The 120,956-nt window shown below is 39.7% G+C and overlaps 1 protein-coding gene across 1 annotated transcript; it reads right to left on the reverse strand.

Annotated features, from left to right (window-relative positions):
* Positions 1-2,953: 2,953 nt before the first annotated feature.
* Positions 2,954-72,674, reverse strand: hacd1 (3-hydroxyacyl-CoA dehydratase 1). The gene is made up of 7 exons (XM_073054599.1): positions 72,489-72,674; positions 47,663-47,780; positions 47,548-47,566; positions 47,374-47,462; positions 45,927-46,048; positions 12,586-12,764; positions 2,954-7,527 (listed from the first exon to the last, which is right to left on the reverse strand). The coding sequence occupies exons 1-7, from the start codon at positions 72,599-72,601 to the stop codon at positions 7,445-7,447; spliced, it is 723 nt and encodes a 240-aa protein (XP_072910700.1). The 5' UTR covers positions 72,602-72,674; the 3' UTR covers positions 2,954-7,444.
* Positions 72,675-120,956: the final 48,282 nt, after the last annotated feature.

The raw sequence follows: 120,956 nt of genomic DNA on the forward strand, positions 1-120,956 counted from the left end.
TGAAAAACTAAAAATTCAAAAACTGAAATGTCCGCAGTTTAAAAATATTCAATCACCCTTTGCTCAGTACTTAGTTGATCTCACTCAATGTCAGCAAGACCAAGGAAATAATTGTAAACTTTAGGGTTGGGAAACCAGAGATCCATGAGCCAGTCCTCATCCGAGGTGGAGAGGGTGAGTAACTTTAAATTCCTGGGTGTCACTATCTCAGAAGACCTGTGCTGGACCCATCATATAAATATAATCATGAAGAAAGCACAAGAGTGCCTCTATTTCCTCAGGAGACTGCAGAGATTCAGAATGTCATCAAAACCCTTGGCAAACTTCTATAGATTTGCGGTGGAAGGTGTAGTGACTAGGTGAATCATGTCTGGTTTGGGAACACCAATGCCCCTGAACAGAAAATCCTTAAAAATGTAGTGGATTCAGCCCACTATATAACAGGTAAAACACTCCCAACCATTGAACAAGAAATGGTGCCATAGGAAAGCAGCATCCATCATCAAAGATCCTCACTACCCAGGCCGTGCTCTTTTCTCACTGCTCCATCAGGTAGAAAGTGCAGGTACCACAGGACTCACAACACTAGGTTCAAGAACAGTTACTACCCCTCAATCTTGAACAAAATAGGGATAACTACACTCATTTAGGTATCTTTTAGCTCATTATTTCATGCCTGTTACTTATTATTTATATCTGCATTTGCACAATTTGTTGTCCATTGATCCAGTTTACAGTTACTGTTCAATAGATTTGCTAAGTATGCCCACAGAGAAAGAATCTCAGGGTTGTATGTGGTGATATGTAAGTACTCTGATAATAAACCACCTCTCGCAGCTGTTACAGCCTTACACAATGGGATGGAGCAAAATTTGCCCATTTGCCCTTGCAAAATTGCTCAAGCTGTGCTTAAGGAGCTGCAGTGGACAGCAATCTTGAGGTCTTGCCAGAGATGTTCAATTGGGTTAAGGTCAGGACTCTGACTAGGCTACTCAAGGATGTCAATTTTCTTCATTTGAAACCACTCCATGGTTGCTCCAACAGTGTGCTTTGCATCATTTTCCTGCTGAAAGGTGAACTTCTTCCCCAGTTAGGTTTTTCTGAGAGAGGCTAGCAGGTTTTTATCCAGGATCTTTCTGTATTTAGCAGCATTTATCTTCCCATCAATCCTGACTAGATTTCCAGTATCTGCTGCTGAAAGCATCCCCATAACATGATACTACTCCCACCATAATTTACAGTAGGGATGATGTTACCTGGCTGATGCATAGTATTAGATACACACCACACATACTGTTCAGGCCATAAGATCCACTTTAGTTTCATCCCACCAAAAGACCTTCTTCATCTTTACAGTCATCTTCTAAGTGACACTTCGCAAAGTCTTTATTGGCAAGGATATGCTTTCTTTTTTAGCCAGGGCTTCTTCCTTCCCACTCTTCCATAAATACTCTTTTTGTGGAAGGCCATGGAGATTGTGGAGCCATGAACTTCATCTCCAGTTGCAGCCATTGGCATCTGCAGCTCACTCAGTGAGACTGTTGGCATCACAGTAGCTTCTTTTACAAATGCCATTCATCTCTGGTGACTAAGTTAAGAGGGGCCACCTGACCTAAGCAGTGAGGCTGTGGTTTCATATTTTTCTCCACTTTTTCATGATGGACTGCACTGAGCTCTGAAGTATGTTCAGTGCCTTTGAGATGATTTTGTACCTTTCCCCAGATTTGCACTTCTCTATTATCATTTCCCTGACTTGTCTTGAATGCTCACATTTTGATATGGTCTATTGAATATCTATCATAGTTAGATCTTACAGAGATCTTTATTCTTATGAATTTGTTGAAAGTAGGTGAGTCCTCCAATCTTGTACATCAACAAATTGAGTGATTTGTTAAGGTAATATACAAATTGCACCTGAGGGAAGTTAGTATTGTAATTACAAAGGGAATGGATACTTCTTCAATCTCACAATGACTTTCCTAAATGTGTATCTTACTTCTTGGCAATTATAGCATTCAACTTGCTAATTACAACTTGGTAGTCATTTGATATGTTCATAACAAATTTCTAGCTACTTTATCCATGGATATTCAATACTTAAGAACACCTTTCTCTTTCCCTTGCAATCGGTATTAAATTTATTATGCCATAATTTTGACCACATGAATATATTCTCCATCATTTTGTGGCCCTAGACTAAAACAAAATCTCTTCAATGTTTTGCATTGAATTTCTAAATGTAGACTTAGGTGTAGAACAAGGACTTTTCCAAGCCACCAGAGAGAGTTCCATTATGGGCAAATATCCAGTAGATATGCCAAAGCTGTGCTCTCCTAAGTTTTGACAGCTTCAGACGAGTTCCTGGAGATGGTCTTAGGTACCAGAATCTGAATAATTGAATGCAGATACTCCAAAATAAGTAACCCCCACTGGTAAAGCAAATGTAAATATCAATTAATGCATGCCTTAAATGCCAAATCCATTAATATACTGTTGGAAACACATTAGAGGAAACATTTCTTACCTACAAAATAATTAAATCTGTGCAAAAGGACTAAACATTCCACAGAGGGAAAGCAGTTCATTGAACACCTTGGCCTTACCCAAATGAGAATGAATAACATTCAACAAACATGAGACAACATGAGAGACTGCAGCAAAAAAAATCTGCTGGGAGAATGCAGTGGGTCAATAGCATATGTAAGAGGCAGGGAATGCTTTCTTATCGCTTCCCTTATCTTTATATTGACAATCTTGCTTCTTCACTCTCATTTCTAATGCAGGATTTTGACCCAAAATGTTGACAATTCATTTCTTTCCATAGATGCTGCTTGACCTGCTGACTTCTTCCACCAGATTGTTGAATGACAAACAACATATCCAGCTAACATTTTTTAAATCAAATATTTGTTACTGATTGTAAAGTTGGTCTTTCACATAAGTCTAGCTCAAGTTCTTTGGTAAATATTTTTTATTAACATTCTTTATCCATATATATAATTGATTAGTTGTTTTATTACAAGAGGACAGTGTATGTTCAGTTGTGTGCTTGCTCAATACAAAATAGTTTTTCTCCTATCTACATTCCAAGCTCTTAAAAGAAATTAAAAATAAAACAGCAAATGTATCCCAAATTAGCCATTGCTAGTAATTTTACCAAGTGGTTGCAACACTCAGCAGTTTAGGTTGAAATCATAATATCCAAATATTTTTGGATATTATTTTAGATGAAAAGTACTGAGAAGTGCATACTAAAACACTGGCTATCAATGGATTTACACATAATCCAATATTAAGAGTATTCAAGAGAGATGTAAATTTAAAAGTAAAAAGAAACAAATTGCAGAAGAAATAATTGAAAATTAATCCTGTTTTAGAATTGCTTTTTGTTTTGCCTTTTACTGTTTCTCCAATTTTGAATCCTGGGATTTGCACTTGACTGTTCAGTTCAAGTATAATCAATGCTGGAAGAAAATGTAAAAATATGTAGACAATTTGCTTCAAAATATACAAGTTTTCCATTAAAATTGTCAGACATATTGAACATAACAAATTAATTTAACTCTTATATTCTTCTCAAAGTAACATCCTAACTCAAGTATTTTCAAACAGATTCAGCCTCAGATCTGACTGTAAACTGAAAGAGAGGCAGTCCCTTGTATACAGCACTTTCACATGATTTTTGGAGGCACATTTTCAGTTTTACATTTGTACTTAATTGCAGGCTTGAGGATGTAGTATTATCTCCTTTCATTTTCAAAAGATTTTTACTTAATTAAATCAGTTAAATAAACACAATGCTAACTTTTTAATCAATTTTACTATTACTTTGTAAATAAATACATGCACTTAAAGGGGAACAGCTGTAACTCTTTCTCAGTTATAATAAAATGTCTGGACTACGCAGCTGCATAAAAGATAAAATATGAAACCATTTGAAATTGTCTTTGGTAACTTCATTTTAAAATTTCCATTAAGTGTTCAGAATTAGACAAGTATTAACACTTCAACCTGTATTGCACATTTTGAGGTAATAACCTCAGGTTTAGCTGCATAAATTATAAATACAGAATTTAAACTCAGTTATTTAATTAGCACCCATTTGCAAGTGAGAAATAAACCTATCAGTACAAATAAAATGTAAACACTTCTAAAAATATCATCTTTTCAGGCCCCATTTTGAATGGACAGTGATTCAAATTATTTTTCAAAGGGAGCTTTCAAGATATACATTGAGTGGTGAAATAAAACATATATAACTATTCACAGAAATTGCAAACAAGAAAATAAACTGCAGAAGACAATAAGTCAAATATATTGGGAGTCATCTAATTGTTCTGCATACATTGACCAATAGTGATTCAACTGCAGCCAAGTCAACGGAGTCAGTTTCAAATCTTACCCATTCAAATGAGCATTTAGTAGCCACTATTTCTGACTCAGTTTTATTCCCAATGATGCCTTGCAGAAGCATATAGTAGGACTTCAAATTCATCCAGAAAAATGACGTTTTGACAACATTTTGCTGAAATACTAATTAAGTTTGGTGTAGCTCTTTCCAATAGACAGAAGGCTAGCAACAGTAATTACTAAGGCAGAAGAAACACTTTTGATAAATCAGAAAACTTCCTCCATAGAGATAGGAACAAAAATGTTTTTTCAAGCCACAGAGGGGTAAGAGACCTTTCTTACCTTGGGCTCCTCTTTTGCATGACCTTGTGAACAAGTAGCTGACAAAAGTCAAATGGCATTGAATGTAAAGCTGTCAGTAGCTTTTCTGTGCTTTGGGAATTGGACCAGTAATAATAAAACAAGTCCTATTAGTAAAATTAACAGTTTCCTCCTGCCTTTCTTGGGCAAAAAATTAACTTACCAGACTAATCTACTCCAAGTTAAAATTCATCTCAATTCCTACTAAAAAGTCACTGTTTAAAAACAACCTCACCAAAACAATTTCCAACCATCAACCACACATTTTTCACTGGCAATGCCCAAGGCTTGAAAAAAAAATCAAAAAATATTCAACTGAGAAACAGAGTCAATGTTTCAGGATGGAGACCTATCTTCAGAACTGACACTGAAATGCCCAAGGTTTACTGTGTTCAATTTTCGGCCCTTTTCAGACCAGCCTGAAAACTGCACAAGTCAAGCAAGTCTTAGAATACTGTACTCGGGCAGTGCAACGGTGTTAGCTGGAAGTAGCATCTTCAACAAAATCAAATCCTAGTCCACGGAGTTCAGATATGATCACAATTTGCCAATCCCACTGTTCCTTTGACATGTTTTGAGAGAGGTAATTTACCTTTTACACTATAAATCAAATTATACTGTAACATGTAATCTGTAACTTAGTGGAGATTGGACAGCAAGTCATATAAATGCTGTCATATGAAATGAGCTATGCATTAATAATGTACATCTTAAAAAGGCATTAGGTTCAGACACTACATTTTTCTATTTCAGTGGAAATTTAGAATGGTTTTGTACTTTGCTTGTCAGTCATCGTTAACTTGCCACTTCAAAATTCAGAACTTGTCCAAGAGGCATCATGAAACAGCACAAGGATTACTATCAACTTGCTCACATACAGCCATCAAACAAAAACAAATCATAGAAATAGCCAAAAGACCCACTATTCCTATACACATGGAACAGATGAGCTAGGTAGTTTATTCACAATTACCATTTAATGTTAAATTTACTTCTATAAATAGTTCTAAAGTAACCATACAAGATGGGAAAGACAGGCTCTATTTTTTAAACACAGTAAACTTAAGTTTTTATTGAACAGTTTCTTCTCCACCATCAGATTTCTGAATGGTCCATGAACACTACCTCACTATTCCTCTTAGCACTAACTTATTTTTAAACTTATAGTAGTTATTGTTTTGCACTATACTGTTGCCACAAAACAAGAAATTTCATTACATATGTCAGTGATAGTAATCCTGATTCACTTTAGGATATTTTATACATTAAAAAATCTGAAGCACTTGGTCTCTATAAAATTTCAAGCTACGGACAGAGTCAATTCAAGAAATAAACTATGCAGTATTGATGGAGCTAGTCTGATCTGAGCATCTCCAGCAATTTTATATTTACATTGTAAAGTTTGCTGTATGATTTGAGAATAAAATTTCTAATTTAAACAGAGTATTCTCAAACTCAGGTCCGAAACCAGGATAAATCACGACAGGGATAAAATTCATCAAGAAATCTTTCTGAATGTACTTTGTCTTTAAAATTTGAGCTGCCAGGATAGCAATCAGACAATATACACAATGTTCATCTTCTTAACAGCATTGCCACACGCAATAAAACACAATTCCAGAAATGGCCATGATTTTGACTGCTGCTGAGCTTAGATGCTCACATCTACATTTAATGTAGCTCTTTTGTTGCTGGCCTGAAATAAAATTTTGTCACTACTTAACTTTGCAAGATGTTCAGTAGTCATAGGCATGTATACTTTTCTTAAATTATAGTTAAACTTCCTATACAAAATAATTGAAATACAAAATGGTAATTTCTATAGCATCAAAGCTGCAAATTGTTTTCAAAACTACTTTAGAAATTTGCAATACAAATGATGGATCTATTAAAAATGACAATATAGTTTCCATGTTTAGTAATTCCCTACAGGCACTATCCATACAGTGGTTATGAAAGCATTCTCCCTGTATGCATGAAAGTGGTCTTGCCCTGTCCAGACTGTAATATAAATTAGGGAGCTTTCAACTACACACTGGAATGATGCTACAACTTTAAATCAAACCTGAATGATCGATTGCCACAGTGAATGAGGCAAAGATAGTTATTCTTGCAGAAGAAATGCATAATTATTCTGCTAGACTCCAATTAACTACAAAATTTAGCATCTGATGAATCTGTAATTACAAAATTATGGGTTGTACAGTTTCACCAAGTAATCCACACTTTGTCTAGCTGTTATTTTGGTTCTACGGCTTTTGTAACACAGAAATCTTGAATAGATCACATCAGGATTTTGGTTGTTGGCCTTCAAACCTTTTTACACATGTAGTTCAAATTCCATTTAAATCAAATTGATCAATTTTTTTATGATTAGCATTAGTATTGCTAGATAGTTGAGGCATATGTATCAAAGGTAACAATTCATCCCAAAGTGTGCATAGCTATTACAAGTAATAGGGGTATCATGGCATGAAAATCAATTATTCACTTTCAATTCAATTTCATATCTAGTTCAAGCTGTTTAATTCAGACCCATATCCAGACAAGTTTGAATCAATCTGAATAGTTATTCAGATTACTTCAGTTTAAATTGACCAAAATTCAGCAAATTCATAACATTTATTTAGTGTCTTTGGTTTAAATCTACTGTAATTCCGATTGAATATAAATTTACATCAGTGTAAATGTGATTTAAACAATCTAATGATCCTGAGAGAATTTCACAACTGATCTAATCTTCTTTTCCTTTGATCACCTCTCCATGCAGCACCTTCCTCCTTTGACGAAGCATATGGAAATACAGTTGTGGAAAAACTTGAGGGCAAGAAAAAATGAAGGAAGAAAACGTAAGTTAACCGAGAAAATTGTTCTAGGTTTTAACGCAAATCTGATATCTCTGTTTTGGTAAATACTTTTGTAATGGCTACATTGAGTCGCTCAGGTTATAAAAGCTTTGCTAATATTAATCATATCCACTGAAATGATTAATTTCAGATCAGTTCCAATTCAAAAACATGCCACAAGTAAACTAAAGAGTCAAATTTAATTTATAAAGTTCACTTAATACTGTCCATGCCCACAAAATGTGGCATAATTGCTTGAGACTGAGTGAACCTGGTCAAATTTCAGTAGCAACAGGCTTTCAGATAGAAGTTTAGTTAGATTACAAGCTGTATTAGCAAATGAGTCTACAGGAAGTAACCAAAGACAATCAAAAGTAAAATTAGGAACATGCTTCGTGTAGAATCAAACCTGTCAGCAATAACAGCATTACAGGATATTACATGCCGACATAACAAAAAGGTATGACTAGAAAGGTAAGGCTACTACTCATATCCTTTCATGAGTTCTGAAGGTGTGATATTCCATACAGGAGAACTGTATCCCTCTCTTCCCACCCTGAAAAGAATCTTAAAGAAACAATAACACACACAAAATGCTGGTGGAACACAGCAGGCCAGGCAGCATCTATAGGGAGAAGCGCTGTCGACGTTTCAGGCCGAGACCCTTCGTCAGGACGAACCAAAAGGAAAGATAGTAAGAGATTTGAAAGTAGTGGGGGGAGGGGGAAGTGCGAAATGATAGGAGAAGACCGGAGGGGGTGGGATGAAGCTAAGAGCTGGAAAGGTGATTGGCAAAAGTGATACAGAGCTGGAGAAGGGAAAGGATCATGGGATGGGAGGCCTCGGGAGAAAGAAAGGAGGGGGGGAACAACAGAGGGAGATGGAGAACAGGCAAACAACTAAGTATGTCAGAGATGGGGTAAGAAGGGGAGGAGGAGCATTAACGGAAGTTAGAGAAGTCAATGTTCATGCCATCAGGTTGGAGGCTACCCAGCCGGTATATAAGGTGTTGTTCCTCCAACCTGAGTTTGGATTCATTTTGACAGTAGAGGAGGCCATGGATAGACATATCAGAATGGGAATGGGACGTGGAATTAAAATGTGTGGCCACTGGGAGATCCTGCTTTCTCTGGTGGACCAAGCGTAGGTGCTCAGCAAAACGGTCTCCCAGTCTGTGTCGGGTCTCACCAATATATAAAAGGCCACACCGGGAGCACCGGACGCAGTATACCATACCAGCCAACTCACAGGTGAAGTGTCGCCTCACTTGGAAGGACTGTCTGGGACCCTGAATGGTGGTGAGGGAGGAAGTGTAAGGGCAGGTGTGGCACTTGTTCTGTTTACAAGGATAAGTGCCAGGAGGGAGATTGGTGGGAGGGACGAGTGGACAAGGGAGTCGCGTAGGGAGCGAACCCTGCGAAAAGCAGAAAGGGGGGGCGGAGGGAAAAATGTAATGGGATCCCGTTGGAGGTGGCGGAAGCTACGGAGAATTATATGTTGGACCTGGAGGCTGGTGGGGTGGTAGGTGAGGACAAGGGGAACCCTATCCCGAGTGGGGTGGCGGGCGGATGGGGTGAGGGCAGATGTCCGGGAAATGGGAGAGATTCATTTGAGAGCAGAGTAGATGGTGGATGAAGGGAAGCCCCTTTGTTTAAAAAAGGAAGACATCTCCTTCGTCCTGGAATGAAAAGCCTCATCCTGAGAGCAGATGCGGCGGAGACGGAGGAATTGTGAGAAGGGGATAGCATTTTTGTAAGAGACAGGGTGGGAAGAGGAATAGTCCAGATAGCTGTGAGATAGGGGTCCCCTTGTCCTTACCTACCACCCCACCAGCCTCCAGGTCCAACATATAATTCTCCGTAACTTCCGCCACTTCCAACGGGATCCCACTACCAAGCACATTTTTCCCTCCCCCCCTTCTGCTTTCCACAGGGATCGCTCCCTACGCGACTCCCTTGTCCACTCGTCCCTCCCCACCCCTTCCCACCGATCTCCCTCCTGGCACTTATCCTTGTAGGCGGAACAAGTGCTACACCTGCCCTTACACTTCCTCCCTCACCACCATTCAGGGCCCCAGACACTCCTTCCAGGTGAGGCGACACTTCACCTGTGAGTTGGCTGGTATGGTATACTGCGTCCGGTGCTCCCGGTGTGGCCTTTTATATATTGGTGAGACCCGACACAGACTGGGAGACCGTTTTGCTGAGCACCTACGCTTGGTCCACCAGAGAAAGCAGGATCTCCCAGTGGCCACACATTTTAATTCCACGTCCCATTCCCATTCTGATATGTCTATCCATGGCCTCCTCTACTGTCAAAATGAATCCAAACTCAGGTTGGAGGAACAACACCTTATATACCGGCTGGGTAGCCTCCAACCTGATAGCATGAACATTGACTTCTCTAACTTCCGTTAATGCTCCTCCTCCCCTTCGTGCCCCATCCCTGACATATTTAGTTGTTTGCCTGTTCTCCATCTCCCTCTGGTGTTCCCCCCCCCCTTTCTTTCTCCCGAGGCCTCCCGTCCCATGATCCTTTCCCTTCTCCAGCTCTGTATCACTTTCGCCAATCACCTTTCCAGCTCTTAGCTTCATCCCACCCCCTCCGGTCTTCTCCTATCATTTTGCATTTCCCCCTCCCCTTACTACTTTCAAATCTCTTACTATCTTTCCTTTCGGTTCGTCCTGATGAAGGGTCTCGGCCCGAAACTTTGACAGCACTTCTCCCTATAGATGCTGCCTGGCCTGCTGTGTTCCACCAGCATTTTGCGTGTGTTGTTGTTTGAATTTCCAGCATCTGCAGATTTCCTCGTGTTTGTGCTTAAAGAAACAATATTTTGGTTTCTTTCTCCTTAATAAACAAGATTCTCAAGTTCCAGCTAATTCAAAGTCAGCTTATTATCGAACCTCTCAGAACATGCTGGGGTGGCACAGCAGTGTAGGGGTTAACCACAATGCTTTACAGCACAGACAAACGGGGTTCAATTCTCAGTGCTGCCTGTAAGGAGTTGGTATGCTCTCCCCATGAGTGTCTCCCACAGTTGAAAGATATACTGGTTGGTAGGTTAATTGGTCACTGTAAACTGTCCTAAATTTGGCTAGGATTAAATCAGAAAATTGCTGGGTGCCATGGCTCGAAGGGCTATGGGGAAGGCTGTAAACAGAATTTAACTGGTTAATGAGTAAATGGGAGCAGTAAGACAATTTGTCATTCTGTGTTCTCCTGTATCGTTATAATGGGACCCAATGCAAGCTTAAGAAACAGCATGTTAGATTCCTTTTGGGTTTGTTGTAGCTTTCTGGATTCTATATTGAATTCTACAAATGAAAATGATTTTTGTCTTCCTCGGAGACTGGAGGACATATGCAGTCTGGCCTGCTGGGCATGTCCTCTTGCCCTGCATTTCACAACTCCCACTTTCTTTTATCTGTGCTCTTTTGGCTACATTTTCACTTTCCTACTGTTTTAATTCATTAAATGCTGAGTTAACCTTGATAAACATTGCCATTCTAATGGACAACCAGTTCCTTTCCTCGCAGAGACATCCCCTATCACTTATCCAGCTCCCTGTAGCTTCAAACAAGTTTCATTTGTTTCTTTCCGAGTTCTGACAGAAGTAATTTAATGTTAACTCTGTTTTTCTTCCCACAGATGTGGCTAGCCTGTGTATTTTCAGTATTTTCTTATTTCGTTTTTATATTTCCAACAATTGCAGCTTTTCTTTTGAATATTTTCCTCAGCAGATTTCAACTGAACCTAAATCTATCATGACATGCTGCAGGTATCCTTGAGCTAAAGGAAAATGCATATTAATGAGGTCACGGTGAGACACATTACACCATGGCTAGCCAGGTTAAAATTGTCCTTTAAAAAATTATACAGTCCCAGTGGGTTATAAAACACTGTGATAGCACGGACAGTAGAAGATATCATGAAAAGAGTTCAAGAAGTGAAGTTAGACATTTCATTTTTAGCAGATAGGACTAATGGTAGTAACGTCATCTAGTGGTCATCTTTAAGAACTACTTCCACTCAAGTCAAATGCAGTGCAGAAACTTTAGGGATTGTAACATCCAGTCCTATTAATCAAACTGGTTTGTTCATATTCAGAACACATAAAAACAGGAATTGGAGTAGGACATTTGGCTCACAAGTTTACTTCAGCATTCAACTGAATCATGGTTGGACCACAAAATCAGGACCTTCTTCCTTCTTTCTCTGCATATCCTTTGATCTCTTTGGAAACTAACTATACTCAGCTCATTCTTAAATATATGTAGCATTCAGCCTCAACTGCCTATTGTAGTAGAGAACTCCTTACATCATTTTTTTGTAAAATTATTCTTAATATCTTAAAGGAATTACAAAATTAATTTCAAAAATTATCTCAATCTGGATCTTTTAAGCAAATTTCATATTTACATTTAATAATGCAACTATAATTTCTACAGGCAAGTTATGTTTCTCCCCCAGCAGTCCACCCATTAATTTAGTAAGTCAAATCATTAAGTACCCGCTAAAATTGGAGGGCTAACTTGAGAGCTAACTTTACAGCAGGCAACATAAAAATCATTTGTAATACAAATACTTTTGTTCAAAAATTCCAATATTAAAAATAAAAAGATAATTATTTGTATTTAGTAAAACTTTTTCTACTTTAAATTAGCAAATTATGATACAATTAGTGTTAGATTCTACTACAACCAATATTTTTATATTATCACATCTGTTGTGCTGATCTAGATCCTGTGTGATCCATAACCTTCTTTAACATTTCAAGAACGATTATGTTAATACTAATGACAGAAGTTAATCAATATTTTACATATATATCTACATAGCTCAAAAATAAAAAATATTAAGATATGAAAATATTCTAGTTAACTGTAAACAAAAGATAAACTTGGAAATAACTGATTGAATAAAAGATTTTTTAAAATCCCACAGAAGTACCAGTAGGTTTAAATTTAGGTTCTGCTCTTCTTTTAAAATTAAAATAATAAGTCAACTATGCAAAAAATAAACTCACGTGGTATATATGAAATCATCACAACAATAAGACAAGTATAGTAGTCGAATGAAACATTGTATTTGTTCGGAAGTCTCAGAGAATATATGCCAGATTTCTTTACAAAAGGCAGAGCAGCATAAATTGTAAGGAGTTCACCAGCCACACCAACAGGATACAAGATGATGAAGAGGTTGTATCTGCAAACAATAATAACAATTTATTCAAATCCAGAATTTACTGTAGACAAAAAAAAAGACTACATTAAAAAATATCAAAATAAGACCACTTGGAAAGTTTAACCAGAGATACTTCTGTTTTGTCAGTTTGGAAATACCTTGAAAAATAGCTGCAATCATCATGTTCAGTTTAATTATATAGTCATAGTACCTAATAACTAATGTTAAAATTGAAGGGCAAATAAATTAGTGATGAAAAGTTTTTTTTCTAAGAATTGGGTGTTGCACTGCATTTGAGAGTAGCTTTACAAGTCTTGGATTTGGGTTCAAATCAACCCCAGATTGATAGAAATAGTTTTCTGGCTACAAAGCTCTACATCAATTACTGTATCAATCCGCTTCCTAGCAGTATACTGTTATTTCTACTTCAGTATTATTATCAATGATATTTATTATGGCCAAAGGACAGGCAGAGCATAAAACAATAGTTCTAACTTACCTGGCTTGGATTCTAAGCAGCAAAAAAAAAACACAGAAGGGACAAAAATCGCAATGCTGGAACAGGATTGTGGAGTTGTCTCACACTTGTTCCAGAGCACTAAGTTTCCTGACCTCAGGAAGCATATCTAAAACAGTGCATGATAGGTGAAAATGTGATCAAAAGTGATTTTGGGATATGGTTCTCCACATAACTGAAGTAGCTACAGCAAGTCCTGATTTTCTTTGTTATCTCACACTGGGAGGGAGTTCGGGGGGTGGTTTCTGTCACCTCAGTTGTAAATGCACCCCTTTTAGCATCCACCTCTACAGTTCTATTTTAGAATAAGGAAACCTAACAATATTCAGGCATCATTTGGAACAAAGAATTTAGATACGCATTTCCAACAAGAAGCAACAATACTTTGAGAAAATCAAGAAAATCACACATGAACAAAACATAATTAGTTCAAGTTACACATCAGGAAACAGCTTGTGTTTAATGACATATTCCAAGGCTTTTAAAAAAAAAGCATGCAGTAAGTGGGTTATAGAATGTTTGAAAGGCTTTGATTTGGTCGCACTAAACTGACAGCACTATGGCAACATTCTGAAGTCTTGAGTACCCTCTATAGATAAGCGTTACAGCCGTGCCCACTCATGTGCTGCTTCATGGAATCCTGCAGTGAGAAAAAAGCTTCACTGTGAAGGAGCAAAATCTTCTGCCAAGTTAGATATTCCCGTCAAGCTTTCAGTGAAGATTAGCCAATTGTCAATGGATGTCAAGGGTGGCTTTCTCCTTTGAGTTGCTCAAGGACCTGCCATATCTCAGTACCTCATTGCTGGATGCTGGGACAAACTGGCACAGCAAGTCCAACTTTTTGTATCTAGACCCAGCCCTCTGTATCCAGATTAAACATCTCCTCCACACTCACCAACAGCGCAGGTGCACCACAAGGCTGTGCGCTTAGCTTCCTGCTCTACTCACTTTATATCTATGAAAGTGTGGAGAAGTACAACTCCAATGCCATATTTAAGTTTGCTGATGACACCACTTCTGTTGGCCTAATCAAAGGTGGTGAAAATCGGCATATAGGAGGGAGATTAAAAATCTGACTGAACAATGCCACAACAATAACCTCTCATTCAATGTCAGCAAAAGCAGTTTATTTACTACAGGAAGAAAGAGCAGGAGGTCATGAGTCAAAAACAAGATAAATTCTGCAGATGCTGGAAATCTGAGTACTCAACCCTCATTGGAGGTGGCAAGTATCAGTAATTTTAAATTCCTTGACATTATCACTTCAAAGTATTTGTCCTGGGACCGGCACAGAAGTATCATCACAATGGCAACACATCAGTGCCTCTCTTTTATTTTTAAAACAATAGATGTTTGTGAAAATTCAGCACGTCATCTAAAACTTTGACAGAATTCTAAGGATGCACAGTGGAAAGAATCCTCACTTGGTGCATCATGGCCTGGTATGGAAACATGAATACACAAAAATGGAAAAGTCTACAGAAAGTGATGGATACACTCCAGTCTTTTTCAAGCAAAACCCTCCCCATCATTGAGCACCGTTACAAGGAGTGCTACCACAAGAAAGCAGCATCCATCATCAAGGACCCTCGTCACCCAGGCCACACTCTCTCCTCGCTACTGCCATTGGGCAGTAAACACAGGAGCCTTGGGTCCCACACCACCAAGTTCAGGAACATTTATTATCCTACAACCAATTGGCTCCTGAAACAGTGTGGATAACATCACTCACTTCAATGCAGAACTATGTCCACAACCTATAGACTCACTTTCAAGGATTCTACAACTCATGTTTTCAGTATTACTTATTTTTAATTATTTGGACTATTTGTCTTTCTTTGCACATTGCCTGACAGTCTTAATTTACACATAGATTTTCATGAGTTGAATTGCATTTCTACATGTTCCTTTAAATGTCTGGAAGAAAATGAATCTCAACATAGTATTTGGCAATATATACCTATTTTGACAATAAATTTACTTTGAGCGTTTTGAATTTTAAATTTTGAGATCATTAGATCAGGAGACCATCAGTCACAGGCAAAGGGTCCGGACAAAATGGTGGCAGAGCTAGCAGAGGTGCTGCCTCAGAGTGCCAGTGAAGTGCTCTGGCTTCTTCCCACATCTTAAAAGGGGTGGTTTTTAGAAAAGTAGCAGATTCTGGAAGTGGGAAGCAGTGCAGGAGAAGGAAGCTTGAGAATGCAATAGCATTTGTGTAAAAGACAGGGTGGTAAAGACAGTATTTAGCATGCTGTCCTTCAACTGTCAGAGCATCAGGTTTAAGAGTATGGATACTGTGTTGTAAATATTGAAATTTTTGGTGAAACTGTACTTGGAGTACTATAAATCGTTTTGATTGCCCTGTTATAAGAAAGATATTGCTAAGGTAGGGAGAGTGCAGAAGAGATTTATGAGCATTCTGTTTGAACTAAAGGGCCTGAGTTACAGGTAGAGCTTAGCCACACTGGATATTTATTCCCTGGAGTGCAGGAGAATGCGGGAAGACATCAGTAGAAGTTTATAAAATCATGAGGGATGTGGATAAGGTGGACAGTCATAGACTTTTCCTCAGGATCAGAGAGTTCAAAACAGGAGCACACAGATACCAAAGGGGGGAGATTTAAAGCAGACCTGAGAGATAATTTCTTTACACAGAGGGCAGTAGGCACTTGGAATATACTGCTAGAGCAATTGGTCAAGGTAATGCAATTGCAAGATTTAGGAGGTATTTGGATAGGTACATGGAGGCGAAGGGTTTGACAGGTTATGGGCTGCATGCTGGCAGCTAGGACTAACAGGGCAGATTATCATAAGCAGTACAGGATAGCAAATGATAAAAGGATTCCATATACATTCACAGATTCAATGTCCTATAACACAGGGGTTGCAGAATGTTTGATTTTGTTTAAAACTAAATTAGCACAATTAAAATGGTAGCATCACTTTCCAGTCGTCATGTTTAATGTCAAGAAATAAATCATTTTTCCAAATATTTCTGGGCTGCTGACAGACAACTTGCTAAGTCATAAAAAAGTCAAAGTAAATTTCATCATCAGAGTATATACATGTCACCATATACAACCCAGGGATTCTCTTTCTGTAGGCATACTCAACAAATCTATAGAAAGTATAGAAATCTATAGAAATCATAAGGAACTGTACACTATAAACAAATGTGCTAATGCAGATATAAATAACTTACAACAAAATGTGCTGCAGTAGGTACTGTTACATACTATTATCCATTGTTAAAATAATTGCTAGTTATCCGCATAATTTTAATAATAACACAGTAAAACACAAACAAGTAATATTACAAAAAAGTCACTTAAAAGGAAAAAACTGTGGTTGTGATTGTGGTAATATCATGTGCAATGATGTGCCAGTACATGATTGGATAGAGCACTGAGCATGCTAGCATGTTCCAGCACATGGCTGGGTTAAGACGTGTTTGTTTATTACTGTAAATAAAATTTCTCTAATTCTTCCAGAATATGATTCTTTAATGTTAACTCACGGTACGCTTAAACAAAGGTAACATAACATGGTGCCAGAAGTGGTTCTGGAAGAATAATATGGGAGAATCGAGAATCAAAAGAAAATGAAACAAAAAAGTTTGAACTTTAAACAATAAATTGGAAGGGTTACAACCCCCATCAAAACTTCAACTGACTGGCAATGTAGCTGAGAATTGGAGGGTATTCAAGCAACAGTAGTAGAGGTATATAATAATTTTATCTTTGAAGATGGAGATAATTTCAATTTAAAGTCAACAATGGACAGATTTGAAGTATTTTGTACACCTAAGTGTAAATTAATGTATCAGTGATAGAAATTCTTCACATGTGTGCAGCGAGCTGTTGAAACAATTGATCAGTATGTTACTGAGAAAGAAAGTGTAGTAGAACATGCGAGTTGGATTGCTCACAGACTGTCTCATTAGAGATAGACTTGTTTGTGGCATTCGAGATAACGCTCTGAGAGAAAGGCTATTGAGAGAGCAAGATTTAAATTTTCAAAAAGCTTTGGCACTTTGCAAAGCTTCTGAGACCATGAAGTTGCAGGCTGAAAAGCTTTTTGTCAAAAACTGCAATGTAAACATTGTAAAAAAAAAAGTGTGAATATATCAAGAAATATAATAATACGCCGACAAAGAACAAGACGGCATTTGAAACAAAGAAGTTGTGTGATCACTGTGCACGGGAACATCATCCAAATCACTGTCCCACATATGGCAAAATCTGCAATGACTGCAGTAAGATTAATCATTTTTCATGCTGTTGTAAAAGTAGAAAGAAGGAAAATAAAATGAAACAAGTAAATGCTGTGCTTGAAGATGAATGTGAGGAATTTTATATATATGTGCTTTGTGAAAATAAATAAAGTAAGAATGACTGGACTATTCCATTGCAAGTGAATCAAAACAATATTCTGTTTAAACTTATTACTGGAGCTCAAGCAAATGTTCTTGCAGAATCTGAGTTTAATGCTTTAAAGCCAAGACCAAAGTTACATCAGACAAATATAAAAGTGACCGGGTATTCAGGTGCAGACATTCCAGTTAAAGGAACATGTGTGGCAAAGGTATCACACAAAAATATTGTGCATATGCTTTCATTTGTGGTCATGCTAGAAAATGTACAGTCATTTCTGGGTTTATCTGCCTGTGAAAGACTTAATTTGGTGAAAAGAATTTTCGTTCTGGATAGCGACACAGAGTCAGAATACGAGACTTGATGAAAGAGTATGAAGACTTGTTTAAAGGGCTTGGTTGTCTTCCAGGAGAGCACATGATTAAAATTGACAACACAGTGCAACCCGTAATACATTCCTGCAGAAAAATACCTTACATCATCAAATGAAAACAAAGCTAGACAGAATGGAAAGGCTAAGAATCATAAAAAAATTGATGAAACAACTGAATGGTTCAATTCGCTTGTCATTGTTGATAAGAAAAATGGAAAACTAAGGATTTGTTTAGATCCAAGAGACTTGAATCAGGCCATTAAAAGACAGCATTTCAAATTGCCTACTCATGAAGAAATTATGTCACAGTTTGCTAATGCAAAGTATTTTAGTAAATTAGATGCATCTTCTGGATTCTGGCAACTCAAATTAGATAACCCGAGTGCAAAGTTGTGTACCTTTAACACTCATTTTGCCAGATACTCTTTTCTTCGGCTTCCTTTTGGAAGTGCATCAGCTCCTGAAGTGTACCATAAAACCATTCACATGTTATATGAGCACATTCAGGGCATAGATACATCCGTAGATGATATTATTATTTGGGGATCAACTAAACAAGAACATGACGTCAGGCTCAGACAAGTCTTTGAGGCAACACGCAAGGCTAACCTGAAATTGAATAAAAGAAAAATATCAGCTAGGAGTGACTGAACTTAGTTTTGTGGGTGATATCACCAGCAAAGAGGGTGTGCGTCCTGATCCATTGAAGGTTTCTGCTATAGAGAGCATGCCAGGACCACAATATAAAAAGGATGTTCAGAGGTTTATGGAATGGTTAACTATATGGGAAAATTTATACCCAATCTCTAGGAATAGCTTGCTCCATTGAGACAGCTAACAGCAAAGAGAAATGAATGTAGCTGGAAACATGAACAGGAGAAGGCATGACAAAATCTCAAGGAAGTACTCACAAAAGAACCTGTGTTGAAATTTTATGATGCTGAGAGACCCATTAAAATCTCATGTGATACATCTCAAGTGGGCTTAGGGGCAATATTACTCCAAAAACATGATCAGGAATGGCTACCAGTGGCATATGCATCTCGCTCATTATCTGATCCAGAAACAAGGTATGCCCAAATTGAAAAAGAATTGCTCAGCATTATGTTTGCTTATGAGAGATTTTGTCAGTTTGTATCAGGTCAGTCTATTGATGTTGAAACAAATCATAAGCCATTGATTGCATTGTTTAACAAATCTTTAAGCAACTGTTCTTTGCAAATTCAGCGAATGATGATCAAATTGTAAAGATATGCATAAATATGTCATACACACCTGGAAAATTCATATACACGACTGACACACCTTCCAGAACTGTAGATCCAACAACAAAAGACAGTCACAGGAACGTTATTGATGTTCAGGTATTCATTGATATGGTCATAGAAACTGTACCTGTTACTTCAAAAAAGTTGGAACTGCTGCATCTTGAGACAGAGAAGGACAAAATTCTCAATCAGGTAATACAAGTGGTGTTGGATGGGTGGCCAGATAATAGGCATGACTGTACCTCAGTAGTACAAGATTATTGGAACCACAGATCAGAACTGTCTGTTATGGATGGGTTATTGTACAAAGGTAGTAGAATTGTTATACCTAAAAGTCTCCGTAAATAAATGCTTGATAAAATTCATGAAGGCCACCTAGGCATTGAAAAATGTAAGAGAAGGGCATGGGAAGTGATGCTTTGGCCCAGCATGAATCAAGAGACTGCAGAATTCATGTCTTTTTATCAAATATGCCTTAAATACCAACCTAGCAACCCTAAGGAGCCACTGCATCCACATCTGAATCCTTATAGACCTTATCAGAAGGTAGGCATTGATCTTTTTATAACTAACAACAAAGACTATCTATTAATAACAGATGACTACTTATTGTATCCTGAAGTATGTTGTCCAGGTAGAACGACTGCAGAAAATCTAATTACATGCATGAAATCAGTTTTTTCAAGACATGGTGTACCTGATGAAGTTTTCACAGACAATGGTCCACAATTCAATGGTGAATGCATGAAACATTTTGCTCGTGAATGGGGCTTTGTCATACAACATCTAGTCCATTTTTCCCTCAGTCTAATGGATTAGTTGAGTAATCGGTAGGAATTGTCAAGAAATTGATGCGCAAAGCAAAAAATAGCAGAAGTGATTTTGATAAAGTCTTGTTAGCCTATTGAAGTACTCCACTTGAATGTGGATTTTCGCCTGTTCAACTCTTGATGGGACGCTGTTTGAGATCCAATCTGCCAATAGATGAGAGCCTTCTGAGAACAAAAGAAGGTGAACAAGTGAAAAGATGGAAAGATGAACACAAAGCAAAGCAGAAAACATACTTTGATAGATGTTGTTGTCCATTACCTGAACTCCATCAGGGAGATGAAGTAAGAATACAAGACAAAGTGAATACATTGACACAGAAAGCTAGAGTACTTGAAAAAGTACAATGGGAAGAGGCGAGAGTGAGGCACAACTCTTTTCTTCCCCTTGACGAATCAACCCAGACAGACAGAGGAACAACAGGACTCACACAGCTAACAGTACGAGCTAATGGTTTAAAAAGTTAGTGTGTTTGGTGAGGTAACTGGGTTGTTGAGCCCACTAGGGGATCGGCTGTACTGGATTGGGTATTGTGTAATGAACCAGAGATGATTAGAGAGACTGAGGTGAAGGAACCCTTAGGAGACAGTGATCATAACATGACTGAGTTCACTGTGAAATTTGAGAAAGAGAAGTCAAAATCCGATGTGTCGATATTTCAGTTGAGAAAAGGAAATTACAGTGGCATGAGAGAGGAACTGGCCAAAGTTGACTGGAAAGCAACAATAGTGGGAAGGACAGCAAAGCAGCAGTAGCTGGAGCTTATGCGAGAAATGAGGAAGCAGCCAGACAGATATATTCCAAAAAAGAAGAAATTTTCGAATGGAGAAAGGATGCAACCGTGGCTGACAAAAGAAATCAAAGCTAAAGTAAAAGCAAAGGAGAGGGCATACAAGGAAGCAAAAATTAGTGGGAAGACAGAGGATTGGGAAGTTTTTGTAAGCTTACAAAAGGAAACTAAGAAGGTCATTAAGAGGGAAAAGATGAACAACGAAAGGAAGCTGGCAAATAATATCAAAGAGGATACTAAAAGCATTTTCAAGTATATAAAGAGTAAAAGACAGGTGAGAGTAGATATAGGACCGATAGAAAATGATGCTGGAAAACTTGAAATAGGCAATAAGGAGATGGCGGAGGAACTGAACGAGTATTTTGCATCAGTCTTCACTGAGGAAGACATCAGCAGTATACCGGACACTCAAGGGCATCAGGGAAGAGAAGTGTGTGCAGTCACAATTATGACAGAGAAAGTACTCAGGAAGCTGAATAGTCTAAGGGTAGATAAATCTCCCGGACCAGATGGAATGCACCCTCGTGTTCTTAAGGAAGTAGCTGTGGAGATTGCAGAGGCATTAGCAATGATCTTTCAAAAGTCAATAGATTCTGGCATTGTTCCGGAGGACTGGAAGATTGCAAATGTCACTCCAATATTTAAGAAGGGGGCAAGGAAGCAAAAAGGAAATTATAGACCTGTTAGCTTGACATCAGTGGTTGGGAAGTTGTTGGAGTCAATTGCCAAGGATGAGGTTATGTAATACTTGGAGGCATATGACAAGATAGGCAGAACTCAGCATGGTTTCCTTAAAGGAAAATCCTGCCTGACAAACCTATTGCAATTTTTTGAGGAAATTACAAGTAGGCTAGACAAGGGAGATGCAGAAGGCCTTTGGCAAGGTGCCGCACATGAGGCTGCTAAACAAAATAAGAGCCCATGGAATTATGGGAAAGTTACATATGTGGATAGAGCGTTTGCTGTTTGGCAGGAAACAGACTGGGAATAAAGGGATCCTATTTTAGTTGGCTGCCAGTTAGAGTGGTGTTCCACAGGGGTCTGTGTTGGGGCCTCTTCTTTTTACATTGTATATCAACAATTTGTATTATGCAATAGATGGCTTTGTGGCCAAGTTTGCTGATGATACAAAGATAGGTGGAGGGGCCAGTAGGGAGACTTGGACAGATTGGGAGAATGTGCAAAGAAGTGGCAAATGAAATACAATATTGGAAAGTGTATGGTCATGCACTTTGGTAGAAGAAATAAACAGGATATTATTTAAATGGAGAGAGAATTCAAAGTTCTGAGATGCAACAGGACTTGGGCGTCCTTGTGTAGGATACCCTTAAGGTTAACCTTCAGGGTGAGTCAGTGGTGAAGAAGGCAAATGCAATGTTGGCATTCATTTCTAGAGGAATAGAGTATAGGAGCAGGGATGTAATATTGATGTACTGTGTGCAGTTTTGGGCTCCTTATTTAAGAAAGGATGTGCTGACATTGGAGAGGGTTCAGAGAAGATTCACTAGAATGATTCCGGGAATGAGAGGGTTAACATATGAGGAACGTTTGACCGCTCTTGGACTGTACTCCTTGGAGTTTGGAAGAATGAGGGGGGACTTCATAGAAACATTTCAAATGTTGAAAGGCATGGACAGAGTGGATGTGGCAAAGTTGTTTCCCATGGTGGGGGAGTCTAGTACGAGAGGGCATGACTTAAGGATAGAAGGACGCCCATTCAGAACAGAGATGTGAAGAAATTGTTCTTAGCCAGAGGGTGGTGAACCTGTGGAATTTGTTGCCACAGGCGGCAGTGGAGGCCAAGTCATTGGGTGTATTTAAGGCAAAGATTGATAGGCATCTGAGTAGCCAGGGCATCAAAGGTTATGATGAGAAGGTGGGGAAGTGGGACTAAATGGGAGAATGGATCAGCTCATTATAAAACAGCGGAGAAGACTCGATGGGCCAAATGGCTGACTTCTGTTCCTTTGTCTTATGGTCCTTATAACTGCATCAACCTAGATCATACATGGTCCAAACAGAGGAGGGAGCAGTGGTAAGAAGAAATCGCAAAGACCTCAAGAAAGAGCCTACTTCAGAGATTCAGTTAACGGATGCAGACGAGACAAAACATGTAAATAAAGCAAGGAAACACAAGATCTGTGTGCACCACTCAGGAGGTCTACTCATGTTCATAAACCCACAGAGAGACTGATAGAGACTTGTTGAATTATGTATTTGCTTTGATTAACGTTAATTGTTTTTTCTCTTTAAGGAAAGGAAGATGTGGTGATATCACATACAATGATGTGCCAGTACGTTATTGAACAGAGCACTGAGCATGCACAGGATTGCTAGAATGTTCTAGCACGTGGCTAGGTTAAGACGTGTTTGTTTATTACTGTAAATAAAAGTTCTCTAGTTCTTCCAGAACAATTCTTTACTGTTAACCCACAGTACAATTAAACAGAAGTAACATAACAGTGATCACTTTAAGAACTATGCTAACACAGATTTTATTCCACAAGAGCTGGCACACAGCATGTAGCTTATTTTAATGACAGAAAAATTGATTGACAGCAATTAATCTCACTATGTTATTAAATTGTCCTATCAAGGTTAAGTGACAACAACACGGTGAGTTTAGTTCATATTAAATGCACCAGCAATTTGTCAGTATTCAATTCTCAACAATTACAATGCAGACTGCAAAATGACTAAAGGAAACAACATTAAGACTTTGGGCCCACAGCTCATGTTTGACATTTTTTAAATTTTATGTTCTCCTATGCCCCCCCCCCCCTTGCATTTCTGCAATCTGAACGTTTTATAGTTCTGCTTACAGGCATGGACTCAGAACAGATGTTGCAGTTCAAAGCTTAAGTATCCATGAGAAGTGACAGAAATGTACATCGGCACAACCAACAATCTGATAACTCAATATACCCTTCACTCCTACATAATGATCAAGCAGATGATTGTCCATGATTTAATGAGTGCAGAGAGCTTTTGGGGAGCAGCACCAAACATCCCTAAAGATGATGTGCAAATCTGTTAAAGCTTAAACACAGGACTACCTGCATGTTAAACACCAAAAACAGGATGCAATGGACAAGGAGATCCAGGAATATCCCAATCTCAATGTGGCAGGGCCTAATGTACAAATATAAAGACAGACTGAAGCACTCATAACCATCTTCAGCCAGAGTGCAGAATGTGATCACCACCATCACAGAAGCAAATCTTCAGCCAATTTGATTAATTACACATGATAGCAAGAAACAGCTGAGAGCATTGGATATAATTAAGGCATTGGGATCAGACAATATCCCAGCTGTTGAATGAAGACTTGACCTCCTGAACTAGATCAGCCTCCAGCTAAGAATTTTCAGTCCTGTTACAGTACTGGCACTTACCCAACAATGTGGTAAAATGTTTAGCCATGTCCCATTTGGCAAAGCAGGACAAATTCAATCCTACTAATTACTATCCAATTAGAAGTATTAGAAGGTGTGATTGAAAATACCACAAAGCCTGTTCACCAACGTCCATAAACTCTCAGCTTCCCACCTCATTCACAAACTTGGTCCAAACACACAGTAGATCAAAGAGCTGACTTCTAAATATGAGGTGAAGGTCAGTGCTTTGAAATTAAGGGAGCTTCTGGTAAAATGCAGGAGTAAGGATCCTGGCAAAATTGAAGTCAATGAGCATTGTGGTATTTAAATAGTCAGAATCAAATAGAAAATACATAAAACACTGCAGCACACTACAGGCCCTTCAGCCCACAATGTTGTGCTGACATTATAACCTACACTAAGATCAACCTAACACTCTCTCCTACCTAGCCCTCCATTTTTCTATCATCCATGTGCCTATCCAATACTTTAAAAAATGCCCATAATGTCTTCATCACCATCCCAGGCATGGTATTCCATCCATTCTGTGTAAAAAAAACTTAACTCTGATATCATCCTATACAATACATTCCTCCAATCACCTGCAAATTATGCCCGCTCACATTAGCCACTTTCACACTAAAAAAAAGTCTCTATCTTTCCACACAATCTATGCCTCTTATTGTCTTGTACACCTCTATCAAGTCACCTCCCAAGATCTTTCACACCAAAGAGAAAAGATCTAGCTTGCTCAACCTATCGTCATAAAATTTACTCACTAATCCAGTCAGCACCCTGGTAACTCTCCTCTGCATCTTTTCTAAAGCTTCTCCATACTTCACATAACAAGGCAATCAGTACTGAACACAATATTCCAAGTATGTTCTAATGAGGGTTTTATAGAGATACAGGGGACACAGTTAGTTTTAGTTATAGTAACCAGTGTTTCACTGTCTGTAGGGAAATTGTGAATTCTCCTTTGACAGCGTGCATTTTCTCTGGGTTATCCAGTTTCCTCACACATTCCAAAGATCATATGACAGAGGAGCAGAATTAAGCCATTTGTCACATCAAGTCTGCTCTGCCATTTCATATTGGCTAGTTTATTATCCTTCTCTACCCCATTCTCCTTCCCCCCATAACCTTAGACACCCTAATTCATATATGTCAAACTCAAGGCCCACGGGCCAAATCCAGCCCACGGTAGAATTATCTTTGGCCCGCGAGATAATATCTAATTACTATTAAAGCTGGCCCCAGTAATCGAAGCGCCTATGGCGTATGATATGGCTAATGCTGAGTTTATTCAGGTACCAGGTTTTCAGGGTTTTTAGTGTTTATTCAGCAGTCTTCTTCATAAGAAACGGAATTTGTAAAGTGAAACACTTTGTAGTTATAGCAGAGACTGAGACACATGAGAGCAGGCTGAAAAAACGGAGGCAATGAAAGCTGCGTTCGCACGCGTCCGACTGATCCGGCCCGCATGAAGCTGCATTTTGTTCAATCCGGCCCGTGACCTAAAATGAGTTTGACACCCCTGCCCTAATTAATCAAGAACCTATCAACCAACATCATAAATATAGCCATTTACTTGGCCCGCATAGCCACATGTGGCAATGAATTCCACAGATTCACCACCTGCTGACTAAAGAATTTTTTTCCCCCATCTCTGTTCTAAATTAGGTTACCTTGGTTTTTGGAAATTGTCCTATGATTAGGTTAGGGATTATTGGGTTTGTTGGAGGTTGCTGGGCCTCATGGTTCGAAGAGCGGTAAGGCTGACACTATTCTGTATTGCTAAATAAAATAAAATAATTAAGTACCCCAAAATCTGGTCCAGGTGACCTATCTACTTAACTTTTAGACTTTTCAGCTTCCCAAATACCTTCTCTTTAGTAATTGTGACTACACTCACTTCTGCCCCTGACACTCTTGCATTTCTGGCATTCTGCTAAATTCTTCCACAGTGAAGACTGAGGCAAAATGCTGTCATTTCTTTGTCCCCATAACTAACTCTCTAGTATCATTTTCCAGCAGTCCAATATCCATTCTCACCTCTCCTTTACTCTTAATATATCTGAAAAAATCTTTTTGTATCCACTTTGTTATTAGCTACCATACATTTATATTTTGTCTTTTTCTTTATTGTTTTAGTTACCTTCTGTTGGTTTTTAAACACTTCCCAATCCTCTACCTCCCACTAAGTTCTGCTATATTATGTGCCTTCTTTTTTGATTTTATGCTGTCTTTGACTTCCCTTGTCAAACTCATCCTCCGTTTAGAATACTTTTCATCTTTGAGATGTATCTTTTCTGCACCTTCTGAATTTCCCCCAGAAACACAGCTTTTGCAGTGCTGCCATGATCCCTGCAGATGTCCCTTTCAATCAACTTTGGCCAGCTCCTCTCTTGAGCCTCTGTAATTCCCTTTACTTCACGATAACACCATAACATCTGATTTTACCTTCTCCTTCTCAAACTGGAGGGTGAATTCTACCATATTATGACCACTGCTTCATTAGGGTTCCTTTACCCTAAGCTCCCTAATCAAATCTGGGTCATTACATAACAACCTGTCTAGAACTGCCAATCCAGAGGTCTCAACCACAAGCTGCTCTAAAAAGCAATCTTATGGGCATTCTACAAATTCCTTCTCCTGGGATCCAGCACCAACCTGATTTCCCTAATCTACCTGCATATTGAAATCCCATGATTATCACAGCATTGCCCATGTTAAATGCCTTTTCTATCTCCCATTGTAATTTATAACTCGCATCCTGAGTTCCATCTGGAGGCCTGTATCTAACTTCCATCATGGCCATATGGATGTAATTGAGCGGGGTGGGCTTGTGGGCCAGTATAGTCTGTTACTGTGCTGTATCTCTAAATAAATAGAAAAAAACTTACTTGTGGCTCTTGAAGTCAAAATGCAAATAACCAGTTTGTCACAAAAGGTGCAGAATCATCTCCAGCATCTAGAGCACCCTTAGTAAGTGACAGTAATCACTCTTCCAAAACTTGTGACAACTACCATCAAGAAGTACAAGGGCAGCAAGTGCAATCCATCCTGACAGATTGCAGACAATTGCCAGTAACACTAAATTCTGAATCACCCTCTCCAAGTAGAGTATGTGAGTACCATTTTTAGAAGAACTGCACGGGGTCAACATCACCCAAAAGGAATGGGGGATGGCGAATCAAATGATAATCAAATAGGTCAGTGGATGATAAAGTCAATATGGGACTGCATTATATTCTACAACACCTCGACAACCCAGGAACTGTGAGGATCCTGTTTGTTGACTTCAGCTCGGCGTTTAACACCATCGTCCCAGAAATCCTCCACTCCAAACTCACCCAGCTTACTGTCTCCCCTGCAATCTGTCAGTGGATCACAAGCTTCCTGACTGACAGGATGCAGCAAGTGAGGCTGGGGAGCATCATCTCTAGCACCCGGACAATCAGTACCGGTGCTCCCCAGGGATGTGTGCTCTCCCCACTGCTCTTCTCCCTTTACACTAATGACTGCACCTCACAGGATCCATCTGTTAAACTCCTGGAGTTTGCAGACAACACAATTGTCATTGGCCTTATCCGAGACGGTGATGAGTCTGCATACAGACGGGAGGTGGAACGGCTGGCCCTCTGGTGTGGTCAGAACAATCTGGAGCTAAATACGTTCAAGACTGTGGAGATAACAGTGGACTTCAGGAGGAGCCCCCAATACTCCCCCCTACTCACTATACTCAACAGTGTTGTGTCTGCTGTGGAGACCTTCAGATTTCTGGGTGTCACAATCTCCCAGGACCTGAAGTGGACACCCAACGTGGACACTCTTATCAAAAAGGCTCAGCAGAGGTTGTATTTCCTACGTCAACTCAGGAAATACAACCTGCATCAGGAGCTGTTGATTTAATTCTATTCAGGAATAATCCAGTCTGTTCTCTGTTCATCCATCACTGTCTGGTTTGGATCAGCTACCAAACAAGCCAAGTACAGACTCCAAAGAACTGTCAGGGGTACGGAAAGGATTATTGGTGTGAAGCTGCCCTCGATCCAGGACTTATATGCATCTAGAGTCATGAAGCGAGCAAGCAGCATTATTGTAGACCCATCACACCCTGGTCATCACCTGTTCCAACTCCTTCCTTCTGGTAGGTGCTTTAGACCACTGTATGCCAGGACAAATAGGTACAAGAACAGTTTCTTTCCGTATGCCATCAGTCTTATGAGCACTTGAATTTTAGTCTATTATAAATCAAGTCCACTTGTACATTCAATGAGGTGGACCTCATTGTATATAGTTTATGATTATTTGCACTATTGTTTTTGTTTGCTTTTAATTCTGTACAGAGAGAGCTCAGGGAAACCGGCATCAAATTCCCTGTATGTGTCCTCATACTTGGCGATAATAAAGGATTCTGATTCTGATTCCGAATAAATTCTGGCGATGCCAGGCACATTCTTTCACCCCCAAAATGTATAAAGTAGCCAAAACTCTCACTTGATCTTGAATTTACACAATGACTGAGCTTCCTTGTCCTCAGAATATTCTAAAAGTTCACAACACTTCTAATGTTTAAATATCAAAGTGCATACAGCATCTTATAAAAGTTTCAACCACCAGCCCTTTGTTCACATAGATAAATATTACAACCAGGGGTTTTGATCAATTTAAGTGAGAAATTTTCTTTGTGAATCACATGCTCTCTTTCCACAATAGAGCCCAAAAAACAGAAATTGTTATGTATAAATAAAAATTCAAAACCTGAAATGTCAGCAGTTCAAAAGTATACATCCCCCTCTGCTCAGTACTTAGTTGACCCACCTCTTGCAGCTATTACGACTAGTAGTATTTTTGTATAAGTCTCTATTAGCTTTGCGTGAAGGGATGGAGCAAGATGTATCCATTCTTCCTTGCAAAATTGCTTAAGCTGTGCCAGGTTAGTTGGGGAGAGGCAGTGTACAGCAAACTTGAATTCTTGCCAGAGATGCTTGATTGGGTTAAGGTCAGTACTCTGGGCCAATCAAGGACATTAATTTTCTTCATTTGAAGCCACTTCATGGCTGCTCTGGCAGAGTGCTTCGGGTCATTGTCCTGCTGAAAGATGAACCTCCTCTGTTTTTTGGCAGAGGCTAGCAGGTTTTTATCCAGGATCTCCCTGTATTTAGCAGCATTCATTTTCCCATCAATGCTGATCAGATTTCCAGTCCCTGATGCTGAAAAGCATCCCCATAGCATGCTATTTCCACCGTACTTTACAGTAGGGATGGTGTTAACTGGCTGATGTGTAGTATTAGATTTACACCACATGTATTGCTTAGTACTGAGGCCAAAAAGTTCTATTTTAGTCTCATACAACCACAAGACGTTCTTCTACATACTTACAGTGATACTTTGCAAAGTCTTCACAGGGAAGGATATGCTTTTTTAGCCAGGGCTTCTTCCGTGCTACTCTTCCATAAATACCTATTTTGTGCAAGGCCTTAGAGGTTGTAGAGCCATGAACTTCATCTCCAGTTGCAGCCACTGGCTTATTCAGCTAACTCAGACTCCCTGTTGGTATCACAGTAGCTCCTCTTACAGGTGTCATTCTTCTTTGGCGATTAAGTTTAGAAGTGCAGCCTGACCTGTGGTTTCATATGTTTTCCACTTTTTCATGATGGACTGTACTGAGCTACAAGGTATGTGTCAGTGCCAATAAGATGGTCTTGTACCTTTTCCTAGATTTATGCTTCTCCATTATCATTTCCCTGACTTGTCTGGAGTGCTCTTTTGTTTACAGTTCAGTTTGTTGAAAATCTGCCACACTGTTGGATCTTATAGACAGAGGCATTTATTCAGCTGATCCTTTAATTTTCTGCATCAACAAATTGGGAGGGTTGTTAAGGTAATACACAGTATGTTGGTATAGTAATTGTTGGTGTAGCAATTACAAAGGGAGTTAATACTTTTTCAACCTCGCAATTTTGGTTTCTAGTTTTTAGTAAATTGTTAACAGTTTTGTAAATTTTCCTTTTGATTTGACATGATGCTCATTATTTGTAGATAAGCTCAAAAACATCCTATTTCAATATATTTTAAATTTAGAAAACAAGTCAATAAAATGTGAAATTAGTAGTGGGCGCTAAATATTATTTCAAGGTACTGCACACATCACGATATACTACCAAGACATTAATTTTCTTATGGGCATTCACAGGTGATAAATATCTCCTAAATCATCGCACCCTATCTGAGTTTATTGAGTGGCAGGTGTAAATTATGAGCTTCAGGGGACATCATCCTAACATCTACCTCATTAATCCACTTAAAAATAGCATGCATTTGAGTATGGTCTCTTCTCTTTCTTCCCCAAGTCCAGGAGAGTTTGTCTTCTTCCTTGACAGACATAGTGTTTATATCTATGGTAATCCCTTATTCCCCATTGATTTTCATCTTTGCTACTTATATGTCTTTAATTCCTCTATATCTGCATAATATAGAATCAAATACGCCTCGTTTGTGTATTCTATTTATTTTTCTTCTCTATTGGTTTTCCATCACTAAATTCTAAATTCTTCCAAATCTTTATGCTCCCGCATTTCTGAAAGCATTACGAATGTCTTAATTTTATCTAATGCTATTTTTGGAGTGTTTTTCTCTGTAATAAGGAGTAGTATTCATTTTAAATCATAGCACTAAGTATTTTAATGTTTGCCACTGAATCTACTTTGTCAATGGTAATGCAAAGATATGACCACCTTGTTGCAATGAACGAGGCGAACCCAAGCGCAGGACACAGGCACGGAGGTTGCATTAGCCTGTAGACATGGTCATGTGCATTGAACGGCAAACAGGAGAGAGTGCAGGAAGGTAGGAGACAGGCAGAACTGATCTTGACAAAGAGCGTAGAAAGTGAAGCAGCAGACGAAACCTTTCTTAGCACGGAGAGACGGAGTTTCACAGGTAAACCTCAGAACTGGAGTAGAACTTAGAAAACTTATCTTGACATAAAGAGACAGAGTTTCACAGGTAATTCTCTGTACTGAAGCAAAACTTAGAACGAGTTTCTACAGTACAACTACAAAAAAAATCAACAAAATGGAGATTAATACAGTGCAAAACAAACGTATCTAATATATAGTTCATAACAATAAAGAAAAAGCACCCAAAATAAAATCATATAAAGTTAGTATCCTCCCCACCCTCCCACTACAAAACTCCAAGCCAACCGTTACAATATGTAAAAGAAAAATTTATCAGAGCGTTTGACCCCACAGAGCTGTAAATATATATTAAAAAATGCCTACTACCAAAACTATAATGTAATTCCGATAAAAAAAAAACTGTAAAACTTACAGGGAAAAAAAACTGGTAATAAGGGATTGTGGTTCAGAATAAAAGAATAAACTTAATCTAACGAGGAGTTATGAAAGTATTCAAGAAAAGGTCCTCACACCTTATGAAACTTTATGTCCGAATTGAGAAGTGAATAATGAATCTTTCAAGGTCTAAACAGGACATAATATCACTAAGCCATTAAGCATGAGTGGCTGGGGCAACATCTCTCCACTTGAGAAGAACCAAGCGTTAGCCAAAAGAGATACAAAAGATAGTGTTTGACGTTTAGTCAGACTCAAATGCATGTCTGCAGCATCCAAGATGCCAAAAAGAGCAGAGGGTTAGGTTCTAAGTGGTAATTAAGAATATGGGATAAAGTTAAAATAAACTTCTCTCCAGAATTTCTCTAGACTAGGACAAGCCCTGTACATATGGATAAGAGAAGCCTTGCCCCCTTTACACTTGTCACAAACAGGACTAATGTCAGGATAAAACCATGTTAATTTAGTATTAGACATATGAGCCCTACGTACAACCTTAAACTGCAAAAGGGAGTGGCAAGCACAAAGAGGTTGAGTTAACTGACTTAAGAATTGAATCCCAAACTGTATCAGATAAATAAATATTTAAATCATGCTCCAAAGCAGTTCTAATTTTATCAAAGGGGGCACGCCTCAAGGTCACTAACTTGTCACAGATAGAAGATATTAAGCCTTTACCCAGTGGATTAATACAAAGAAACGAGTCCACAACATTTTTCTTGGGCACCTCAGGAAAATTTGATACTAAAGGGTTAATGAAATGTCTAATTTGAAGATATCTAAAGAAATGAGTATTAGGCAGGGTAAACTTTACAGACAGTTGTTGAAAAGTTGCAAAATGATTATCTATGAAAAGATCTTCAAAGCTCCTAATGCCCTTTCTATACCGATCATGAAATGTTGAGTCTTGTATAGAAGGTAGGAAAAGATGATTGTGTAAAATAGAGAAACCATCAGAGTATGTCTAATAAGAGGATTAACAATCAGTCTAGGTAAGTGACAGGGAAGTGCAGATCCAAGAAGTGCAGAAATGGAGAGAAGAACACACAGTCCTAGGTGGCTGAGAAACATTAATTACCACACTGGCAAAACCAACGATCTGGCAACTAGTGGTTGCAAAGCCAGGGTTCTTATGCTGCAGGTCTTGACGAAAACCAGGTATGTCGCCATCAAAGGAAATTTGGAGAAAATGGGGAATTAACGTTCGGGACTGTGACAATAAACCCCCACCACCAGGTGAACCACCAGGCTTGTCCGGATTGTCTTGATGGAAATCTCAGATGAGAGAAGGGTCCAGGATGAAGGAGCGGGGAATCCAGGTGCGCTTCTCAGGACCGTATCCCTCCCAATCAACCAGGTACTGGAGGCCCCTGCCACAGCGGCGCACATCCAGAATTCACCGGACTGTGTAAGCTGGGTAGCCGTCAATGATCTGGGACAGTGGAGGGGGTTCGGCAGGAGGGCACAAAGGGCTGACAGATACAGGTTTCCGTTGGGAGATGTGGAACGTGGGATGAATGTGCATGGGTCTGGGCAGTTTGAGACTGACCACCGAGGGGTTAATGATGCTCTCAATTTCGAATGGCCCGAGGTAGCGAGGGACGAGTTTCTTGGATTCATTCTTGAGGGGGATGTCTTTTAAAGAGAGCCAAACCTTCTGACCAGGCCAATAATTGGGTGCAGGAATTCAATGGCGATTGGCAATCCTCCAGTAGCAGTCAGCTGAGGGGAGAAGGGCCATGCGTGCATCCTTCCAGATCTTGTGACACCGGCGGAGATGGGCCTGAACAGAAGGCACAGCAATGTCAACTTCATGTGCAGGAAACGGGGCTGGTAACCGAGGGAGCATTCGAAGGGAGACATTCTGATCACGGTGCTGACCAGGGAGTTGTGGGCGTACTCCACACAAGTGAGATCGGTGCTCCAGGATGATGGGTTGTTGGTGGTTATGCAGTGCAGTGCTGCTTCCAAATCCTGGTTTGCTCATTCTGTTTGACCATTAGTCTGCAGATGGAAACCGGAAGACAGACTTACTGAGGCTCCAAGGGCTTGACGAATAGATCTCCAAACTTGAGAGATGAATTGGGGACCCGGTCAGAAATAATGTCAGAGGGAATTCCATGAAGGCAGAAGACATAATGTACAAGGAGGTTGGCTGTCTCACGGGCTGTAGGGAATTTGGGAAGAGCTATGAAGTGTATGGCTTTGGAGAAGCCATCCATCATGGCAAGTACGGCAGTGTTCCCATGTGAAGGGGGTAGTCCAGTAACGAAATCCAGAGCAATGTGGGACCAAGGGTGGCTAGGGACAGGTAGGGGACAAAGCAACCCAGCAGGTGGTTGATGAGAGGCTTTTCCACGGGCACAAACAGAACAGGCAGAGACAAAGGAATGGGTGTCAGCATCCATGGAGGGCCACCAGGAACGTCACTTCAGAAGGGACAGAGTTCAGTCGATACTGGGATGGCAGGTGAAACAAGAAGTGTGCCCCCACTGGAGAACATGAGACCGAACAGAATCAGGCACAAAGAAGCGACTGCGGGGTCTATTGCCTGGGTCCGGTTGAGTCTCTTTGACTATGGATTCGATCTCCCAGGTGAGGGCAGCCACCACACAGGATGGTGGAAGGATGGTCTCGGGGTCGGGAAGGCCCTCCTCAGAGACATATTGAAGCGAGGACGATAGGTGAGTATGAATCTGAAACGGCCAAAAAATAATGCCCAACAGGCTTGGCGAGAATTCAGGTGTTTGGTGGTTTGGATGTATGCGAGGTTCTTGGGGTCTGTCCAGACGATGAATGGATGTTAAGCTCCCTCCAGCCAGTGCCTCCACTCCTCCAAAGTGAGTTTGACAGCCAGTAACTCCCAGTTCCCAACGTCGTAGTCCTGTTCAGCAGGGGATTGGCGGCAAGAGAAGAAGGCGCACGGATGGAGTTTTTGGTCTGGGCTGGAGAGTTGGGAGAGGACCGCTCCCACACCAGAGTTGGAGGCGTCGACTTCCACAATGAATTGATGAAAGAGGTCTGGTCGGACCACGAATGGAGCAGAGGTGAAACGCCTCCTCAACTCTGAGAAGGTGGAGTCCGCTTCGGGGGTACAGTGAAAAGGGGTTGCAGGAGAGGTGAGTTGAGTAAGAGACACTGCCACCCAGCTGTAATCCCTGATGAAGTGACGGTAGAAGTTTTCGAACCCCAGAAATCGCTGGAGTTGTTTGAGCGTCGTGGGTTTTGGCCACTCCCGTCACTGCCCAGATCTTTTCAGGATCCGCCCTCACTTGCCCGCTCTCAATGATGTACCCCAGGAAACTGACAGAACGGGCATGGAACTCGCACTTCTCTGCCTTAACAAATAGCTTGTTCTCCCAAAGCCTCTGAAGAACCTGATGGACATGGTGGATGTGTTCCTGAAGACTGTGGGAGAAGATTAAGATGTCGTCCAAATAAACAAAAACAAAACGGTTAATAAAGTCCCTAAGGACATCGTTTACCAGGGCTTGGAAGACGGCAGGGGCATTTATGAGAACCGATGGCATGACCAGATATTTGAAATGATCGAGGGGGGTGTTAAAAGCTGTTTTCCCATTCATCTCCCTCCCTATCCTGACCAGGTGATAGGCATTCTGTAGATCCAATTTAGAGAAAATTGTGGCTCCGTAAAGGGGCTCAAAAGCAGAGTTGATAAGGGGCAGGGGATAATTATTCTTTATGGTGATGCTGTTCAGACCACAGTAATCAATGCAGGGGCGCAGTGAGCCGTCTTTCTTCCCCACAAAGAAAAAAAACTGCACCTACAGGGGACAATGAGGATCAAATAATACCAGCCGCAAGAGAGTCACTTAGGTAAGTCTCCACTGCTTTCCTTTCTGGTTGGGACAGGTTATACAGCTGACTGGTGGGTAGAGGGACTCTGGGGAGAAGGTCAATTGCGCAATCATAAGGGTGATGTGGAGGCAGGGAAAGAGCCTGTTCTTTGTTAAACACTTCCCCCAGATCGTGATACTCTACTGGAATCTTGGATAAGTCGGGGGGTGCAGAGGCAGACGAGGTCGCGGTGAACTTCACTGGGGAAAGGGCTGATTGTAGACAAGTGGAGTGACAGAACAGACTCCAGCTGACTATCTTCCCGGTGGACCAGTCAACGTGGGGGTTATGACGGCTTAACCAGAGGTAACCAAGAACTATAGGAGCTTGAGTAGAGGAAATGAAACTGAATCGTACCTGTTCCCGATAATTTCTGGAGAGAAGGAGAGACAGGGGTGGTGTGCAGTGTGTAACTCGGGCCAGTAGTCTACCGTCCAGTGCCCGGGCTTCCCGGGGGGTACTAATTGGCTCACGAGGAATTCTGGCCTGGAAAGCTAAGTTTTCATCCAAAAGGTTTCCCTCAGCGCTGGAGTCCACTAGTGCTAACAGAGGCAGGGACTGTTGGTTGTAACACAAAGTGGCTTGAAGCTGCATCCGGGGTCGGGGGACAGAAGGGAATGTTGTCTGGCTCGGTGCTGAAATAAAACTTAGAAGACTTATCTTGACATGAAGAGACTGAGTTTCACAGGTAATTCTCGGTACTGAAGCAAAGCTTAGAACACACAGTTCTAAGTGGCAGGAAACATTAATTACCACACAGGCAAAACCAATGATCTGGCAACTAGTGGTTGCAAAACCGAGGTTCTTATGCTGCAGGTCTTGATGAAAACCAGGTGTGTCGCCAAAGGAAATGAGGAGAAAATGGAGAATTAACGGTCGGAATCGTGGCACAATCAAAGGGAATTAGGAGAAAATGGGGAATTAATGGTCGGGACTGTGACACATCTACCCTAACTAATCAACTCCTCACTCAAATGCAATTGGACCTTTTTTCCCCAGATACATTGCAACATTTTTCATTAATCCAATAAAGGACTTGAATGAAAACATACAGCAACCAAGGCACCACTTGCCTAAGCCATCTTTTGGTAGCAAATTGTGGCTCAATAATATATCAAAATGCTCACAAAGTGCTCTCATCATTTACTTTCTGCTTTGTGGAACAATTTGAATCAAATTACTTCAAACATATATGTATATTTTAAGACATCTTTAATTCATGCAACACCTTCCAATCCTATTCCTTAATTATGAAGTATTCATGCACCTTTTCATCATATTTTCATGAAATTAATGCAGTAATTTCTCAAGGCTTGACTATTTTACTAACTGCATTCTGTGTTATGTATTCCTGAAAATACTTCTGCCTATCATTAATTGGCAAATTGCATAACTGCTGATTGCCTAAAACTCTCCTTCTTAATCTATTCCACTGAAATCTTCCTTTTCTTTCTCCTCGTTTTATATTTATAGTCCAAATGCATGTACACTCTTCTATCCACTCACAGTCACAACAATACTCAAAAAGATCTAAGAACACAAAACAGAAAAGCCATGAGAGAGCAACAGCAAAAAATTAGTCCCGGATGAAAAAGGCCAGTTCCTGCTTGGAATATTACAGTTACCATTAGGGAATTGGGAAGCACAGCACAGCACTCTGGCCCTGCCACAAGGTCAATGTAATGTCATACCAGACAAGTAAAATTTTCCCACTGATACTTCTTCATAGAAGTGTTCTATAAATAAAGCTCCTCGGTAAAATTTTTATATTTAATTTGCAAACATTACAAACCTTCTTAAAATTATATTACTTACCAATTAGCAACCATAGTGCTACTAAATATAGCACATTAAACAATGTTTTGCAAATGTGTTCTCCCAGCTAAAACATGCAGATGTAATCATTTGTGAAGAAAGTCTAGTGTAACAGTTATACTTCAGACTGCCTCAGAGGCTCAGAAGAAATGTTTGAAGTGCATTCCATGACCAAAACAGATGGTCTTTAAAATGGCAGCAGCTTAACATGAAACTTGAAGGACTACTATTTCAAGAGCTAATTACCAGAACCATCATGTGGCAAGCTTTCACAAATCCACATTATTTTGAGTCTTAACATATACACATCTATTATAAAAGACAAACAGCATACATCATAATTTAAGTGATCAAATCTTGGAAAATTATTGTATCACTTCATAAATACAGCAAGTTCATTCAAATTAGTTCAGATACGTCTACTCTAACTTTTCTGTACATGACAAACTTACTTTTGTAGGCACTGCAATATTGTGTGTGGGAAGTGATTTATATTGTGCTGCAAAACCTTTTCAAATGAATGCTCTGTAATTATTTTACTGCATTTGATAACAGATTATAATACATTGGAGGTTCTGATATTCATGTTTAATTTGTCATTACTTTCTCGTTCATTCTCTTAGATACTGGTTACAAAGCATTCATTTAAAAAGAATAACCTTGGTGCATTCCCAGTGGGTGACAAAGAGGAGATACGTCTCTACCAAAGGAGGTGTAAGGCATTTCTGCCTTTGGCTAGCCTGGAAGTCACCCTTGGACAAGGCGTAGTACCTGCTCAGCTCCCTGATCAGGTCATGTGAAGCCATGGGAGCAGGAGGTGGATGGTCGTATGAACAGCTGGTGCATATCACAAGTGCTGGTTTTATGACCACTGATGCCAGGTTGACCATCTCTGAAGAGTATTGATAATGGCTGGGGTCACCTGTCTTGAAACAACACTGCCCAGAAAAAGGTAATGGCAAACTATTTCTGTAGAAATATTTGGCAGGAACAATCATATGACACCTTGCATAATGATGACATTCCCAGTAGTTATATCATGCATTACTGATCATATAAAATTTTTTGTTATCTTCCAAAGTTCCAATTCTGAAACAATTAACAATTAATAAATGCAGGATATTCATTTCCAAGATCTACTACCTAATTTATTCATAACTCTGATACCTTATTAGTTCTCAATACCTAAAAACATTGCATCCCCTAACTTAATCCATTCTCCCACTAATGAATCTCCTCTTTCACCAACCTTTGCTAAACAGCTTTACTTTGTTCTGGATAACACTGATTTGCAACCGTTCTGCCAATGTGCACAAGTTGCCTTTCATACCTTGTGCTAACTACTTCTTAGCCTCAGATCTCCTTTGGCTCTTGAATTCTACCTCTTACTTTGATGACTTTTTCTTTACTTAATCAAGTATAGAGAGCAAGGCCTTTTTTAATGGAAAATGCTGTTGCTTTTCCTCTTCTGTCATATCCATGGAGTCAACTCTGGTAAGTATCCGTATACCCTTCTCACCATGCATGCTTGAAAGTATATGTGACAAAAACCAATAACATTTCTTGCACACCTACACTTACAACTACACTTCTTCATTTATTTAAAAAGAAAGTAGGAAAACAATAAATTATTTTGGCATCTCTAAACAGAACAGCCAAAGGGCATATAAATCACAGTGGCAAGTTTACAGAAGTAGATTAAAGAAGTTGTTTTCAAACATCAGCTACCGATTGGGACAGTGTGAAGACGTAGCTCACTCAGATTCCCCAAATGAGCACATAGGGCATCAGTTCACTGCAGTTTGGCATTTGAAGAGCGGCCAAACGTGAATTAGGAGTGAGAGAAGCCACAGCTCATTCAGATTCACCAGTTGAGTACACAAAGCATTGATTCGCGGGAGTTTGGGATTTGAACAATGCAAATTAGTGATCAGGATTGATGGCAAGAATAAATAAAAAGGTAGGGGTAAGTGGTGTGGCCATTGTTGGAGTGGTTATTTGAGGCTTTAGCTCTTTGAGGCTTCGGCAAGTAGAGAAGACAAAAAAACTGTGGATAGATTTTTTTCCCCCAGGTTATTTATTGTTTCCTTCTATATATTTGCACAGTTAGAACAGTAGGGATGCGAGGCAAGGCAGTTGAATGCTTCCCATGTGGGAAGGCAGGGAGACCTTCACGTGCAAGAAGTGCATCCAGCTGCAGTTTCTAACTCCTTGTTGGGAGGCTGAGGGGATGATAGATTAGGTATAAAGAGAGGTAGTTACACCCAAGGAGCAGGACACAGGAGACAGGTAGGAAGGGGAAAGAGGTTAAATGGCCAGTGCAGAATACTCCTGTGGCCATCTCCCTCAACATCAGGTATACTACTTTGGACTCTGTTGGAGGAGTGGGATAATCAAGCAAAGTAAAGTCATAGTGGTCAGATCACTGGCACTGAGTCTAACTCTGAGGCAGAAGGGAAAGGGGGATGGGAAAAGAGGTGAGCTGTGGTGAAAGGTGGTTCTGTGTATTAGAATGAGACTCCCAGATGGTATATTGCCTCCTGGGTTTCACGGTCTGGAACATCTCAGCATTCTTGAGTGGAAGGCCAGAGCTCATGGTCCACATAGGTATCAATTTCATAGGTAGGAAGAGTGACAAGATTCTGCAAAGTGAGTTCAGGGAGTTAGCTGCTATGTTAAAGGGCAGGACCTCCAGGGTTGCGATCTCTGGATTGCTACCCATGCCATGTGTTAGTGAGGCCAGAACTAGGAAAATCATACAGTTAAACACATGGCTAAGGATTTGGTGTAGGAGGGAGAGCATCAGATTGTTAGATCATTGGGCTCTCTTCCAGGGAAGGTGGGACCTGTATAAAAGAGACAGTTTGCACCCACACTGGATGGGGACTAATATCCTATTTGGTAGGTTTGCTAGCACTGCACGGTAGTGGGGTTTAAACTAGAATTGCAGGGGAATAAAAACCAGAGTGTCAGAACAGATAGTACAGAAGTTGAGGAGACAAATGCTGTTAAAACCTCAGAGAAAGTCAGTAATCAAAAGATTGACATGGTGTAGATAATCTTCTGAGCTGTGTATATTTCAATACAAGCATTACAGGAAAGGCAGATGAGCTCAGGGCATGGATCAACACCTGGACTTATGACATTGTAGCCATCAGTGAGACTTGGTTGCAGGAGGGGCAGGACTGCCAGGTAAATATTCCAGGGTTCCACTGTTTTAGACATGAAAGTGCAGGAGGGATTAAAGGGAGTGTGGAGACATTACTAGTCAAGCAAAATGTCACGACAAGTGCTTAGGTGGGACAGACTGAAGAACACGTCTAGTAATGCTTTATGGGCAGAACTGGAATAAGAAAGGTAAAACCATATTAATGGAACAGTATTATAGACCACACAACAGTCCGTGGTATTTAGCAGATCAAATTTGTGGAGAGATCACAGACAGTTGCAAGAAACACAAGGTTGTAGTAGGTGATTTTTAACTTTCCACATATGGATGAAGACTCCACACTGTTCAGGAAATTTTCATAATTGGTACATACAAGCCCCATTGAGACAGTGTGTGATACTTGATCTCCTGTTAGGGAATGAGACAGAACAGGTGACAGAAATGTGTGTACGGGATCACTTTGCATCTAGTGAACATAATGCCATTAGTTTCAGAGTAAATACGTAAATAGGTCTGATCTGCTTGCTGAGATTCTAACTTGAAGAAAGGCCAATTTTGATGATATCAGAAAGGACCTGGCAAGTCTGGATTGGGACGGGCTGCTTTCTGGCAAAGGTGTACTTGGTTAGTGGAAGGCCTTCATGAATGAAATTTTGAGAGTACAAAGTTTGCATGTGCCTGTCAGAATAAAGCACAAGGATAACAGGTTTTTAGGGAACCTTGGTTTTCAAGAGATATTGAGGTCCTGTTTAAGACAAAAAGGAGATGCATAGCAGGTATAGGCAGGTATCAACAAATGAGGTACTTATGGAGTATAAGAAATGCACAAGAATTCTTAAGCGAGAAATCAGGATGGCTGAAAGGAGGTATGAGTTTGCCTGAGCAGACAAGGACAATCCTAAGAGATTCTATAGATATGTTAAGAGCAAAAAAATTGCAAGGGCAAAATTGACCTCTTGAAGATATGAATGGTGATCTATGCATGGAGCCAAAAGAGATGGGGGTGGGGGGAGGTCCGAGCAGAGATTTTAAGTCATCCTTAGTGATAGGTGAGGTACCGGAGGACTGGAGGATAGCTCCTGTTGTTCCGCTGTTTAAGAAAGGCTCTAAACATAAACCAGGAAATTATAGGCTGGTGAGCCTGATATCAGAAGTGGGAAAGTTATTGGAAGATATTCTAAGGGACCGGATATGTGAGTATTTGGATAGAGAGGGACTAATTAAGGATCGTCAGTATGGCTTTATGCATGGTGTGTCACTTCTAACCAATGTTATAAAGTTTTTTGAGGAAGTTACCAGGGAAGTTGATAAAGGCCAGGCAGTGGATACTATCTACATGGACTTTAGCAAGGCGTTTCACAAGGTCCCATATGGGAGGTTGGTCAGGAAGGTTCAGTCACTTGGCATTCATGATAAGGTAGTAAATTGGATTAGACATTGGGTCTGTGGGGGAAGCCAGAGAATGGTAGTAGATGGCTCCATCTCTGACAGGAGGCCTGTAATTAGTAAAATGCCACAGGGATCATTGCTGGGTCATTATGTCAGTGATCTGGATGATAATGTGATTTATTGGATCAGCAAATTTGCAGATAACACCAAGGTTGGTGGTGTACTGGACAGTGAGGAAGACCAGCAAGGCTTGCAGTAGGATCTGGACCTGCTGGAAAAATGGGGTGAAAAATGGTAGATGGAATTTAATGCAGACAAATGCAAGGTGTTACACTTTGGTAGGACCAACCGGGGTTGGTCTTACACAGTGAATGGTAGGGCATTGAGGAGTGTGGTAGAACAAATGGATCTGAGTATACAGGGCAATGATTTATTGAATGTGGCAGCACAGGTAGATATGATTGTGAAAAAAGCTTTTGGCATATGGGACTGAGTACAAGAGATGTGATGTTATGTTAAAGTTGCATAAGACATTGTTGAGGCTTAATTCGGAGTATTGTGTGCCATTTTGGTCACCTACCTACAGGAATGATGTAAATAAGGTTGAAAGAGTACAGAGAAAGTTTACAAAAATGGTGTAAGGACTGGAGGACTTGAGTTAGAAGACTGAATAGGTTAGGACTTTATACTTTGGTACATAGAAAATTGAGAGGAGATTTGATAGAGGTGTTCAAAATTATGGGGGGTATTGATAGGCTAAATGCAAGCAGGATTTTTCCAGAGGCTGGGTGGGACAACAACTAGAGATCATGGTTTATGGATTAAGGGTGAAATGTTTAAGGGGAACACAAGGGGAAAACCTCTTCACTCGGGATAACAAGCTGCCAGCTCAAATGTTGCATGCAAGCTTGATTTCAACATTTAAGAGAAGTTTGGATAGGTACATAGATGGGAGGGGTATGGAGGACGATGGTCCGGGTGCAGGTCGATGGGTCTAGGCTGTTTAAATCATTCAGCATGGACTAGATGGGCTGAAAGGCCTGTTTCTGTGCTGTACTTTTTTTTATTATTCTACTGCTCTACATCTTTGAAAATACAATAACACATCCTTGATAACAGTGACCATAAATAATGTAATTTATACAAGATCATGCAGGTACAAGTGGCTTGGTTTAATTATCGAGCAATACAGTGCAGAGTAGGCCCTTCCAGCCACACCACAATCCGATTAATCCTAACCCAATCACAGGAAAAATTATAGTCACCAATTAACCTACAGTCTCTGTACTGTGGGAGAAAACCGGAGCACCCAGGGAAATCCCATGCATTGCAAGGGGAGGATGTACAGTCCTTACAGAATGGCACTGGAATTGAACTCCACAATGCCAGAGCTGTTATAGCATCATGCTAACCCTTAAGCTGCGATGGCAGCTACCATTTAGAGAAGAAGGTTTTTGGTGCAATGTATTTGACTTAAAATTAGCCTGTCCCACCTGGAAAGTGGGATCTCATATGCCAGGTTGCTATTTATAGATTTTAGTTTGGCATTTAACATCATCATAAACTGTTGGCAAAACTGACCTAACTGTGTCTCAATGCCTCCCTTTGTAATTGGATCCCAGACTTCTTAACAGAAAGACCACAGTCAGTCCATATGGGCAGCAACGTCTCTTGTCCTATCACGCTGAGCACTGGCGCTCCCCAGGGCCATGTGCTCAACCAGCTGTTCACACTGCTGATGCATGACTGTGTTGCAGGATTCAGCTCAAACCGTGTCATCAAGTTTTCAAATGACACAACAGTGGTTGACCTCATCAACAATTACGAAGATTTGGAGCACAGAGAGATAATGGAGTGACAAGTGTGAGAACAACAACCCAAATCTCAAAATGGAGAAGAACAAGGAACTTTGTGAACTTTAGGAAGGTGCAGATGAACGATCCTCCTCTGTGTACACATGGCTACTCCATGGACAGAGTTAAGTGCATTGGGAGTTCGCATCATAGATGACCTCACTTGGTCCCCCAATTTCACTTCCCTGAACAAGGAGGCAGCACAGCAATGCATCCACTTCCTGAGGAGATTGAGGTGTGAGGCTCCTCCCCCCTCATCTTAACTGAGTTTTACAGTATATGATTGAGAGCATCCTGACAAGCTGGAGAGAGACCAAAATGGACAGGATGGGAAACAGTTTCTTCCCTTGGACTACTGAGCTTCTGAACTCCCTGCGCATTGCATCTGAAGTGTCACTGGATAACTTATACTGTGCCCTGCAATACTTGATTTATGCACTTTACTTTGTTTAACTATGTGTAATTCATGTGTAATTTTAATTCTTACTTCCCCAAGCTATTGTGTGCTATGTGTACTACTGTGCTTTGCACCCTGGTTCGGAGAAACGTTGTCTCATTTGGTGGTACACATGTATGTAGTTAAATGACAATAAACTTGACTTGACATAAAGTTTGCATAAGGACTTTGCGTCCATAGCTCCTGAAGTGCTTTACAGGTGATACCGTTCCTAGCCATAGATAGCAAATGTTACATTGATTTGTCAATAATTTCTTTATCATTCCAGTTCTTGTCATAACTCTTGTTTTTCTTACTATGTCTGCAGAATTATCCTTCAATATTGCAACAATGTACAATCTCCCCATTCCTCTCTTTCTACCGCTCCCCATTTCAATAAATAATGCTTCTGAAAACTACTCATTCATTCCTAATGCAAGCTCATTCACACATTTTTCCCATGGAAATGTACCAAATGCATATTTCAATTAACTGTATCACATTATTCCAGCCATAAACATTCTTTCCATGCAGGGAACTGTTAATCATGTATTTCTTGCAAGTTTATTATTTGCCTGTTCAGCTCCATAAATAGTTAATGTTAATTGATTAATCTCCAAACATCATCATTTTGAGCCTTTCAGTTTAACTTTATCGGTTCCATCTGTGTTATTTTTCTTCAGTATTTTTAGTAATATTATGCCAAGTTTCCAACACATTCTGATTTGGCTACTGTTATTTTGAAGTGGTGATAGAATGGGTGCTGCCTTTTGGAGTTTGCACAATGTCAGCATAGAATGTAGGCTCCTAGCCACTGTGAGGCAACACCTCTACTAGCTGTACATTTGTGCTGCCCTGTTCCCTTTGCTGTATTCCCACTCTCTACCTATCCTCACTTCAGACCAGTTAAAATGTTCCAGCATTTTCAGTCATTTTCTCATTTTCAAAGGACAACACCATTTGACTGAAAGAGGAGAGTCCACTAAATCACTTTTTAAGCCTAAAATTTAAAAGATGGATTTTTACAACTGTGACATTTTGTCTTTAGTCCAACTTAAACTATCTTCATTCATTTCAGGGTTGTAAAAGAAAGAATAATATTATGCCAATTCCTGGATCAATAGAATGGTTTGAAAATAATCTATGCAATATTGTTTTGCGCTGTAATACTCAAGCAAAGAAAAACTTGTTTGTCTGAACAAAATATTTCTGGTTCCAAGGAAAACTCTTTGCTCACAATTCACAATCCAGGCATAAGGTGTGAAAGGATTGCATTTATTAATATAAAAGAGTAAAGCAAGTTAGCTGTTAAATAATTCACTGTTCCTACAATTAATAAATGGAGGTTGACAGGTATAATTTTCTTACAGATTTGAGACATATATTCACACAAATTGATCCTTTTCTTGAGTAATTCTAAATAAACCATTTCAGCAAAAAGAAATTCTAAGGACTCACAGCAATACATGAGGGATATTACAACTGTGTAGCTGTCTCACCTCTATATCACTCAATAATAATAAAGCCATTTTAGCAGAAAGCTATTCTGTAAGCATCCCTGATGAAATGTCAGAAATAATCTAAAATTCCATTTGAATGAAAACAGGTGCAGGTTAAGCAATTTCAGCTCATGACTCTCACATAAAGTAGCTACTTCCTTTTACTTCACAACAGCTAGGGCTCCATTAGTAACTGCAGCATCCAGCATAACACATGCAAACCTTTACTTCACACACATCACAAAGCATTGCATACATCATCACTTTCTCCCACCTGGCCCATTTAATGAAGTAAGGCAAATGGTTGAGCAGATTGAATGTGTAATAAGAATATCGGGTAATCTCTGTCACTGCCCAAGTGACCAGGAAAAGAACGACACTCTCTTCATTCTGTATCTGCAGATTTTTATATGAAAAGAAATACAAGTTCAGCTAGAAATCATGTAAACGAGGAAGGATTTATTTCTATATTGAGAAATGAGTAACTTGAAAGAAATATTGGTACATAAATTAAATCACTTGCAAAGCGTATGCCACCAAAATCATAATTTCAGCACATTATACTGAATGTGCTGATGTTGTAACATTTCACTTCATACGCTGAATGCTTCCATAATTATATTTACTTAATTCAATCAAAAAGATTTAAGTTTAGCAAATGTCAGAAATGCTCAGTGAGTAAGGCAGCATCTGTGGAAAGAGAAACAGTTTATAATTTAGGTTGAAGATCTTTTATTAAAACTGGGAAAGAGAAAATAAACATTAGTTTTAAACTGCAAAATGAGAGCAGGAACAGGGAGGTGAAAGGGATTATTTGGGATAGGATGAGGCCAGGGTTGATGTGAGCTTAAGTTGTGGTCGATAGGATAATGGTGGTAATTACAGTGTAATGAATACAGATAATGGAAGGCAGAACTTTACAACATGCAAAACTAGTGACCATCCCAGCTGGACAAGCTGAGCTATTGGAGAGGATACAAACAAAAATGGCCTACTCTAATATAGGTAGACAAAGTAAGTTACTTAAAGTTATAGAATTTGATAGAGTCCAGAAGAGTGCAATGTGCCTAGGTGGAGGATGAATTGTTGCTCCTTGAGCTTATTTTGGGTCTCACTATAACAGTGCAGAAGGCCGCAGACAGATGGTTCACAGAGAGATTCTACATCTCTTTCCCAATCTGACAGTCGCAGTTTATTAACTGCGGCATTTTGTAACTGAATGATACAAAACTTGGAAGTGTAAATGATACAAAATTCGAGAAGGATAAAAATTTACTGCTTCAAGATAAAGTACTTTTTCCCCAAAAGCACATAAGATCCTAGCCTATAAATAAGTATAGGAATAAGGAAATCACAATGAATATTTGTGAAAGATTATTTGGATTAGTGTCCAGTTCAATGCTCCATATAAGAAAGGAAGTCTTAAGAAATGGTGGAGAAACTGAATGGATTTCCCTTGCAAAAGCCCAACATGAACTTGATGAGCTATATTTTCTCCTCCTATCCTACAATCCTGTAAACCACAAGAGCATTGCTTTGAAACTAAGATTAATAAAATATGGCCCTGACCTGTTATACCAACAGTAAGGAACAGAAGTGGAGCATGCTTGTCTCTGAAGCAGTAATTCACATCTGCTTCCTTTTCCTCCATTGAACAGCAGAACCACAAGTATCAGGGGCAAGACTAACAGGCAATTCAGTGCTTAACAAGTTAAACTTACAGGTCTTATACTGTGAACAACAAGCCACACCATGAAAATCCTGGACAGGACTTGGACCCCAGTAACAAGCACTGAAGTTCGTACTATACCTAGAAACAGAATGAAAAATAACTATAAATTTAATTATAACAAAGTTCCATATTAAATACAATATCAAATCTACAAGTTACTTACCTATTCCACAGTGCACAATCTGAGGAGTAGCAAAAGAAACAAAGAGTAAACTTAGTGCAAACAGATAAAATAGGTACTACAACAGCTAGCAGCAAACGGCAACAACAAGCTTTACCTCAAGCAATGCAAAAGTCTGGAAGAACTTGAGTGTCTTTTGTATATTCCTGTACAATCCCTTGTGTGTTCTTTTTTGGTAAGAAAAACGTATCATGGCCACAGCCAGTACCAGCCACCTTGCAAGAGAATGACATTAATATATAAAAAAGCAGCATGGTAGAATTTTGAAAAGAATAACACTATTTTCCTTTTCTGAAACTAATAGCTGAAAGGAGAAGAATTACACTGTAGTGAGAATGCAATATCACATTGCAAACACAATCTATTATGGCATCCTAAGTTTCAGAAAAGGTCTCCAAATAAAAGCAGTAATCATAAAAGCATACAGCATGTTGGCAACTATATTTATATTTGGGGTGGAAGCAAGAAGCAATGATTCATATTAAAAGGAGTAGAAAAGCTCTTAGGTTAATTGTTAATTTGCCAGTGACCCATTACTGCTGAACTGTGGTTAAGAAGGCATATGGTGTATTGGCCTTTATCAATCATGGAATTGAATTTAGGAGCCGAGAGGTAATATTGCAGCTATTTAGGACCCTGGTCAGACCCTACTTGGGAGTACTGTGCTCACTTCTGGTTGCCTCACTACAGGAAGGATGTGGAAGCCATAGAAAGGGTGCAGATGAGACTTACAAGGATGTTGCCTGGATTGGGAAGCATGAGTGAACTTGGCCTTTTCTCCTTGGAGTGACAGAGGATGAGGGGTGACCTGATAGAGGTGTATAAGATGATGAGAGGCATAGATCATGTGGATAGTCAGAGGCTTTTTCCCAGGGCTTAAATGGTTGCCACAAGTGGACACAGGTTTAAGGTGCTGGGGAGTAGGTACAGAGGAGATGTCAGGGGTAAGATATTTTACTCAGAGAGTGGTGAGTGCATGGAATGGGCTGCCAGCAACGGTGGTGAAGGCGGATGCCATAGGGTCTTTTAAGAGACTTTTGGATAGGTACATGGAGCTTAGAAAAATAGAGGGCTATGGATAAGCCTAGTAATTTCTAAGGTTGGGACATGTTCAGCACAACTTTGTGGGCCGAAGGGCCTGTGCTGTGCTGTAAGTTTTCTATGTTTCTATGTAACTCGAATAAATCACAAGGTTTCTTATTGCTTCAGTTGACAGTGATTGATGTAATTGCTTCAAAATCTTCTCTTTGCAATACACTTTAAGAAGAAAAAGAGAGTATATACTCACAATAAGTAATATGTAACAAGTACTTCTCATTTCAATAGAAAATAGTGATAATACACATCATTATACCTTAAACTGACAGCAAACTAAGCCAGAGCATTTCAAAATCTACAACTCAATTTTCAATGCGCCACCACAAATCTCAGAGTTAAAATTCCACAAAACCACCTGCTTGGACTCTGGTGATGTTGGACTATGGATTTTTCAGACTTCATGTAAAACCCCCAAGAATCTTTAATTCACTTGAAAAAGATAGATTGTGACACAATAGCATTCCAGTGATACAGCCGAGCTAAAAAGAGGACAGCTGACAGTACTAAACAAGTTTAAAGGAAGCACAGGAATGAGCAAAGTGGAAAGGGAGCGTGTGCAGTGACCGGGAGGGAAGGAGTGGAAGCTGAGTCCCACTGAGGGGAAGGAGAGCATTGACATTGGAAATGCAGTCAGTGATAGAGGGGATGGAGCCAGGGTGAGTGGAAATTGTGATCATCCAGTCACTCGTATGCCAAATTGTCAGGATTTCCAAATGGTCATATGGCAGATTACTAGAGTTCTGCTGTGCTGTGCTTTCTAAAGACATAATGGTTTGGCCTGACCTTCTGCTGCTTATAGCTGAAGCCTAAGAAGAATCCAACTGAAACCACATCAATATCGCAACTCACAAATAAACACAAATGTGGTCAAATAAAAGTTCAAAGTACATTCATTATAACCTTGAGATTTGGCTTCTTACAGGCAGCCATAAAGCAAAAAAAAACACAAGAGAACCCTTCAAAGAAGAAAACCGTCAAAACTCTATGTGCAGGAAACAATTGTCCAACAATTAACGTAAGCAAATAACATTCAGAACTGAAGTTCATGAAAGTGAGTCCACAGCCACGAAGCCAATCATCATTGAGCCGATCCAGGAGCCCATTAGTTAGGGGTCACAGCCTCAGTTCAATGCGGAAATGAGTAAGCCTCACAGAGTGGCAAGCTGAAGGTTGGCCCACCCCTCGCCTCTGGCCCTGACTCCCTTATCTTTTCAATCTTGCCTGGTGCTTAAATTGGCCAAGGCTCAGGGCATTCCTTGTTTGTTGGGCCCAGGCCCGGACCCCACTGCCTCGACTCTGCCTCACCTCATATGCATCCATGTCCAATCCAGCAATGGTCAGACACTAGCCCTTTCCCCGCTCTCGGGCCTGGGCCCTGCCGCCTTGACTTGGCCTGTACCCGCCACACTGCAGCCATGCTGCACCTTCGAGACTTCAGTTCATACCACAAAAATGTCAGATCGTATAACTGCAAAAGGAATGTTACAGGCTATTGATTGCAGTGATCAGTTCCAAGAAAAAATGTGATTAATAAAGTAGTTAGTAGTTTTGTCTGCTGCCAGCTAGTTATAGCTGGGCTTCACCAGCACCACCTGACCACAGAATGTCCACAGAAGCTGCTAATCTTATTCAAATACATATGGAATGGTAAAGGAAGATTTATAACACTGCTGTCTGGAAGAACATACTGAAATGATGAAAAGAATGCACCTTCATAATAAGCCTGTATCCAAGAAAAGACAAAGGATCTTAACAACATCCCTTTCTCCCACATGGAACACAACCCTACTGCTCAGATTGAAATAATAGTGTTCAGGAGAAACACCAGTGTTTTAATACTATCAGTTTGTACTCCTTCCCCATACATTATCCAAGACTAACTTTCCTCTTGCACAATGCCCTCACATCAACTTTCTCCACCTTGGTTGATATGCTTCATTGTACCTACCTCCAAATAGTGCCACGATACAATTTCACCCAATTGCTTAGGACTGTCACCAGTCATTCCTTTGAGAGAAAAAGTATAAACATATTGCCACAAAACCGCAGAGCACATTGTATGAAGGCACTCTCATCCGATACCTCAAGAACATAGCCTGGTAAAAATCTGTGCAACACTCACAGTGTCATCAGGTCGATTTGCCTGTTCTCCAAATAGGAACTGTAGATTCTAATTCAATATGTTAGAAGACAGCATTGATTCTTACCTTCCCTCATCTCTGCTCCTCCATTCCCATGTACCAAAGATAAGAATAGCACTCTAGCAGCCTGGGTTTATGTGATGCTGAGGAGTGAAAGTACAGTATAGCTCAATATAATGCCTGTAAATGATTTAATGAAAGGTTTTTTTTTGATGAAAGGGTAGAATCTCTTACTGCAACAATTAGAATAAGATAAGCTTTAGACCCAAAAAGAGATTGTCATATCCTCATTTTGTCTACAGGTGGCAGTAGTAGAAAAGAATTCACAAATCCTACATTTATGAATGGTGATGAGCAAGAAAGTATTATAATTCTACATCTCACTGCTTCCACAACTTCACTTCCTACTGTGTAGGAAAACATTAGTGTTTTCACCCACTATTTGTAATCCTCATTCATTCCTTTCTTCTCCCTACCTATATCAATCCATTCTACATTTTTCTTCGTATTCTTATGTGCCTTTCCTTCCTCAACATATCTTGGCCCAGCTATTCAATCTCGCTTGATCTGACTATTTCATTATTTATGGTTTAGTAGAGACACAAGCATGCAAGTGATTGGAAGTAAAGCAGCAAACAGACGCTGCTCAACCCATTAAGTTCCACCAGCAGATTGCTGTTGCTACATATAAAGTTTAGTATACAGACTCCACAGAACATGTAAAATGTGATTTGACTTACAGTTACTGATAATTTAGACTTCATACCTTTCCTTGCAACTGATCATGTTTCCATCAGATTCAGAATTCTACAAAATTGCTCAGAAAGCTTAATATTATTTTCATCAGACAGTATTTCTTCCACTGAATTTCCAAATTGACATTACACACACAGTGTTAATTTCATACATTAAATTTCATTCTGCATCATACAAAGTCTTTCACAAAGATCTTCCTCCAACAGTCATCAATTTTACCTGAAGCCAAATGGATGAGCTAGGGCCCAGTGGAGACCAGCGGCCAGCCAACCAATCAAAATAACCAGTGTGACCAAAATAATTACGAGCACTCGGCAGAATCAACACTCAGTTGTCCACTCTTAATGTCACCTTGACTGGTGACAGAATGTTTGTGAACCAACCTCCAGGCGCTGTGAAAAACTCTACAAGCATATTTGTACAAAGCCAGGGTATTTTAAATGAATTTCATATATTTAATTACAGCGGAACTATTTTTTTCCAAATCAAGATGAGCAGAGCTCTTATGCATTTCTGTGTGCATCTGATTGAACATGTAAATTATAAAAGAGCTCTGACTATCCTTGATCTGGTTTTGTAGACACACCAGACACACCAAGGCCCTAATTCCCTCATTTAAGGTTATAGCAGTAAAGAGGTTGAGGTATCTTCACTCCATTTACACTGAACAAATTCACTGGAATATTTGTTACATTACTGTGTAAACTCCAAAACAAAGAAACAAAGAAAATTACAAAGGAGTTGGAGTTTCTGGCTGGGGTGGGTGTGGGGGGAGGAAGGGTGGAGGGTACACATCATTTAATGGAAACTGAGGCATCTCGGAAGGGAATTTAATTACATTATCATGTGAAGGGATAGAAGTTCAATAACAGATATTGATAAGAAGTTAAGAGAAAAGATTTGAAATACATTTGAGGAGTGGTTTGGGGAGTTAATAGTAATAGTTGTGGAGAGGTTTGGTAAGAGTAAAGTTTGCACTCAGATGCAGTGACCACTCAGGGTCCAACCAAAGATGCATTTATTCATCTTGTAAGAAATTTTATGATTGCAAGTCACTGCTGGATGCCAAGAAGAAGAAGTGCTGCAGAACTATTTCATCAGCAAGTTGCTTGAGAGCGACGGAATTGGACTTATTGTGTGCTATTGTTGCGTTGTCGCCTGGGCTTGTTGTGCCCCATTGTGCAGAGACGGTACACAAACCAAGAACTGAGCGAGTGATTGCCTTGGATGTATTTATTGTGATTGCAAGAGCCTGTTGGACATTGGTAACGTAGAAGAGTGGAAGTCCCGTTCACTGATTCATTGGCATGTCAAGGCCGACAGCAGGTGGGGATGGGTAGTTGCACTGCCTCATTTGTGGCAAGGACTATCCCTCGGCCATGGGGTTGCCTCAAATGCAATGACCTGTTGCAGTCTCCCAGGGGAGAGAGAAGGGGCGTCTTTTGGGTGCACTGGAATTCATGTCGGGTTGGAGGCTGCACCCTCCCCACAGTGCTGCCCTCTGCTGTTCATTCAGTGGATGAACAAGCTAACCAGGATCATCCCCACTCAGGGACTAGGGTTGTATTACTTTTCTTCTTTCCGACTGTATGTTTCTTTCCAAAATCGTAACCATAGGTGGTGGGAGCTGTTGGTGCCAGGTACGATGGTTTTTCACACACAACAGTCTCTAGAATTTAAAGGGAATGGAATACAAAACAAAAAAACATCGAGTAAGCGGCAATTCTCTGGGCTAAAATGCCTTGTTATTAAGAGAGATCAGAGGAGAATGGCCAGACTAATTCAAGCTAAGAGAAAGAACAACAGTAACTCAAATAACCATATATTACAACAGTGGTGTGTAGACGAGTATCACTGAACGCACGACACATACATGGAACCTTGAAGAGAATGGGCTACAGCAGCAGAAGACCACGTACACACAGTTGCAACTTGGTTTGGTACAGGTTGTATGCAATGTCAAAAAAGATCAATTTTTGTGTGATATTCACTTAGTGTTGTATCCATTTCATATTTTTTTAAACAAAAACCTTACGTCCAAATTCCATAAACAAGAAAAACATTTCATTTGTTTGATGAAACAACTTATGCATCAAAGTGCTTTTTGACTGTCCATTCTTCAAATAGATTTTACATTTGGTCTTGTGTTACCATCTTCAGTAACTGTTCTCACTTCTCCTTATGAATCATAGAGGCACACAGCAGAGAAACTGACCAGACCAACTGCAATGCTCATCTACATTAATCCCATATCCCTCAGATCATGCTTTCATATCCAAGCACCTGTCCAAACACTTTTTAAATGCCTCCACTACCTCCTCTTGCAGCTCGAAGCCAATAACCAGCACACTCACTCTCTCTCATTGAAAACTATAACCTCAGGTCTCTTGTAAATGTCTCCTCTCTCACCTTCAACCTACATGCTCTAGTTTTAGATTCCTATACCCTGGGCAAAAGATTCTGTCGTCTATCCTATCCAAGCCCTTCACAATCTCCTATATTCTTATAGGCCTTAAATATTGCAGAAAGAATCAAGCTGCTTTATCCATGCAATACTGCCTTCCATTCTAGTCAACATCTTTCCTGCAATATCTCTATCGCTCAATTGTGACCATATCCTTCCTTTAGTGCAGTGATGAGGTGTATAATAGAAACATAGAAAACCTACAGCATAATACAAGCCCTTCGGCCCACAAATTTGTGACGAACATGTCCCTACCTTAGAAATTACCAGGCTTACCCATAGCCCTCTATTTTTCTAAGCTCCATGTACCTAACCAAAAGTCTCTTAAAGGACCCTATCGTATCTGCCTCCACCACCGTTGCCAGCAGCCCATTCCACACACTCACCACTCTCTGAGTAAAGAACTTACCCCTGACATCTCCTCTGTACCTACTCACCAGCACCTTAAACATGTGTCCTCTTGTGGCAACTATTTCAGCCCTGGGAAAAAGCCTCTGACTATCCACACGATCAATGCCTCTCATCATCTTATACACTTCTATAACATTATCTCTAGTCCTCAGTCGCTCCAAGGAAAAAAGGCCAAGATCACTCAACCTATTCTCATAAGGCATGCTCTCCTATCCAGACAACATCCTTGTAAATCTCCTCTGCACCCTTTCTATGGCTTCCACATCCTTCCTGTAGTGAGGCGACCAGAACTGTGTACAGTAATCCAAGTGGGGTCTGATCAGGGTCCTATATAGCTGCAACATTACCTCTCGGCGCCTAAATTCAATTTCACGATTGATGAAGGCCAATACACCGTACACCTTCTTAACCACAGAGTCAACCTGCGCAGCTGCTTTGAGCATCCTATGGACTCGGACCCTAAGATCCCTCTAATCCTCCACACTGCCAAGAGTCTTACCATTAATACTATATTCTGCCATCATATTTGACCTATCAAAATGAACCACCTCACACTTATCTGGGTTGAACTCCATCTGCCACTTCTGAGCCCAGTTTTGCATCCTATCAATGTCCCACTGCAACCTCTGACAGCCCTCCACACTATCCACAACACCTCCAACCTTTGTGTCATCAGCAAACTTACTAACCCATCCCTCCACTTCCTCATCCAGGTCATTTATAAAAATCACGAAGTGTAAGGGTCCCAGAACAGATCCCTGAGGCACACCACTGGTCACCAACCTCCATTCAGAATGTAACCCGTCTACAATCACTCTTTGCCTTCTGTGGGCAAGCCAGTTCTGGATCCACAAAGCAATGTCCCTTTGGATCCCATGCCTCCTTACTTTCTCAAAAAGCCTTGCATTGGGTACCTTAGCAAATGCCTTGCTGAAATCCATATACACTACATTCACTGCTCTTCCTTCATCAATGTGTTTAGTCACATCCTCAAAAAATTCAATCAGGATCGTAAGGCAGGACCTGCCCTTGACAAAGCCATGCTGACTATTGCTAATCATAATATACCTCTCCAAATGTTCATAGATCCTGCCTCTCAGGATCTTCTCCATCAACTTACCAACCACTGACGTAAGACTCACTGGTCTATAGTTTCCTGGGCTATCTCTACTCCCTTTCCTGAATAAGGGAACAACATCCGCAACCCTCTAATCCTCCAGAACCTCTCCCATCTCCATTGATGATGCAAAGATCATCGCCAGAGGCTCAGCAATCTCCTCCCTTGACACCCACAGTAGCCTGCGGAACCTCTCATCCAGTCCTGGTGACTTATCCAACTTGATACTTTCCAAAAGCTCCAGCACATCCTCTTTCTTAATATCTACATTCTCAAGCTTTTCAGTCTACTGTAGTCATCACTACAGTCACCAAGATTATTTTCCATAGTAATACTTAAGTAAAGTATTCATTAAGTATCTTTGCTATTTCCTCCGGTTCCATACACACTTTCCCACTGTCACACTTGATAGCTTCTATTCTTTCACATCTTATCCTCTTGTTCTTCACGTACTTGGGGTTTTCCTTAATCCTGCCCGCCAAGGCCTTCTCATGGCCCCTTCTGTCTCTCCTAATTTCCTTCTTAAGCTCCTTCCTGTTAGCTTATGATCCTCTTGATCTCTAACATTACCTAGTTCTCTTTTGTAAGCTTTTCTTTTCTTCTTGACTAGATTTATTACAGTCCTTGTACACCATGGTCCCTGTACCCTACCATAACTTCCGTCTCATTGGAACGTACCTATGCAGAACTTCACACAAATATCCCCTGAACATTTGCCACATTTCTTCCATACTTATCCCTGAGAACATCTGTTTTCAATTTAAGCTTCCAATTTCCTGCCTGATATCCTCATAATTCCCCTTACTCCAATTAAACACTTTTGTAACTTGTCTGTTCCTATCTCTCCAATGCTTTTGTAAAGGAGATAGAATTATGATCACTCTTTCCAAAATGCTCTCCCACTGAGGGATCTGACACCTGACTAGGTTCATTTCCCAATACCAAATCAAGTACAGCCTCTCCTCTTGTAGGCTTATCTACATATTGTGTTAAGAAACCTTCCTGCACACACCTAACAAACTCCACCCCATCTAAACTCCTCACTCTAGGGTGATGCCAATCGATATTAGGGAAATTAAAATCTCCCATCATGACAACTCTGCTATTATTACACCTTTCCAGGATCTGTTTCCATATCTGCTCCTTGATATCTCTGCTACTAATAGATGGCCTATAAAAAACACCCAGTAAAGTTATAGACCCCTTCCTATTCCTAACCTCTATCCACAGAGACTCCGTAGACAATCCCTCCATGGCGTCCACCTTTTCTGCAGCCGTGACATTATCTCTGATCAACAGTGCCACGCCCTCACCCCTTTTTCCTCCCTCCCTGTCCTTTCTGAAAAATCTAAAACCCGACACTTGAAGTAACCATTCCTGTCCCTGAGCCATCCAAATCTCTAATGACCACCACATCATACCTCCAAGTACTGATCCATGCTCTAAGCTCATCTGCTTTGTTCACAACACTCCTTGCATTAAAATAGACATATCTCAAACCTTCGGTCTGAGCGCGTCGCTTCTCTCTCACCTGCGTATCCTCCCTCTCGCACTGCCTACAAGCTTTCTTTATTTGTGAGCCAACTTCCTCTTCCCCAATCTTTTCAGTTCGGTTCCCACCCTCCAACAATTCTAGTTTAAACTCTCCCTAGTAGCCTTAGCAAACCTCTCCGCCAGGATATTGGTCCTCCTGGGATTCAAGTGCAACCTGTCCTTTTTGTATAGGTCACACCTGCCCCAAGAGAGGTCCCAAATATTCAGAAATCTGAATCCCTTCCCCATGCTCCAATCCCTCAGCCACGCATTTATCCTCCACCTCATCCTATTCCTATTCTCACTGTCACGTGGCACAGACAGTAATCCCGAGATTACTACCTTTGCGTACCTGCTTCTCAATCTCCTTCCCAACTCCCTGTAGTCTTTTTTCAGGACCTTTTCCCTTTTCCTACAACCTCTGGCTGTTCTCCCACCCATTGCAGGATATCTTGGACGCGATCTGAAACATTCCAGACCCTGGCACCTGGGAGGCAAACTACCATCTGTGTTTCTTTCCTGCGTCCACAGAATCTCCTGTCTAACCCTTAACTATAGAGACCCCTATCACTACTGCCATCATCTTCCTTTCCCCACCCTTCTGAGGCACAGGGCCAGACTCTGTGCCAGAAGCACGGCCACTGTCGCTTCCCCCAGGTAGGCTGTCCACCCCCTCCCAAATACTACTCAAACAGGAGTACTTATTGTCCAGGGGGACAGCCACAGGGGTACTCTCTAGTACCTGACTCTTCCCCTTCCCTCTCCTAACCGTGACCCACTTGTCTGTCTCCCATGGCCCCAGTGTGACCACCTGCCTATAACTCCTTTCTATCACCTCCTCGTTCCCCCGGTCATCGAGCTGCATCTCCAATTCCCGAACTCAGTCCCTTAGGAGCTGCAGCTCAACACACCAGGTGCAGATGAGGCCGTCTGGGAGACTGGGAGACTCCAGGACCTCCCGCATCTGACACCGAGCACAGAAAATTGGTCTCACACACATACTACTTCCTTTCTGCAATTAACACAGTTAAACCAACCTTGCCTCGTCCAGTTATCTTCTAAGCCCATTCAGCCAAATCCTTATCACTCTGCTGCCTCTCACTCCACTGCCCGCTCTGAATGCTGCCTGCTGGATATGGCGGTCTTTTAAACCTTTCCCGTTTTACTGGCTGATATCATGCACCTGCGCAATCTTGCCTCTCTTTTACCACGAGTAGTAAAACTGCCTTCACTAAAGAAATCCTTAGCCATTTACCCACATATTCTATATACCAAGTAAAAGCTAACCAGTGTTTTATACAACTGCAGTATGACATCCTAACACTTATAGTCAGTGTCTAGGCCTACGAGGAGAAGCAGACCAAATGCTTTCACTACCTTATCTATTTGTTTTGAAGTTTTCAAGAAGCTATGAACCTGCCCACCAAGTGTCTCTCTAAATCAGGGGTTCCCAACCTTTTTTATGGCATGGACCAATACCATTAAGCAAGGGGTCAGTGGACGCAAGGTTGAGAACCTCTGCTTTAATTCAACACTCTTAAGGTCCCAGCAAGTTACTCTATTTATCCTAACAGAATTCATTATTTCATGCTTGTATGGATTAAATTTTATCTGCTGCTACTGCACCTTATTTTTTATCTGATCCAGATCCTGCTGTATCTTTATTCAACATTTTTTGCTATCTATGGCTTGCAACTGTATTGGTGAAAAGGATCAGATGTTTGATAAGAATTTGTACTTAATGCATATTGCTTCCTTTGTCACCAGTGATACAAACTGAATTGGTTTACTATAATGAGTTGTGCATTTTGTCATATTTATCCATCTTGTGTTGTTGCAGTGCTGATATCAAGAGGGGAAGAAAATGAGAGCTTCACACAGACTAATATTTTAAGTCTTTGTCACTCTCTCTCTCTTTGCATTATGATAAAAAGTTATGAGAGTGAATACACCAAGCATCCTAGAAGTATACCATTGAAAAAGATTGAAGAAATAATCAAAAGCTGCTGGTTGAAAACTTGCATTCGTTACAATATCTTAAAGTACTTCACTGAAGCAAAATTTGAGAGAACCATAGATGTCATTAAGATCACAGAGATTCTTAACAAGGAAAGACATTTGTGAGTTTTAATACAAAGGAATAAAATTATTTGAATCATGTAAATCGGGTGAAAAAGGAAATTTGAAATTCAAGTGGAGTGAAGTCTTAAGAGCAAAAATCATAGAGGAATTTTAAAGAAAGAATGCAAATATTAAAAATAATCATGTTACAGTATCAACAATAATAAATAATAATCAGGTCCAGAGATGATCAGAAGATGGAACTTTTATAATTAATACCCTGACTGATAAAGACAAGCAGGCCATATAATACCAGAAGACTGGAGTAGAATTAGGCCATTCAGCCAATCGAGCCTGCTCTGCCATTCCATCATGGCCGATTTATTATTCCTCTCAGTCTAAATATCCTATCATTTCCTTTTGTCTTAAAGATTTGAGTGACATCTCCAATTTTCCAGTCCAATCTAATGATTCTTGAAAGATTATTATGAATGCATCCACAATCTCTTCAGCTGCCTCTTTCAGAGCACAGGGATGTAGTACATCTTGTTCAGACTTTTCAACTTCCCAAGCACCTTCTCCATAGTAATAGCAATTACACTTACTTCTAACACCTGACTCACTCGAAATTCTGGAACATTGCTAGTGTTTTCCACAGTGAAGACTGATACAAAATGGTTCAATTTTGTTTGCTATTTCTTTGATCCCTCCCCCCCCATTACTACTACTCCAATGACATTTTCCAGTGGTCCAATATCTACTCTCACCTCTCTTTTGCTCCATATATCTGAATAAAAAACCTTTTGTATCCTCTTTTATTGGCTCGCTTACCTTCATATTTCACCCTTTCTCTCCTTCTGTTGATTTTCAAAAGCTTCCAAATCCTCTATCTTTCTATTAATTTTTGCTATTTTATCACCTCACTTTTCCTTTCAGGCTGTCTTTGACTTCCTTTGTCAGCCACAGTCAAGTCATCCTCCTTTAAAAATACTTCAACTTTGGAATTTATCTATCTTGCACTCTCCAAATATATCCCGAGAACTCCAGCTATTGCTGTTTGTTCGTTCTCTCTCTCTCTCTGGGTGAATTTGAATATGTCTCCCAGGTATTCTACAAACTCCCTCTCTTTAGATCCAGCACAAACCTGAATTTCCCAATCTACCTGGATATTGAAATCCCCTATGACTATCATAACATTGCCCTTTTTACATGCCTTTCTATCTCCCATTGTAATTCATACCTCACATCCTGGCTACTGTTCAGAGCCCTGTATATAACTCCCATCAAGGAGATTTTAACTTTGCAGTTTCTTTACTGTACCCTCAAGGATTCCACATCATTTGACCTTATGTCATGTCTTCCTCAGGATTTGATTTCATTCTTTTTACGAATAGAGCCACCCCCCGCCCCCCCCCCCCCCCACCCACCTACTTCTTGTGCTTTTGATATAAGGTATATCCTTGGATGTTAAGCTCCCATCTGTGATCTTCTCTCAGTGAAGCCCAAGATATCATACCTACCAATCTCTAGTTGTGCTTCAAGGTAACTTATCCTTACACTGCATGCATTCAAATAAAACACCTTCAGTCCATATGCCTTCCTTACCACCCTATCCACCTATGTTGCCACTTTCAGAGATCTATGGACTTGTTCCCCAAGACTCCTCTGTATGGACTTGCCACTTGCTGTATACTTTCCCCTTATACTTGTCCTCCTAAAATACAATAGCTATCATCTGTCTGGATTAAACTCAATTTTTCCATTTCTCTGCCAAAATTTCCTGCTGTTTCCTCTATATTCTGCAGTAGCCTGTTGCAAACTTCCATTATGCCATCTACAACTCATCCAATATTGATGTTACTTATGTACCCAATAATCAAACAACCTACTCCTTCACACCAGTGGAATCCAAGTGGAAGAACACTGCTTAGAGTTAGACCTCCAGTCACAAAAACACCTTCTACCCTGTTTCCTCTGGCCAAGCCAATTCTGAACCTATTTAACAACTCACTGTGGAACCCATGTGACTTAATCCTCTGGATAAACAGACTGTGAGGACCTTGTCAAATGCTTTACTTTAAGTTCTTGCAGACAACATCCTTTGCCCTACAATCATTTGTCTTCATCACTTCCTCAAAATAACTAAATCAGATCTGTGTGGCAGGACCATCACTGCACAGATCTAGACTGAATATCCTTGATAATTCAAAACACAAAATGCTGGCAGAACTCAGCAGGCCAGACAGCATCTATGGGAGGAGGTAATAAAGACGTTTCGAGCCGAAACCCTTCATCAGGAGTGAAGTAACATGGGATGGTCGAGGGGGGATGAGAAGTGGGGGGAGGGATAAAGTAGAGAGCTGGGAAGTGATAGGCTGGAGGGAAATGGGCTAGGGGGAAGGTGGAGAATTATGAGAAATAAAAGAGAAAGAAAGGTAGGGCTGGGGGGAGATTATAGTGAGGGGTGGGGGAAAGAGAGAGAAAGAGAACCAGACTAAAATAATCCCATGTTACTTCACTCCTGATGAAGGGTTTCGGCCTGAAACATCGTTATTACTTCCTCCCATAGATGCTGTCTGGCCTGCTGAGTTCTGCCAGTATTTTGTGTTTTTTTATTTATTTCCAGCATCTGCAGATTCACTCGTGTATCCTTGATAATTCCATGTTTTTTTCAAGTATGAGTAAATCCTCTCCCAAAAAATCTTTTCAAATCACTTCTTTACCACTGATGCAAGTCTCACCTTTCTATGATTTTCTGCTTGCTTTCTCTCACTTTTTTTAAAAAAAGAAACAATGTTATCTGTTGTCCACAGACACAAGAGATTCTGCAGATGCTACCTGAACTGTTGAGTTTCTCCAGCATTTTTTTTTTGTGTGTGTTGGTGTCTCAACCATGGCTAAACATTTCTGGCATCCCCCTGCATTTACATGGGATCATAGTGGTAAGCCATGAGTGAAACTGGAGACCAATATATGATTATTATAGGTTTGGAAACAATTTGTCATTTGTTCTACTCAGGGTAGGTTTAAAGAAATAGAATCAATTCTAATACTGACGTTGTCTATATTTGAATAAAAAATTAAAATGGGTTTAGGGACTGGTGTTTTTATTTATTTAGCAATACAGTGCAGAGTAAGCCTCTTCTGGCTCTTTGAGCCATGCTCTCCCAACAACCCAACAATGCCAATTAACCCTACTCTAGTCATGGGACAATTTACAATGACCAATTAGACTACCAGGGAGGTCTTTAGACTGTGGGAGGAAACCGGAGTATGTGGCGAAAACCCACACATTCCATGGGGAGGACATACAGAGACTCCTTACAGAACGGTGCCAAAATTGAACTCCCAAACTCCAGAGAGCCCAGAGATGTACAAGCATCACGCTAACCACCACACTACCATGGCACCCAATAATATAGTTAAAGTTCAAAGTAAGTTTGTTAGCAAAGTGTATACATGTCATATGCAACCCTAATATTTATTTTCTCATTGCTATTTTTAATAAGTCTATAGAACAATAACCGTAGCAGAACCAATGAAAGACGGCCCAATTTGGGTGTTCAACCAGAGTGCAGAAGACAACAAACAGTGAAAATACAAAAAAAATTATAATAAATAAATAAACAATAAATATCAAGAATATTAGATGAAAAGTTCTGGAAAGTGCATCCATTGGTTGTGGGAACATTTTAATGATGGGGCAAGTGAAGTTATCCTTTGTGGTGCAAGAGCTTGATGGTGTAGGGGTAATAATCGTACCTGAACCTGGTGGGTGAGTCCAGAGGCTCCTGTACCTTCTTCCTGATGGCAGCAATGAGAAGAAAGCATGGCCTAGGTGGTGGGGGGTCCTGATGATGGATGCTGCTTTCCTGTACCAGCATTTCATGTAGATGTTCTCAAAGGTGGGGAGGACTTTACTCATGATGGACTGGGCCATATCCATTTTATTTTGTAGTATTTTCTGTTCAAGAGCATTAGTGCTTCCATACCAGACTGTGATGCAGCCAGTCAATATATTCTCATACTCTTAGATACTTGCATTTAAAACCAAAGGAGTCTTTTTTTTTAAGTATGATGGATTGTAAGCAATCTGAATTTAGACTGATGTGTGATCATGGCACAAACTCAGATATGACACCTAGCTCTGAATTATTTTATGGGTTCATGATCCAAATTAGAGGGTACAGTACAAATACCTGCACCCCAGCACAATATGAAGGGTACAATACAGAGTTGGTGGTGCAATTGTTTAGCCGATATACAAAATAAGGCCATAAGATCCACTGGGCCCATCTTGAAGGTAGCCTCAAGGACTTGGCCACAATTCTTCTGTATGACATTCGTATTAGAAGAGATCATTATATTGTTCCTTGTTGGAAAAAAATGTGTTTTCTTAAATTACACTAGTGACTTCAATTCAAAGGAAATTCATTGGATGGAATGGGTTTGTGGATATGCTGAGACTGTGAAATCAGCAAGTGTTATGACCTTAATTAGTAATTCTATATAAGAGCTTGAGATATTTGGTGGGTAAAATGTATGTGTTTAATAGATCTACATTGGAAGAAGATGGTGCTAGCCAACAACCTGACCAAGGGAGACATCCTCCAGATGGTTCACAAAACTACTTCTTTCACTTCTTTTTCTTTTAAATGTGGTTCTACTACTGTTGGAGCCTGCGATCTACATTTTGTTGGTATGGTTTCGGGATGAAAGAGTGACTTGACACTTTGCTGTCTCCGAAGGAAGTTAGTTGAGGTTCCAAGCGAAGTGTGCAGCATCCTGGAAAGCCATGAAGCCTGGAGACATGATCAACTCCATTTCTCTCTGATATCGATGACTAAGGCATTGTAGAAATTTGAAATCAACAAGGCTGAGAGCCAATGTTCTCTCCAATTTGTAATGACCAGTGTGCATGAAATTCTTGTGCTGTGCAATTTTTTGCCCTGTAAAAAATGTGCACACTGAATTTTATATATAGAGGAATGCATTTTAAAAGTAAGCAAAACACTGACTATAAGCATTTTGATCTCCTCGGGGTTTGATCATTTTTGCTCTCATTCAGCTGCACTCCCACAAAACATACATAGCAGGCCTATAGTGGGTAATTAAGGATTCTTCTCCCGGAGCTTTAGTACAATGTCCATATGTGATTTGCTTGCTAAATAACACTTTAAAAAGTCAAATTTCCAAATATTACTCCACTTCTTCCCACTTGCAAATTCTCCAGCAATTTTTGCATCGTGACAATACATGCAGGTAACACCAGTTTTTGTATTATACAAAAATATTGGATTTTTGTATTATACAAAAATGGATTTCTTGTGGCTGCACGTTCCTGACCTCATGAGCTTTCAGTGTAGTGGTTTCTACTGTTTCATTAAGCTATTCCACTTTAAATGAACTAACTTTTCTTCTGCACTTCATGCCCCTTGCTTCTTTGGAATTTGTCGTAGTATATATAAGCCAGCTCTAAAACCTTCAGACAAATCATTACAAACTCCTCATTATCAACACCGTCTGCATCAAAAAAACAGAAAAGGAAATGTGATTGTGTACGATCATGAAATATACTTAACATGCCAACGAGGTAGAGGGTGACAATCTTTTGAGCGCAGTTTAACTTCCTTTATGTGCTAGTAGCAAAAGATATGTGCATCCACAAGCATACACCTTAGAGGGATGAGAGTGGAATGTGGGCTGGTGTTCAGTGTCGAGTACCTGTGGGTGATCAGTGCACCTTTCCCTTTTGCTTGATGCTCCCAGAGGAAGGTGTCTGCATGTGATGGCCTCTCTCCCTCCCTCTCACCTGCTGCTCCCAGAGGAAGAGTCCGTATATGAACAGTCTCTCTCTCTCTCTCTCTCTCTCGATGCTGCCAGAATACTGGATCTTGGACCAAGTTTAATCAACATGGTTTGTGGACCGGACTCTGTATTTCATGTTATGGTGTTTCTGCTTTATTTTCTGTTGCTATTTTGTGCGCCTGGCTCTGCAGCCTGCAGATAATGAAAACACAGCGCTGGGTTGGGCTGAACGGAGAGCACTGAATATGCCTGAACTCATTTGATGACTTTGTGGTTTGGTGTTTTATATTCTATGTTTTTCACTCTTGTTTGTAACATTTGAGTGATCTGTTTTGTTTTTGCATGTTGGGGTTTGATATTTTTCTTTGAATGGTTTTCTTTGTTTCATGGTTGTTTGAGGGAAGATGGACTTCAAGCATACATACTTTGATAGTAAAATCTGAAAAATCAAAACTGACAAATGCTGAAAATCTAAAATGAAAAGACACCAGGGTGGAAACAAGTAGTAGGTCAGGGAGCATTTGTGGAAAGAGACATTGTATTAGCATTTCAGACTGAACATCCCTTTATCAGTATTTTCTTAGGAATGTACTCTCTCCATATCGTGCAGTACTTTTTTTGTATTTTTTCGCAAATTGCAGTAACAACGTTTACATTAAAAAAAAAGCAAAGAAACTAAGTAGACACATTCCGGCTCTTGTGTTTTTCTTTTGATTCTTTTCTGGAGTTACCACACATAACAGTATGGCCAGCACAGAAAAGGCTGTGAATGTTCTGGAAGATTTGAAAAACAGTAGGATAGATAAATTGACAGTGCCACATAGGATATAATCCAGGTATTTCAGGAAGCGTGGGAAAAGCTACTGAACACTTAGCAATGATCTTTGCATACAACTAATAATAATACTGTAATAGTAATAAGTACTTTATTGCTCCCAAAGGAAATTATTTCATTACAGCAGCAACACTTAAAATCACACGTAGCAATAATAAATGAATATATTAACTATTAATAAAATACAGAATAATATACACAATATTAATATACCAATGTGCAATACTGTACAAAATAATAAAATAGAGACTACCAAACTATGATGTTTGTTCTCCTGTCTCACAAAGATGAACTGTTGTACATGCTTATTGCATTTGGTAGGAAAGATTTTCTGTAATGATCCTTGTGACAGTGGAGCTGAATGAGTCTGTTCGAAAGGGTGCTCCGCTGCTTATTCAGTAGGTCATGGAGAGGATGTGCCAGATTGTCCATATGGATAAGTTTGTTTAGTCACCTTCTCTCTACCATTAACTGAAAAGAGTCTGGGTTGTAGCCAAGGACAGATCCAATCTTCTTGATGAGTTTATTTAGTCTTTCTGCATCACCAGCACCAATGCTGCTCCCCCAACATAGCACTGCAAAGAAGACTGCACTCACTACAACAGAGTGGTACAAGATCCCCAACATCCTGCTGCACATATTGAAGGATCTTAGCAAATAGAGTCTTCCCCTTCTTGTAAACAGCCTTGGTGTTGGCTTTCCCGTCAACTGTTACCGAGGTGAAAACACAAGAATTTGTACTCCTCCACAAATGCAACCTCTTCTCCCAGAATGTATACAGGACTTGCCACTGTCCTCTTCCTCCTAAGAACAATCACCATCTCCCTGGGTTTGGCAACAGTCAGGAGCAGGTGATTCCTCCCACACCACTCCACAAGCTTGTCCACCAGTCCTCTGTACTCCAACTCCTGCCCACCTCTGATACACTCAACCACCGCAAAGTCATCAGAGAATTTTTACAAGTGACTAGACTCAGATTTGTCCTGAAAGTCTGTGGTGTACAGTGTGAACAAAAACAGAGACAGGCAGTCCATTGTGGTGACACTCACCACCATCTCAGACAGAGAACTACCCAGCTGTCCAAACTGGGGTCTATCTGTCAGGTAGTCAGTAATCCAGGAGATAGTGGATTTGTCTATGACCATTCTTTGCAGCTTCTTGCTCAGATAAAGAGGCTGGATTGTATTAAAGGCACTAGAGAATTTTTTTTAATGGCCATAGAGTAATACAAGAGGGTGGAAAAATGTTATTCCTTTGTTCAAGAAAGGCATCGGGGATAATCCTAGGAGTTGGAGACCAGAGTTTCTTATGTCTGTGATGGACAAACTGTTGGAAAAGTTTCTTAGAAACAGAATTTATGAGCATATGGAGAAGCAGTCTTATTAGGGTTAGTCAGCATGCCTATGTGAGGGGCAGATCATGCCTCATGAGCCTAATTGACTTCTTCAAGGAAACAACAAAAGAATTGATGTGGATGTGGTGTGTATGGATTTTATTAAGGTATTTAACAAGCTTTTCTATGGTAGGTTCATACAGAAAATCAGGAGGCATGGGATCCTGGGAAATTTGGCAGTATAGATTAAAAATGATCTTGCCCATAGAAGGCAGAGGATTGTAGTGATTGAAGGTATTCTATCTGAATGTTGTTGACCAGTGGTGTTCTGCAAGGATCTTTTCTGCTACCCCTGCTCCAAACCAAGGTTGGACATGCACACTGAATTGTAAGGCACTGATGAATGTGGTATAGCAGAAGGACACGGGAATAGAGATCCATAATTCCTTGAAAGTGGCATCAGAGGTAGACAGCATCGTAAAGAGAGCTATTGGCACATTGGCTTTCATAAATCAGAGCACTGAGTAAAGGAACTGGGATACTCTGCTGAAGTTGTACAAGACATTCATGAGGCCAAATCTGCAGTATTGCATGCAGTTCTGCTCACCTGTCTGCAGAAAGATATCAATAAATTTTAAAGAGTACAGAGCAAGTTTACAGAGGAAGTTGTTGCCAGTACTTAAGGTTCTTAGTTCTAAAGAAAGGTTGAATAGACCATAAGACATAGAAACAGAATTAGGCCACTTAGCTCAATGAGTCTGCTATGCTATTCTATCATGGTTGATTTATTATCCCTCTCAACCAAAAATTCCTGCTTTTTCCCTAAACCTTTCACACTCTGACTAATCAAGAACTTATCAACCACTGTTATAAGTGTACCAAATAACCAGCTTCAACAACCATCTGTGGCAATGAATTCCACAGATTCACCACTCTCTGGACAAAGAAATTCCTTGTCTGTTCTAAAGGATTGTTCTTCTATTCTGAGTCTATGCCCTCTGATCTTAGATAGACCCACTATAGGGAATATCTCCTCCATATCCACTAGATAGGCTCAATAGGATTCAATGAGATCCCCCTCATTCTTCTAAACTCCGTGTGTACAGGTTCAGAGGCATCAAGCGCTCCTCATCCATTAACCCTTTCACACTGGGACCATTCTCATGAATGTCCTTTGAACCCTCTCCAATGTCAACACATCCTTTCTTTAACAAGGGGCCCAAAATTGTTCACACTATTCCAAATGTAGTCTGATCACTTAGCACTTGATTCCCTGGTGCACAGGAGAATGAGTGGAGATCTTACAGAGGTGTACAGAATGTGAAGGTATATATACATTAAGTACATACAGACTTTTTCTTCCCATAGGTTGTGTGAGACTAGAGCAGAGGTCATGGGTTTAGGGTGAAAGGTGAAATATTTAAAGGAAACCCCGGGGAAAACTTCTTCTCTCAGATTATGGAAGTGTGGAATAAGCTGCCAGCAGAAGAGTTGGATGCAAGTTTGGTTACAAAATTTGTAAGTTTGGATTGGTACACGGATGACTGGGTATAGAGGACTACGCTCCCAAGTGTGGGTAGATAGATCTATGCAGAAAAATAGGCCAGCATGCACTAAATAGGCCAAAGGGCTTGTTTCTGTTCTTTATGCTCAATGACTCATAGGCATAAGCATTTAGCCTGAGGTCAATTAGGTGCACCTCCTGAATACTAATGAACAATTTGCATATGGAACTATGAAAGTACTTTGTTATTTAAAAGACTATTTCTATCTATAATATTTATATTCAAAGAAATCAACTCTTGGAGTTATTTACAAATCCATCTTTGGGCCTTTGATCTACTGAGAATTTTCTAAAAAGAGGCAATATCAAGCAATTTTGCACTCCCTCAGGATTTCACAGGGATGAGGACCAAGGTTTTCATGCTCAAGCCTCTGGAATAGGAATTGAACTGGGAACATTCTGAGTTGAAAATGCTGTTAACTGAGCCACATCCAAGATCCAGGCTACCCAATTTAAAACTAACAATAACCAACCATATGTATTGCATCTGTCATCTGGAAAATCCTTCACATTTGAGTCATGCAAGATCAATCCTGTTATGTATTTACCCACTATTTGAGAATGACTAGTGCATTGAAAATGTTATGTTTATAGCAATGCTCTGGTCAGGTTCACATTGACTACATTTGGGCCACAGTATCTGTAATATCAGGTTTTAATTTTATACCTAGACACCTATCAGAGTGATACATTGGGTGCCAACTTGGCAAACTATTGACATGGATAGAAAAAAAGTGTAAGTGGCAAGAAATTGTGTGAGAATAATAATTATACAAATTGACAATTGCATCAGCTTCAGTTCTGCAGGAATCTATTTGGGGTTGCAACCTCGAACTTATTTATAAAGAAATTAGGTGGTGACATTAAAAACCTAAGTATCAAAATCACTGGCACAGAAGTAATGCCACTTTAGCAGCATGAATGGGATAATTCACTTAGAAAAAGGGACATAAATATACCAAATGAATAAGCAAAGTTTTGGTAGCCACGTTTCAATGCTGGCAAAGTTGATGTCTTTCATTTAAATGATTAAAAGAAGCAGAGAGTGAAGATGAAAAGACTAATGTTTGCATGTGGAGTTCAAGAAAGTTCATGTTCAAAGTAAATTTATTTTCAAAGTGCTCTCCGGAGATTCATTTTCTTGCAGGCAATCACAGTCAATACAAGAAGCACAACAGAATCAATGAACTACATGCAAACAATGATGGATAAACAACCAATATGCAAATCACAACAAATTGTGCAATTCAAAAAGAAAATCAAAACACTTAATAATAATAAATAATATTGAGAACATGTACTGTAAAATCCTTGAAAAAGTACGTCCATCGTTTGTTGAATCAATTCAGTGTTGGGATGAGTGCCTGATGGTTGAGGGGTAATAACTGTTCCCAAACCTGGTGGTGTGGAATCCAATGCTCTTGTGCTTTCTTTATGCTGTAGTTCTGCAAAACAACCCATGTTGTGAAATCAAGGTGGCCATGTTTCAGAGAGGATTTACTGGGCTTGGAAGGAAATGCAACAAGAATCTGTGGCAACAAATTCAAGGTTGTGAGGCAAGATCGTACAAACCAAGATTTCAGTGAGTTTCAGAGGACAAAGTAGAACTTTGATTTAAGTCTTCATGATATTAAAGAGAACTGATAAATTAGAAAGATAGAAAATTCTTTCTGCCAGTTCAGGAGTCATGGATCACGGTCATTGTATAAGAATGAAAAGACGGAAAATAAAAACAGGTGAAGTTGAAACTCTTCCATGCAATAGCAAATGATGCAATGTGACTTGCTAAATGTTTGTTAACCAGATGTTGTAAGGAAATGGGACAAAGATCATTTGTGTTAAATCCTTGACTTCTCAGCAGTCTCTCCAGATGTTTATTCCACAAACCATTTTAAATTGTTTTCCCCTCAAGATTTATTCCTGAGTATTTCTTTATGTCTTCATTAATCTTCTACAATTACCTCTGTTGATTCTTGGTAAAATGTCTTCCTTACCTCCATTCCTTTGGGGACTTCTGTTCATCCTTATGTTTAAAAGGCACTGCATAAATCCATTTACTGTAGTTATAATTAACCAACTTAAAAGTTTGCATTATTTAGATTGGCTTGGCCATAATGGGTTAAATCACCTGGACCAGATGGACTACATCCCAGAGACCTGAGAGAGGTTGCTGAAGAGATAATGGATGCATTGGTCATGATCTTTCAAGAATCACTTGATCCTGACATGGTTCCGGACTACCGGAAAATAACAAATGTCACTCCACTTTTTAAGGAAGGAAGACAAAAGGGAGGAAATTATAGGCCAGTTAGCCTAACCTCAGTGGTTGGGAAAGTGCTGGGACTTCATTATTAAGGACAAGGTTTCAGGGTACTTGGAGACTAATGATAAAATAAGTGAAAGTCAGCATGATTTCTGTCAAAGAAACCTACCGGATATTGAAGAATGTGATAAGGTGGATGTGGAGAGGATGTTTCCTCTGGTGGGTGTATTCAGAAGTAGAGGGCACAGCCTCAAAATTGAGGGACGACCTTTTAGAACAGAAGTAAGGAGGAATTTTTTTAGCCAAAGAATGGTGAATCTGTGGAATGCTCTGCCAGAGACTGTGATAGAGGCCAAATCCATGGGTATATTCAAAGCAGAAGTTGATAAAATTCCTGATTAGTTGGAGAATCAGGGGATATGGTGAGAGGGCAAGGTGATGGTATGCAGTTGAATGGGATCCAGGATCAGCTATGATAAAATGGCAGAGCAGACTTGATGGGCTGAATGGCCTTTTCTGCTCCTATGTCTTGTGGCTATTTTCTTTAACCACGTCAGCACATATTGGTATATAATACTCTAACCAAATGTAATTTAGTCCTTATAATGTAATTGTATTTCACATTTGGGTAGCCACTGCTTATATCCAAGTTTTGGTCTCTGATATATTATGGAAAACTCATTTCATTAAGTTCAGTTACTTGAGAAGCCAGAACTTGGTTTTATGACTGAACACAATGTCACTTGAGTACGTCGATCTCAAAAAGACCACAAAGATCTCAAAAGCTGCAAATGAGACGAAATCATATGCAGTTTTCTAATAAAATTTTAAACATTTCGTTAAAAACGACCACGCGATTTCATTTCATGAGTACAAATAGAAAAACTTCATAACAAATATTTGTTAACTCCAATTTAAAATCAAAATGTACTTTAATAACGTTGTTAAACAGAGTAACATTTCTAAAGTGTCTCCTCCAGTGTCATTACTGAACACCCAATACTACAACCGTATAGTCTGCAATGTAGGATAGGGGACAAAAAATATATGCACACTGTAACCATTAGACAAATGACAAACGGACTCATGTTTAGTGTCCTTTTTATAGACCCTGCGTACAGATAACGCACTGCTTCGCAGAGAAGTACATTCTAAGCAAGCCGGGGAAATCCGCCGAGGAAAGCAGAACGACCTCCCTTATGGCGTGCCCTGTTCAACAGTGTCAATCTATACTTAACAGCAGTTGCGATGAAAAATGACGCACCATCTGTAATTAACCAAATATGGCAATGCGAGACGACCAGTCACTTCTTCATTCAAGACACACCAACAAAATCGCACATTGATTTTGCTTGTTTAAAAAAAATAAACACTAACGTTAAAGCAGGCCAAACTTCGGAGAAAAGTTTGCAGAAACTCTTGACCCTTAAGGCAAATTTGAGCTGAAAGAACATTGCTGCAAAATAGTTTAGCCAAACCTTTGCAAATGGAAAACGGCCATTGTAACTTTGCGGTGCAGTGAAGCAGGCAGACTCTTACCCAGCTGTCATGGTAATATTATAGAACGTGAGCCAGGCAGTAGCCAGCGGACTCAAATGCTTCTTTTTACTTTCCTTCTCTTCCACCAAACCATCTTCCTCACTAGGCGCCATAGTTCGATCTGACTAAATGAAGAAAGTTCAGAACAGCTGAAGCCGACAGCGGCCCCGCGCCTCGCTCCCGCTCGAGGACAACCGTACGCGCGCCTCGCTCCCGCTCGAGGACAACCGTGCGCGCGCCTCGCTCCCACTTAGAGATGCGTGGCCGCGCGTTGAGAGAGCAAAATTTCCCAAACTTTTCTAACGGCGCAGGTTCCACTGTATTCACTCAACAATATCTAACGTCGCTGATAAATTTTTGAAAATATTTTAATCGAAAATATTACACTATTATTTGCAAGCTGCTAACTCTGCGTTTGCAATATTGATTGCCAAGACACACCTAAAAGTTAAGAAATTATGTTGCAGCTTAATAAAACAATAGTAAAAAGTATTGCATTAACGGTGGCCTTGCTATAAAAAGGATGTAGACTTGCTGGATAGAGGGTAGAAGAGATTCATCAAGAATGGAGTCCACCCAATAAATTTATAGGAGAGAATTAGGCCACTCAGCCCATCGAGTCTGCTCTGCCATTCCATCATGGTTGATCCCGGATCCCTCTCAACCCCATACACCTGCCTTCTTGCCGTAAACTTTGATACCCTAACCAATCAGGAAACTCAAGTCTTGCTTTAAATATACCCACGGTCCTGACCTCCACTGCTGCCTATGGCAGAACACTCTGCAGATTCACAACCCTCTGGCTTAAAATTTTCCTCCTTATCTCTGTTCTAAAGGGTCACCTCTCAATTTTGAGGCTGGGCCTCTAGTTCTGGACACCCCCACCACAGGAAACATCCTCTCCACATCCACCTTATCTAGTCTTTTTTAACATTCAGTAGGTTTCAATAAGGTTCACTACAGTCTTTTAAATTCCAGTGAGTACAGGCCCAAAGCTGCCAACTGCTCCTCATATGCTAATCCCTGCATTCCCAGAATCATCCTCGTGAACCTCGTCAATGTTGCATCAGTCTTCACTGTGCAAGTCACCAGCGGAAATTCAATAGATTCGGGGGTTGGAATGTAATCGCTATAGTAAGAAGGTGGTGCTTGGGCAGCTGAAAAGGTCTGAAGGTGGATAACTCACCTGAAAAAGATGGACTACACCCCAGGTACTGAAGGTGTTACCTTTCAAGACCACTGGATTCTGGACTGGTTCCAGGAACTGGAGAATTGCAAATAACACTCGATTCTTTCAGAAGGGAGAAAGACAAACAACAGAAAATTACAGGCCACTTGGCCTGACTTTTGTATTTGGCAAGATGTTAGAGTCCATAATTAACTATGAACTTTCAGGGTATTTGGGGGAACATGGCAAAATAGGCAAAAATTGGTATGGTTTCCAAAAGGGGAACTCTTGCCTGACAAATCTGTTAGAACTATTTCAGGAAATAACAGGCAGTTTATACAAAGGAGAGTCCGTGGATATTGTTTACTTGAATTGGCCTTAGACAGGATGCCAAACATGAAGCTGTTAAACAAGACAAGAGCTCATGGCAATACAGGAATTATACTAGCTTGGAGGGAAGATTAGCTGATTGCCAGAAGGCAAAGAGTGGAAATAAAGGGAACCTTTTCTGGTTGGCTACCAATAACGAGTGGTGTTCTGCAAGGTCAGTGATTGGTCCATTACTTTTCATTTTATATGTTAATGATCTGTATTATGGAATTGATGGTTTTGAGGCCAGAGTTTCAGATGATACAAAATAGCTGGTGGGGCAGGTGGTGTTGAGGAAGCAGGGAGTCTACAAATGGACCAGGAGAAATTATGACAATGGCTAAAGAAGTGACAGGTGTAATACAGTGTAGGAAAGTGTATGACCATGCACTTTGGTAGAAGGAATAAAGGTGAAGAATATTTTCTAAATGAAGAGTGAATTCAGAAATTGGAGATGCAAAGGGATTTGGAGGTCCTCGTGCAAGATCCCCTAAACATTAATTTACAGGTTGCAGTAGTAAGGAAGGAACCTTACTACCATTTGGCTGAAGAAATTCCTCTACATCTCTGTTCTATAGTAAGAAGAGTGGAAATAAGGTAAGGAAATAAGGAAAGAAAATGCAATGTTAGCATTTGTTTTGAAAGACTGGATTGTAAAAGCAAGGATGTGATGCTGAGACTTTACGGCATTGGTCAGACCACATTTGGTGTTTAGTCAGCAGTTTATGAGCCCATATCTGAAAAAGGATATGCTGGCATGAGCAAAGGTTCACAGGAAGTTTACCAGAATGATCCTGAAAATGAAGAGATTAATATGTGAGGAGTGTTTTATGGCTCTGGGCCTATTCTTAACAGAGTTTAGAAGAATGAGGGGGTGGAGAAGATGTTTCCAATGGTGGGGAAAACTAGGACCAGATGGCACAGCTTCAGAATAGGACTCCCTTTAGAACAGAGATGTAGAGGAATTTCTTCAGCTAAATGGTAGTGAATCTATGGAATTCATTTCCCCAGACAGCTGTGGAGGCCTAGTCATTTGGGTATATTTATATCAGAGATCTAAAGGTTCTTAATTTGTAAGTTTGCCAAAGGTTATGGGTAAAAGGCAGGAGAACTGGGTTGAGAGGGATATTAAATCAGCCATGATGGAATGGTGGAGCGAATGGCCTAATTCTGTTGCTATGTCCTGTGATATTATGGGCTTATTTTGTAACTTTTGACTGGCTTTGGAGTCTCCTTAATTTTCCCTGTCAATGATATTACATGGCTCCTGTTCGACTTCCCATTTCATTTTCAAGCTCTCTCCTCCAAATTACTACTACAAACAGTAGTGGTGGTATCAGATATAAAACAGGTATTTTGAGGCTTATAGATATACACATGAATATGCCAGGAATAGAGTGATGGATTAGGAACAGGCAGAACAGATTTAGTTTAATTTGGCATTATCATCGGTGAATATACTGTGCGCTGAATGGCCTGTTCCAGTGTTTTACTCTTCTATGTTCTTTGTTCTATAATTGTCAATATTTCCTTTCACATCAATATGTACTAATCTATCACCATTTAAATAATACGTAGCCTTTCCATATTTCCTACTGAAGAGAATAAGCTTTCATTTATCCATGTTATACAGCATCTGCCTGTTGGCCAGAAAGAACTTCAAATTAGCAATCAAGAATGAGGCAAAGTGGTGAAAACAGACAAAGCAAAAGTCTCTGTTTGTTCTTGCAGGAATGGAGGTGACCATTTTGTTAGACTGTTCATACAGTTGCCATTTTGTGAACTATTTGGAGAACAAATTCTTGCTTCAAGATAATTTGATCACAGCAACCAGGACGTGGACATAATGAGATTTCTGCTGACACAATTTTCAGATAAGAAGCACTTTATAATGTAAAATGCAGGCTTGCAGAAGGAGCAGCCTGTTATCTAGTTGTCTGGGCCCAGTGTTTGGCTCGCCTCGTTAGAATGGTTTGAACCAGTCTGAATTGGACAGAATAAAAGAAATCACCGAAGGCACAAGGCTGAAGGAAGAACAATAAAGCAATACTCCTTGTAGCCTTGGGCTGCATCCAATGAGAAACTGATACAGGCCAGTCAGATGACCTTGAGCAAACTAAATTGAAGAATCACTGATTGATCTGATAAGGAAAAGAATAAGAATGGAGGATTTTGGGAGCACTTGTAGTGACAACTCTCCAGAAATCAATCATCATAGATGTAGAGGACCGTATGTGGAAGATGGAGAAGAACACCTAGCCAGTGTAGACTTTTTTTTTCCTGAGTATTACCTTTTCTCTTCTTTGACTGTTCATTGAGTTCCACTCTTTGCTTGTTGTTTGTCAACCAGTTTTCAATCAATCCATGTCATCCTTTTCTCTTTATGGAATGATATTTACCTGAAGTCTTCAATCTCTTAAAGTGCCTTCCACTGAGCCAAATAGAATTAAACTTCAAGTATTTGTTTACAGTACATCTCTGCCAAATCACTGCTTACCATATTCATAAAACACTGCAGCACAGAAATAGACCCTTTGGACTATCTAGTCCATGCTGAACTATTAATCTGCCTAGTCACATCAACCTGCATCTGGTTCACAACCATTCATACCACTCCCATCCATGTAACTATCCAAATTTCTATTAGGTATTGAAATTGAACTCACATTCACCACTTCCCCGGTAGATTTTTCCACACTCTACCACTCTCTGAGTAAAGAAGTTTACTCTTATGTACCCTTAAACATTTCACTATTCACACTTAACCCATGGCCTCTAGTTCTAGTCTATCAAGACCCCAGTCAATAAGCTTGCTTGCAATTACTCTAATTATATCCCTCATGATATACCTCTCTCAAATCTCCCCTCATTCGTCAACACTCTAGGGAATAAAGTTCTAATGATTCAAACTTTTTCTATAACTCAGATCCTCAAATCCTGACAACATCCTTGTAAATTTTCTCTACATTCCACCAATCTTATTGATATCCTTCCTATAGGAAGATGACCAGAACTGCACACAATGCTCCAAATTAGGCCTCATCTATGTCTTATACAATTCTGCACTCAATAATTTGATTTATGAAGGCCAATGTTCCAAAAGTTTTCTTCATGACCCTATCTACTTGTGATGCCATATTCAAGGAATTGTGGACCTGTATTCCCAGATCCCTTTGTTATACCACAGTCCTCAGTGACCTGCTGCTCGTCATGCAAGTCCTACCCTGGTTTGTTCTCCCAAAGTGCAATACCTCACTCTTGTCTGTAGTAAATTATATCTGCCATTTTCAGCCCATTTTTCAAGCTGGTCCAGATGCTGCTACAAGCTTTGATAGTCTTACTTGCTGCCCACTACGCCCCCAATCTTGGTGTCATCCGCAAATTTGTTGATCCAGTTAACCACATTATCATCTAGATCATTGATATAGATGGCAAACAACAATGGGCCCAGTACTTATCTCTGTGGCACACCACCAGTCACTGGCCTCCAGTCAGACAGGCAACCATCTACTTTGGTTTGGCTTCTCCCTTGAAGCCAATGTCTAATCCAATTTACTATCTCGTGTTGAATGCCAAGCGACTGAACATTCTTGACCTACCTCCCATGTGGGACCTTGTCAAAGGTCCAGAGTAAATTTATTATCAAAGTACATATATGACACCACATACAACCCTAAGATTCATTTTCTTGTGGGCATACTCAATAAATCCAATGACCATAATAGAATCAATGAAAGACCGCACCAACTGGGCAGACAACCAATGTGCAAAAGACAACAAACTGTGCAAGTACAAAAAGAAAGAAGAAATAATAATAATAATAATAATAATAATAAATAAATAAGCAATAAATATTGAGAACCTGATATGAGGAGTCCTTGAAATTGACTTGAAAGTCCATGGGAAATTTTAGAGATCAGGCAATTGACGATTAGTGAAGTTATCCCCTTTGGTTCAAGGGTAATAACTGATCCTGAACTTGGTGCTTTGAATCTGAGGCTGCTGTACTTTCTTCCATAGCGCAGTCACGAAAAGGGAGCATGACCTGGGTGGTGAGGGTCTCTGATGATGGATGTTGCTTTCCTGCAACTATGCTTCATGCAGATGTGCTCAAAGGTGGGGAAGGCTTTACCAATGATGGACCACGCTGCAACTGCTACTTTTTGTAGGATTTTCTGTTCAAGGGCATTGGTGTTTCCATACCAAGCTGTGATGCACCAGTCAATATACTCTCCACACATATCTATAGATGTTTATCAAAGTTGCTTTGAGAGAGAGAAAGAGAGAGAGACCAAGTCCAGAGCCCAGAGCCCTCCGACGGATGATCTACTGCTCCCAATATTCTGTTTCCTCCCTTCTTCTTTTGGAAGAGGCTTTGAGAGGAAGTGTGGCGGTGGCCATTTTCAAATTGCTTCTCAGATCGGAGTTCTGAGAGGTGGGACTGCACAGGCGCGTGAAGGAGGCCTGGGAAGGAGGGAAGATATAAAAAGAACGCAGCCTTAAGTAGCGGGCAGCTTTGCTTGCGGGCAGCGGAGTGAGCAGGGAGCAGAGTGTAGGGCTTGGGCTCAGAGGGCTTAGGCGGAAGAGGACACAGTAGGCTTATCTTTTAGTTCTCCTTGTTATTTTCAGTTATTCGGGAAGTATGAGTGTGAGGGCAGCTTGTTGTTCTTGGTGTCGGATGTGGGAGATCCTGGAGTCTCCGAGCCTCCCGGACGTCCACATCTGCACCAGGTGCGCTGAACTGCAGCTCCTGAGGGACTGAGTTAGGGAACTGGAGCTGCAGCTCAATGACCTTCGCCTGGTCAGGGAGAGTGAGGAGGTGATAGAGAGGAGTTACAGGCAGGTGGTCACTCCGGGGCCACGGGAGGCAGATAGGTGGGTCACAGTCAGGAAGGGGAAGAAGCAGGTACTAGAGAGTACCCCGGTAGCTGTACCCCTTGACAATAAGTACTCATGTTTGAGTACTGTTGGGGGGGACAGCCTACCTGGAGGAAGTGACAGTGGCCGAGCCTCCGGCACAGAGGACGGCCCTGTAGCTCAGAAGGGTAGGGATAGAAGAAAGAGGACCATAGTAATAGGGGACTCGATAGTCAGGGGTTCAGACAGGCGGTTCTGTGGAGGTGATCGGGAGTCCCGGATGGTAGCTTGCCTCCCTGGTGCCAGGGTTCAGGACGTTTCTGATCACGTCCAAGATATCCTGAAGTGGGAGGGTGAGGAGCCAGAGGTCGTGGTACATGTAGGTACCAATGACATAGGTAGGAAAGGGGAAGAGGTCCTGAAACGAGAGTATAGGGAGTTAGGAAGGCAGTTAAGAAGAAGGACCGCAAAGGTAGTAATCTCGGGATTACTGCCTGTGCCACGCGACAGTGAGAGTAGGAATGGAATTAGGTGGAGGATGAATGCGTGGCTGAGGGATTGGAGCAGGGGGCAGGGATTCAAGTTTCTGGATCATTGGGACCTCTTCTGGGGCAGGCATGACCTGTTCAAGAAGGACGGGTTACACTTGAATCCTGGGGCGACCAATATCCTAGCGGGGAGGTTTGCTAGGGCTACAGGGCAGACTTTAAACTAGTAGGATGGGGGGGGGGTGGGAATCAATTTGAAGAAACTATGGGAGAGGAGGTTAGTTCACCAGTAGAGCAAGTAAGTAGACAGTGTGTGAGGGAGGAAAGGCAGGTGATGGAGAAGGGATGCGCTCAGCCCGAAGATGTAGGGGAGAAGAAAGAAAAGAATAATAAATTTGAATGCATTGTTAGGGATGAAAAGAGAGGAGGAGGTGGAGAGTATCTTAAATGTATCTATTTTAATGCTAGGAGCATTGTAAGAAAGGTGGATGAGCTTAAAGCGTGGATTGATACCTGGAATTATGATGTTGTAGCTATTAGTGAAACCTGGTTGCAGGAAGGGTGTGATTCCAACTAAATATTCCTGGATTTAGTTGCTTCAGGTGTGATAGAGTAGGAGGTGCCAGAGGAGGAGGTGTTGCATTGCTTGTCCGAGAAAATCTTATGGCGGTGCTTTGGAAGGATAGATTAGAGAGTTCCTCTAGGGAAACTATTTGGGTGGAATTGAGGAATGGAAAAGGTGTAGTAACACTGATAGGAGTGTGTTATAGGCCACCTAATGGGGAGCGTGAGTTGGAAGAGCAAATGTGTAAGGAGATAGCAGATATTTGTAGTAAACACAAGGTGGTGATTGTGGGAGATTTTGATTTTCCACACATAGATTGGGAAGCTCATTCTGTAAAAGGGCTGGATGGTTTAGAGTTTGTGAAATGTGTGCAGGATAGTTCTTTGCAACAATACATAGAAGTACCGACTAGAGATGGGGCAGTGTTGGATCTCCTGTTAGGGAATGCGATAGGTCAGCTGACAGATGTATGTGTTGGGGAGCACTTCGGGTCCAGTGATCACAATAACATTAGCTTCAATATAATTATGGAGAAGGACAGGACTGGACCTAGAGTTGAGATTTTTGATTGGAGAAAGGCTAACTTTGAGGAGATGCGAAGGGATTTAGAGAGAGTGGATTGGGTCAAGTTGTTTTATGGGAAGGATGTAATAGAGAAATGGAGGTCATTTAAGGGTGAAATTATGAGGGTACAGAATCTTTATGTTCCTGTTAGGTTGAAAGGAAAGGTTAAAGGTTTGAAAGCGCCATGGTTTTCAAGGGATGTTAGAAACTTGGTTCGGAAAAAGAGGGATGTCTACAATAGATATAGGCAGCATGGAGTAAAGGAATTGTTCGAGGAATATAAAGAATGTAAAAGGAATCTTAAGAAAGAGATTAGAAAAGCTAAAAGAAGATACGAGTTTGGTTTGGCAAATAAGGTGGAAGTAAATCCGAAAGGTTTCTACAGTTATATTAAAAGCAAGAGAATAGTGAGGGATAAAATAGAGAATCAGGGTGGTCAGCTATGTGTGGAGCCGAGGGAGATGGGAGAGATTTTGAACGATTTCTTCTCTTCGGTATTCACTAAGGAGAAGGATATTGAATTGTGTAAGGTGTGGGAAACAAGTAAGGAAGTTATGGAACCTATGACAATTAAAGAGGTGGAAGTACTGGCGCTTTTAAGAAATTTAAAAGTGGATAAATCTCCAGGTCCTGACAGGATATTCCCCAGGACCTTGAGGGAAGTTTGTGTAGAGATAGCAGGAGCTCTGACAGAGATCTTTCAGATGTCATTAGAAACGGGGATTGTGCCGGAGGATTGGCATATTGCTCATGTGGTTCCATTGTTTAAAAAGGGTTCTAGAAGTAAGCCTAGCGATTATAGACCTGTCAGTTTGACATCAGTGGTGGGTAAATTAATGGAAAGTATTCTTAGAGATAGTATTTATAATTATCTGGATAGACAGGATCTGATTAGGAGTAGCCAGCATGGATTTGTGCATGGAAGGTCATGTTTGACAAACCTTATTGAATTTTTTGAAGAAGTTACGAGGAATGTTGACGAGGGTAAGGCAGTGGATGTAGTCTATATGGACTTCAGCAAGGCCTTTGACAAACTTCCACAAGGAAGGTTAGTTAAGAAGGTTCAGTCATTAGGTATTAATGCTGGAGTAATAAAATGGATTCAACAGTGGCTAGTTGGGAGATGCCAGAGAGTAGTGGTGGATAATTGTTTATCGGGATGGAGGCCAGTGACTAGCGGGGTGCCTCAGGGATCTGTTTTGGGCCCAATGTTGTTTGTAATATACATAAATGATCTGGATGATGGGGTGGTAAATTGGATTAGTAAGTATGCCGATGATACTAAGGTAGGAGGTGTTGTGGATAATGAGGTGGGTTTTCAAAGCTTGCAGGGAGATTTATGCTGGTTAGAAGAATGGGCTGAATGTTGGCAGATGGAGATTAATGCTGAGAAGTGTGAGGTTCTACATTTTGGCAGGAATAATCCAAATAGAACATACAGGGTAAATGGTAGGGCATTGAGGAATGCAGTGGAACAGAGAGATCTAGGAATAACGGTGCATAGTTCCCTGAAGGTGGAGTCTGATGTAGATAGGGTGGTGAAGAAGGCTTTTGGAACGCTGGCCTTTATAAATCAGAGCATTGAGTACAGAAGTTGGGATGTAATGTTAAAATTGTACAAGGCATTGGCAAGGCCAAATTTGGAATATTGTGTACAGTTCTGGTCACCGAATTATAGGAAAGATATCAATAAATTAGAGAGAGTGCAGAGACGATTTACTAGGATGTTATCTGGGTTTCAGCACTTAAGTTACAGAGAAAGGTTGAACAAGTTAGGTCTCTAATCATTGGAGCGTAGAAGGTTGAGGGGGGATTTGATCGAGGTATTTAAAATGTTGAGAGGGATAGATAGAGTTGACGTGAATAGGCTGTTTCCATTGAGAGTAGGGGAGATTCAAACAAGAGGACATGATTTGAGAGTTAGGGGGCAAAAATTTAAGGGAAACACGAGGGGGTATTTCTTTACTCAGAGAGTGATAGCTGTGTGGAATGAGCTTCCTGTAGAAGTAGTAGAGGCCAGTTCAGTTGTGTCATTTAAGGTAAAATTGGATAGGTATATGGACAGGAAAGGAGTGGAAGGTTATGGGCTGAGTGTGGGTAGGTGGGACTAGGTGAGATTAAGAGTTCGGCACGGACTAGGAGGGCCAAGATGGCCTGTTTCCGTGCTGTGATTGTTATATGTTATATGATGTGTGAGTCAGCAGCAACAGCATAGAATCAGCTTGTCCCCAGGACCACAAAGCCTCAGAACCCTGAAGGCATGCTCATCTTCCAGGCAGTGTCCTTGGGATATCGAAAAATGGCTGGCCGGTGAGCCCCAGGAGCAGGTCCCATCACTGCATCTCTTCTTTCAGTTTGGCCTGATGAAGGGTCTCGGCCCGAAACATCGACAGTGCTTCTCCCTATAGATGCTGCCTGGCCTGCTGCATTTCACCAGCATTTTGTGTGTGTTGCTTGAATTTCCAGCATCTGCAGATTTCCTCATGTTCACTGTAAAGAACCTGGATTTGAGTGTAACTCTAGGTCAGGATCTTTGAAAGATAAATTTGAATTTAATCTATTTATTTTCTGTGATGTTATATATAATTGATGTAAAGAATTATATTGCACTAATCTAAGTCGGACATTTATTGTATTTATCATACTATCAAGACATAGTCTTGACCAATTTTTTCATTTTTTTTATATATAACAGCACAGAAAATAAATAGATTAAATTCAAATTTATCTGACCAATGTTTTCAATGTAATCAAGAAATTGGTACCTTTTTACATTCTACTTGGTTTTGTGCTAAAATTCAACCTTTTTGGATAAATTTAAGACTTTTACTGGAACAAATTATTGGAATACAACTCCCACATAGCCCAATATTATTTTTTATTAGGTGATATTGAAGGGATAATACAGAAACCTAAATTGAATAAATATCAGAAAAATTTATAAAAATTGCATTGGCAGTAGCCAAAAAAGCTATTGCAGTTACTTGGAAATCAGATTCATATTTAGCTATGGATCATTGGAATAATGAAATATATAGCTGTATTCCACTTAAAAAATTACTTATAATTTAAGAAATGAATATGATATATTTTTGAAAATTTGGCACCCCTATCTACAAAAGATAGGATTAAATATATAGCTCCTTTGAAGATAAAATTATAAGTTATTTGGGGAAAATAAAAACTAAAGTTATTTTGAACTCCATGGAGCATGAGGGGATCCTCCGATATCCAGGCAATCTTTCTTTCTTTTTTTTTTCTTTTCTTTTTTTTTCAGATAGGGATCTAAGGGGGGGGGGGGTTAAGGGGAGGGGGAGGGTCAATATTAATTTTTCACTATTCTAATATTCTATTCATTTTATGTAATTCTCTTAAAAAATTAATAAATAAATAAATAAAGGCTCTTCGAAAGAACTTCACCCACCTTGAAAAGAAAAAAGAGACACATTGAGGTAGAAATTAAGCTGTTTTCACAGATGAACTCGAAGAAGTCAGTGTCTAGTGCCATCATAACTTCACCCAATGTAGAATAAAGTGTAAAATCTACCAAAAAAAAAAGTAGTGCAGGTAAATGGTAAAGTGCAAGATCATAACAAGGTCCATGGTATAGCCAGGAGTCCACCTGATTGTACAAATAGTCTGTTCAAGTGTATGATAACAATGCAATAGAAACTGTCCTGGAGCCTAGTAGTATGCGCTTTTAGGCTTTTGTATCTCTGCCCAGTGAAAGGGGGGGGGGGGGGGGAAGACAGACTGTCCTATGTGGGTGAGGTGTTGGATTATACTGAGGCAGCAAGAACTGTAGACAGAGCCCATAGGAGGGAGGCTGGTTTTTGTAACGTGCTGAGCTGCATTCACAACTCTCTGTCGTTCCTTGCAACCATGTGCAGAGCAGTTGCCATACCAACTTGTTATGCATCTAGACAGAGTGTTTTCTATGATGCATCAACAAAAATTTGTATGAATTGTCAGGGATGTGCCAGATTTCTTTAGCTTCCTGAGGAAGCAGAGGTATTGGTGAGCTTTCTTGGCCATGTCATTGATGTGATTGGACTAGGTAATATTCACATGTATGAACTTGCAGCTATTAACCCTCTCAATATCACCAGCATGTTGCAAAGACGTGGCTGCAGGGGGAACCCTAGTGCTGGACACAGGCATGGAGGCAAGATTGAGAGACATTAGCACAGTCGCGAGCGTGGAATAGGTATCAAGGAGAGTCTTGACGCAGAGACAAGGTTCACATAGAGAATCCAGGAAAATGATGCAGAACTTAGAATGGACAGTCCAAAGGACCATGAAATGAGGTTACTCATTTAAGAGTCGACCAACGAACTGGCAGCTCCTTGTTGTGATTCCAGGGTCTTTATCCTACATTCACTGATGGAAGGCAGGTGTGTGTAATTACTGGAACTGGGAATGATCGGAAATTAGATGAGGGAATTGAAGCCCAATTACTGAGGTAATAACAAGGTGGGGAAATACCAGACAGGACCGTGTTGCAGCATTGATGTAGAAAGGAACATGTGCACAACCCCCTCCCCCTTTATGAAGTTAATGACCAGCTCTTTTGTTCTGTTGACGTTGATGGAAAGGTTGTTGTCATGACACCAAGTCATTAAGCTAAGCCTCTTCTGCCTGTATTCTGACTCATCGTTATTAGAGATGTGGTCCACTACAGTCATGTCATCTACAAAGTTGTTGATGCTGTTAGAGCAGAATTGAGCCACACAGTCATGAGTGTACAGGGCATAGGGTGCTGAGAACACAACTCTGTGGAACTCAAGTGTTTAGAATAACTGTGGCAAAGGTTTTGCTGCCTATCCTTACTGATTGTGGTTTGTTGGTCAGTAAGTCAAGGATCTAGCTGCAAAGGGAGACAATAACTCCCAGTGTCTAGAGTTTGGTGATGAGTTTGCTTGGAATAATAGTATTGAAGACAGAATAGTGGTATTGTAGTCAATAAACATGTCACACTGTTGGGTTTCAGTGAGAGTTGCATGCCCTTATGAAGGTGTGGACTTTAAGAATCAAACAACAGGCCACAATAGCACATTCAGTGAAAAGCTGTTTATTGTGTGCCAGATGTGGAAAACTTTCAGAAGAAAAGCAAAAAATATTTACAGTACAAAAAAACCCAAAAATGACAAAAGCAAAAATGCATATGTATATATTCTAACAGACTATTAAGACATCAGTCTGAAGTAATACCCCTCACCTTACCACACACTCTCTTCCACTTGACTTATGCCAAAATGAGCCAAAACAATTACACAAAAATCAAAACACAGGAGTTAACATTCTTCTTCACAATCAGAAATGTCTACAAATACATTCAGGACAATAAGATCACAAAAACGTTGTGCAACAAAATCTACGGACAGCTACTGCACTCTCTCTGCACTAATCCTAACCTCACCATCAAACCTGCAGATAATGGAGGTGCTGTAGCAGTCTGGTGGACTGACCTCTATCTTGCTGAGGCCCAGCAACACCTGTCGGACACCTCCTCTTACTTTCCATTTGTATAGGATCCAACTAAGGAGCACCAGGCCATTGTCTCCCACACTATCACTGAGCTTATTAACTCTGGGGATCTCCCATCCACTGCCACCAACCTCACCACAGACCTCCCGTTTCAACCTCCTACCCAATATCCATTAACCTCACTGTCCAGGTAGACTCATTCCTTCTGCTTGTTCCTGCCCCACTGAAATTATATCTGCATGCCTCAACTCAGTTTTATCCCCCTGGTTCAATCTCTACCAACCTACATCCATGACACTTCACACGATCTGGATCTTTTCAATGATTTCAGGTTCCATGGCCTTGAACAACTTATTTTCGATTTGGATGTCCAGTCCCTATACACCTCCATCCCCCACCTGGAATGCCTCAAAGCTCTCAGTTTCTTTCTGACACCAGACCCACCCAGTTCCCCTCCACCACCTCTCTCCTCCATCTGGAGGAACTTGTCCTCACTCTGAATAATTCCTCCTTCAGCTCCTTCTACTTCAATCAAAACAAAAAGGTGTAGACATGGGCAGTCGCATGGGTCCCAGCTATGCCTGCCTTTTTGTCAGCTACATGGAACCATTTATGTTCCAAGCCTACACTGGTATCACTCCCCAACATTTCCTACGCTACATCGACAACTGCATTGGTGCTGCATCCTGCACCCATGCGGAGCTCATTGACTTCATCAACTTTGCCTCCAATTTCCACCCTGCCCTCAAATTTACCTGGTCTATTTCCAATGCCCCCCTCCCCTTTCTCGATCTTTCTGTCTCTATCTCTGGAGACAGCTTATCTACTGATGTCTACTATAAACCTTCTGACTCTCACAGCTTCCTGAACTATACCTCTTTCCACACTTTTATTTGTAAAAATACCATCCCCTTCTCTCAATTCCTCCACCTCTGCTGCATCTGCTCTCAGGATGAGGCTTTTCATTCCAGAACTAAGGAGATGTCCTCTTTCTTCAATGAATGGGGCTTCCCTTCCTCCAAAATCAAAGCTGCCCTCAGGCGCATCCCTTTCACTTTGTGCACGTCTGCTCTTACCCATCCGCATTGTGCCATCCCAGCAGGGATAGTATCTTCTTGTCCTCACCTACCATCCTATCAGCCTCCACATACAGCACATAATTCTCTGTAACTCCTGCCATCTGCAATGGGATCCCACTGTTATGGATACTTTAGCTTTTAATAAAGCTAAAGGTCCTCTAACTCTATGCCCAAATACAAGTTCAAATGGACTGAAACCTAAGGATTCTTGTACCGATACCCTTACTGCAAATAAAAGTAAGTTTATACCCTCATCCCAATCAGTTTCATTTTCCACACAATATGTCCTAATCATATTCTTGAGGGTAGAATGAAACCTTTCCAAGGCACCGTGCGATTCCGGATGGTATGCAGATGAAGTGATTTGCTTAGCTCCCAATTTATAAACTATCTGTTGAAAAAATCCAGACAGAAAATTACTGCCTTGATCAGTTTGTGTTTCCTTAGGTAATCCAAAATAAGTAAAGAATTTTATAAGAGCCTTTGTCACAGTTTTAGCTGTTATATTCCTCAGTGGTACTGCCTCTGGAAACCTAGACAAAGTACACATAATAGTCAACAAGTACTGATAACCAGTTTTTGTCTTTGGTAATGGACCGACACAATCTATAATAACTTTAGAAAATGGTTCACCAAATGCTGGAATAGGTTGTAATGGAGCCACTGGTGTAACTTGATTTGGTTTACCCACAATTTGACAAGTATGGCACGTTCTACAAAACATCACCACATCTTTTCTTAGACCAGGCCAGTAAAAATGTTTTAAAATCATGTCCACAGTTTTCCTTACCCCTTGATGTCCACCTAAGGGCACACTATGAGCTAAAGTCAAAATCTCATTTTGATAAATTTTAGGGACAACTACCTGGTAAACAATATTCCATTCATCACTTTCAGGGATTGTAGGTGATCTCCACTTCCTCATCAACACTCCTTTTTCAAAGTAATATCCTACTGGAACCTTCTCAATTTCACTATCTGGTAGAGCTTGTTCTCTTAATTTTATAATCTCAGGGTCTCTATTCTGCTCTGCTATCATCTCCTTCCGAGAGAGAGATAAATCTTCATAGTCAGACTTACTCCAAGAATCTTGTTCAAACAATGAAGGTAAGGAAGTCTCTGACACATCCTCAAAACTCAAATCCTGAGTTGAACAGTCATGAGTAACAACCTCATTCTGCGCATCAGTCTTTTTAGCCATAGCTCTAGTCACAACACAGGAAGAATCTGTGTTAGAATTCATCTGTGGTTCCACTGACTCCATTGTCAAATGCACTTCAGGAAAAACTTGTCCACCTGCCAAGTCATTACCTAACAATAAAGAAATATCCTTCACAGGTAAGCTAGGCTGTAATCCTACTTTAACAAGTCCATTAACTAACCCTGACTTTAAATTTACTTTATGCAAATGTACAGGCATAAAAGCACTCCCAACACCTCGTATATAATTTACCTCACCAGTATCAGACTCTTCATTAAACTTCAATACACTGTCTAACATCAGTGATTGAGAAGCTCCAGTATCCCTAAGGATTTTTATTGGCACCGGAGTAGATCCTTCTTTCAAGGATACAAACCTTTCAGTTATAAAATGATCATATTCCTTTTTAACTTGGTCAGACTCTAACAAAACCTCATTTGTGTTAATCAAACCCTGTGGATTTACAAGTGTTTCAGTATGTTGCACACAAGCATCTGGGACTGCTTCCTTCTCTTTCTTTTTCAATCGGAAACAGTTAGCTATTACATGGCCAGGTTTCTTACAATAGTTACAAATAGGACCAAACTGTCTTTCCTTCACAGGTTTTCCTTCCTCCTTACCTTACTCATTAACTTCTGATTTAATTTCTGATTTACCTTGAGTCTCTGTGTTATTTTTCCTCTTAAAAATTCTGCCCTGAGGAAATTTATTCTTATGGATTAAAACATACTCATCAGCTAATCCAGCAGAGTTCTGCAATGTATCAGTATCCCTCTCATTTAAGTAGGTCCTTACTTCAACAGGGATGATTCTTTTAAATTCCTCCATTAAAATCAGCTCTTTCAATTTATTATAGTCCCCATTTACATTTTTAGAGGAAACCCATCTCTCAAAACACACAGCTTTATCATAGGCAAATTCCACATAAGTTTTTTCCACAGACTTCTTCAAACTTCTGAATCTTTCTCTATATGCTTCTGGGACCAATTCATATGCTTTCAAAATATGCTGTTTCACAATATCATAATCAAGTGCTTGTGCAGCAGTTAAAGCTGTATAAACTTGTTGTGCTTTGCCTTTAATTACACTCTGTAACAACACTGACCATTTATCTTTCGGCCACTCTGAAATCTGAGCAATCGTTTCAAAATGTTGGAAATATCTTTCTACTTCTGATTCACTAAATGGAGGGACCAATTTAATTTTTTGACTAGCAACAAATGGTTTTCTAGAACCAGAAGACTGATTCTCACACCTTAATTCCGCCATCACATATTCAAATTCCCTCTGTTTACTTTCAGCTTCTAACTTACAACACTCCAATTCTGCTATACTTTGTTCCAACTTCATTTGTTCGATTTGCAACTGCATCTCTAGATTACTTATTGGAAACGACTTTAAAATCTATTCATCAAAATCACCCGAATCTACATAGTGTGACACGATTTTTCTCTGTATTAGAGCCTTTGATGTAGACCTCGAAATACCTTTAAGTTCCAATCTACTAGCTATCTCAGACACCTCATTTTTTTTTCGCCTTCGCTAACAACTGCACGTCTGGCGAAGCCAGAAACTCGTCAATATTCATTGTTGCCGAATACCACTCACAAGCCAATCAAACAAAAGAATCGAGTATTCCCTTTTTCCAAAGCACCGATTCAAAATTTAACAAGCAATTAAACTCAAAAATGGTTCATCCCGGACGAGCCCCCATATTTATGTTACGGATTCAGCAACAATAAATATACAAGTGAGGCAGGGTTTTTTTTATAACAAATAAAACATTTATTAAACACTGAAAAACAAACCCCCAAAAGTAAACAAACAACTAACGTAACCGGAAATCAGCTGCTGTGTGGCACCTTAAACAGTTCTTAAAGGAATAAAGCGAAAACAGTTCTTAAAGTGATGTTGCAAAAACAGTTCTTCAAAGCAGTACTGCAAAAGTTCATAATGCTTACTGTCCATTAAAGGAGAGACTTTTTAGACGATTTGAATTCTCTTTCACGTCGTATTGTTGCGGTTCCCAGTCGAACTATACTTTTCCCGGAGAATTTACGAAGATGAAAATGAAACGGCTTAAAGGCACTGACCTTTCCTTGACAAAACTGTACCCAACCCTTTCTGCTATTATTTGCAGGGGTTACCACGGGCACAGCCAACGTATTCCTTCCGAATGAGGATCAAACAAGGTCAAACCTGTTTCACCATCGAAATCCACTTTCCTCGATCTTTTAGCTCCCAAACTCTGATCTTCACTCTCCACTGATTTTTAACTGGCAGTATTATAAAGAAACTGCCGACAATGACCTTTTAAATGTTAGGCATTAAATAAAACTCCAGCTTTCAACCAAACTGTGTCATAATATTGGACCACGCAGTGGCATGGAGTCAAAATGGCAAATCCAGCCACGAACTGCCCCTGCTCACAGGGAGGGGTCCTCCTTTTATACCCTGTGAAAAAAACCTGTCACATGACCTCTACTGGCGGGGAAATGACATCACTCCACCATTACAAGACCACTACCTTAAGTCCAGTATAGCTTCAACACCACTGTCACGTGAGAAGTACAAGATACCCATGGTTACATAACACCACCACCAAGAACTCTTGCACTCCCCCCCCCCTGCACTTGCTGCTTTCCGCAGGGATCACCCCGTATGCAACTCCCCTGTCCATTCGTCCCTCCCACTGATCTGCCTCCTGGTACTTATTCTTGCAAGAGGAACAAGTGCTACACTTGCCCCTACACATCCTCCCTTACTACCATTCAGTGCCCCAAACAGTCCTTCCAGATGAGGAAATACTTCACCTGTGAGTCTGTTGGGGTCACCTACTGTATCCAATGATCCCAGTGTGGTTTACTGTATATTGGTGAGACCTGATGTAGATTGGGAGACTGCTTCACTGAGCACCTACAGAAAAAGTGGGATCTCCTAGTGGCCACCCATTTTAATTCTACATCCCATTCCCTTTCCCACATGTCAGACTGTTGCTTCCTCTACTGTCCCATTGAAGCTACGCTCAGGTTGGAGTAGCAACACCTTATATTCCATTTGGGTAGCCTCCAACCTGATGGCATGAACATTGATTTCTCGTACTTCTGGTAATAACCCCCTTCCCTCCCACCTTCACCTTTCCCCATTCCCATTTCCCTCTCTCACCTTATCTTCTTATGTGCCCATCACCTCCCTCTGGTGCTCCTCCCTCTTTTCTTTCTTCCATGGCCTTCTGTTCTCTCCTATCTGATTCTCCCTTCTCCACCCCTTTATCTTATTCACCAATTTCCCAGCTCTTTACTTCACCATTTCCCCCCTACCCCCATTTCACCTATCACCTTGTGTTTTTTATCCCCTCCCCCCAACTTCTTAAACTGACTCCTCATTTTATCCCCCAGTCCTGACAAAGGGTCTCAGTCTGAAATATCGACTGTACTATTTTCCATAAATGCTGCCTGGCCTGCTGAGTTCCTCCAGCATTTTGTGTGTGTTGCTTGGATTTCCAGCATCTGCAGATTATCCCTTATTTGCCATCAACAGCTAAACATTTTCCAGGAGCCAGCACTCTTCCCCATCCCCTGCAATGATCTCTTCCACTGAGCCGGCGCAGAGGATGTGCCAGCAGAAACAGGCACCCTTTTTAAGACACCCTACCCATCAGTCAGGTCCACTCCCTGAAACTGGAAGCAAGAACAAACAGGATGTGTCAAAGAATGCCATGTCCTGGAGTGTGCAAAGGGATCATGTTGCATGTTAGCCTCATGTATGCATCCAATAAGCATAATGTCAGCACTGCCAGACAGGGATAATGAGAATTATGTTGCTACTGGTAGGGTGGGGGGCGGGGAGGAAGAAATTACTTGTAGCAGACCTGCTCTGTCACAAAACAATAGTCTTTACTGTCCCAATGCTCCAGAAATGAGTGTAGGGCCTGAAAGGTGGCATTTGCCATCGACCGATAAGTAGGCAAATTGCAATGGTTTGAGGTTATCTGGAAAGCTGGAGTTGAAGCACTGCATGACTGTAGATGTTGGAGCCACTGGGCAGTAGTCATTAAGACACCCAAGTTATCTGCAAGCACTATGCATCAAGGTGTATGCCAGTTTCCCAGCACAACTTTATTGTCAGTAATGCATCTCTTTGTATCTAATATGATAATGACTCCTTTTAGCATTGATTCTATTTGCACTCCTGTTCTTTGGAATGCATCTTGAGAAACAAGCAAGGACAAGTGTATTAAATATATATCTGTCCATTTTAGCCTACAAAGTGCTCTCTCCAGAATAAAGTTGTGCAATGCCTAAGAGGCCATCGCAGGTCTTGCACTTTTAGAGAGGAGTAATATGAAATTGCCCATACTGTGGAAGTGTGAGTTCATCACCTCTCCACTTGGAATAAATAGACAGGCACGTGGTTGTAGCTTTCCTGTGCTTCACTCTCAGCTCTGCAGCAGGAGTTCATCAGCAGATCTGCTTCCTAATCCCCATTGAAATCAAAGATGATTTCTATTAAAAGTGCTATAAGAATCAGGGAGCCAGAAAGTAAAAAATACCATCAACATTTTTCTGATTATCTAAACCAATCATCAGCATTCACATGTTATGTATCAAATCCCTTTGATGATCCCTTTATTTGGAGACCCTTCAGTCCTGTGAAATGTAATTGACCAGGCTGAAGCATGAGGAAGCTCAGAATCATCCATAATATAGCTTCCCTGCCTAGGTGAAGGGAGGCCCTCACACACTCTGGCTGACAAAGATTAAAGATTAGCTTTATTTGCAACATGTACATCGAAACAACCAAGCATACAGCGAAATGCATTCTTTGCATCACATCAAATCTGCGACGATTATGCTGGAGGAACCCTGCAAGTGTCACCACACTTCTGCAAGCAACATAGCATTCCCACAATTTACCAGCCCTAATCATATGTCTTTGGAATGTGCAAGAAAATCAGAGCACTCATAGGAAGCCCGTGCAATCATGGGAAGAACATCCAAACTCTTTAAAAGGCAGCAGAGAGTTATTGCTGGCATTGTGGTAAATCTTGTTTGTTGGCTAAACAGTACAACAGTTTCAAAGTTCAAAGTAAATTTATTATCAATGTCACCATATAGAATCAGGAAATTTTTCTTGCGGGCATGCTCAGTAAATTCAAAAAACATAATGAAAGACAACACTCAATAGGATGGACAAACAACCAGTGTGCAAAAGACAACAAACTGTGCAAATATAAAAGAAAAAAGGAAATAAAGATGATAAATGAATAAGCAATAAATATCAAGGACAAGAGATGAAGAGTCCCTGAAAGCAAGTCCATAGGTTGGGGGAACAGTTCAGTGATGGGGCAAGAGAAATTCAGTGAAGTTATAGAGCTGATATTTGAGGGGTAATAACTCTTCCTGAACCTGGTGGTGTGAGTCCTGAGGCTCCTGTACGTTTCTTCCTGATGGCAGCAGTGAGAAGAGAGCATGACCTGGGTGGTAGAGGTCTTTGATGATGGATGTTGTTTTCCTGCAACAGTGCTCCAAGTAGATATACTCAATAGTGGGGAGGGTTTTACCCATGTTAGACTTGGTTGTATTCACTATTTTTTCTAGGACTTTCCATTAAAGGGCATTGGTGCTTCCAGGCTGTGGTCTATTTGCTGTCCACTACAACTCTATAGAAATTTGTCAAAATGTTATATGACATGCCGAATATTCACAAATTTCTAAGGAAGTATAGATAATATTTTGCTTTCTTCGTAATTGCACTTACATGCTGGTCCTCTGAAATGTTAACACCAAGGAATTTAGAGTTGCTTCTTCTCTGATCCCCTGATGAGGACTGGCTCACGGACCTCCGATTTCCTCCGCCTGAAGTCAATAATCAGTTCCTTGGTCTTGCTGACATTGTAGCAGTGTCATCAGCAAACTTAAGTATTGTCATGGGAGCTGTGCTTAGCCTCACAATCATAAGTACAAAGCGAGTAGAGCAGAGGGCTAAGCACACAGCTTTGTGGTGTACCTGTGCCAATGACAATTATGGAGTAGATGTTGTTATCAATACGAACTAAATGGGTTCTGCAAGTGAGGTAATTGAAGATCCAATTGCACAAGAAGGTCTTGAGGCCAAGGTCTTGAAGCTTTTTGATTAGATTGAGGCAAAGGTGGAATTGAATGCCGAGCTGTAATGGAGAAAGAGAATCTCGATGTATGCACCTCTGCTTTCCAGATGTGCCAGGGTTGAGTGAAAAGCAGGAGTTGATATATTCCATCACCAGCTTCTCAAAACACTTCATCACTGTGGATGGAAGTGCTACTGGACGATAGTCATTGAGGCAGGTTACCACGGCCTTCTTCAGCACTGGTATAATTGAAGCCTGCTTGAAGCAGATGGGCAACTCAGACTGCCGAAGCAAGAGATTAAGTATATCAATGAATTTTCCAGCCAGTTGATCAGCACAGGTCTTTAGTACACGGCCAGGTACTCCACCTGGTCTGGATGCTTTCCACGAGCTCACCATCCTAAAGGATGCTCTCAAGACACTCTCAGGGACTGTCATCAGAGGTTGTGGGAGTTTGTGAAGGTTCCTTAATGCTTTGGCATCAAAACAAGCATAGAAGGCATTGAGCTCATCTGGAAGCAAAATCTTGTTGTCATCTATGTTGTCTGGTTTCACTTTGTAATATGTGATAGCATTCAAGCCCTCCCAAAGCTGTTGAGCATCCTTCAGCAAGTCAAGTTTAGTCCAGAATTGCCACTTCACCCATGAAATAGCTTTCCTGAGATCATACCTGCATCTCTTGCATCTTTCCTGGTCACCAGACCTGAATGCCACTGATCTGGCCTTCAGCAGATTGTGGATCTCATGGTTGATTCGGGGCTTCTGGTTGGGGAAGACACTGGATGATTTTGTGGGGACATACATGTCTACGACTGTTCTTATAAAGTCTGTGACAACCGTACACTCTTAAACAACAGTTTACTTCTGACTGAAAGCCCTCCTTTATTACATAACAAATATGGTCAATGGTTAGAGAAGATTCACAATTCAAAATTCAAGAATCGAGATTGTTTATTGCAGTACTTAAGTGTAAAGGAGAACAAAATAATTGTTACCTTAGATCCAATAATAAGCATAACAAACAATAAAACAAAACAAAAAACAATAAATATAAATATAAAAGCAATCCTATAAAACACAATATACAAGTCACAGTCATCAATGTAAACTGACTATATATACAATACCTAAAGTGATGTTTGGTGATGTGTATGTAATCATGGTGGTCAGGGATGGGTTAATGGATGGAGGAGTTGATCAGTCTGTTGGCTTGGGGGGAAGTAACTGTTTTGGAGTCTTGTGGTCCTGGTGTGGTGGCTGCGTAGTCTCTTCTTTGATGGGAGTGGGACAAACACTCCATAAGCAGGGTGGGTGGGATCCTTAATAATATTGCTGCCCTTTTTCCAGATTTGTATTTATCTGTAGTGTATGGTTTGACTAAAGATATTCCTAGTGAACCACTCCACAGTGGGATCGCCATACTGTTGTCTAGTCTCTTACCTTTGCTCTATCTCGTGCTTTAAGCCATTTCATAATATCACATGGAATAAATCAATTTAATGAAGACTAACCACTGAAGTTGAGCACATCAGGAGAGTACAAAAATAGATAGTGCACTCAATATATCTAACTTAAGATGCGTGCAATTTATGCATTTATCTGACTGTCTCTGTCATTGTTACAAAAAAAAGTCTGGAAGCTTCAGCTGCTCGCTATTGAATTGATCACCAGAATTAATAACTGGCTGTAGCAGAAACACTGAATTTTCATTTGATACTATGGTTGTGGGATTACTTATTTCTTTCTCTTATTCATTACTTTCACAGTTTACCACAATGTATTTCAGTATTATTGTTTCATTTGGTTGACTTCTCATTTTCCCATTTTAATTCAATGCCATATAAAACAATAGATGGTATCTTCTGTGTGAGATTGTGCTATGAGATTACTATCATAGGCAGAGATAGCTGCACCAATTCAATTAATTTGTATATTTTTCATGTTGTTCACTCACCACCTGTCAAAGGCCACCTCATTTGGATCCTAGTTGCTGATATGGTTAAAAATAAATAGCAATACAGTATTAATATTATTAAATGTGTGGATGCAAATAGTTTTTAATTTAATTCATTTCTAATCATGCTTAGAAATTTAATTCATCCTTGTATACTGTACCAAAAGGACACTGCCTATAGTACTATTGCTAATACCCAATGAACATCCTCTACATAGCACCATCCAGAGACAGAGAAGCAGTTTCAGCAACAGGTTACTGTCGATGCAATGCTCCTCAGACAGGATGAAGAGGTCAATACTCCCCAATGCCATTAGGCTTTACAATTCAACTGCCAGGACTTAAGAACTTTTTTAAAGCTATTATTAATGCTTTTTGAGTTAGTGATTTAGATGCATATCATATTATTACTGAGTTAAGTATTGTATGTAATGAGTTTTTGCTACAACAAGTGTATGGGACATTGGAAAAAATGTTGAATTTCCCCATGGGGATGAATAAAGTATCTATCTATCTATCTATCTATCTATCTATCTATCTATCTATCTATCTATCTATCTATCTATCTATCTATCTATCTATCTATCTATCTATCTATCTATCTATCTATCTATCTATCTATCTATCTATCTCACGAACTGACAAAATAATTGCATGATTGAGCATAACAAATGGCTAAAGAGACATATAAATAGTTTTCATTCAGATTTAGGCATTAGTCACAAAAAAGCAAATCATGCATGAAAATGGAGGAGACATGAAATAAAATGTCATCAAAGTAACATTGATGCTTAACTCAAATATAGTCTTTTTAGGAACTGTTTCAAACCGACTAGTCATTTTTATGCTGATCCCATGGGAAATGGTCAGAGAATAAAGATAATCTCTCCATGGAGACCACAGAGATGCCAGAGAAAAGGCACCATGAAAGGGAAGGCATGGGGAAATGTAGAAGAAATGAAAAACATCACTTTCCAGGGTATATGACCACAACCCATGATCCAATGCTGTGACCAATATCTGTATCATGTTCTTCCCCAAACTATTAGAATATTAGAAAGTTTTTGACAAGAACAGTCCATTAAGTTCAACAAAGCTTGACAAATTCCTATTCATGTTGTGTGTTGAAATAACAATCGAGTTTAGATTTAGAAGTCTCTAAGAAACTGAACTCAATTACACAACTAGGTAGTTTGTTCCATGTGTCCACAACTTCCTATGTAAAGAAATGTTTCCTGATGTTAGTCTGAAATCTCCCTTTGACCAATCTCCACCTATGGCTCCATGTCCTTGTTGATGGATTAATTTTGAAGTAGCAGCTGGCATCTGCCTTACTTATACCCTTAATGATTTTAAACACTTCTATCATGTTCCCTCTCATTCTAAGTCTACTTAGGCTAAAAAGATTTAAATCTTTCAATCTTTCTTCGTAGCTCGTACCCTGCAAACCTGGAAACAGTCTTGTTGCCCTTCTATGAACTCTCTCCAGTGCGTTCACATCCCTCACAAAATATGGAGAGCAAATTGGACACGTACTCAGGGTGTGGCCTCACAAGTGCATTATCTATCTTAAGGAGAACATCTCTAGACTTGAAATCCACTGAACACATTATGTAGCCCAACATTCTATTAGTCTTCATAATCGCTTCTGGGCATTGTCCATTAGTTGATAGTGATAAGTCTACCAGGACTCCAAAATCATTTTCAAACTCAAGACTCCCAATTGAATATTTATATCTAATATTTCTACTTCCTATATGTAGTATTTTACACTTAATTACTTTAAATTTCAGCTACTATTTATCTGCCCTCAACCTGGATTTTGTTTAGATCTAACTGTATTGATTCTGCTGCCTGAATGATATCATCCCATCCCCCTTTTTTGTGTCACTGCAAACTTTACTAGTTACCTTGTTATGTGCTTTTCCAAATCATTAATGTAACTTAGAAACAGCAGCAGCCCCAAAACCGATCCATGCGGAAACCCACTTTTAACATCTTCTCGGTGTGAAAAATGATCCTCTCACCATAACTCATTGTTTTCTGTTTTTGAGCCATTTCTGCACTCATTCACACACCTTACCCTGAATCCCTACCTCCTGTAATATGATTGTTATCCTCTCGTGGGGTACCCTGTCAAAAGCCTTCTGAAAGTCCAAGTAAATGATATCAACTGCTCTATTGTTATCATAAACTTTAGTTGCATCTTCATAGAACTCCAGCATATTAGTAAAATATGATTTCGGCTTTCTGAACCCATGCTGGCATTCTGCTAGCGTGGTAATTCTTATTAGCTGCTTATTCATTTCGTTTTTTATTATTGTTTCCATTATCTTATCTATAATACACATTAAGCTTACTGGTTTTTAGTTACCAGGGTCAGTGTGGTCACCTTTCTTATACAACAGGACAACATTAGCCCATTTTCAGTCCTTAGAGGTTTCACCAGTCTTGACTGCATTTTGAAAAATACATGTTAGGCGTTTGTTTATATAATCACAGACCTTGTTACGTACCCTTAGATATATGTTGTCTGGCCCTGGATATTTAATAACTTTCAGCCTTTTCAGCTGAAGCAAGCCCTCACTTTCTAAAGTCTCTAAGTCACTTAAAGCAACCTTATTTTTCTCTATACTTACTGGCATACTGTTAAAATCTTTGTAGGTGAATACTTTAGCAAATTATGAGTTAAGAATATCTGTTATGTCCTTCTGTGCATAATTTATCATCCCACTATTATTCCTAATGCACTTAACTTCCTCCTTGACTTTTCTTTTATTACTAAAGTATTGAAAAAAATCTCTTGGGGTCAACCTTAGCATTATCAGAAATATCCTTCTCATCCTGCATTTTGGCAATCTGAAGTTTCCTCTTGAATATAGCTCTCATATTTTCATATGCCCTATGGTTAACATCACTATTATTTTTTCTGCATTCCTTATATATCTGACTTTTCTTCAATAATATTTTATGTATATCTTTATTCATTAATGTTGTTGATCTTTTTGTTTTATTACTTCTCCTGACCTTGGGTATGAATATTTCCTGCACTACGTGCATGTATTACCTCTTTAAATCAACCCCATTTTTCCTCAACTGACTCAATGTCAAGCAGTTCCTCTCAGTTTACCTTCTGAAGTCTTTGCCGCATCTGGGCAAACTTTCCCTTTCTGAAGTTCAATTTAATGGCTTTGGTTTTTTTGGGTATACTCTTCTACACTTTGAGAGTAACAATGTTATGATCACTTGTTCCTAAAAGCTCAACAACTTCCGTACACAAAATTCTATCCTGATTGTTACAGAATATCAAATCTAGACAAGCCTCCCCTCTTATTGGTGCATTGGTGATGTTCAAAGGGGGAAGCACAGAAGTAATGTGGGAGAAGTTTAGGGACCACTTGAGCTGGGTTCAGGATAGGTTTGCCCCACTGAGGCAAGGAAAAAATGGTTGGAAAAAGGAACCATGGCTGACAAAACATGTGAGGCAACTCGTCAAGAGGAAAAAGGAAGCATATGTTAGATATAAGTAGTAGGAGGGGCTTATGAGAAATATAGGGTAGCCAGGAAGGAGCTAAAGAAAAGACTTAGGAGAGCTTGAAGGGGGCATGAGAAGGCATTGGCATGTAGGATTAAGGAGAACCCCAAGGTGTTCTATGCGTATGTGAAGAATAGGAGGATGACGAGAATGAAGGTGGGACCGCTAAAGGATAAAGAGGACAATGTGTGCCTGGAGGCAGAGGAGGTTGGGGAGGTCCTAAATGAATACTTTGCTTCAGTATTCACAAGTGAAAAGGATCTTGATCAGGATGAGGTCGAAGTCTCATTACCTGTGTGCTGGACAATGTGGAGATTAAGGAAGAAGAAGTGCTGAATCTTAAAAACATTAAGATTGATAAATCCCCAGGGCCAGATATGATATACTCCAGGTTGTTGTGGGAATTGAGAGAAGAGATCGCGGGAGCATTAGCTATGATCTTTGAATCCTCTTTGGCATCAGGGGAAGTGCCAGAGGACTGGAGAATGGCAAATGTAGTTCCCTTGTTTAAAAAAGGTAATAGGGAGAAACCTGGGAACTATAGACCGATGAGTCTTATGTCGGTGGTATGCAAACTACTGGAAAGGATTCTTAAGGATAGGATCTACAAGCATTTGGAAAAGTACAGTCTACTCATGGATAGTCAACATGGCTTTCTGAAGGGAAGATCGTGCCTCATGAGCCTGATTGAGTTTTTGAAGAGGTAACAAAAGAAATTGATGAGGGTAGGGCAGTGGGTGTGGCCTACATGGACTTTAGCAAAGCACTTGACAAGGTCCCTCATGAGATACTCATCCAGAAAGTCATGAGGCATCTTGTGACTCAGATGGAACCTTGGCTGATTGGATAAAAAATTGGCTTAAAGGAAGAAAGCAGAGAGTGAGTACAGGATTAATGGTCAGTTACTTAAGAGTGTGGATGAACAAAGGGACCTTGGGGTTCAAACCCATACATCCCTCAAGGTCACTGCACAGGTTGACAGGGTGGTTAAGAAGGCCTATGGGATGCTAGGCTTCATTAGCAGGGAGATTGAGTTCAAGAGTAGAGAGGTCATGTTGCAACTCTACAAATCTCTGGTGAGACCACACTTAGAGTATTGTGTTCAGTTCTGGTCACCTCAGTATAGGAAAGATGTGGAAGCTATGGAGAGGGTGCAGAGGAGATTTACTAGGATGTTGCCTGGTTTGGAGAACAAGTCATATGAAGCAAGGTTAGCAGAGCTGGGACTTTTCTCTTTGGAGCATAGAAGAATGAGAGGGGACTTGATAGAGGTCTACAAGATTATGAGAGGCATATTTAGGGTGGATAGTCAGTACCTGTTTCCCAGGGCACCAATAGCAAACACCAGAGGGCATATGTACAAAATTAAGGGAGGGAAGTTTAGGGGAGACATCATGGGTAATTTTTTTACACAGAGGGTTGTGAGTGCCTGGAATGACTTGCCAACGATGGTGGTGGAGGTTAGAACATTAGGGGTAATTAAGAGCCTCTTGGACAGGCACATGGATGAAAAAAATGGAGGGTTATGGGGTAGTGTGGGTTTAGTATTTTATTTTAATGATTATATGGGTCGGCACAACATGGAGGGCAGAAGGGCCTGTACTGTGCTGTAGTGTTCTATGGTTCTATGGTTCTATTTATATACTGGGTCAGAAAACAATCATTCAATAACTCAACACTGTGAGATATGAGCTAACTAGCCTCATAGACATCACAACTTCTTGCAATTAGGTACATAACATAGAAATACTGCAAATATCCAATTAAAATGATGTTCTGAGTAAAACACATGTTCCAGCAGATGTTATGACTAAAACATCTTTGCTGCTTTGGGGACGATCTATTTTGTATGTCTGCCATTCTGCTGCAGAATTTGCTTTATTTATAATTGACAAACATAGGCGGTTGTTTGTAATTGTGAAAATCATGTATTACTGGCTCTAGGCAACTATCAGATGTGCTAAGATGACTTGCACACAGAAATGCCCAAACTACTTTCATGGTGATAGCATGACCTGGAAAAAATCATGGGTGTGACTAACTTGGGGAATGCTGCAATTTTATATAAAAATACGTACAGATAAGAAGCAGAAAATCTGTTAAAAGAAATAGGTTCTATTGCCGCCTGCTGTAGATCTCTTCTAGTAGTTAACTCATTATATACTCACAGTCAATGGTAGTGCTAATGGCCCATTTTTGATTATGTGTATTGAAGACATCTTACATTAATACCTCACTACTCTTAATACTTCTTCTTTCTCTTTCACTATTTTTATTAATCTCTTACATGAAAGAATGCAGGGTACAGTGTTATGACCCCAGCCCCCTCCTTTGTGCGAATCACAAGAGAGAGAGAGCAGCCTTACGGTTTGGAATGTGGTCTGGCCTCTCAGCCAGACAAAAGCCACAGACATGGCCATTGTCTTGGGAGACACCTTTGTGGAATAAGGGACTGGACTACGTGCAAACCCTCAGGGCAACGTGGGCTGGGTGATGGGGGAAAGATTGCCTCACCCCCACCCTGATTGACATCTACAATCCTGCCAGTCCAGATAAAAGGTGGGCTGCCGAGGCGGGGCCTCAGACGCACCAAGGAGACACTAGGAAGACACGATAGCACTTCCCGTCCGAGCGGGAAGCCATTTTGAAGGAAGCCACGTGCGTTAGATTCCGGATCGGGAGTCTGTTGCTGAAACCAAAGGAAAACCATTTTAACTAACAACAGGGATTTGCTTCGCAAAGACGACGGGCAAGTGTTCCTTCTTTCTCACCACTCTCTCTCTCCAACACGTGAAATGCCAGCGGTTCCCAAAACGGGAAAGCCTGCAGATTTTGAGTGACTCTTATATTCCGTTGGACTCAGTATTATCCCCTAGACAACGATAGAGCTTATTTCTGATTGATTATGACTATACCTGTGCTTTAGATTGAGTTTTGACGATGTATATGATCTGAATGTTTTGTATTAACCATACGTTTGTGCCCCTTTATAAATAAAAACGTTTGAAAATAGTACCATCAGACTTCAGCGGACCTCTCTATCTTTGCTGGTAAGTCACCCGGTTACTGGGAACATAACAAGAGTAAGATATATAATATTATATATATTGATTACAATGTATTGAAATCACAGATGAAGTGTAATTACTCCATGTCCATATAGATTAAATTTAAACGTAAAATTGAAAAGAAATAATTTTATTATACAAAAAAATCTAAACCCACTACCAGAAAAAAAACAGCTGTTTGGTTAAAAAAAAAGAAAAGGAAAAAATCCTTAACATATAGTAAGACATATTATTAGCCAACATCTGTGCTTAATAGCAAATCATTAATTTTGAAAGTAATTTAAAAAAGGTCCCCACAATGTTAAAAAATCTTGTCTAGGTTCAGAAATTGAACAGCAAATCTTCTCTAAGTTTAAGCAAGACATAACATCATGTAACTACTGAGTATGAGTAGGTGGAGTGGCATCCTTCCACTTAAGCAACAATGCCCTCCTGGCTATAAGAGAAATAAAGGCCAAAATATGTAAATCGTGTCTCTCCAAAATAATATAATTTCCTCCAATAATATCAAATAAGGTAGTCAAAGGATTAGGTTTAAAATTTACTTTAAAAAGCACTGAAAAAGTTTGAAATACTTCCTTCCAATATTTTTCAAGACTCAGACAAGTCTAAAACATATGGATTAGTGAAACTTCTATTTTTACATCTATCACATTCGGGAGATATATCCGAATAAAAATGTGACAGCTTATCATTAGACATATGGGCTCTATGAACCACTTTAAATTGTAGAAGGGAATGATGGGCACATAACGATGAGGTAATAACCCATTTAAAATTTTCATTCCAAGTGTCCTCAGAAATCGAAATCTGTAAATCTTGTTCCCAAAGATTCTTAATTTTATCTAAAGGAATATTTCTCATTCCCAACAACATACCATAAATAATAGATATAGATGCATTGTAGAAGGGTTTCAAATTAAAAATTATATCAAGTAAATTTTTATCTGGACTTTTAGGAAATATATGTACTTGAGAACGCAACACAAAAGGTCTCTAATTTGTGAATATCGAGAAAAGTGAGTTCTCGGTAGACTATACTTAACTGACAATTGTTCAATTTCTTTTCATGAGAGACTATCTCCAACAAACAGATCTTGAAAACATTTAATACCCAATCTATTCCACTCTTTAAAAACTACATCGGACATAGAAGGTTTAAAAAATAGAAAAAATGGGACTGGAAAGTGAAAAATATTTTCTAAATTGTACCCAAATCCTCAAAATGTGTTTAACTACAAAATTATTAGTTAAATTACTTAAAGATAAAGGAATTGAGGATCTGAGAAGAGAAATGATAGAAAGTTTATTAACAGAGTTAGTTTCTAAAGAAACCCAGACCGGACAGTCCTCTCGATTAATATAATATTATTAAAACATAAGAATCTGTATATTGACTGCCCAGCAATAAAACCTAAAATTGAGTAAGGCTAAACCTTCATTCTTTTTAGATTTTTGAAGACAAACTTTATTTAATTGAGAAATTTTATTATTCCATATATAAGAAGATATAATAGAATCCAAAGAATCAAAAAAGTATTTAGGAATAAAAACACGTATGGCCTGAAATAAATATAAAAATGTTGGCAAAATATTCATTTTAATAGAATTGATTTAGCCAATCAATGATAAAGAGAGGGGTGACCAACTTGATAGTACCGTCTTAACATAATTCAGAAGTGTAAAAAAAAATTCTTTAAAAAGAATTTTATAATTCCTAGTAATTGTTACACTCAAGTAAGTAAAATGATTTCTTACAATTTTAAAAGCAAGGTTAGTATTAACTAATACCAAATTATTCAAAGGAAAAAGTTCACTCTTATGAAAGTTAAGTTTATAGATAAGAAGCAGAAAACCTGTTAAAAGAAATTGGTTCTATTGCTGCCTGCTGTAGATCTCTTCTAGTAGTTAACTCATGGTCAATGGTAGTGCTAATGGCCCATTTTTGATTATATGTATTGAAGACATCATACATTAATACCTCGCTACTCTTAATACTTCTTCCACAGTGTACCACATTGGAGGAATACTGATTCAGCAGGTGAGGGAGAAATTCAGATGATAGTCAGCAGACTTCCTTCATTCCATTTGCCCTGACACCATGTGCTCTTTAAGGTCTAGAGTTAGTTTTGATAACTGTCAATGTTCTGCCTCTGGAGGTGTTATTTGTTTTGTGTTCAGTTCATTTTGCACATCAGTTGTAAGCTGTTTTTTAAATCATTTCGACTTGAAGCACACAGGGTAGCTTCAACTCTCAATCTGCTCTTGAAACAGCAATATCTAAGTCTTGACCTTCTTGATATTGGTAAACACTTAGTGGATATACGTTGAAGGAAGTATGATGTTTATCATTCATCACTATGAAGCTATTGTTGCATCACAAATTTACTCTAGTCCACAGCATAGATATTGATGCACCATCAATAACTCTCGGAGACGTGAGGCGAGATATAGGCTTTTATTGGCTGGAAGAAAGAACAAGCAGCAAGTGACCACCACACAACATCCTGGAGACTGAGGCCGGGGCTGTGCCTCCAATCGCCTTTATACAGGGGTCCGTGGGAGGAGCCACAGGAGCAGTCAGTGGGGGGGGGGGGGGGGGCGTGTCCAGACAGGTATATGTAGTTCACCACAGATATAGAACTTTGCATGTATGTATTAAACTGTTTAACACTGATTGTGAGAATAATCGATATTAGTATATTCAGACACACAATGATTCTGTATTGAATCTAATATGTGTTTTACTTAACTTTCTGCAGTTTCAGAAAGTTTTCTCCTGAAATACCCTGAAGAAAGCTTCTGACTTGGGTGGTATTTGAGAAAGTATTTAATTCCCTGCCTAGCTTTGCGCACAACACACTGCAAGGGCAGTACAGTGAAAAGATAACTCGTCTTCAAAGGCATCGCCATGGACTGGAGATGTGTTGGATTGCTATATGCTACAACGCCAGCTTCCAACCCCAGCAGCATCGATCAGTGAGCCCTGGAAGTCAGGTCATAATGTGGCACATTAATCACATCTTCGCAGCACCCAGGCAAAACCATGATTAGCATAGCTGTTGCATGGGCTTGTGCAAGAATGAGAGGAGCCAATGCTAAGCATGAATTTGAAATGCCAATGGAAAAACTTCATTTGGACATAAGAGAGCTTCCACAAACATGGAGAAAGCTCAAGGAAGAGGGTGAAGCTAAGGCTGTATGAAGCAACAGCTGACTTAGTCAGCGGTTGTCGTGTATTTAATATTTGAGTAATATTGTAAAATATGTTGTTGATTAAGTATTCCTTGTTTATTTAAATAATTAATTATGGCTTATATGTAAGAATAAGTGAAATGCATACTGCATATTACTGTCACTTGATACGTGCACACCTCGCTAATAATAAAACAAAACTAACATACTCACATCTCTTGGCTCCTGTGTCTTTCTTCTAATTAGTTTACTGTTTCCAATTGCTGACGAGGTATATTTAAAACAAACTTGTGACAACTACCTACCTGTTGAAGTACATCAAAATGTTTGAATGTCAAAAAACAGTGAGAAACATCGAGTAAAAAAAAGCACAGTGGGTTGAAAGACAGTAGAGTCAGAAAATGGATGATTTTGCAGGCTCATAAACAGTGGGTACTCGGTAATAATAATCATTAAAAAAACAGAGTAGATATGGCTTGCTATATTGGAAAGATAGATGTGTTCTATTGCTCAGTGGGTAAATGGCTCAAGTATTAATGAGTTAATTGAAAATTTTTTTGAAGCAAATGAAATGGCCAATGAGAAATGAGTACCAATCTTATTGAGTGCATTGGGTTTAAAGGTACACAGTTTGCTTCGAAGTTTGACTGCTCCAACCAAACCAGTCAATATGAGATTTGCTGAATTTGTGAAACTAGTGCAGGAATATTTTAGAAACAAAAACATTGTTGATTGCAGAGTGCCTTAGGTTTCATAAGTGGAATGAAAAGGAAGGGGATTCCATTTCAGCGTACGTAGCTGAATTGAAGGGGTGGTCTGAACATTGTCAGTTCAATTATGGGCTTAATGATGCACTGAGAGATCACTTAGTCAGTGGGATCTTACAAGAAAGCATTCAAAAATGGCTCCTAACTGAAGCGCAACAGTATTTAAAAGAACAGTTGAAGTTGTTGTATCGATGCGAACAGCAGACTGAGATGCAATTGATTTTGCAGTCAGGAATGAAAGTGAGTGTCAACAAAATTTCAATGTCTAAACAGAAACTGGCTTGGCCGAACAAATTGTGTTACCGCTGTGGCAGGGACTCTCATGTACCAGACCAATGCAGGTTCAAAGGTGAAACTTGCAGAAAATGCAAGAAAGTAGGGCACATATAAAGAGCATGTCAGGCAGACAAAAATAAATGAAGTGCACTGGGAGGAGAACGAAGTCAAGCTGTGGTTTCAAAAAGAGCAGTAAACTGCATGCTGTTGATGAAAATTTAATAATGAAGAGAGTGACACAGGACTGAATAGGCTGAAGATTTATAATACAAAAACTAACAATAGACAAGCAATATGGTTTACACCAAAAAGTGAACAGCAAATTAATTAAAATCGAATTGGACACTGTTTCAACTGTTTCAGTCATTCCACAAAATGACTTTGAACGGCATTTGAAAGATAGCACCAAAAGCCCACAGGTATCCAACTAAGAACTTATTTTGGGGAAAGGATAACACTGTGGGAATGACAAAACTAACAGTGAAGTGCAACAACTCGCAAGCCATATTGTGAATGTATGTGGTAAAAACAGGAGGGCCAGTATTATGGAGTTATGAGTGGCTGAAATAACTACAACTTGATTGGAGATCCATTCACCAATTACATGCCATATGACCTGCAATAGACTCAACTGAAAGCACATTAAGGAAGGTACTGGATTATACAACAACTGTCTCCATGCTGCATACTCTGAACCATTGCCCAAGAGAGGGCAGACAGGTGTTTGCGCCAACCTTTGTGCCTCTGGTTGGAAATCATATTGGAACAAGGAAGGACTATGCCACTCAGAGGAAGTGTGGAAATGCCGAAAGCATTGGTCCAACTACAACCGTTTTTAGAGGTAACATATCTGAGAAAGCCTCTGATATGTTAATCAGGCAGTTATCTACGGAATATGGCTTGGTTTTAAACTGGAAGCGAGTTCAAGGAGCTTCAGGAAAGTTGCAAGCATTTGGCTTTTGTGAGTATAAAGAACCAGAATCTGCTCTGTGTGCATTAAGGTTAGTGCATGAAACTTCAAGTGGGAGACAAGAAGCTGCTTGCAAAAGTAGATGTAAAGACCAAAGCCCAGCTGGATGAATAGAAGGTGAAAAAGAAAGGAATCAATGGTGATACAGACAATGATGTGTATGAGAAAACCAAGAGGAGAGATTAGATCATAAAGAGAACATAAGAAGGATTAATAAGAGAATTCTCCAGTGAACTAAATGACCTTCTCAAGATCAAGATGCACAAACTAGAAGAAAAGGGGAGAAAGATGATCAGAACTGTCAGAACCGCTTCCTACATTCCCAGAGTGAATTCCTACAACCACCATGAAGCAGGCCCCAGAATAGAAACACAGAAAATAGGTGCAGGAGTAGGCCATTCGGCCCTTCGAGCCTGCACCGCCATTCAGTATGATCATGGCTGATCATCCAACTCAGAACCCTGTACCTGCTTTCTCTCCATACCCCCTGATCCCTTTAGCCACAAGGGCCATATCTAACTTCCTCTTAAATATAGCCAATGAACCGGCCTCAACTGTTTCCTGTGGCAGAGAATTCCACAGATTCACCACTCTCTGTGTGAAGAAGTTTTTCCTCATCTCGGTCCTAAAAGGCTTCCCCTTTATCCTTAAACTGTGACCCCTCGTTCTGGACTTGCACAACATCGGAAACAATCTTCCTGCATCTAGCCTGTCCAATCCCTTTAGAATTTTATATGTTTCAATAAGATCCCCCATCAGTCTTCTAAATTCCAGTGAGTATAAGCCTAGTCGATCCAGTCTTTCTTCATATGAAAGTCCTGCCATCCCAGGAATCAATCTAGTGAACCTTCTCTGTACTCCCTCTATGGCAAGAATGTCTTTCCTCAGATTAGGGGACCAAAACTGCACACAATATTCTAGGTGCGGTCTCACCAAGGCCTTGTACAATTGCAGTAAAACCTCCCTGCTCCTGTACTCAAATCCTTTTGCTATGAATGCCAACATACCTTTTGCCTTTTTCACCGCCTGCTGTACCTGCATGCCCACCTTCAATGACTGGTGTACAATGACACCCAGGTCTCGTTGCATCTCCCCTTTTCCTAATCGGCCACGGTTCAGATAATAATCTGTTTTCCTGTTCTTGCAACCAAAGTGGATAACCTCACATTTATCCACATTAAATTGCATCTGCCATGAATTTGCCCACTCATCTAACCTATCCAAGTCACCCTGCATCCTCTTAGCATCCTCCTCACAGCTAACACCGCCGCCCAGCTTCATGTCATCTGCAAACTTGGAGATGCTGCATTTAATTCCCTCGTCTAAATCATTAATATATATTGTAAACAACTGGGGTCCCAGCACTGAGCCTTGCGGTACCCCACTAGTCACTGCCTGCCATTCTGAAAAGGTCCCATTTACTCCCACTCTTTGCTTCCTGTCTGCCAACCAATTCTCTATCCACATCAATACCATACCCCCAATACCGTGTGCTTTAAGTTTGCACACTAATCTCCTGTGTGGGACCTTGTCAAAAGCCTTTTGAAAATCTAAATATACCACATCCACTGGCTCTCCCCTATCCACTCTACTAGTTACATCTTCAAAAAATTCTATAAGATTCGTCAGACATGATTTTCCTTTCACAAATCCATGCTGACTTTGTCCGATGATTTCATCTCTTTCCAAATGTGCTGTTATCACATCTTTGATAACCGACTCTAGCATTTTCCCCACCACCGATGTCAGACTAACCGGTCTATAATTCCCCGGTTTCTCTCTCCCTCCTTTTTTAAAAAGTGGGGTTACATTAGCCACCCTCCAATCCTCAGGAACTAATCCAGAATCTAAGGCGTTTTGAAAAATTATCACTAACGCATCCACTATTTCTTGGGCTACTTCCTTAAGCAGTCTGGGATGCAGAACATCTGGCCCTGGGGATTTATCTGCCTTTAATACCTTCAATTTACCTAACACCACTTCCCTACTAACATGTATTTCCCTCATTTCCTCCATCTCACTAGACCCTCGGTCTCTTACTGTTTCCGGAAGATTATTTATGTCCTCCTTAGTGAAGACAGAACCAAAGTAGTTATTCAATTGGTCTGCCATGTCTTTGTTCCCTATGATCAATTCACCTGTTTCTGACTGTAAAGGACCCACATTTGTCTTGACCAATCTTTTTCTTTTCACATGTCTATAAAAGCTTTGACAGTCAGTTTTTATGTTCCCTGCCAGCTTTCTCTCATAATCTTTTTTCCCTTTCCTAATTAAGCCCTTTGTCCTCCTCTGCTGGTCTCTCAATTTCTCCCAGTCCTCAGGTGTGCCGCTTTTTTTTGCTAATTTATATGTTTCTTCTTTGGACTTGATACTAGCCCTAATTTCCCTTGTCAGCCACGGGTGAACTACCTTCCCTGGTTTATTCTTTTGCCAAACTAGGATGAACAATTGTTGTAGTTCATCCATGCGATCTTTAAATGCTTGCCATTGCATATCCACCGTCAACCCTTTAAGTATCATTTGCCAGTCTATCTTAGCTAATTCACATCTCATACCTTCAAAGTTACCCTTCTTTAAGTTCAGAACCTTTGTTTCTGAATTAACTGTCACTCTCCATCTTAATGAAGAATTCCACCATATTATGGTCACTCTTACCCAAGAGGCCTCGCACGACAAGATTGCTAACTAACCCTTCCTCATTGCTCAATACCCAATCTAGAATGGCCTGCTCTCTAGTTGGTTCCTCGGCATGTTGGTTCAGAAAACCATCCTGCATACGTTCCAAGAAATCCTCTTCCTCAGCACCCTTACCAATTTGGTTCACCCAATCTATATGTACATTGAAGTCACCCATTATAACTACTGTTACTTTATTGCACGCATTTCTAATTTTCTGTTTAATGCCATCCCCAACCTCACTACTACTGTTAGGTAGCCTGTACACAACTCCCACCAGCGTTTTCTGCCCCTTAGTGTTATGCAGCTCTACCTGTATCAATTTCATATCCTCCAGGCTAATGTCCTTCCTTTCTATTGCGTTAATCTCCTCTCTAACCAGCAATGCTACCCCACCTCTTTTTCTTTCCTGTCTATCCCTCCTGAATATTGAATATCCCTGGATGTTGAGCTCCCATCCTTGGTCACCCTGGAGCCATGTCTCTGTGATCCCAACTATATCATATTCATTAATAACTATCTGCACATTCAATTCATCCACCTTGTTACGAATGCTCCTCGCATTGACATACAAAGCCTTTAGGCTTGTTTTTACAACACTCTTAGCCCTTGTTTGACTGTTTCACGCTACAAGTCTCACCTGCCGAGCAGAGTAACTTCCTTGTCAGGAAGGATGTTATCCCATAAGAATAAGAAATTGTACACAGCGATTAGATATTTAGGCCTGAAGGAGATAATTTAAAATTGACTATGCTATGGATGTTTATATAGTAGTTATATTATATAGTATTCTGTGTATATAGTTGAGATGCATTCTATATTGAGTTAGAGTTTATAGCTAAGCAGGGAGAGTGTTGTGTATTTAATATTTAAGTAATAGTTGAGTAACATCATAAATATGGTGTTGATTAAGTGTTCTTTGTTCATTTAAATAAATTGTTAAGGGTTATATCTACGAATAAGTGAACTGCATACATCAAGATGCTGCAAAGTGATATGTGTTCACCTCAGTTAATGTAAAAGATGAAGTTGGACTTGCATTTTGGGCTCTGTTGTTTTCCTTTCAGTTAGCTTTTGTTATGTTTTGGCATTACAAAACATAACAGTTGTCTCTCTAGGAAGGAGACTGAAGAACCGAGCACTGATGCAAGTCCTCTAATACGACACGTTTGCTTATGATGAAAGCAAAGCAGGAAACAAAGATAGGAACCAGCTTCCTGTCAGGCTTCACACTAAATGTTTACCCAGTCCTCCTCCTGCACTTGCATCCTCTGCTTCATATTCAAACCCAAAGAAAGATGAACCCTCACCCTCATTTAAGGTAAAAAGTGAGAAGTGCCCAAAGCCCCAACTTGGGAAAAACATGGGTGTTCACCATTTAATAAGAGCACACAAGGGCTGAACTGTGCACCAAGTGCACCACTGGCTCACTTTTCAACAGAATCTACTGCAGATAATAGTAGACATGGAGCCAATTTGAAGTGGCAGTGATGCACCATCAATAACTCACGCTGAGACTTAGGAAGTGAGATATCGGCTTTTATTGACTGAAGAACAACACTACATCCTGGGAAAATGAGGGAGAGCAGCAGACCACAGTCGCCTTTATACAGGGGTCTGTGGGAGGAGCCACAGGAGCAGTCAGCAGGGTCTGTGGGAGGAGCCACAGGAGCAGTCAGACAGGTATATCTAGTTCACCACAGGCAGAACCGAGGGGAGGCAAAGTTGAGGCAGCAGGGTGCTGGCCTAGAGCGAGGAACAAGCCAGTTGTTTGACTGATTTAAACGATGAGCCAGATTGAAAAGGTCAGGGTGTCGGGGATGGAGGAAGGGGCTGGACAGTGTTCAGCTTTCTGTTCAAAGTTTACTCATCTCTCCACTGAAATGAGGCTGTGGCCTGCAACCAATGGGCTCCTGGATCCCTTGTAACTGGCTTTGTGGCTGTTAACTCTCTTTCATGAACTTCAGTTCTGAATGTTATTTGCTTACTTTTATTGTTTGCTTGATTTTTTTCCTGGGTGTTTGACAGCCTTTTTAAAAATTGGTTCTCTAGTGTTTTGTAGTTGCCTGTAAGGTGATGTATAACAAGGGTATATATAGTATACATACGTCGATAGTACATGGATTTTGAACTTTCTGTGAGATGCTGAGTCTGGCCAGAGAAGCCCTGGAGCACAGTCAGCCCAAATATAGACAAGGCAGTCATCTGGAGAGTGGTGGAGAATCTGGGTAGAGTAGCAAGAACTGGAGAAACAGTAACAATATATTACACATCACAAATAGACATATAATGGTCTCCAGGAATATAATGAGCCAAGAACCTATTGACACTTCAGAAGAAGTACACCCAAATACAGCTACAAATTCAGGGCCAGCACCTGGGGCTTCTGGTTCCAGCACACTGCAGTGGAGCACGGTAGGAAGCTAACTGAGCATGTAGTTACTTCCCCATACATTCTAAAGACATGTTCCAGGATATCAGAAGTTACCTAAGCAGAGCTGGTGGATTTGTTGTGATGTCAGTAAGAGCAGAGGTCTGCTTACCTCTGCCAGCTCTCATTGACTGCGATCATATTCCCAACCTCAGGGATGAAATCCCAACCCCTGGACCTGCATGCAGTTATCCATACCATAAAGACGTAGCTGACAAGATTCTCCAACTTGACTCTTCTGCTGAGTTTCTCCTGTTGCTTGGCAGAGACACCATCAATACACATAGAGTATGCTGAACAGTGCAATGGTTAGCACAATGCACCTTATGCTCAACAATTGGACATATGTTGGGTCATAATGGGTGGTCTGCCTTGATGGAGTTCATCAGCCCACTATCAGTGCATTTCAGACTAATGTCTTGGAGAAGGCACCCAAGTCATTTCAGACACTGTGAGAGGAGTATCTATACTGAAGAGAAGTTTGCAGGAGTAGCCAACCCAATCCAAAGTAACCTCAGTGAACGCTGTACCTTTCTTGACTCTGAGGGGCTACAGTGAGTTGGGGGACAAATTAAGAGAGCAAACCTCACTTCAAAGTTCAAAGTAAATTTCTTATCAATGTACATCCACGTGGGGGGACGTCACGTGATGACGTAGGATCGAGACGCTGGAACCCAGCCCTCCCGTAAAAAAATCAATAAATTAATGTTTAAGTGAAGAAAAGTTAGTCAATACTTTCTTAAGGTTACTTATAAACTACTCCGGATTGTTTTAAGCTATGCCTCATAAACAGAGGATGAAGAAAACTACTACCGCGAAGACAGCTCAAGTTGGAACAGAATCAAGGCCTACTTCTACCGAAGAACCACGGACTCAGGTACAACACATCACCGGCGATACAGAACAGGAAACTGCGGCAGCATCGGCCATTTCTAAAGGAAAAGATCAACGAGAATTGCACAAACGTGAAGGAACGAGCATGCGCAAACGAGAGCAACCAGAACTACAAATCTCAGCTGCGACTGAAACTGAAAGTGAAAGTGAATCTGAGGGAGAGTCAGATTCTCTGGAAAAATCAGACAAAGATGGAGATGAAAGTTCCTCTGAAGATATAAAAAAGACTTTGAGGCAAATAATGCATAAATTAGAAAAATTAAATGCATTAAAAGTAATTAAAAGTAACCAAAAAGTAATTAAAGAAAAAATGATAAATATGGAGACTATGTTTGATAAAATGACAAAGAAACAGGAAAAAATGGAAAAGAAAATTACAGATTTGGAAATTAAAATGGAAGATATGGGTGGAAGAATGAATAAAATGGAAAATGATAATAATGCCTGGACATCAGAAAGAAAACAACTCATGGAAAAAATTGATAAGCTTGAAAATTTTAGTAGACGCAATAATATTAAAATTGTTGGACTTAAAGAAGATACGGAAGGAGAAGACCCAATAAATTTTTTTCAAAAATGGATCCCTGAAAAATTGGAAATGGGAGAAGAAACTTCAATTGAGATTGAAAGGGTGCACAGAGCCTTAAGGTCAAGATCTCAAGATGATCAAAATCCGCAATCAATTTTGATAAGATGCTTAAGATACCAAGATAAAGAAAAGATTCTGAGGGTGGCTGTCCAAGGTGCCAAAAGAAGAAAGGGTCCATTGATGATAGCAGAGAAACCAGTTCTTTTTTATCCTGATATAAGTTATAACCTTTGAAGAGAAAGAATTTAATTCAGCAAAAAATGTCTTATGGGAAAAAGGTTTTAAATTTATAATGCGTCACCCAGCAACACTGATAATTTTTTTGGAGGAGGGAAAAAGATTTTTTTCCGATTATCGAGATGCGGAGGTGTTCGCACAAAAACTTCCGTCTATTCGCTAATTAAATGTAGAGACTTCTAAACGTAATGGTTAAAGACGAAGACAGAGATAGTGAATGGAACTGATGGACATTTAAGGATGATACAAGGGAGAAAAGTAAAATTTTAGAAATATTAATTGAGAATAGGATTTTTTTTCTTTTCTTATATATATGCTTTTTATGTTGCGGGGAGGCTGGGGAGCTTTGAATCGGTTACTGCGGGATTCACGTGTGTAATCATGGCGATTGCCATGACCCGTACAACAGAGGGGGGTAATGTTGTGTTTTTTTTTCTTTCACAACATTAGTAGGAGGGTATTTTGTTTTTTTCTTTATACTCTTTTTTTTCTATTTTTTTGCCTGGATGATTGGTGGGGACACACATAGCAACATGGAGACTTCTGAAAAGATTTCCCAGGATACCACAAAAGTTGAAAGATTAGGTATTATTATAGATTGGAGTAACATAATTAAAAACAATGACTAATTTATTGAATTTTTAAAGTTTTAATGTTAATGGGCTTAATGGACCGGTAAAAAGAAAAAGAATTTTAACATATATTAAAAAAATGAAAATAGATATAGCTTTCTTACAAGAAACTCATTTAACAGACATAGAACATCAGAAATTAAAAAGAGACTGGGTTGGAAATGTTATTGCAGCTTCATTTAACTCAAAGGCAAGAGGAATTGCACTTTTGGTTAATAAAAATTTACCAATTAAAATACAAAATGTATTAATTGATTCGGCAGGAAGATATTTAATTATACATTGTCAAATTTTTTCAGAACTATGGACTCTTATGAATATTTATGCACCAAATGAAAATGATGTAAAATTTATACAGGAGGTCTTTTTGAATTTGGCTAATGCACATGATAAAATATTAATAGGTGGAGATTTTAATTTTTGTCTAGATCCAGTTTTAGATAGATCAACAAAGGCTGTTACAAAATCAAAAGTAGTAAAATTAACTCTATCATTGATGAAAGACTTAAATTTGATTGATATATGGAGAAGAATCAATCTAAAAGAAAGAGATTATTCATTTTATTCAAATAGACATAAAACATACTCAAGGATAGATTTTTTCCTATTATCAACGAATATTCAAGATAGAGTGAAAAATGTGGAATATAAAGCAAGAATATTGTCTGATCACTCTCCTTTAATAATGACAATGATAATGATAGATAAAGAGGAATCAATTTATAGATGGAGATTTAATTCAATACTACTAAAATTTCAAGATTTTTGTGATTTTATGAAAAAGCAGATTCAGTTCTTTTTAGATACAAATTTACATTCAGTTGATGATAAATTTATATTGTGGGAAGCAATGAAGGCATATTTGAGAGGTCAGATAATAAGCTATACTTCTAAAATTAAGAAGGAATATATGATAGAAATAGATCAATTGGAAAAAGAGATTATAAAATTAGAAAAAGAATCTCAATGAAATATGACAGAAGAAAAATGAAGACAACTTATTAATAAGAAGTTAAAATATAATACACTCCAGACATATCAAACAGAAAAAGCAATTATGAGAACTAAACAGAGATATTATGAACTAGGTGAAAGATCACATAAGGTCCTTGCATGGCAGTTAAAAACAGATCAGACTTCTAAAACAATAAATGCAATTTGAAAAAAAGTAAATAAAATTACTTATAAGCCTCTAGAAATTAATGAAGTTTTTAAGAATTTTTATTCTGAGTTGTATAAATCAGAATCAAAAAATGATGACGTCGATAGAAAGATTATTATCACAAATAACTCTTCCAAAATTAAATACGGAAGAACAGAAGGGATTAGGTATGCCTTTTATATTGAAGGAGGTTGAAGAAGCTCTGGGATCATTTCAAAGTAATAAATCTCCAGGAGAAGATGGTTTTCCGCCTGAATTTTATAAAAAGTTTAAAGATTTATTAATTCCTAATCTTATGGAGTTAATACATCAAGCCGAAAGAACGCATAAACTTCCAGAATCTTTTTCAACAGCTATTTTAATAGTATTGCCAAAAAAAGATAGAGACCTTTTAAAACCAGCATCATATAGACCTATTTCTTTAAACACTGATTATAAAATAATAGCAAAAATCTTATCTAATAGATTATCTAAATGCTTACCAAAATTAGTGCATATGGATCAAACAGGATTTATTAAAAATAGACAATTGGCAGATAATGTATCTCAGTTATTTAGTATAATCCATTTAGCGCAAAAGAGGGAGGAAGTGAATGTGGCAGTTGCTTTAGATGCAGAAAAAGCATTTGATAGATTGGAATGGGATTTTTTATTTAAGGTATTGGAAAAATATGGATTAGGAACATCATTTATAAAATGGATTAAAACCTTAAATACTAGTCCCAAAGCTAAAGTAGTGATAAATAATCAAATTTCAACATCATTTCAGTTAACAAGATCAACTAGGCAAGGTTGTCCATTATCACCTGCTTTATTTGTGTTGGCAATAGAGCCATTAGCTGAATTAATTAGAATGGACCCAGATATTAAGGGTTTCAGAGTTAATCAGGAAGAATACAAGATTAACTTATTTGCTGATGATGTTCTACTTTATTTAACAGATCCATTGCATTCATTACATAAATTATCTTATAGATTAGAAGAATATGGGAAAATATCAGGTTATAAAATAAATTGGGATAAAAGTGAAATTTTACCTCTTACTAATGGAGATTATAGTCAATGTCGATTAATAACTCAATTTAGATGGCCAGCAAATGGTATAAAATATTTAGGTATAAGAGTTGATAATGACATAAAAATCTTATACAAATTAAATTATTTACCACTTTTGAAAAAAATTCAGGAAGATCTTGATAAATGGATGGCATTACCAATAACATTAGTAGGTAGAGTAAATACTATAAAAATGAATATATTCCCTAGACTACAATATTTATTTCAATCATTACCAATATAATTACCCCAGAAGTTTTTTGAAGAGTTAAACAAATACGTGAGGAAGTTTCTCTGGAAAGGTAAGATGTCAAGAATATCATTGGAAAAATTGACATGGAAATTTGATCTAGGAGGGTTACAACTTCCAAATTTTAAGAATTATTATAAAGTGAATCAACTTAGATTTATTGCATCTTTTTTCGAGAATGATAAACCGGCATGGATTAGAATAGAACTAGATAAAATAGGAGAAAATACACCAGAAGATTTTATATATAAATGGGAATCTAAATGGATACGGGGAAAGAAAGAATCTCCTATATTAAAACATTTGATTGACTTATGGAAGTTGATAAATGTTGATGATGAGACAAAAAAAATCTTTATTAGCAAAGAAATCTTTAATTCAAAATAGACTTATTCCTTTTACAATGGATAATCAACTTTTATATAATTGGTTTCAAAAAGGGATTAGATATATAGGAGATTGTTTTGAAGGAGGTATATTAATGTCATTTGATCAATTAAAGAATAAATATAAAGTATCGAATAACACTTTTTTTTGTTACTTTCAACTAAGGGCTTATTTAAGAGAAAAATTAGGTCAAACAATGTTATTGCCGAAATCTAATGAAATAGAAATTTTAATTCAAAAAGGAAAGATTAAAAAATTTATATCTTGTATGTATAATTTGATTCAAAAACAGGCAATTAAACAAGGAGTCCATAAGTCAAGACAAAAATGGGAAAGTGATTTGAATATTAAAATTGAAGAAACAAATTGGTCAAGACTTTGTCTTGATAGTATGACAAATACAATAAATGTTCGGTTAAGATTAGTGCAATATAATTTTCTACATCAATTATATATTACACCACAAAAAATAAATAAATTAAACCCAAATTTATCTGATCAGTGTTTCCGATGTAACCAAGAAACTGGTACTTTTTTACATTCTACATGGTCTTGTTCTAAAATTCAACCTTTTTGGACAAATTTAAGACTTTTGCTGGAACAAATTACAGGAACACAACTTCCTCATAATCCAATATTACTCTTACTAGGCGATATTGAAAGGATAAAACCGAAACCCAAACTGAATAAATATCAGAAAGAATTCATAAAAATTGCACTGGCAGTAGCCAAAAAGGCTATTGCAGTTACTTGGAAATCAGATACATATTTAAGTATAGATTGTTGGAAGAAAGAAATTTATGGCTGTATTCCACTAGAAAAAATTACTTATAATTTAAGAGATAAATATGAAACATTTCTGAAAATTTGGTGCCCTTTTTTACAAAAGACAGGACCAAATATATAGGTGCTCTGAAGATGAAACAATTGGTTACTTGAGGAAAGAAATAAATATATATACTAAAGTTATTACAAACTCCATGGAGCATGTGGAGATCCTCCAACATCCAGGCATTCTTTCTTTTTTTTTCTATAGGGAAGTTGGGGGAGGGGTTAAGGGGAGGGGGGAAGGGTTATATACATTTTTTTTCTACACTTTACTCTGTAATCACTTAAAAATGCAATAAAAAAATGTTAAAAAATCAGAAGATTGTAAACACAAGAGATTCTGCAGATGCTGGAAATTCAGAGTAACACACACAGTGTTGGAGGAATTCAGCAGGTTAGGCAGTATCTGTGTAAGGGAATAAACAGTTGATGTTTTGGGCCAAGACCTTTCATCCTAATGAGGGATCTTGGTCTGAAATGTCGACTGTTTGTTCCTTTCCATAGATGCTGCCTGACCTGCTAAGATCAAACGATAGACAGGGTTATAACCACAAAGAGGATCTGGGTGACTCTTGCATTACTGAGAACGGTTATGTTGATAGAAAATGGACCAAAGCACAATTTTCCATAACAGAAATCCATGCCAATTGTTCATGTGCCAATGAAATATGAGTTGAAAAAAATAGTATGTATTTTTTCAACATGATTTCTGTGTGAGTCAATTTTATCTGTATTTCTAATTTCTATGTAGTAATTTGTGAATTCTTTTAGGGCAGATTTCCATTATCCGACTGACACTAACGGGAGGGGTGGTCACCTGTAATGTGACTGTTCAAGATCAATCATCAGGGCATCACTGCACTCTTCAGGACTGTGTTCAAGACACAACTCTTCTCAGCTGCTTCATAATGATTCTTATCAAATGGTTAGAAATGGGGATTTTTACAAATGTTTATATTTCCAAGTCATCAGATAATGAGGCAATTCTTGTTGTCGTGTAGAGAAGTCTTTATAACTTGTGTATTTAATATTTCAGTAATAATTGAGTAATATTGTAAATATATTGTTTGATTAAGCATAAAAAATGTACATCCATGTCACCATCTACAACCCTGTGATTCATTTTCTTTGGGTGTACTCAATATGCACACAATAGACTAATAACCATAATAGAATCAATGAAAGACTGCACCAACTTGGTTGTTCAACCAGCAAGCAAAAAGCAACAAACTTTGCGATTACAAAAAGAAAGAAATAATAATAATAATAATAATAAATAATTTAAAAATTGAGAATATGAGGTGAAGAGTCATTGAAAGTGAGTCCATAGGTTGTGGGAACATTTCAATGATGGAGTAAGTGAAGTTGAGTGAAGTTTATCCTATTTGATGGAAGAGCCTGATGGTTGAGGGGAAATTACTGTTCCTGAACCTGGTTGTGTAAGTCCTGAGGCTCCTTCCTGATGGCAACAGTGAGAAGAACGCTTGTCCTAGGTAGTGGGGGTCCCTGATGATGGATGCTGCTTTCCATTGACAACACTTTACGTAGATGTGCTCATATTTTTATATCAGGCTGTGATGCAGCCAATCAATACACTCTCCGCCAAACATCAATAGAAGTCTGTCAAAGTTTTTGATGTCATGCTGAATCTTTGCAAACTCTTAAGGAAGTAGA

The sequence above is a fragment of the Hemitrygon akajei genome, chromosome 8 (assembly GCF_048418815.1).
Source record: "Hemitrygon akajei chromosome 8, sHemAka1.3, whole genome shotgun sequence".
Taxonomy (NCBI): domain Eukaryota; kingdom Metazoa; phylum Chordata; class Chondrichthyes; order Myliobatiformes; family Dasyatidae; genus Hemitrygon; species Hemitrygon akajei.

Bases quoted from the DNA above. Each gene is read 5' to 3' on its own strand.
- hacd1 (XM_073054599.1), bottom strand. From the start codon at position 72,601: ATGGCGCCTAGTGAGGAAGATGGTTTGGTGGAAGAGAAGGAAAGTAAA. The intron at 47,781-72,488 runs GTAAGAGTCTGC...TTCTCTTGCAAG, and splicing joins AATATTACCATGACAGCTGG to GTGGCTGGTACTGGCTGTGG. The intron at 46,049-47,373 runs GTAAGTTTAACT...AAAAATCTGCAG, and splicing joins TTGTTCACAGTATAAGACCT to ATACAGAATGAAGAGAGTGT.